General features: G+C 48.2%; 7 protein-coding genes and 2 long non-coding RNA genes across 12 annotated transcripts; 5 read left to right on the forward strand and 4 right to left on the reverse strand.

The window, feature by feature from the left end:
• Positions 1-22,562: 22,562 nt before the first annotated feature.
• LOC122392607 (peptidylglycine alpha-hydroxylating monooxygenase-like) lies at positions 22,563-22,953 on the forward strand. Its single transcript, XM_043387662.1, has one exon. The coding sequence runs from the start codon at positions 22,574-22,576 to the stop codon at positions 22,796-22,798; it is 225 nt and encodes a 74-aa protein (XP_043243597.1). The 5' UTR covers positions 22,563-22,573; the 3' UTR covers positions 22,799-22,953.
• Positions 22,954-23,757: 804 nt separating this feature from the next.
• On the forward strand, positions 23,758-27,152 carry LOC122392609 (beta-galactosidase-like). The gene is made up of 2 exons (XM_043387663.1): positions 23,758-24,391; positions 25,622-27,152. The coding sequence occupies exons 1-2, from the start codon at positions 23,864-23,866 to the stop codon at positions 26,969-26,971; spliced, it is 1,878 nt and encodes a 625-aa protein (XP_043243598.1). The 5' UTR covers positions 23,758-23,863; the 3' UTR covers positions 26,972-27,152.
• Positions 27,153-27,470: 318 nt separating this feature from the next.
• On the reverse strand, positions 27,471-35,662 carry LOC122392610 (luciferin sulfotransferase-like). The gene is made up of 8 exons (XM_043387664.1): positions 35,440-35,662; positions 34,551-34,780; positions 33,119-33,215; positions 31,045-31,225; positions 30,744-30,870; positions 30,182-30,276; positions 28,810-28,993; positions 27,471-27,845 (listed from the first exon to the last, which is right to left on the reverse strand). Exons 2-8 carry the CDS (start codon positions 34,771-34,773, stop codon positions 27,721-27,723), a joined length of 1,032 nt encoding a protein of 343 aa, XP_043243599.1. The 5' UTR covers positions 34,774-34,780; positions 35,440-35,662; the 3' UTR covers positions 27,471-27,720.
• Positions 35,663-39,321: 3,659 nt separating this feature from the next.
• LOC122392597 (keratin-associated protein 4-3-like) lies at positions 39,322-47,272 on the reverse strand. The gene is made up of 2 exons (XM_043387650.1): positions 47,207-47,272; positions 39,322-39,900 (listed from the first exon to the last, which is right to left on the reverse strand). The coding sequence occupies exons 1-2, from the start codon at positions 47,270-47,272 to the stop codon at positions 39,322-39,324; spliced, it is 645 nt and encodes a 214-aa protein (XP_043243585.1).
• Positions 47,273-50,279: 3,007 nt separating this feature from the next.
• Positions 50,280-51,733, reverse strand: LOC122392598. Its single transcript, XM_043387651.1, has one exon. The coding sequence runs from the start codon at positions 51,636-51,638 to the stop codon at positions 50,280-50,282; it is 1,359 nt and encodes a 452-aa protein (XP_043243586.1). The 5' UTR covers positions 51,639-51,733.
• Positions 51,734-70,632: 18,899 nt separating this feature from the next.
• LOC122392611 (protein TAPT1 homolog) lies at positions 70,633-77,594 on the forward strand. The gene is made up of 10 exons (XM_043387665.1): positions 70,633-71,449; positions 71,681-71,835; positions 72,266-72,363; positions 73,333-73,462; positions 73,733-73,919; positions 74,179-74,276; positions 74,844-74,994; positions 75,939-76,108; positions 76,518-76,709; positions 77,162-77,594. Exons 1-10 carry the CDS (start codon positions 71,422-71,424, stop codon positions 77,420-77,422), a joined length of 1,470 nt encoding a protein of 489 aa, XP_043243600.1. The 5' UTR covers positions 70,633-71,421; the 3' UTR covers positions 77,423-77,594.
• Positions 77,595-77,873: 279 nt separating this feature from the next.
• On the reverse strand, positions 77,874-105,884 carry LOC122392612 (nucleoporin NUP42-like). Of its 2 annotated transcripts, none has more exons than XM_043387666.1 (7): positions 105,621-105,884; positions 81,219-81,319; positions 80,794-80,872; positions 80,521-80,615; positions 80,102-80,178; positions 79,853-79,939; positions 77,874-79,318 (listed from the first exon to the last, which is right to left on the reverse strand). In XM_043387666.1, exons 2-7 carry the CDS (start codon positions 81,304-81,306, stop codon positions 78,251-78,253), a joined length of 1,494 nt encoding a protein of 497 aa, XP_043243601.1. In that variant the 5' UTR covers positions 81,307-81,319; positions 105,621-105,884; the 3' UTR covers positions 77,874-78,250. The 2 variants fall into 2 exon arrangements, with proteins under 2 accessions (XP_043243601.1, XP_043243602.1); XM_043387667.1 differs by lacking the exon at positions 105,621-105,884 and adding an exon at positions 83,078-83,124.
• On the forward strand, positions 86,567-90,521 carry LOC122392613. 3 transcript variants are annotated; one of them, XR_006258554.1, is made up of 3 exons: positions 86,567-86,595; positions 88,464-88,583; positions 89,438-90,521. It is a non-coding gene; the product is annotated as an uncharacterized LOC122392613 (long non-coding RNA). The 3 variants fall into 3 exon arrangements; XR_006258553.1 differs by lacking the exon at positions 86,567-86,595 and adding an exon at positions 87,591-87,947; XR_006258552.1 differs by lacking the exon at positions 86,567-86,595 and having other exon boundaries at positions 87,522-88,583.
• On the forward strand, positions 102,162-104,225 carry LOC122392614. The gene is made up of 2 exons (XR_006258555.1): positions 102,162-102,231; positions 103,202-104,225. It is a non-coding gene; the product is annotated as an uncharacterized LOC122392614 (long non-coding RNA).
• Positions 105,885-121,896: the final 16,012 nt, after the last annotated feature.

A 121,896-nucleotide genomic window follows, 5' to 3' on the forward strand; every position in this document is an offset into this window, starting at 1 on the left:
TTTTTACAAGCTAACGCTGCCTTTCGAAGAAGCGTCCATTTCACCAGATTCGCCACAGCTCTCCCGATGGGGCCGCTCAATGTACGAAAATTAGTCGTAAACGGTTATTTTGGTTCACGTAACTTCAGGAAAAAGATGATGAGGTTAGTGGTCGTTACTCCAAGAAGATAGTGAGATATAACGAAGCTTCTTAGGTAATTTCTTGAGATGTGTGTCCAGGTCAAACGTAAAAATGTGCATGCATGCATTGACAATTTTTAATTTTTAATTTTTAAATTTTAATTAATTTTTAGTTATTTTTTCAATTTAATTATTTTTTTAATTTTAATTAATTTTTAATTTTCAATGAGGCAATGAGCACTTTTGACTTTGCAAACCCGTATCGATAAAACAAGGTGGTGTTGAAGACGAAACAATCACAGGCGGTATTTCTTTTTAAATTATGTTTATCAGAAGTGTATGCGACTTATGTTTCTTTCCTTCATAGGCAGCACTCTCACTAGTAGCGATCAATTAGGTAATCATTCGATTGTGAAGAACCCTAAGCAGAGATTTCGTTCATTGTGACGTCTGGAGAAACGTGCTGGTATGCGCCCTTACCTGAACAAAGCACCTACGCTATAAAACATGCGACGTTGAATGACGTTATTAAGCTACGGTCAGAATCAAACAACATTTGAAATCAAAGGTAATTTTCAGCTATGACTTCCTACGCCCCACCATAATATTTTTCAACAGTGATTACGCCCCACCGTTTATTTTACCACTCTAAATCCCCCGCTCCGACATCTCCCGGCACGGACCGGCAGCTCCCATCCACCAGACCAAACGGTGTCCCGGTCCGCAGTGACCGTTTAGTCGCCATTAATCACACCGTTCCGCTGCCGCCCTTCAGACGCACGTCATTGAATGGACACGGCTCAGTGAGCTCCTCCAATGGCAGGCGCCAACGCGGGACGTGTGATGTGCCCGACTTGACGTTCATTGGCGACGTGGTAACAGACGCACATATAGGCATTGCTATCAGAAGTAATAAGTTATGTCAATCACAGCGAACAGGAACCTTTCCTAATGCGCTCGAGGCTATAACAGTTCCAATGTTAGGCTTCTTAACGAGCAATAGTTATGAATATATATCAACAAGTATTCACAGCTTTGTGTGTACCGTATCTATCATACAAATGATACCCGAAGGTTGTTTCTTCATTAGACAAACACTATTCTTTAGAATTGTGTTTTTCTATTGAAAAACAAACTGAGGGTGTTTCCATTTCGGGATAGAATCCGTGTTTGGTGCAGCGAATTGGGGCACCTTGCACCGTTTGCACACGAACCGATAGATTTTGATTAAATTTTCAGGGCAGCTGCCCCCGCAGATTATCTACCACGAAACACCCTCAGCTAAGAATATAATTATTTTTCTTGCACGTGGCACGTGCACGTGTTTTAGGCCCATATGCTTCAACATTAGGTGGATTTTCGGCATCGCATTTCTTGCAGACGGGCGCTTGTTATGCGATGGGCTTCTATGTGCTGGGTGGCCACCCCGGCATCTACCATGAGCCGGCGGCGCCGTTTCGGGCAGCCTCGGGAAGGGGGTGCAAATTGCACGTGCAGCCGCCATTGGTTTAACGTTACGAAATGGGCCAAAACGGTTTTTCTCGATTTGCTCAAAATCGGCTCAATACATTTTCTTTGTTTTTTGAGTACCGGTAGTCGGTCAGGGGGTGCGTTCGCCAATGTCGATCGCTTGAAATATAATTAACTTTTTTGCACGTGGCACGCGCACAAATTTTTACGTGTTAAGTCAATGGGATTTCTTGAAAAAGTTACTATAATCGATTTTGCTCAAAATTCCCAAGTTAGATTTTGAAAATGTTTCAGTATGATATGCACCCACATGTCGCCTACCACGTGGCATAGGCCATATATGGGGCGATTGAAATGCACGTGCACGCCCCGCACATGTTTTAGGGGACCACCTCCGTGAAAATTTGACCACTGCTGGTATGATGGTCTGTGCCGCGCAAACAATGCGTGCCAGCGGCACCAATCGAGATCAGTCGTCAAGGGGATGCTCTAGGCTAGTTGTACACCTCATCACGTAGTGCACGTGTTTTCGCACGTGCGCCATGTGGGTGTAGCATTTTGGGGTAGGTAGCCATTGGTGCATAATTATGCTCAGGTGATAACGTCACTGCATGAGTTTGAGCCAGAGCTCCAAGTCGGTTGCGACAATGACCAATGGTGTTGGGTCTACTACGTGTCAAACACGTGGCCGCCCGGGGTTCTCCATTCCGGAGACATTGTGACCGATAGTGAGGTAAGCTCTCATTTAAAGATTGACCAAATTTGCTCGGCCACTGGGAGGCAATGGTGGCGCACCCGAAAGTCTGCCCAAGGGCACTGACGACCGCTTTCATATGGCACAAAAGGGTGGTCGGTTTATGTCTTTAGGCCACACGTGGCACGTGACACCTCACCTTGAGTGACCACGTGCGCTCTCAACGTAAGGCGTTTTGGACATAACTTTGCCAATTATGGGCCGATTTCGACGAAACTTGAAACATTGATGCAATAAACTGACCTGCGCCACATACGGCACAACAAATACAACAAACTGATGTGCGTCGTTTTTGTCTCTAGTGCGCCATTTTAGCTACAGTGGCTAAAGTGGAGGAATATTACGCGTATTTATTTCGACGGCCCGATTTCGTCGAAACTTGCAACGGTAGTGCATAAAACTAGGCTGCGCCACATATGAAGCGAGGCATAAAATAGGCTGTTGTGCGCCATTTTTGTCTATAGTGCGACATTAAGTGCCTATAGAGGCTAAAATTAAAGAATCTTTCACCAGTTTCATGTATTAATAAATTAATAAATTACTGTGAGGTACGCATATATAATATATATATATATATATATAGTCTCGCGTCACTTTGGTCTTAATTGCGTCGGCGTTTCGGGCGTGCGATTTGTGCGTTTTGCGGTGTTTGCGTTTTGCGGCGGGCGGCCGTTTTTTTTGCGGTGCTTGTGTTTGACGGCGGGCGGGCGGGCGATGCGGGGCGTTTTTTTTGCGTCCTTTTCGGTGTTAATTTTTTTTCGGTTTCCGGCGGCCGGGCGTTTTTTTGCGGTGTTTGCGTTTGGCAGCGGGCGGGCGATTTTTAGGCGTTTTCGGTTGGTGGTTAGCGTGCGTGCGATGCGGGTGGTTTATTTTTTTGCGGCGTTTTTGCGGTTTTTACGGTTTGCGGTGGTCGGGCGATTTTTTCGACGTTTGCGTTGGCGTTTCGGGCGTGCGTTTTGCGCGTTTTGCTTGTTTGTGTTTTGCGGCGGGCGGGCGTTTTGTGCTTTTTGCGGTGTTTGTGTTTGGCGGCGGGCGGGAGGGCGATGCGGGCGGTTTTCTTTTTTTGTGTCGCTTGCGGTGCTTAATTTGTTTGCGGTTGGCGGCGGTTGGGCGCTGTTTCGGCGTTTTCGGTTGGCGGTTAGCGTGCGTGCGATGCGGGCGGTTTTATTTTTTGCGGCGTTTTTGCGTTTTTATGCGGTTTGCGGCAGGCGGGCGTTTGTTTGTTTTTTGCGTTTCGGGCGTGCGTTTTGCGCGTTTTGCGGTGTTTGCGTTTTGCGGCGGGCGGGCGTTTTTTCACAATTCAAAGTCCCAACCTTCGGGCCGCAGCGCTCCTCGAAAAGCGCTGCCCTCGAGTAAGACGCTACCACAAATTGTCTCTCGGATACAAATTGATGTTCTAAAACAGATCAAAGCTCTAGCATTCCAACGTTTTCTTTAATTATGAACCTATCACCATATCTGCTGAGCTCATGCTCCGTTGCACATGCTGTATATGCATTGCTTGTGACGACTTTCGTTCTCCGGGTAACAGAACATCTCACCATAGGTAATAAACTACATATAATTCGACCACCCATGGTACGCCCACTGAAAGTCCCCATGCGCTCCAATTTGCACCATTAGCCATTAGGAGCAATGTCTGAATTAAATGCGCCACGCCGAATCGGTGTGTCGTCGTCTTCCCATTCCGGATTGCTGCTAATCATTCGCGGTGATCTGATGACCGTATGAAATGCTGACTCGATGACTAGTAGCTTTACAAAGGAAAACTACATTGGTAGTGCTCTATGCTGAGTAAAACGATACAAAATATTGGGAAAAAAACGTTGAGCATTTGTACGAGTATAATAGATAAGCGGTAAACGCTAAAAGCACACTGAAATCTAAACCATACCTACAGCTAACGATGACACTATTATTTGCAGCCGGAAACGTACTTCTGTACTTCGTTGAAGCTGGACCAAAACAACGACCAATATGTAGGTAAGTCTAATGCTACAATCACACACTACTCTATATCAGTAGTCTATGCTAAACATAAATCGCTTTAGTGATTGCAACATTGCAAGTGCATTGCCAATCAAAACTAATCGTTTAGAAAAATATCAATATAAGGTTTGATTGAAATTGGAAAAAACATGGTAGGGTAGAAAATAAAAAAAACAAACAGGGTAGAAAACATGGATAGAGGTTCGTTGCTAGAGACTAATACCAAACAAGGTAGGCAAGGGGTACCCCTGATAGTTACGTATTCTAGTCACTTACCGAACATAGGGAAAATACTGTGGGACAAAAAACGTCTTCTGTGTAGGTCTGAAAGGCTAAAAAATGTGTTTGATGCTGACATGTTTGTATCCTACAAAAGAGGGACGAATCTCAAGGATATATTAGTACACAAAAAGACAAAAAGTTTGATACAAGATGATGTGAAAGGCCGGGGAGACTGTGGCAAAAACTGTGTAATATGTAAAGTAATGTACAAACAAGAGGATCGTATCAAAGGACCAGGGGGCACACACACATGCACTTATGACAAGTCGATAGGTTGCAGATCTAGGAACGTAGTATATGGAGTTTTCTGTGAGGTGTGTGATTGTGTGATATATGTAGGAGAAACGGGAGGTGTATTATACCAGAGACTTCAAAACCATTTGTCAACTATCAGATGTCAGAGGAACGATATGGACGTAGCAGCTCACTTCAACGGGGGAGGGCACGATCTTTCCAACGCTAAATTTGTAGGGCTAGAAAAGGTATGGAAAGGGTGGGTCACATACCGTAGAATAAGAGAACAAAGATGGGTTGGTCTCTTTGGCACACACAAAAGGGAGGGGGGAGTAAACACAAAAAGCAGGTGATAATTTACACTCGCTGATCACCACTACTAGCTAGCAATACATGGACTGATGATTATGTTTAGGCTTCGATCGATATCCGTGTGCGTCTGTATGTAACATGCTGATTTATGTTGTTCGATTGTTATCAAATTTGCCCACTACATACTACGACCGAATCGACAATTTACGACATTTGTACTAGTGCGAAGGTAGTTGTACGTCTGCTATACGTAGCTGCGAATAACAAGACACACTTTTGTATATATAATCCTGATTGTGTCTCTGGTATTGTCTTATATTGTGTCTTTGCTATTGTGTCTTTGGATCACCTACAAGAGGTAGCGATTTTTATGGCGCATGTGTACTTCCCATCGCCAATTTTGAAATTTTGTGAAAATGTGACAAATGTGACAATGCATTTCGCTGAAGCAGTGGCAATAAAGACCACGAAACTGTCCGATAAAGCCGAGTTATATTTAATATAAGGTTTAGTATAGACGTTTTATCAATGGAGCCTATCGATGTTAACATTCTATAGCCGTTTTAGTACGGCGCGCCACCGTGAAGGACTCTTTTCTGTGCCCCTAAACTAGTCCATGTTTGCACTTTTACACGCCGCCTTGCATTGGGACGCCAAAGTGAGACACCCCCGTCCCGGACGTTTGCCGTCTAACGGGACTGGAGACGAGCAGCTGACACAGCGCGACGAAAACGGCGCGTCACGATTGTCGCCCTGCGCCACATCCGCGCCAGCTGCGCCGCGCTCCGCCGCCCAGACGGTGCAGTGATCATTAGACCGGAACCGCGCGCCGGTTGAACCTGAGAGCTTTACGAGACTGACCTGACGCCGGTGCATCGCGGTTGTGTGAATTATGCGTAGATGGTATTTTATTGTGGAGCAGTTGGACAGATGTTCCATAATTTACCAAGTTGAATATTGAATAAACGAGGACAGTTCTGAACAATTCAACAAACTGCTCATCTGTTGCATTTTCAAAATTTTACCTGAACATTTGAATTCGATTGAATTTAATGTTCAATCGTTAAATCGTTGTAATGCCTTTGATAGTTGATGTAAAACCCTGAATTATTGATGATGAGTATCAGTAGACAAGTAAAATAAACGGACAAAGCAGCACATACGCAGTTCCACCCACAAAATGCTTAGTCAGCCTGGTGTAGCGTAAGTACCATGCAGACAGGTTGTAAAGCTCGCATTCGCTCACCAATACGAGTACGACGCTCGCTGCCCGTGTGCCGAATCAACTCTGTCCCGCTTTTGTAACCAGCGGCAGAACGCAGGTCACGCTCGCGCTTAGACACCGTGTAACCGGGGCACTGGGGTCTATGTAAGGTAGTTTGACAGACACCTGCAAACGCAGGCACAAAGGCAGGCACTGACGACAGCCAGCGGTGACGGTTTTGCCGCCATCCCACCAGCTTCGTGTTTTTAAAAAGAGGGAGGACCGGTGCGAGCGTAAACGCCACTGATTATGGTGCGTGCCTTTCGCCGACGACCTAATGTTGGTCATACTGATGTGCTTCCCCGTTACCTACGTTAGAGTAGGAAGTTAGTCCATGTCCTGTATAATGTAACAGAAAATAGATTAAAGTGGGCGCTCTACATATAATAGATGCATTTTCAATTAGAGCTCTACATATATCCGCATTTCATTATCGACTGTCATTTTCAGTTACATTTCCCCTGTAGTGCTACACGAACCCGTAATAACCCGACACAACCCCCTTCATCTATGCCCTTTCCCCTGCCCTGCGCCTCTTCAGTGAGTTTCGAGCCGAACGCCACGATGGAGACGGCCCACCACATGCTGTTGTATGGCTGCGAGCGACCCGGGACGGACGACAAAGTGTGGAACTGTGGAGATATGGCCATCAGTGACCCGGACAAACGCACCGGGCCCGTCTGCCGCGGCGCCAACAAGGTGGGTCAGGTCAACAGAGGTCAGCCGGTCGTAACAGCGTGAGCCAGGTGGGTCACGGCAGGTCAACAGAGGTCGGCTGGCTAGAGCAGCGCCAGCAAGGTGGGTTGGGTCAATAGAGGTCAGCTGGTCACCAGAATGGCTCGAGGCAGACGAAATATTAGTAGACGTGTTGTGCATTGACGGATTATATCTAGCTGTGTTTTTTTTTCACGTCTCGTTGTTTGACAGATTATCTACGCGTGGGCCAAAAACGCCCCGAAACTCGTTCTGCCAGACGGAGTTGCGTTCAAGATCGGAGGAGCAACTAAGGTTAAATGCCTGACCTTACAAGTGCATTATGCTGATGTTTCACTATTCAAAGGTAAGCGCTGCGAAATCTAGCAGAAAAGAATTAGGTACACGACGATATTTGCGGATCACATACCTATAATACTCTCAGAGAAAATGGGTACAATCGAACTTAATAGAATATTTGCGGTCCATCAAATGGAATTTCGGCTTTAATTAGGCATAGTTATTTTAGTTTCAATATAACAGTCATCTGCATAGATTCAGTACTTCGAATGTCTGTAGGATCATTTGAGCATTGTTCTAGTACGACTTAAATCAATTCAAACATCTAACTGGTTTCTTTATTTTACAGACGGGAAGACGAAAGACGACTCCGGGGTGTTTCTCACATACACGAAAACTCCGTTAGTATCCGTCATTACATCATGTTAGCTTGGAAGTCTTTCACCGCCGGCGAAATGGTTTCGGTCTGCGACTGACGACTGCAGTCGCCGACTTCCCTGCGTGTGAAATGGGCATGCATTGTTGACAGTCAAATCTGTTGAATCACTCCCTATTGTACTTTTGCTGTTACCGATGTGCTCACTCGTCCTCAATTGTGGTTTGATAGTCGCGTTTTGCGCTGTTTGTAGAGTGCTAATGAGCTCTGAGCTGCTAATTATTTAATTTAGTGCAACCCATCCCGAAGTACAGAGTAAATTTGCAGAGACAGTGTTTTATTGTTCCCTGACCACAAGCTGATGCTCGTCTGCAGCCAGCCCAAGTCAGCGGGCGTCCTGCTGATGGGCACCGGCGGCTACATCTTCCCCAACTCGGAGGAGCACATGGAGACCGCCTGCGACATCACGGAGGACACCGTCCTGCACCCGTTCGCCTTCCGTACCCACACACACCAGCTCGGTATGTGTGGGAACTGTGAGCCGTGACGTGACGTGACGGTGGCAGCATCTCTAACGTCTGACAAAACGTCTCACAAAACGTCTGACAAAACGTTTAACAAAAAACATCTGTAATAGCTCGCTTGGCTATTATGCTAAAAGATATTTCCCACATCCGACTTTATCGTGAAACAGATAATTGCAACGTTTGTATTTGTTCTTCAGTTTGTCCCATTGTTTTCTCCTACCTACATTTCGTGATATTGTTATTCGGGATTTGCGATGTCTGTATGTACAGGGTGTCCCATAAGTTCGTTCTCACCTGATATTTGTATGTAAAACAGAGTACATTTTTGATATGTTTATAACCCCTCAATGTGCTCCCCATTTCATAGGCAAACACATGAATACATGCTGCGACATGCCAACCGGCATGTTTGGCAGCATAGCAGGCTTGAAGTTAGCCCAGACTGACTTGGCATGCGCCGTGAGCTCCTCAATGCTGGAACACCGCTTCGCTTCGACGAGCCTCGATTTCAGTATTCCCAACATATTTTTATGAAATTTGGATCCGATGAGTTGGCTGGGCTGTGATCTTACCACACACGCCTATCACAGTCTCCTGGCACTGCTTCTAAGCTTTGCTTGACCTGTGCACTGATGCACTGTCTTGCTTGAAGATGGGCCTACGACCTCCCGGATGCCATTTTCTCCTAAAAAATGTGGTCATACTTGCGGTTCGAGTTAAGCTAGAAAGCTGAAACTCCTGCTAGATCTTCTTGGAGACGCATTCTGCGTCCCAAGACTGTTTCTGGAGTATCAATCGCAACGTGATCAGTGTCTGGACGCATATTACTCCACATTACCGTGACTCTGGCCTTTTGCATAGGAATAAAGCGGGATGACATAAAAGCCTTTTCCGTCGCCCACATGGGACCGTTTTGGGGTTTGAACCGGTGTTGTGTTTTATCTCGAGCACGGACTAGGTAGTCCAGATGACCACATTGATGTCATCGGCCCCCCAGTTTTTTTTTTTAGCCTCAGGCATAACGAAACACATGTTTGGCCATTTTAACCCGCGCCCTGCTGGGGGGGGGGGGTTGAACACCCCCCTTGTGGTTTTTCGCGAATATCTCAAAAACGGCTTATCATGCATCGATTCTACACATGTTGTGAAAATTTCAGACCAAGGTCATTCAAGGTCAGGTCACCAGGTCACTTGAAGTGACCTCACCTCATAAAAAGTTTCAATGTCTGCCATAGCTACACCGAGTGACCGATCGCTTTGAAACTTTCAGCGATTGCTAAGAGCAATAGCATGTACAAAATGTTTATCTCAGAATTTTGATATCGATGACCTAAGGTCAGGTCAATTTTGCGACCTCCCCATTATAAGTCAATGGGAGAAAATTGAAATGCGCCTCTTTTGGACGAAAGACATTATAAACATTCCCAAACACCGAATTACAAGTGGTTTAGACACACTGAACATGAAAATGGTGTCCGTGACCCTTGTTTGTGCCCTGAGGTCACGAATGGTATCTAACAGTTTTTCGCAAATAACTTTTGATAGAGGCATGCTAAAGCGATGAAAACGCCTTATATCTGTTCAGCTCGACGATACGGATCGACTGATATGCAACATGACCCTTTCCGGTCAGGTCATGGCCTTGACCTGAGGTCAAATTTTTAAGTTGACCTTTCAAGGTCAAGCTATAGTTCATTCGATGCGTCTTGACGAGAGGAACACGATGCCGGTGACAGTAAGCTCGTACAAGGCTTGGGTCAAAAGTTATTGCAGAAAAACTGTTTCCGAAAAAAAAATCGGCTATTTTTGCAGTTTTTGCCATAGAGATCTTATATACAGAGATGACACGCCTATGTTAAAGCACTTGATTTCGTGGCGATTCAGTGGGTCTTTTTAAGCAAGGTTTTCTGGGGTGCCATGGCCCGTGACTTGCATTTTGTAAGGATTCGGTCAAGGAGATTGTGTTCACATCCGCTTATTTTTAAGTAGAGTTTTTCTTTTTTGTCTAGCTGTGACGCTTTCGAGCGTTATTATTGAAATGAAATTAGGCATGTTTTAACCTTATGCTCGTATCAGGTACTGCATGTATCACCTCGCCGTCCGACGGGGGGGGGGGCGGGTGCCGCCTCCCTATAGGGTTTTTCACGATAGCTCCGAACACGCAGGCGGAGCTGAAACTTGACATACCTGATCCAAGCCGCATCTTGTGACACCAACCGCATTTTCAGGTCAGGTCAGGTCACTGACCTGTGACGTCATAAGTGAACCTCTGCACAGTCCTCAGATGTCGCAACTTCGCAACGCCGTCAGTGCCAGAGGAACTTTCACAGGGAGATAAAACTTACAGGATGTAGTATCATCCAGAGGTCTCACAACTTGTACATATATCTCGGATTTTCCCTAAAAATCACATGAGGTCAGGTCGGCCACGTGACCTCACCATTAGGTATAAGTCAATGGGGAAAAATGAAAACTGCTATGTTAGCGCCGAGAACTATCTCAAACTGTCTCCAGCACATGGAATCGTGATTTCTTGCACGCCTTGCAAGGTCCGATGCTTCACTTTTGCATTGTTGACATTGCGTGGCATCATTTATGGTCACTTGGGTCATTGATTAAAGAAAGCGCGGTTTTGAGGCTCATGATTACATATATAACTGCAATGAAAACCGTAAGACGGTTTGACAAAAGTCAGTTTGTCAGTTTGGCCAACATGTCTTATTTTCTTGGCCCTATTTTGAATATAATTATTAGCATGAGGCTTACGGTTTTCATTGCAGTTATATACTTGGGTCATTAGAGTTTTTCATCAATAACTCCCCATCAAATTGAGTTAGCGAGTCGGGAAAGTCACCAATAAACTCAGGAAGACCTGCCGATTCGAGTAATATGTAACATAACCTCTTTCAACCAGCTTCGTGATCTGGGGGAGCTGACCTGCCCTTGACGCGAGGTCAACACCTCAAGTTGACCTCACCCGAACAAAAAGTATACCATTCGACGCGCCTGAGCGAGGCGAACACGATGATGCCAAAATGGCGGCTCTCCGACCGTTTTTTTTGCGAAGTTATGAAAAACTGAACCCTGGCCCTTGGTCACTTGACCTGACCTCATGAGACCTTAAAATCGGGTACCAGTCCCTGCGTCTTGTAACGGCGCACACGCTTGTTTTTTCCGCGACGCTCTAGCTTCATCAGGGGCGAAACGGCGAGGGAAATCGTACCAACCAACCCCCCCCCCCCCCGCCGGCGCGTATGTAGAAAACCAATAGGTCCGGCGAGGGTTAATGTATCATTGAATGGGAACATGCAACATATGTATATTTGAGCTTGCACCGTGCTCAGAAAGGTTCAGAAGTCAGAACAGCCGTTTTCACGACGGTTGACCGAAAGCGCGAAACTTGACCAAATCTCAAGGCTCTGAAAATTCCATGAACCTGACCCAAATGACCTTAGACCTGTAACCTTTTTTTGAAGGGGGACCATGTCGGGGGGGGGGGCATAAAACATGCATCGCACAACCCTAGTAAATAGTAAAGCTGGTTCATGTGCTGACCCTTGGTGACCTGACCTGTGGCCTGAAATGGTATTATCAGTGACCTCTAATAGCAACATATATACTACGCAACGTACGCCCTATTTTTAAGGTATCGCGAAACATTTTATCTTTGACCTGACCTGTGACGTCATCGGTGACCCCGAGGTCAATGAAATTGGAGTTCCGTCGACAAATTTGACAAGGCTACCGAACATCGTTTGAATGTTACGGATCCGTCCAGTAGTTTCGGAGATACGGGAGGGGGGCTAAAAAATGCCCCCCCCCCCCCACCGCGTGGAAGGTGGCCGGGAGGTCCACCGCCTGCCGGGTTGATGAGAGCCTGAATGAGAGAGAATGTTTTTAGGCGAGCTTTTAAGGAATTCAATAAAATTCATGGAATTCAATAAAAATCATGCTGCAAATTTCATTGCTTACCTCAGGAATGAAATCAGCCAGGAAAGAACAGCAATATTTTTAACCAGTAAAACGCCTTTTGGGGCGACCAACGGAGCGAGCGAGAGAGTGGGCCTTGGACAAGCGAATTTGCAAGGGACACCTCCAACTAACTTGTGCACTGCATCCTACTAACCGGTCCCTAGCGATGTGCCAAATTTGAGCGCAATCGGCCTAGCCGTTTTCGAGATCTGGAAGCGGCACCCTGCACGTGCACACGTGCAAAATGGGTCACAACTGACTTTTGCACGGCACCCTATAACTAACTGGTCCCTAACAATGTACCAAATTTCAGCACAATCGGTTCAGCCGTTCTCGAGATCTGGAATCGACCCCTGCACGTGCGCACGTGCAGCAGCACCCCAACTGTGGCACATGGATATGCATTGCCTAATGGGTGCCTCAGGGGCGTAGGATCCTATACAGTTGGGGGGGCTTCAGCCCCCCCAACTGGCTGGTCAGCCCCCCCAACTTGCCAGTCAGCCCCCCCAACATTTTGAAATACGGACAAATCAAAGAAAGCTCAACTTGGCAAGGTTAAATGGTACTATTTTGGGGAGTAGTAAAGCAGGCGTCACACTTCTGTTTGCAACCAAGGAGATACGCTGTAGGTTAGGCTGTAGGTTGTAGGTTTTAGGCTTTAGGTGGTAGGTTTTAGGTTGTAGGTTGCAGGTTTTTGGTTGTAGGTTGTAGGTGAAGTTAGGTCAGGTTTGGTTAGGTTTGGTTTGGTTTGGTCCGATTAGAAAGCATCTCTGGAGTCTGGTTATAGCGCCTCTCTGCTTTACGACTACCCAATTTTGGCCTTAAAACTAACTGGGGGCCTTGGAAGTGTGCATTGCAAAGGAGGGAGTAAATTTAATTTTTAAAATGACTTTCGAGTAACAATATCAACTTCTGGGTTTTTAAGTCGGTCGATACGTCCCCCCCCAGTGAGAAATCCGTGGCGACGCACTTGTATAGGTGAATTTAACTAAAACTACTGAGCCGAGTGACTTAGAACGATAAAGCTTCATCTTAGAAACGACGAAGACAAAATGCCGTTTGATCTCGACATACTCGCTCCCCCTGCCCCGGTCGTCAGAATTCATCCATCAGACCCGGCATGTCGGCCGACCTGTAGCCCCCCCCCCCCCCCCACAAAAAAACGTTCGCCTAGATGCTCCCTTGCCCTCTGTAAAGAGGAGGCCTCCCGGGATCCTCCGCCCCCTGGCCAAATCCTAGGTAGGTACGTGCCTGCAATTGTTTCTTGCATTTTGGGAGCATTCGTGTGGCTACACGACCTACAACTTAAAAAATAAAATTATGCTTCCAATGATATGCAGAATGCGGGGGTTTTGCGAAATACTACAACAGAAATTGTTCTGTGACGTCCTGCAGCTTTACCGATCACGATCGCCTACTTTGTCGATACCGCTATCGTGGCCCTAGAAGTATAGTCGAGGTGGTCCCTGAAACAGCCAAAAGGGAGCCATTAAACAGTCTACAATCTTTAGGCACACAAAAACTTGACTCTTCCGAAATGAAGTGGGTGATTGGTGAAAAATGAGTACCTAGATTTTAGGAAAGTGAGGGTCCCTCTAAGGAGCCCCTTAAGCAGTTTGCCAAACTAGGGGATAGGAATATAAATACTGAATCAATCAATAAATTGAATCTCTCAACAGCCTTAACCCGCGCCTTAACTTAAGGTCTGCCGAGCAACGCGCCCTGCTGGGGGGGGGGCAATTTGGCCCCCTCCCCCTTAAGATCTCGAGAACCACGCAACCTAGCGACAAGCAGCAAACGGCTTTCGATAGCCCCAACAGGGAACTACCTTGTGACCAAATTTCATTGACCTAGGTCAAACCGATGACGTCACAGGTCAGGTCAAATGTCGAATTTTCACCGTTTACAGGCATTTCAAGAAATGCGTTATAAAATCGAGTAAAGTGCATTTCAATGAAAATCCTCGATGGGGTATTGTTTGTCAAACACATATTTTGCTATTTAATGTCACTAATACCAGGTCAGGTCACAGAGGTTAGGTCACTGAGGGTCACAATATGAAAATATCATGTGATGCATGTTTTATGGTCAGGTCAAATGAGGTCAAATTTCAAAGTTGATATTTTTGCATAAAATGGGTATCGATTCGATGCAACTCGTCACGGGAAGTTCAATGGTGGTCTTTGTTTTGCGCTACGTGCTCTAGAATTGCCAAAAATTGAGTTCAAAAATTTGACGTAATCAATTTTGAACAGTTTTTCGCTATAACTTGGCCAAAAAAAGAGGTATCGATCTAAAATTGGTATGTAGATAGAAGAGCGCAGGGAATATCACACATATTCCGGTTTGTTCGAAAGTCAAAAACTTTTGGGATTTTTTTTTTGCGTTTTTCTAAAAAAAATCAACTTTTTGAATTTTGGGGGTCAAAATTCCATAATTTTTAAAATCCGAGATAGCAGGTTTGTAGCGCAGTCTTTTTTCTACATGACCATATAAAGAACTTTGAAATTGCTTAGTAACTGTAGCTTTTGTGAGCGTTTCAAGATTTCATGTTTTTTGCTCATTTTTGCTCGAACATGACCTCAGTTTGACCTCAATAACTCCTGACCTAAGGTGACCTAAGACTTGAAATTTTGTGTGAAGGTGTCGAATTGATGCCCGGTAAGGTGCTAAAAATTTGGCGGCGCTGCGCGACGCCGTTTTCTTGTTATTCAGGAAAAACCACGGGGGGTGGGGGCAAATTGACCCCCCAGCGGGGCGAGGGTTAAGTGTAAGAAGAGCATACATATACTGTTTACGGAGCGAGCGAAGCGAGCGGAGTCTTACGTAGAATAACGGAAATTTCTGAGTATGAGCGGCCGGCCGGCCGGCCGGCCGTGCGGACGCTTTTGCGAGGCTTATATCTCAGCAACCACTTGACCGATTTACATGCGGTAATTTTTGTAGGGTAGCTTCATTCCTTCTACCAAGTATTGGACTATTCCCGATGCATGTGGGTGACCCCTTATGCACGTGCCACGTGCAAAACGAAGAGGTGTCACTTTTGTAATTGTTGCAATATCTCGGTAACTACTTGGCCGATTGCGCTGAAAGTTGGCATGTAGGTAGGCACCCACTAGGCACTGCATATCCATGTGCCAGAGTTGGGGTGCTGCTGCACGTGCGCACGTGCAGGGGTCGTTTCCAGATCTCGAGAACGGCTGGACCGATGGCGCTCAAATTTGGTACACAGTTAGGGACCAGTTAGTAGGGTGCCGTGCACAAGTCAGTTGGGACCCATTTTGCACGTGCGCACGTGCAGGGTGCCGCTCCCAGATCTCGAGAACGGCTGGGCCGATTGTGCTCAAATTTGGCACATTGCTAGAAACCGGTCAGTAGGGTGCCGTGCACAAGTCAGTTGGAGATACCCCCTCGAAATTTCGCACGTGCAAGACTCACCCCCTCGCTCGCTCCGTTAGTCGCCCCAAAAGGCGCTATACTGGTTTAGTGGCATCACTTTGCATTTGAAAAGAGCGGGAACATACACTGCATAAATGTGGACATGTGGACTGTGGTTGTAAAACGTTGAGCTGAAATATAAATACCTACGCCTTATTTTATAAGCCTGAACTTGGATCCAGGGGGAGAGATTAAGTCACATCACTCAAGTCATAGACCCGCTTTTCACCACCACGGTCCACGCTCCCCCCCCCCCGGTCAACACCTTTTCCACTGCTGGTCCCCCCCCCCCCCGGTCAGCACCTTTCGTTGTTGTTGTTGTTGTCGTTCCGGCCGTCGGGCCCGGTGGGCCCACATGGGGGACCCGGGAGGGCCCCAGCCCCCCTCGGGGGCGACACTTGCGACGTCCGCGCAGGGAGGGCAGCAGGCCCCCGGGCGGGTTCCGGCGGACTCGGACGCCGGGTAGGGCCGGAGAAACCAGCACCCCGCCAGAGTGTCTCGCGCCGTGGGCGCTCTATAGTCGGCCCAGGCGCCGCGGGAACTCGATAACCCGGCATGGGTCAGCGAAGACCTCCCGCAGCGTCGGGTCCCCTCTCCCGAAAACGTCGTGACGGACGCGGGCCGTCGCGGGGCACGACGTCAGGAAGTGTTCCGCGTCCTCCCTGACTCCGCCGTCGCAGGTCGGGCACGTCGCAGATCGTCCTCCGCCGTCGCAGATCGTCCTCCTCCGCCCCGATGAAGTGACGGTACGCTTGCAGGACAGGAGAGTGGCCGGTCCGGAGGCGCGCCAGAGCGGAGCACCTTTCGTCGCCGCCCCCACCGCACACTGGTCGGAAACGCCCTCACGAGAGGCCACGGGCGATTCCGGAGTTTCGGATTATTTTTTATATAGATCGATTTGAAATTGATCAAATTATTATACTTAGGCCAAAAAAACTAATCCGGGTGACCAAAAATAGCTGTAATCAGCCCCCGAAGATGGGGTATCCCAGAACTCGGAAACTAACGCGGAGCAAGAGGTTTCTTGAGGCGGATATTCAGAGTCTTATTGCTGATAAACACCAAATTGAAATCCCACATATTTTGCATCAAAATGTTCGTTATGAAGTTGCCGACTGGTCAGTGCAAAATTTTTGGTATACTTTTTCCCTAACTAAGATGTACTATAGCTTTTTTATGAAGGCTCTCCTACAGTGATTCTGGAATATAACTGCAAAGTTTAGGTAAGGAAACAACAGGTAGTCCCATCTAGTTCCACCCTGATTTTTTGTGAGATGAAGTAGGATTTAAATTTACACCAGGGGAACATAAAAGCTAACTGCGCATATTTGCGCAAAATTTGCAGGAGCCGCTCTTCCTACCCAACTACCGCCCGCCCCGCCCCAGTTTCGGCTCGGCCGCCGCGCCCGGCTTACGCTGACCTGTGTGGACTGCACGCATCCATGCGCAGCTGACTGGTCATTAAAAACAGATGCGCTTGAGTTTATGAATTTTGTGAAAAGCGCGTTTTATGTATGCATTTATGTATGTATTGACATCAAAAGCCTTCCACATATTGCGTGGCGATTACGGCTTGTATTTAGAGAGCCTTGCTATTGACAACCATCACTCGGCTGAAGAAAGTGGAAATTGAAACCTTCGTGAATATAAGACGCTGCAAATATAGGACACCTGTCACTGACGTCGGGTTACCTTGGGCCGTCTTTTTACATTAGATCACAATTCCGGTATTTAACCCTGGCCGGACCGATTGGTTTTCTACATTGACCGGGGAGGGTTGGTACATCTCCCTCGCCGTTTCGCCTCTAATTGAGCTAGAGCCTCGCGGAAAAAAACAAGCTTGTGTGCCGTTATAAGACGCAAAAATTAGGTACTACCCGATTTTAAGGTCTTAGGTCAGCCAGTGACCTCTTAGGTCAGGTAAGTGCCACAAGGCACGGGCTCGGTTTTAGGTTAATTACTTTGCCAAAAATGGTCGCACTGCCGCGATTTTGGCATAATCGTGTTTGTCTAGCTCAGGCGCGTTGAATGCTATACTTGGTTTTCGGGTGAAGTCAACTTAACCCTCACCGGCACAGGCAATTTTGCGTCCTTCGACGGCACTAGGGGGGGGGGGGTTGGTACGACCCCCCTCGCGTTTGGCCCCTGATCGAGCTAGAGCCTCGCGGAAAAAACGAGCGTGTTGCCCGTCACGAGAGGAAGCCGATGATACCCAATTTTAAGGTCCTATGTCATCGGGTGACCTTCCAGGTCAGGTCAATGACCCGAAAACCGGGAAAATCGGGACCTGTTAGAAAGTCGTAAATTGTGGCTGCTATGTGGTTTTCCGGGGTGCTGATCACGAATATCGTATTAGTTTTGATCAGTGATGATGTCTTTAAGCATTTAGACCAGGTCGGGTCAGGTCAGGTCAGGTCAACCGGTAGGGGTTGTGACGGGTATTCGTAATACGTGTCAACCGCCTCTGACAGCTTCGTAACATGTTACGAAGGCACCAAAACTACTTCGTAAATGTTCAATTGGTTGCTTAATTCGAATTCAGCTCCAAAAACTAGCCTAGAAACATGTAAAACTCGAAAAAGTGAACCGAGGTCACCCGCGAGGTCACCAAAGGTCAATGACCTGACCTGACCTTCAGGTGACCTTGACACCCATCCTAATGTATGGGAGCAGCATCAAATCACATGTTTGAACGTTTGAAACCACGAAAAGCTTGCAAACGCGCGGCTAATGCGAGCCGACATACGCCGAATCGCGATTTCGGCCAAACATGGTCACGGAAAAGAGGTTACAGGTCAAAGGTCATTGGGGTCAGGGTCATGCAATTTTCAGGGTAGGTGTAAAATTGATCAATGCGAGGGTACTAAAAATTTCGTCGCGATCATACCCCCCCCCCCTGTGCCGGCGAGGGTTAAGGTGTTAACCTCGGGTCAAGGTCAGGTCGGAGCCCCTTAGGTCACGAAAATGGTTGAAGGAGGTCATATCGCATATCATTCGATTGGGCAGGTCTTCCTGAGTCCAATGGTGGCTTTCCCGACTCTCTAGCTCCATCTGATCAGGAGTTATTGACGAAAAACTTACATGGCCTTAGTGACGTCATAAATGACGTCACGCAAAGTCAACAATGCTTAAGTCAAGCACTGGACCTTGCAAGGAGTGCATGAAACCATTCCCGGTGCCCGAATAGCAGCTCCCAATTTCCCTTCTTGACTTAAAGTGGTGCTAGATCCTGTATTATTCTCAATTATGACGTCATAACTTAACAGATTTACGTCATATATTTAGTGCTTGACATCCAAATGATAGCTTACATATGACAGAGAAGGTATGCAAAGTTTTATGAAGTTTCCTTCACTAGTTGTGGAATAACAACCAAAAAACTTTTGCGGAAAGGCCGCTGGCCTCTCGCTGGAGCGTTTCCGACCAGTGTGCACCGGCGTCCGTGGCTCAGCCCCCCCAACCTATTTTGCGATCCTACACCCCTGGGGTGCCTACCTACATACCAACTTTCAGCGCAATCGGCCAAGTAGTTACCAAGATATTGCAACAATTGCAAAACTGACACCTCTTCGTTTTGCACGTGGCACGTGCATAAGCGGTCACCCACATGCATTGGGAATAGTCCAATACTTGGTAGAAGGAATGAAGCTACCCTAGAAAAATCATCGAATGTAAATCGGTCAAGTGGTTGCTGAGATATACGCCTCGCAAAAGCGTAACCACGGCCGGCCGGCCGCTCATACTCAGAAATTTCCGTTAATCTACGAAAGACTACGCTTGCTTCGCTCGCTACGTAATAATTTCTTCAGACTAACAATGCCTCAGCCATATTGGCACGCTACTGGCTGAAAATAAGTTGCTTAAAAAGACCCACTGAATCGCCACGATTTTAAGTGCATGTCATCTCTATGTATATAAGATCTCTATGGTTTTTGCCCCCTGCAGGCAAAACCGTTGACGTTAGGTCAAATCTGAGAGAATTATTCAGAAAGGGCGTTAACCCGCGCCCCACTGGGGTCTGTGTATAACACGCCCTACTGGGGGGCTATTCATAGCCCCCCTCCTAACTCCGAAACTACTGGGCCGATCGTCAAAATTCAAACGGCGTCTGATAGCCCCGGAAAAACTGTCGAGCGAATCCTAATTTCATTGACCTCGAGGTCACCGATGACGTCACAGGTCAGGTCAAAGTAAAAATTATTAGCATTTTGGCTTGTTCACATTTTGGGCTCTGGCCGCCGTCTTACAAGTCAGATCATGCTCATTTTTGGTTTCCACACTCGTGAACAGATGCTCTAGATACCTTCAGGGTACCAAACTTGTACTTTGATTTTCAGGTCAGGGTCAGGTCATCACAGGTCACGGAAATATTATATCATGCGTCGGTCACGTGACATATGTTTTATGGTCAATTTAGGCCATAGATTTCGAATTTGATGTCGTCTGTGTCATTTGAGGTCATTTTGAGTCGAAGTTAGCTTAGGTCAGGTCACTTTCAGGTCAAAAAAGGTCAAATTTTGAAGTTAAAATTTTTCAACAAAAAAGGTGTCTATTGGATGCAGTTTGAGCTCAGGAACACGATGGTGCCATTTATATTGGTGTAAGATGTCAAATACGTACTGAAAAATTGATTTGAAAAATTAATAATTGTGAATTTTTTGTAATAATGCGTATAACTTGGCCATTTTTGAAGATATTTAGCTAAAACTTGCTAGAGTTAGTCATAGTCTTGCGTTCTGTCACATATATTCCGGTTTTTTCGAAAAGTTAAAAACTTTTTGGAAAAAAAATATAAAAATATAAATTTTGAATATTATTATATAAAATTTTCAAAATTTTCAAAATTTTCAAAATTTTGAAACTCCGAGATAGCAGTTTGATAGCGCGGTCAATTTTGAGTCCTTTGATGCAAAGAAATTGGATCTAGCTTAAAAACTGAGCTCTTGGGAGCGATTGCCGTGGTTCAATGTTTTGCGTCGATTTCGGACGAACATGACGTCACTCTGACGTCATTTCCGGCCGACCTATGGTAGCTACGAAGTTTAAATTTTGACACAAGGTGTCAAATTGATGCAGCCAAAGGTGCTGAAAGTTTGGCGTTGATCCGTCAAGCGGTTTGGAAGTTATTGCGGAAAAACGGGAGGGGGCTATAAATAGCCCCCCCAGTGGGGCGCGGGTTAATAGGGCTATCGAATGCACTTTTCCGCGGCGCTGTAGCTCTATTAGTTCCCGAGTTATGCGTTGGCTTCTTGGAAAATTTTGACATTCGACCTGGAAATCGGCGAAATTTTGCCTTCAATAACCTCTGGTGACCTGACCTTTAACCTGACCAAAAAATTGACCGAAGTGATTTCGTCATTATTTTTTACGCTCTTTCGAACGCCGCCTTCGGTTCCGCGTATCGCTACGTGGCCCAGGAGCCGAGTTAGAAGAGGGGGTGTTCAAACCCCCACCCCAGCAGGGCGTGGAAATCCAGGACCCCCAGCCGGGCGCGGGTTAAGACGTTTTTGACTGTTTTGAGCCCTCCGGTAAGTAGAGCTTAAGTCACCTTGAGTTAGGTACCCCGAAATGATACTCTTAGACAGCTGGTAATGCATCCTGAAAAGCCTGTTTACCAACTTTCTAACGCTAAGACCTTTTTGACGGCCATTTTGGCGCCACACAGTTTTGGCCACATGGCTCACTCGTGAAAGCTGACAAAAAAGAGCATAAACTTGCAGCGAGTGACTCCCGACAAATCATCGGCGTCACTTGTTGACTGTGCGTCCAGTTGGCAGTTAGCGACAGACATTGGCTACATATTGGATGGCCTCAATCACCCTCAACCGTCGTGAATGGCCCAGTGCGGACTAAATACCAAGACGTTCCCGTATCGGAGACCTCTATGTTGCGGCGTAAGCCGTCTCCACAGGAAGTGAACTCTCTGGCAAAAAAATATTTTTTTTTTTCTAGACCAGTCTAGACGAATTAGTTACCGTGGAGCACAGTCACAGTTGCCATGGCAACCCCAAAAGTTCAGTTACGAAATAAATTAAGCGTGGCTTTAAATAAGAGAGCCTCTAAAAGCAAAATTTAGGTGAGAAGGAACTTTTGGGACACCCTGTAAAGTGATCGTATTTTGTCTGATTTCCTTATCTATAATAAACACATTTGCCCAACATGTGTCCCATTCGATACCGCCATGTTTCTGCAGGCACGGTGGTGTCGGGCTGGCGGGCCCGGTACAGCCGCTCAGAGGGCTACCGCTGGACGCTGATCGGCAAGATGAACCCGCAGCTGCCGCAGATGTTCTACCCGGTGCTGGACAACGTCACCATCACCACCGGCGACATCGTGGTACGCATCACCATGGACAGGATGGTCTGATCCTGGTTGATAGCATTGTTTAGTTATGGTTTTGACCTACCTTCTAGCGAATTGCGAAATGCAATGCATCGTTTACCAACCAATAGCCGCTGGACAATGTTGACCTCCTGGCGTGTTTCAGGCTGCAAGATGCACGATGAATAATTTCCGGTCACGCTTCACAAAAATCGGGTAAGCACTGAGCGCGAATTCCGACAAAGTAAAATAAACATGTTATTTCTTTTCCGGTGACAGATCCCAATTACTTGCCTGATCAGTATAAGGGCCAACCAAATTGCTTTGTAAATGTAACACTGTGCAGAGCGCATGCATTTCCAATTAGAGTATAAAATTAGTAGCTGTTGCACCTTACTTAGGGAGGCGTTTTTAACTTGGGTACATCGCAAAATTGGTAATTTACTATAGCTAACGAGCATCTTATACCACAATTTTACCAGCATTCGTTCCTCTGTCGCAGTTTGACGGCCGAAGACGAGATGTGCAACTTCTACATGATGTACTGGACGGACGGCGCGCCGCTGTCCCGTAGCAGCTGCTTCAGCTGGGGCCCGCCGTTCTCCTACTGGCACCGGCTGCCGCTCGGTCTGTCCCGCCTCTTCAGCTACCCCTGGCTGACGCAGATACCGGATGAAGAGCGAGCCTCGGCCATCAGCAGAGAGGAGCTGAAAAAGTACTTCACCGGCCGCATGATCGGCGCCTAGACCAGTGGCTAGGCGGGCAGTGGTCGGTGGTCAAGTTCTTGTAACACTCACTTTCGTTGGTGTTGGCGAGTTGAGGGCGTTGGTAGGCGCCTTACGCTGAAATCTTCAGCATAATAGTTGCATATAAATGGCTATGTCATGGCAGCTAATGTCACGGCAGCTATGTCACGCAAGTGCACATTGCGCGTGAAAATAAGATCGCATGTTGAAACACAAAGGTGATGACGAAACGATTCGCATTGTGAAACGTCAACGCATTGTATTACTCACTGAACGAATGGGCACTATTATTGTCTGTGAAGAATGAAGATCGTCTTTAATTTTGGCATGCGTGTATGTGTTCGGTATATGAATGTGGGGATCATGCTTGTTGCGATTCGGTATTTACTTTTCATTTTCTTTATTGAATACGTGCATTTGCTGTTGTTCACAATCATTAAGTAATTTATTTATTAGGGTAGGTAGTTGCTGCTTATGGATATAAAAGCCAAGGGAGCAGAATACATATTACACAGTCATCACGATCACAACTGTTTAGCATTTTAGCTTAGTGCCTACAGGCTACACCCCCACTGGAGTTATGAATTCTCACGCATTGCTGGAGGAGAAGGGGGTGGATCGAACAACTAAAACCCATCTAGCTCAATCCATGGTCCACGCCAGTTCGAAGGTTTGTTAAAAATCGCTACGCTCATAACCCCGTCAGACCAATGTTTATTTTCAGACGAACTCTGAGGAAGGCTGATACCTACTGTCAAGGGACTGGCCTTCATAAACTGTCATCTCAGTCCACTGGCTGTCCCGCTCACCGGGCACTCAAAAACAGCTGACGGATAGCGGCCTGGAGCACACTCCTGTGTCGTTTTTGGTCGACGACCACCGGACGTCCCACTTCCGCTCCGAGTATCTAATCGGCGTCCGAGCCGCTGTCTGTGCACCGGACGGCCGGGGTCAGTCCACTGTTGGAGTTGGAGACGCGCTGTTGTGGCCCGTCTCTCACTCCCGCTCGACTGGTGCCTCAGCGCGCGGGGTAGAAGCAAAGGGTTTGTCTGCTCCGCTGCCGTCATGTGGCAGTGGTCGGTGCTTCCCCTCCTGCTGACCAGCGGCGTCCTGGCGGGGACCCGGTTCGAGCGGCGCTCCTTCACGGTCGGTCCCGACTCGTTCCTGCTGGACGGCCAGCCGTTTCACTACGTCTCCGGCTCGGTGCACTACTTCAAGGTGCCGTCGGCCTACTGGCGCGACCGTCTGACGCGACTGCGAGCCGCCGGGGTCAGCGCGCTGCAGACGTACGTCGAATGGAGCTCCCACCAGCCGGAGGAGGGCGTCACCGACTTCAGCGGCCAGCAGGACCTGGAGCAGTACCTGCGGCTGGCGCAGGAGCTGGGCCTGCTGGTCATCCTGCGGCCGGGGCCGTACATTGACGCCGAGCGGGACCTGGGCGGCCTGCCGTACTGGCTGCTGCGCCGTCAGAACGTCAGTCTGAGGTCGTCCGACCCGGCCTACATGGAGGCGGTGACGGCGTGGTACGACCAGCTGCTGCCCAGGATTCGGCCGCTGCTCTACAGCAACGGCGGACCGGTTATTATGGTGCAGGTGAGCGAGAGCGACGGAGAGGTGGTCACACAGACCAGCCGACGGAGATGAAATCACGCAGTAGCATGTGCACACTGCACACGCAGTGCCCACACCCGCTCATTCTTATATGTAATATTGTAACGGTCAGATCAGTCACGGAAGGAACGTAAGTAATAGGTGTCATTTTATTCAACGTTTTTTTTTTCGATGCATTGAGTCGATTCAGCGTTATATTCATTAAAAACTTAATAAAATGAAAAATAAAATAGTATGAAATACTAAACTGATGACGTTTTTGCAGTAGGCAGCTCCGTCTAAATGCCGTTGACTGGGGTTAATAGCGAACCTGACTTGACTCCCGTTGTGATCCCGGATGAATGAGTCGTTCTGGCGTTCGATAGCATGCGGCTCATTCTGTAGCTGACCACAACCAGTTGGTCAGTGAGTATTGTCGAGCAAGACATGCTTGTTAATATTTTTGTTTATATGTTTTTATCTTCGTCTTTTTATCGTCACCTGTTCAACCCTTGATCGACCAGATAGGTGTCATGAATAGCGCAATATAAATAACCTGTCCTGGCCCACCCTTCCAAGCGAGAATTTCGCCTTCTTCGATCCGTTTCCTCAAAACTATTCGAGCAGTTTGAAGGACGGTAAATGCCAGTGTCGTCTACCTGTAAGCTTAATCGTTAATCATGTCGCATAACCCAAAACATTTAACAACGGATGATCTCTCATTTACGTCTTGAGGCATCCCTGCACATGTTGCCAGAAGAATTACGTCTGCGCAGTTAATTCGAGTGACAATACCGTACCTGATATCTTGAGCACTGTGACCAGCAATCGTGACTTCAAAGCGGCAATTGTTCAGATCTGATGAGAGCTCAAGATAGAAAAAGTCTCTTGACCCTTGTGTCCATTACCTATCTATCACAACTGCAACATCTCAGGGCTGATATGATGGGTAAACATGAGATAAGCGTGTACGAGATGTCTCAGATGTCTTCAGTTCTTGTCTGCGCTCTCATTGTGATATGTTGTGCGTATTGACGAAGGCAATAAGTAGCTTAGCGGAGCAAAATTATTGGATTGAATTGTAGCAGTCTTGTCTCCTTGTCACGTATGATATAGGTTAAGCAATGGCAGAGAACATCGCCAATAATTATGGATGTAGTCACGCACATTATTCACAAAGTAAAATTAGAGAATAAGAATAGAACTATGCTATCATCCTGTCTTTCTCCACAGGTGGAGAACGAGTACGGCAGCTACTCGTCATGTGACGCCGTGTACATGACGCAGCTGCGTGACCTGCTGCGGCGTCACCTGGGCGACGACGTCCTCCTCTTCACCACCGACGGCGGTGCTGACTACTTCCTGCGCTGCGGACCCGTGGACGGCGCCTTCGCCACCGTCGACTTCGGCACCGGCTCGGACGCGGCCGAGGCGTTCGCGGCGCAGCGGCGACACAACAAGATCGGCGGGCCGGCGGTCAATTCGGAGTTCTACCCGGGCTGGATCAACCACTGGGGCTACCCGCGCAACATGGTCTCCACGGAGGAGGTGGTCAACGCCACCAAGACACTGATCTCTCTCGGCGCCAACTTCAACGTGTACATGATGCTGGGAGGAACGTCGTTCGGCCTCAGGGCCGGCGCCAACATGGGCGACACGTTCGAAGCCTGCACCACATCCTACGACTTCAACGCGCCGTACACGGAGAGCGGCAACATCACTGACAAGCTGTACGCCCTGCGGGAGCTCATCTATCCTTACACAAACATGACAGAGGTGGCGGTTCCTGACCCGCTGCCTGTCGCCTCCTACGGCGAGGTGAAGATGACGTGGCAGACCAGCCTCCTGGAGGCCGTGCAGGCGCTGAACGTCACCCGGGTGTCAGACTCGCCGGCGGTGCCCTTCTGCGACGTCCACCAGGCGTACGGCTTCGTGGCGTACTCCGCGGCGGTGACGTGGAAGCCGCCGCAGCCGGCCGTGCTTTCCGTACCCGGCGTGCGGGACCGAGGCTACGTCTGGCTGGACGGTCGTCCGGTGGGCGTCCTGTCGCGTGCCGAGAGCGCCTTCTCGATACCCCTCCTCGCCGCCAAGGAAAGCACAGTCACCATCATTGTCGAGAGCCTAGGCCGCATCTGCTACGGCGACATTCACGATCGTAAGGGGATACTGGAGGCGGTCACCCTCGGGGGCAAGGAGCTGACCAACTGGAGCATCACCGCCCTGCCGCAGGACCTGACGCAGCTGGTGCCGGAGACGCCGACGCCGCAGGGGGACGCGCTGCACCCGGCGCTCTACAGGGGCGCCTTCTCCGCGGCCGACCCACCCGCCGACTCGTTCCTCCACTTCCCCGGCTGGCACAAGGGAGTGGCGTTCGTGAACGGGGTGAACCTGGGCCGCTACTGGCCCGCCGTCGGACCTCAGATGACGATGTACGTGCCGGCGCCCTTCCTCCGCGCCGGGGAGAACACCGTCACCCTCCTGGAGATGGATGGTGCGCCCTGTGGTCCGCAGGAGTCCTGCGCCGTGGCGCTGCAGGATTATCCCGACCTGAATGGCCCGACTCCGGACAGGATCTCTCCCTAACGGTGCTTTTAAGCCAATTCTAAATAGATGACAATTTTAGGCATTTGTAGGAACATTTGGGGATTACAACTTGGCATTTATATTGTTCTTCCACGGGTATCATTTGCGAGTGATTATACGTATTGTAAATTCTAATGTTACATGGCTTAAGAATGTGAATAAAGAGGAGGCTTCGTCGAGGACTTTAGTCGTTCTCAATCGGGCGACATCTTTAAACCATGAACGAAAACCACTTGAGCGGATTCGCTTTGGAACTACTTTTTCATCAATAATATCGTGCACCCTTATCCAACCTGAAAATAGCCTTGCTTCGGGTTCTCATAGGCAAGCAGAATCATATTTACTCCCCGATATCCTCTGTAAAAATGGAGTTCCCTTGATTCTTGTATCGCTATCAAGTACGTTCTAAAATCAAATAGAAATGAAGATGGGCAATTAAATGTCAAGCTTTTCAATTCTTCCTTATCTGTAGATATATGACTCCAGAGTAAGGAGACAAGCGTGTCATGTATGTATTTCGGCACAATATTTGCACAGTCAACCCGTGTTTCGTTAGCACTGTCATCGTTGGGACGGGTCGGGTGCAGGTTCTTTCGAGTACAATATCGTATGATGGTAGATGGTGCATCAACACTCACTAACAATAACCATTTTAACAAATTCAGCAGTAACCGATTTGTTTCCGCCTCGCCATCCAAAGTCAGCAGGCACTAACCGCAAGACACCACAGTCAGTGGATGCCACAGTAGTTACTGTTCAGTAGTCAGCTGGTCGACAAAGCTGAGGTCGGTGCCGAGCAGGTTCTCTTCGATCCAGGCGTCCATCTTTTGAACCATTTCGGGCGTCAGGTGGGCCTTCCAGCTGCCCGTCTGGCCTGGCGGTGACGTAAAGCAGCAAAAGGAAACATTAACATTTATCCCAACGAGACAGCTACGTTGACAGCAACTAAGTAAACACGTTGAAAATTATTGTACTTCATATTATATTATGCACTCGTGGTATACGAGTATGATAATGTATTCAATCAAGCACGCATGGGGATAATTTAGCGAGCTAAGTTAAAGGGACTATCCCACCTTTAACATGGGGTTTAAGTTGAGATAGCCAAGTTTGCGGCGAGGTTCAGAAATCACTATCTATCTAGGTTGCAACCCCCGCGGCCTCTTGGTGTTGAAGAAATTCGTTCCCTTCATTTGAAAATGGGCCTTGTGCAAGGCCCTATCTTCAACATGGAGCGACCGTTAGTGTGACGTCACCTCGTTTAGTCATTCTGATTTAAATGGCTTTGTTCGTTGAAAAATCGCTTAAAACTTGGTCTGAACTTTGTTGTGGTGCCTACAGAGTAAAAAGAATCAGCTTTATGACAGTAATGTGGCCTGGGGAAGGGGGTAATTTTGGGCTGTGACGTCACATATTTGAAAGTTTGTGTTTGGAATATGGGAAGCCTAAGATGTTTAATGAAAAATAAATGCCAGAACCGTGTTCCTGGTCATCCAATCTATAAAGTCGGGCTCAATTTAACTGGTTTTAACAACATTTTAGAAGGTGGGATAGTCCCTTAAAGCGGTGATGATAACGGCAGTGCAAAAAGGTCTGTGAAATAAATCCGAGAGTGGCATTGCCTGCAAATGTTCTTATGTAGCCTAAAGAGTATTTCATCAGAATATTTCTTAACTATCTTTTTCTTCAGCTTATCCCTTCTTACATTATCAATTTCCTAACAAATTTAGGACAATCCCGTTCAAACCATATATATGTTATGTAAGGACCGTTATCCACATTACAGACATACACACTCACCCGCTCAAAACCTTCAGGAGATGGATTGACGGCCTTACCTTTGTTGATGAACGACCGTTCCGGGTCCATCAGGCCCGGAACATCCCTCAGAAACTCGTTATTGACGTTGGGGTTCTTCCTCATGTTGTCGATGTGCAGGTGATTCACCAGCTTCTCCATCTGTTCATCCGTCAGCGTCTTCCCGAGGAACTTGGCTACTTTTGTGATGACGCTCCTTAGATCCTGCATAGAGAGCAAAATCATTCTTCCGTTAACCCTCGCCCGCACATGCCATTTTCCCATCCTAGAACGCACATGGGGGGGTTGCCACCCCCCCCCCGCGCCCTTTCGTTCCTGTTGGAGATAGAGCTTAGCAGTAAGACCAAAAAGATTCTTTGGGAAGAGACGAATCCAATGATACCCAGTTTTACCTTCTCAGGTCAGTCATTGACGTTCCAGGTCAGGTCAAACTAAAAAAATATTGCTGTTTTGGGTCACCGTTGGATATCAAGTGCGCTGCTTATCAAATACCGATGACGATGCTGTTTTCTGGTGCCAAACCAGCTAGAAGCTCTTTGTCACACTACCCGACCAGAATTTTGCTGCTGAGGTCATTTCAGGTCAAGTTGGTCAAGGTCAATTATATGTGTTTGTATGTGTGTGTGTGTCTGTGTGTATACCTACTGATGTGTGCACCGATTGTTTTTGGGTCCATATTACATGAAATCATGATCTGAGAAGCTTTTACCAAAAATGCAGTCAAAAAGCTTCACAAAAAGTAAATTCTGCTTGCCTAAAACGCAATTATCTTAGATGACCTAGGTTGACCTTGACCCTGACCTTGACCCCTGTACATCGTCGAACAACATGTTCCATGATAGGTGGGAGGTAAGACTGGCAAAAAAGGCCGAAATCAGGGTGTCAAAAGCTCACAAGGCCCATGGCAAGCGCAAGATGTTGAGAATTGGCCATTTGGGTCATGACATGACCTGAAAAACAAGGTCATATCTCCGAAACAAAAAATCACAGAAACTTGAAATTTTCAGTGGACATCAAAAAAGGATAGAGGAGCAGCTATACAAAAAATCAGCCTTCTAGCTCTAAAAATGTTGAGTGCAGAGCAGAAAGACTACCTGGGGGGGGGGGTGGCAACCACCCCCCCCCCCCCCCATGTGCGGGCGAGGGTTAACCGGAGCACCTGGGAAATTTCGAACGAGAATAAGATATTTTGATTGACAGGTTTAATTCAACCATAGATCACTATATATCTATATTTAGTGGTCTCTGATTCAACATATTGCGCACGGAAAAATAAGAGTAAAGACTCAGTCAACCGAGGAAGGAACGCGTCGCTGTCGCCATTAGCTACAAATAATATGTACGATATTGAATATATTACACATACCCACGCGTACCTACATATAAGCCTACCTTTTTCATGTCTTCGTAGAAGATGAAGCACATGTTGGGGTGCCGCCGGAGGTTCCAGGCCTCCAGCACATGCGGGAAGAACGGTGTCTCCAACGCTGCAAAACAAAGTAGGTGCCTATTCACGAACCATTCATTTCGCGTTATATAGTGTCATATCGCCCGTTTAATGTAATGAGAAATCAAAATCTTTAATCGTTGCCAATAATCAATTAGCATAGTGAACTAAATTTGAGGCGTGAATTGCACAATACCTACACGTTAGGTAATTCAGTTTTGAAGGGGTACGTACAAACAGTCTAACTAACTGTTTAATTAAACCAGTATACCTAGTCCTAAGTCCAACGCCTGAAAAAAAAAACATTACACGGAAAAGGACATTCTTTCTAAAAACACTTTCGTATGCATATGACACATGTAGGTACTTTGTACATTTATATGCACGCATGGATGTCAGTATGACTGACCCACATGTGTATCCATAGAGATCTTATATACATACATGTATGAGATCTCTAGGTGTGCATCGGTTAATGTGTAATGTGTATGCAAGCCATCGTCTTACTTCGGCCGTTAATGAAGTGCTCAAACAGTGTTGCGAAGTCTGAGTCGAAACCCTGGAGTTTCAGAGCCTTCAGATGGTTGAAATAGGAAACAACCATATCCTTCGGGTTTCTTGCGACGTATATAACCTGCCAAAATTTGCAATACCGTCATACGTAATAAGCGTTTATTCCCGTACCTAAGTCCGACAGACAAAACCGCTCTTCACCAACGGCAAACGTAACCGGCGAAAACGTACACAAATTCAAACAACCAGCTGCAATATCACTTAAAAATTCGTAAAACTCGGCCAGCGTCATCACCTTGGCCTTCTTCAGAAGGTCCGGCGGGTTCAGCGACATCGGCAGGTGGGACTTGACGAAGCGCGAGTGCTGAGTGGAGACCGCCAGCCGCTGGGCCGGGTCGAGCGTCATCTTGGGAACCAGCTTCTTGGCCTCGGCGAACATGTTCCGTACGTGGTCCGGGTCATGGAGAAGAGAGAATCTGCCGGACCAAGATTACTTTACTAATCTGCCGGACGATACCGAGGAGGTAAGGGGATGTGCGTGGGAGACGAGAGACTGAGAACCGTCGCTTGACCTTTGGGATCTAATAAAGCATAAGGTATAAATTATCTATGGCTGATGGTATAATTATTCACAATAATCCACCTGTGTCTAAAGATAAAACAATTAAGAGAATGAGTCGTGAGGATGAGTGAGAACGTGGCCCTGGCCTCTATATTTCCTCGTAGACGATGTCCTTTGGTAAATGAATAGATAATATATATTAACACATGGTTTCCCGTGTGTAAATGGTTTTAACCCGGCCGGGCCCGGGGGGTAATCCCAACCACCGCAGCCCGGGGGGGGGGCGTTTTTCGCCCCCCTTGTCTAACTCCGTAAATAAGGGAGCTACGGAAACAAAAGCGATACCAAACGAAAGGTCCTTACGAGACGATTCTAATGCACCTAAAATTTTTGACCTCAGGTCAATTTTCAAGGTCAGAGGTCAAGGTCAAAGGCCAAAACCGGCACATGTGTAGTGATCTCAAAGTAAGCCTTCTAGAGGACGGCAGGCTGCATCAAACCGGCAAAATTGGGTGTCAAACGAAAGAAGAGAATCTGAGGATTCTGAAAATGTGCTCCAAATCAAAGGTCAAGGTCAAGGTCACGCTCAAAATTGACCTCAAACTTGGCACTTTTTCGCACATCTTGCGTGCTAACTTCCAAGATGTTTTGAAATGTTTTGAGGCTTATCAGTTCCCTATTTGTGGTTCATCTTACGATACAAGGCTGCTCAAAGGTCAAGGTCACAGAAGAGTATCCCTGCTAGAGGCTATTTCACTGATTCAAGCTAGTAATAATAAATAAGACAATTTTGCCATCCGAAAGCACTAAATGAAGGCTTAGAGGAAAATAGATGCCAGATTCGTGATCAGCGGGTACAAATACATCATAAACGACCTTTCATGTGTCAAGGTCAACCAGAGGTCATTCGAGGTCACATGAGGTCAACATGAAACTTGACCTTTTCTGAACAAAATATATATCATTCGACGCGGCTTGACAAGGCGAATGTGATGGTACCACTGCCGTAGCTCTAGGACCATTTTTGCCGAAGTTATTTGCGAAAAACTAAAACCACATTTCGGGGTCGTTGACCTGACCTCTGACCTCAGGTCACCAAAACTATTTTTCTATTTTTCTCTAGGTCAAACGCTACACAGCCGTGCTCGTAATTTGTCTTTATCTCTAAAACTCTATTTTTAGCAGCTATTTGAAGTTTGCGTCTGTGACGCCGAAGTTTGCCGTGCAGGGGTCTAGAAAAATGGACCTTGTGACGTCATCAAGGGGGCTAGGTCCAAATTTTTTACTTCAGAAGATGTCAAATTGATGGGAGAAAAGGTACTAAAAGTTTCGCCTTCCTATCCCTAAGCGTTCGGGAGTTATCGCAAATATTCGCCAGGGGGGGGGGGCGAAAAACGCCCCCCCCGGGCCCGCGAGGGTTAACGCACGACGTGGATGGATTGGATTGGATGCATTAACGCACTAGTGCTCCATTCCATCCACGAGTGCGTTAAAACCATTTATGCACGGAAACCATGTGTTAAACTAATTAATACATGCTTAACGGTGCGAATTTAAATGAAAATTAAACCTAGTCCATGCCACTAAAAAGGGCCCTTTATGGGAAATCTTAGAATAGTCAATGACCCTTCCGAAAAACTTCAGTCGAGAAATCACTTTTGGTGCACGGCTACCTTCGAATTAACGCACGGTTAATCTCCAGTGAACGCACCGTAAAGTATGTATTAATAACTATTTAAATAGTTCGACCTCCCTCTGCAGTTTCCGAACGTCCTGTACGAGACAGGTGAAAAGCCAAACCACTTACTCTAGAAAGTTGTACCGGTCGTCCAGTGGTCTGGTGGCCGTCTCGTACTTGAGGTCATTGGCCAGCAGCCAGACCATCTCCTGTGTCCAGGTGGTCCCTGTCGGCAGGGTAACCGGGTGACAGTGAGGACTGTGGGTGGGTGTATCTGCTGCGTAATGTCACTTATGGTGTCACATCTACATTAGAATTAACCTTCGCCCTGGTGGGGGGGGCCATTTTGGCCCCCCCCCCTGTGGTTTTTTCAGCGATAACTCAGAAACCACTTGAGTTAGCGCCCTGAAACTTTGTATAGCTGTTTATTCAACATTTTTACATCATGTCCTTTTTTTGGGGGTTCGGGTCAGGTCAGGTCAGGTCACAAGGTCACCAAAACTGACACCACCTCTAAAAAAGTTCAAAGCTCTCTCAAAGGCACAGCTTTTATCCGATCGATGTAAAATTTACAGTACTTGAAGATGTCACCCAGCTCTACAAAATGGCTATCTCGGATTTTTTATAAATGTGACCTAAGGTCAGGTCAGGTCATCGCTGCTCCCCATTATAAGTCAATGGGAGAATCGAAAAGTAGTTGTTTTTCAGCTAAATCGGGCGTGATTGTTCCTATATTTCGTTATTGAAGTGTCTTGGGTCAGCAAATCACAGCCCATGTGAAACCATTTGCTTGTGACCTCGCTGAGGTCACGCTAGGTCATCTCCCTGGTCACCAGAGGTCACCAGCGGTTTTTCTGCACTTACTTGTTATTGAATAGAGATAGAGACTCCGTTCGACGTTTATCGTGTTTGTCTCGTCAATGCGGATCGAATGATATGCAGCATGACCTATTTCGGTAAGGTCATGACCTTGACCTGAGGTCAAATTTTCAAAATGACCTTTCGAGGTCAAACTATATATCATTCGACGCGTCTCGACGAGCCAAGCACGATGGTGCATGAATCGTTTCTCTATTTTCTCGTGAATGCATGCTATAGTTAAAAACATTTTCAACGAAATTTGCCAAGTTGACCTTGCATGACCTCTGTAGGCCAAACCGTTGAGCTGAGGTCAAATCTGACGAACTTCGGCGAAAGAGCTTGAAAAGAGCTATCGATTGCTTTTTTCCGCGGCTCTCTAGCTCTTCTAGTTTCCGAGCTACAGCGGAATATGTCCGGCAACACCGAAAACACTGAAATTTGACCTATGATGACCTCTAGCGACCTCAATATTGACCTTAGCGAAAAAATGACCGAAATACTTTCGAACGTACTTGTTATGGGCTTTCGTTTGCTTTTTTCCGCGTCTTCCTAGCCCTCTTCGTTTTCGAGTTAGACGGGGGGGGTCATTTTGGCCCCCCCCCCCCCACCAGGGCGAAGGTGGCTCAGACCCACACCAGGGCGCGGGTTAAAGAGGATCAACTGATTCCTACAAAAGTACTTATGCCCCGGACTGACTTACCACATTTGGGGAGTGAGACAACCCAGATATCTCCGTCCTGAACCGGTTTGTTGTAGCACTGTTGGAGCATCTCTTCTGTGACGTGACCCATCAGCACAAAATCCCAGTGGTTGGCCTTGACAAACCCCTTGGGAAATCCCTTGCCGAAGTCACGGGTTATCCTCTCCTGAACGTCTTTTTCAAAGGGACGCACCTTGAAAGGAAGCTCTTTTGGCTGGTCCATGGCTGGCCTGTGAAAATAAAGGACGTTACTTGTTTCAGTGACATTGTTGCTGAGTACGTGAGCGTATCTCAAATCTGAACCACTCAAGTGAGGATTGGTCCGTTTGTCTCCGATAGTCGGCACTTCGGCAGTTATCTAAAGGTTAGGGAGACTGCAAAAAAAGGACGGCTATGTGTCATCATGCTACTCTCTCTCTCTCTCTCTCTCTCTCTCTCTCTCTCTCTCTCTCTCTCTCTCTCTCTCTCTCTCTCTCTCTCTCTCTCTCTCTCTCTCTCTCTCTCTCTCTCTCCCTCTCCCTCTCCCTCTCCCTCTCCCTCTCCCTCTCCCTCTCCCTCTCTCTCTCTCTCTCTCTCTCTCTCTCTCTCTCTCTCTCTCTCACCCTCTTTAGTCATGAGAAAATCATAAGTGGATGATGCATGAGCTGGTTTTTACTTCGTTATTTCTTATGGCCTACCTATATTTTGACATTGAAGATTTATTCATTAGCTCGTCAGAAGCATGAACACTTATTCCATCGGCAACTAAATTGTATACTCGTCACCCGAACCTACAGAAAGTGCATACAATTATTGACTTCAACTTTAACTGAAAGCCCAACTTGCTGTCAGCACCTATGCCTAAATAGCGAACATCCCTGCCATTTCGTTCAATAAGACGGATACTCACCTCTGCTGTCGGTAGCCCAGTGCCGATTGTCTGTAGCCCAGTGCACGTGGTCTGTTGTCTGTTCTCGGTCGTCGGCCGCGGCTCCGTCCCCCCTGACCTCGGAGTTACGACTGGTCTGTGGCCTCGTCCGACCAGTTGTACCATGATCCTTCCAATGGAGCACGTCGGTGGGCGGGGAGGAACGAATTCGACCAGTCACCGTTACCATGGGCGCTTTGGAATTGTCGTGGCCTTGACGGTACGACTGATAACAAATCGCCATGTGATGAACAAGGGTAAACTCAGCCAGAGGCGGGTGCAGCCGGGCATGGCCTCTCAGCATGCCCTGTTTGAACTGTGTGGGTAAAGTTGGCAGTTGTATACGTGACCTCGTCTATGTAACGAGAATAGTAGAGAACAGTATTGACCAACTTTTTATCAATGGTGTGTCTGGGTGAGTAAATGATGCCTGGCCCACAATGCGGCGACGATGTCGGATCCGATCGTTGTTCATTGAGGCGAGGGTTAGGGGCGTGAAGACACTTCCGTCTTCCCGCAAACTTGGCTCCTGGGACACGTTTGCGATAAACGGATAGTCAACGTCCGAAATGTAGTCAAATTCCATCAGATGCGCCCGGTTCTTTTGAACCATATTTACTGCAACTTTCTCTCGAGAAGACCTGATAGGTATGCGATCTCTCTCTCCTCTCTCTCTCTCTCTCTCTCTCTCTCTCTCTCTCTCTCTCTCTCTCTCTCTCTCTCTCTCTCTCTCTCTCTCTCTCTCTCTCTCCTCTCTCCTCTCTTTCTCTCTCTCTCTCTCTCTCTTTCTCTCTCTCTCTCTCTCTCTCTCTCTCTCTCTCTCTCTCTCTCTCTCTCTCTCTCTCTCTCTCTCTCTCTCTCTCTCTCTCTCTCTCTCTCTCTCTCTCTCTCTCTCTCTCTCTCTCTCCCTCTCCGACTGGCCAGTGGCAGGCACTACCCCGAGAAGGGGGACAACAAGTAATACGGCGATCCCAGACCTTGCCGATCATCGTTATCGCGCGGTAGCTCACCTTTGCTGGCGAGCTGGTCCGAACGGCATGCTAGGTCGCAACAGCTGCTCCGAGTACAGGACGAGTACGCCATTGTTTTGGAAATACCGGCATGCTACGAACCAGGGTGAGGTGCATCAGTTTCCCTCCCTGCGGATGATAGGTTTAACCCTCACCGGACCTCTTGGTTTTCCACGTACGTACGCGCCGGCCGAGGGGGGAGGTGGCTCGGTACGACCCCCCTCGCCGTTTCGCCCCTGATGGAGCTAGCAGAAAAAACGAACGTGTGCGCCGTCACGAGACACAGCGACTGGTACCCGATTTTAAGGTCTCAGGTCAACCCATGGCCACTGAGGTCAGGTCAAATGACCCAATGCACGGGTTCGCTTTTTATAATCAACTTCGCAAAGAACGGCCACGGCATCATCGTGTTCGCCTCACTCAGGCGCGTCGAATGGTTGTACCTACTTTTTGTTCGAAGGAGGTCAACTTGAGGTGTTAACCCTCGCCGGCACAGGCCATTTGGAGTCCTTCGACGGCACAAGGGGGGTTGGTAGACCCCCCCCCCTCGCGTTTGGCCCCTGATCGAGCTAGAGCTTCGCGGAAAAACCGAACGTGTTGCCCGTCACGAGAGGAAGCCGATGATACCCAATTTTAAGGTCCTAGGTCATCGGGTGACCTTCCAGGTCAGGTCAATGACCCGAAAACCGGGAAAATCGGGACCTGTTAGAAAGTTGTAAAGTGTGGCTGCTATGTGGTTTTCCGGGGTGCTGATCACGAATATCGTGTTAGTTTTGATCAGAGATGATGTCTTTAAGCATTTAGACCAGGTCGGGTCAGGTCAGGTCAGGTCAACCGGTAGGGGCTGTGACGGGTATTCGTAATACGTGTCAACCGCCTCGGACAGCTTCGTAACATGTTACGAAGGCACCAAAACCACTTCGTAAATGTTCAAATGGTTGCTAAATTCGAATTCAGCTAAAAAAACTAGCCTAGAAACATGTAAAACTCGAAAAAGTGAACCGAGGTCACCCGAGGTCACCAAAGGTCAATGACCTGACCTGACCTTCAGGTGACCTTGACACCCACCCAATGCATGGAGCAACATCAAATCACATGTTTGAACGTTTGAAACCACGAAAAGCTTGCAAACGCGCGGCTAATGCGAGCCGACACGCGCCGAACCGCGATTTCGGCCAAACGTGGTCACAGAAAAGAGGTCACAGGTCAAAGATCATTGGGGTCAGGGTCATGAAATTTTCAGGGTTGGTGTAAAATTGATCAATGCGAGGGTACAGAAAGTTTCGTCGCGATCGGCCGCTTTTTACGCGAGTTATTCGCGAAAAACCTTAGGGGGGGGTTGCATCAACCCCCCCCTGTGCCGGCGAGGGTTAAGTGTTGACCTCGGGTCGAGGTCAGGTCAGAGTCCCTCAGGTCATGAAGCTGGTTGAAGGAGGTCATATCGCATATCATTCGATTCGACAGGCCTTCCTGAGTCCATTGGTGGCTTTCCTGACTCGCTAGCTCAATTTGATTTGGAGTATGACCCTAGTTATGTCATACATGACGTCACGAAAGGTCAACAATGCAAAAGTGAAGCATCGGACTTTCCAAGGAGTGCATGAAATCAAGATTCCCTGTGCTTGAGATAGCTTGAGATTGTTCCCGGAGCCAAAATAGCAGTTTTCATTTTTCCTAATTGACTTATGACGGTGAGGTCATGTGACCGACCTGACCTCTTGTGACATTTAGAAAAAAAATCAGAGATATACAAGTTGTGAGAACAAGTTGTGATAGGATACTACGTCCTGTAAGTTGCATCTCCATGTGATAGTTCCTCTGGCACTGAGGGCGTTCGTTACGAAGTTGCGACATCTGATGACCGTGCATAGGTTCACTTATGACGTCATAGGTCAGTGACCTGACCTGACCTGAAAATGTGGTTGGTGTCACAAGATCTGACTTGAATCAAAGGTCACGTATGCAAAGGTTCAGCTCTCTAGCGCTGGCGAGTTTGGAGCTATCACGAAAAAAAATATCGGGGGCGCTACCCCTCGGCCGGCGAGGGTTAAAAGTTTTAAACCAGCATTCTAACTAAGAAATATTTTGAAGTATGCTTGTGAATGTGACCTTTGACCTTAAGTGGCATTTTGAACCGTGTATGCAATTTGTCTAGGACCAGACCTAACAACTATCCATAGTCTGTACATGTTGATTGCATATATCATTATCAATTGCCAAAATATTAAAGAAGGTCGCATCACACCCAACTCTGCCATGACTGAGCATATTTCTAACAGCAGTGGCCGCCAGGAAAACCCACTGACGGATCCATAGGGTCATTTGAGGCAAAGCCCCACCCCTCGTGGCGCCCGAACTCTAGGAAAATTTGCGCTGTTTTTCGAGAATAAAACTACTTTACTTTAAAACTACTACTTTAATTAGGAACAGTATGTTTTAAACTGCACAGCAGTGCGTAATGAATCGAAATCCGAAGAGTTTTTGGAATTTGGAGAAACTTTGTTGGGGGTATGCCCCTCGCAGTGTCCAAGACCGCCGTTCTGGATCCGCCAGTGGAAATGCATCGCCATTCACATAGAAGCTTTTACCCGGTACCGTGTCGTGCATGTGCATGTCATCTTATACACACAGTCTATGATTGTCACCATAAGTATATTTTGTATTGTCGTTTGCATATTTTTCGAGACACATGGGTGTAATTTATTTGCTGGAACATATAATTTCAGTCAGATCTGTTAGCATAAACTATTAAAGACCCATTCTACGGGAATGACATGTTTCAGACCAAATTGCAATAAGACCATTACGGGTAAGATTACATTACTTCCTATTAGAGCACAAGTGGCGATGACCTTTAGCAGGGAAGGTCAGTGCGGATGATTGCGGCGCTCTGAGAGCAGAACGTCTGCGTGTTGTTCTGGCAGAAGTAGGAGTCGGGTCCCGGGCTGCAGACCCGGTCCAGACACCCCGCCACTCCGTCGACCACGCGGCAGGTCGGGCCGGCTGGGCCGCAGGTCACGCTGTCGCAGGGGTTCGGGAACGCGGGCGCCGTGCAGCTGCTGCTGCCGGAGGCGCCGCGGCAGCAGAGCAGGCTCGACGGACAGTCGTTGTCGTAGGTGCACGGCTTCACGCTGTCGGCCGGCACCAGGCTGGCCGCCGGACAGAAGCCGGGCTTCGGCCGGGCCCTCGGCACGCAGGCCGAGGTGAACTGGCAGCCGGGGAAGGGCGTGCAGGCGGGCTGCGCGTCCGGCCGCCGCTGGGTCACACAGCGCGTGCCCGGCTGGCCGCAGAGGGCCAGCGCGCACGGGTCGTCGATGCAGACCGGCACCGGATAGCAGTGCTGGGTGGCGCACACCACCTCCTGCAGCACACACACCTGGGTGCCGGCGCAGCGGATCGCCTGACAGCTCGGCGGCCTGGACGGCGGCGGCGGCTGCACGTCAACACACGCCGCTAATGAAAAACACCACAGGCCCTTCCAGCATTTCCGCACCAGCTTACATTCCTGGCCGGTGGGGCACTTCTTCTTGCAGCTTGTCAAAGGCTCTGAAAAGAAATGATAGTAGTGATTGCTTAGAAACACGAGTGAAATGTTTCTGTTCACTGCCAACTTCGCGCCTTATGCTATGCATAAGTGTAAAGCACGACTCCAGATGATATTAGACGTTCAAGCAAACTGCTATAATAGCTGGCTTTTGAAAATTGGAGACTGCTGTGCGTACAAGAGAACGAATAACACTAAAGGCCTATGGGCTTTTGTGTGCGCTGAACAGCGAAGCGCTGAAGTGGTATATATAATTTGATCGCCGAATTGATCGCAACCTCCTGACCGGATATAGGTGTGCAAAATATCAAGTCTGGAGACCGTGGTAACTGATAAGGTATAGGTTTGGTTCGAGTTTTGGATAATTTAAGCATAACAGTATTCCACTTTATAAGCCGTATCCGACATCATTTAGCCGAATACGCACCAAATAGTTGTCAGCTAATCCATCGTAAAAAAAAACACCTTCTACCTATCGCTCACGGCGTAATAAAGTCACGTAAGTACAACTATGTATATGCAGCAGTGCAACGAGTGCGCTGCATCAGGCATCTCTGTAGTTCGCCGAACAAACTGCAAGCGTTCATTTAGTCAGCTTACCGTGAGCCCGCAGTTCGGCGCAACAGAGCAACAGTAGCAGAGCCGCTGCGGCAGATCCCGACACAAGACGCCCCATGTCAACTGATCGGAGACCGGTGGTAGACTAAGCCACGGACAGCGGCTGCTCGCTCCCCCACAGCGTTCCACCCGACACAGGCTGGATGCCGGAGTGAGAGGCGTAAAGTCCCACCACACCCGCGCCAGTCGGCCTCTGGCTGTGCTCTGCAGACCACAGGGCACAGCACTACTGCGCTGAATGTCAGAAAACGGCCGCCCCGCACGTAATTAGACGGCCCGTGACCGTCAGAACCGTCAATATGACAGCTCATTGACAGCTCAACAAAACGAATGTCATGACGTTAAACTCCGACAAATCCCGTGCTACCCTATAAGCCAGCCTGTGCACGCCCCTGCCTGAACAGGTGACCCGGGTTCGAATGGGAACTGGGGGTGGGGAGGCACGTTGATCTTGACGCACGAGTCACTCACAACTGCCTCGGGGTGCCGCTCCCCACTGGAATTCCCCAATAAGAAAGTATACGAACTTCTTCCCATACGAAGCTCACTATAGTTTCACAAAATGTAAAACAAAAAGAAAACAATCCGGCGAAGCCATTCACCGAAAGTCGGATATCCGGGCACTTGACCTGACCTCAGACGTCACCGGTTGACTTGGCGCTTTGAATTAATTATCCCAGTCGCTGCGACTGGTAACGGCGCACTGCACACGTCTTCTTCCGCGAGACTCTAGCTAAATTGGGGGTGACACGGCAAGGGAGCGGGTCCCACCAACTCCAGAAGACCGAACGATACGCGATATGACCTCAATTGAACGAATTCGTAACCTGAGTGGCTTTGACTTGATCTTGGCCTGAGGTTAACAAGCTAAGGCAACATCACAAAAAAACAGCATTTGACGCGTCTGAGCATGACAAACACGACGATACACAATTTGCCAACAATTTGCAGTTCTGCGGCTATTTTTTTGTTTTGCAAAGTTATTTACCAAAAGCCAATTGGCCCAGCTTCAGGGCTCTCCACCCGTATTATGTATTGAATATATTGTATATATCGGGTCGAGTTGAATATAGGTATATACCCGTACCTATAGGTACAGGCAGTGGTTTCCGCATGCGATAGGATGAGCGGTAAAGGATGAACAATAATTATCGTTGTTAAGTAAATCGGTTATCGTTATCATTTATCGCTAAATTTTCAAAATTATCGCTTATCCACTTATCGCAAGTTACAAAAATTATGAACGATAAACGATAAAATGTAAAACGGGATGATGGAAAAATGGAAGACGATCGACAGTGTATGCCGCGCGACAGTATGTGCGACAGATGCTGAGCTTCAGACTAAAATGTGTTTTTTTTTTTGTCCTTTTTCTTTACTTGTACCTATGATCCAGTATTGAGTAGATAGATACTGCAAATAAACTTTAAGTACACCTATTTAAGCTGTATTTGCTATCGCTTTTGTTATCGCTGTTAAAAAAAAACAATTATCGTTATCGTTTTATCGTTTATCGTTTCGTTATCGCTATAAGAAAACAATTATCTTTATCGTTTTATCGTTTATCGTTTCGTTATCGCTGTTAAAAAAACAATTATCGTTATCGTTTTATCGTTTTATCGCTATCGCTGTTAATTTTTTGAAAAAAAATATCGTTTATCGTTTATCGTTATCGCAAACCTTTCTTATCGTTTCATCATTATCGCAGGTCTGAAAATTAGTTATCGCGGAAAGCACTGGGTATAGGTACCTACTATAAATTGAATTCGGAGCAGCAACTCAGGGGTCGCCGGTTGACCACGTCCATTTTTTCCGCGAAGCTCTAGCTCAATAAGAGGCAAAACGGCATGGCGTCTGCCATTATTTACCCTCTCCCGTTGGCCGGGTGGGGGAGAGTGGGGTAATTTGGCCGGTGGTGTAAATTGGCCGCCCCCACCTGTACGATGTCTTATAAAAGTGAGTGAAATAACTCTAGTCTCTATTCATTTGTCATGGGTAGAAATAACTGGAGGACAAATGTCAAAACTTTGCCCCTCGTAGTTTTATTCAAAATTAATAAAACGTTAATTTCATTAGAAAATGGTAACTTTTACTTCTGTTTACAAAGTTGTATAACATGTAGGGGAAGCGGGGGGAGCACCGCCACCTTACGAGTAAGCATTCCTGCTCACCGAGCTGATATGCGTAGTAAAAACGAAGCTCTTTTGCATTCATGTGAAAGTAGGAATGTTTTCCTACATGTTGGCATAGTTTTCAAGCGCTCCATTATAAATTTCGCTACTTTACAGACGTCGAAAACAAGTCCTGCATTTTTCGTCCTCCAAAAAAATGTGCGGGTAGCACCGCCACTGATGGCGATGTTATCCACAGATCGGCCTTACGGTGACAGCCACCCTTGGAAGCGTTACTGCTGTCTGAAATAGTAACTCAAACTCATATAAGACACACAAGAAGAGACACACAAGTTAGTTTGTCACAGATCAGACTGTTTGTTGCGGACAATATGCATACAAAACATGACAAATTCAGTAAATTCACGTTTATTTCGAAACATCCAGTGAAGTCAAACGTGAGGTTAAAAAACAGACGACGTTTGCGGCCTAACTAAAGCTCTTCTCCGAGCTGAGTGAATCATCATTGCGGCTTTATCCATTTTGCCACCCCTTGGGGTAGCACCGCCGAGCATGGCGGTGTTACCCCACTCACAGTCATGGACCGACAACGCCCCGACAGCAAAACAAGCCGGGACGCGATTCTTCTGTAATTCCTTTCTCAACAAAGAGCACTTCATGCCCTCAAATTTAACGTAAAAATCAAGGCATTTTGACTTGAAATGACCACTTACTTGCTGCTCAAACATGCCAAATGATTACAACGATGGTTTGAAATTCACAAAATGGGCAATTGCGATCTTAAAATCAAATAAATCTTAGCGAAACCTACCTCACGCGGCGTCCCGTTTCCGTTCGGACACCGAAATGGCGAGTGTTTACATTTACAATTCAGAGTTTTGCCGATAGAGAGGATGGCGGTGTTTCCCACATGGCGGTGCTACCCCCGCTTCCCCTAGTATTTGGGCTAAAAACGAATTCAGACATTATAGCGCCATTCTTGGGGGGTGTTCAACGGTTCCAAGAGCAATTTCATCTAATTCCGTATAGCCATGCTGACTTTATACACAAAAATTTTCAGAATGGCAATATGGGGTAATTTGGCCGGGACTAGCGGGGCAACTTGGCCGGTGCGCTCATGGTCACTATGCTGGGACGGCCGAGTTTTCATGGTCAATTGTACCATAAATGACATGATTCATGACCAACTTTGACTACTTTGATGACTTACTTCCGATTGGTCACCTGTAAGAGCATGTGACGTCATCAAAGGTTACCAAACGTTTTTTGCTAATAAATTCTTACATAAAAATGGTACAGCCGCACAAATGGTCTCATTCTGTTCAGCTCACCAAGGCGCATCGAATGATATGCATGATGACCTTGAAATCACGTGACCTTGAGGTCAAGCGATCTGAGGTAACGTGACTTGAGGTCAACCTTTGACCTTGACTTCTCGAGGTCAACACATATATGTTTGGATGCGGAATGACGAGAGAATTACGATGGTACTCGAAGTTTTGGCCTAGCTTGATTACTTCAAAAGTTATTCGTCTAAAAAAACTGTCTACGCATCTAGAGCCGCTAATTTGGCTATTTTGACCCCTGTGACCCCATGAGTCAACCTCCAAAATGTGGTAAATGCGTCAAAGGACACACGTCATTGCTGAATCTGAAGCTGACTCGCAATATAACAGAAAATCCCGACCGTACCTAAACTAACACCGGCCAAATTGCCCCACACCCCCGGCCAAATAACCCTGCTAGTGGGGCAATTTGGCCGCCTTGCAGACCTTTGTAATGCGTCACAATTTCAATATAAGTAATTACTCTATCATTTCAAGTTCACTGTCCAGTAAAGTAAAATGAATGCGACACCTGCCAGCGTTGAGAAAATGCAGAAATGTGTCGTCAATTCTAAGTTACATCGGTTTCTAAAAAAAAACGGCCAAATTACCCCACTCTCCCCAGTCGCCTATGCAGAAAACTGATAGGTACGGCGAGGCTTAACAACATTTCCGATAAGTTCACATACCTACTGGAGAGCGCCCCAGGCCCAGAGACCGATCATTGAACTCCATCCTTGGCGGGACAGCCTGCAGTCAGGGCTGGAGAATAATAATGTTTCACGTCCTGTTCTTCACCGCACCACAGCCGTTGACCCAGGGCATATTTTAACATACTGACTGCGTCCCATTTTGGGACGCAGCCCCCTGCCTTTGGGACGTAGCCCTCGCGAAATTTGGACCACTGCGTCCCACACTGAAATGTCACGGTTTCAGCGGAAAAGTGCAAGCAAAAATATTTAGCATGCCTCGGTCTTTTACTATGCAACAGATGTTGCCTTTCTGATTGCTTTGTGCCCTGATTTACTATGCACCTAAAGGAAACAGTTCACTTTCCTGAAATTAGTACCTATTTTGCTATTGATTTATGATTTTTTATGCTCAAAATGATCATGAAAGAAAGTAAAACCTTTTTGTAAAAACAATTATTTTCTATATTTTAATATAGGACGAACTATATTCTATGTAAAATAATGTTTGAGGCGGAAGCTTATTACGCGTTGACCATGGTCAATCATATCGCGTAATTCAAACCTACGCATACTGCATTGGCTGTAAGCAGCATGCTGATTGGCTGACGATGACGTGGCTGCATTCCTGTGCAAGGCACGCATTCCTCTGCAAGGCACTCTTTTCGGAACGAGAAATGGAATATCTTCGTCTAGGGTGATCGTTGAGCCATAAAAGCTCCTGATTTGTGCTAGTCTCAGCTCAAGCTACGAAACTGCTATTCCAGTTCAAAACCCCATGTTAAAAGTGAACTATTTCCTAAGTACATACATGCGCTCTCCAGTCCTTGTGCCCTGCCCTATCCTAGGGTCGTACACCTTGTTATGTCCTGCCCTACTATACCCCTAGGATATGTGACCTGCCCAGTGCCCTGTCCTAAGGTCTTGTACCTTGCCCTGCCCTTCCTTCAGGCCCTGCGCCCTGCTCTGCATTCAGGCCCTGTGACCCTCTCTGCCCTGCCCAGTTCCCTCAAACCCGATACCTTGTTGTCTTCCCGCCGTTCGGTGCTGCTGCCGGTTCGGTGCTGGGCCCGGATTTCGGGAAAATTGTGCATGTCTAGTCCTGTTCCTTGCCCTGCCCTCAGATCCAATAATACTTATATTGATTTAAAAAATCAAATATAAGACTTTAGCTAAAGTTGGAGAAGATTATCCCTGGACCTGGGCGGAACCCAGGGAGGCGAGGCGAGTTATCACAAGCAGCATAAGTGTCACCTTTAATCCCCTACGCTCCCCCTCCCCTGTGGCACCATCCGCCGCCCACCACCCATTCATGATTCACATTCGCGTAGTCGCCGTGCTGGACCTGTCGGAGCCGAGGCAGACATGCGAGCCTGGATAGGCTGACCCGGGCGGAAAATCGGCGCCCGCCCTTCCGGGGATTCCCGGCCATTGAAACCAAGGCCGTATAAGAGAGGTGGAATCATCCCGCGATTTCCAATGGACCGGTCGCTAAGCATTAGCGTGACGTCACTGGTGGAGACCGGGCGGCGCCCGGCTCCAAGCTGTACGTCGGGTACATTTGGCACCGTATAGTTGTTATTACTGAACGACGAACGTAACGACAACTAATGACTCTTAATAACTTTTTTACTCACCTAAAGCCGATTTCCTTGCCGGTACATTGCCGACCCGAGCCCCAGGTTGACAATCATGGGATATGGGTCGGATGGGCGACCTGTTGTTGTTGTCAGTTGTAGTCCCTCCGCTCAGTCGAGCGTAGCCGAGCGGCTCTGGAGGGACCTGGCAGCGGCCGCCAGGGCCGCCACCAAGTCGTCGTCCCACAGGTCCCTCAGATGTGGGTGTATAGTCCCCAGTACGCGCATGCGGGTTCCCATCAGGGCCGGGCAGCGCGCCAGGACATGTCTCGGTGTGTCCGCCTCTTCTTTGCAGATGGGGCATCGCGCCGCCGGGCACCTGTGGCTACTGCATTGTTCGCAGCGCCCGCCAGGGTTTCTTCCAATCCTGTGTAGGTATTGTGCCGACGCCGACCAGTGACCGGCTCGTAACTGGTGGACATCGGCCGCCCTCGTTCGGTTCAGGCCGGCCACCGGCGGAGGGGAGCGCGAACCCATGAGGTCCCGGTACCATCCCTCGGGCCACCTCGCCGTCGCTCGCGCCCGCGCCGATCTTGCCGCTGCTCGGTGGACCGTTTGAACGTCCAGTGGGGATGACTCCTGCGGCAGCTGTGCCGCCTCCTTAGCCAGGATGTCCGCGCGTTCGTTTCCCTCCAGCCCGCAGTGGGAGGGAACCCACTGCAGATGGGCCCGGCGGCCCCGCTCCGCCACCGTAAGCAGGGCCTGCCATATTGTGGCACCAGCCGTGATTGCTGGGCCGCCGGTCCCGCGCGTAGGGCCGACAGAGCCGACTGGCTGTCAGTGCACAGCATCACCGGGTCGCCCGGGTCCTCCTCTGGGTGGTCCATCAGCCAGCTCAGCGCCGTGGCCAGAGCCACCATCTCGGCCCGGTAGCTGGAACACAGCCGGCCCGCCGGAGCTCGCAGTTCCTGCTCCTCTCCTCCCGGGCGAACCACCAGCGCGCCAGCACCTCCATTGTCCACTCCGCCCTCTGCCGAGCCATCCGTCCAAATCCAGGTCGCGCACTGTGTTAGGCCTCCCAGGCACCTCTCCGCCACCCGTCTTCTGTCCGCTGCCGACGCGCCCAGCGGCAGTTCGCCGACATCTATAGGGCCAGCGAGACACCAGCCGCGCCCATCCACGGCGGGGGGCGGCGGGAGATCATGTGCTCGATGGGGCCCGCAACACCGGCCGCCGTCCAGACTTCCCGGCCCAGAGAGCGCCATCCCCGCCATCCCATATCGCCTGAAGAGTACCGGGGGATCATGATGATGATGATGATGATCCCCCGGTACTCTTCAGGCGATGGGCGACCTCGCGACGGGAGGAGGAACGATTGCAATTGTTGTGTTCCGCACCGCCGATTGCATTCTCTATCTGCACCCGGGGGAGGGGAAGCAGGGGGCACGTGCCCCCATCGGATCAGGGGGCCTCTCGGGCCAGAGGGGCCTTGCGACGCCAATTGGCGGCTGAGGGTCCACGCTGGCATCTTTCGACTCAGAAGGGCCCCACAGGGCTCGGCAGAACACCTTATGTGCTCCGAAGAGCCACACTTCTCTCCATAAGAGCCCCACACCGGCTTTTTAACTTAGTTAGTGTCCCTTGTCGGCCTTTGAGGGCCCCTTGCCGGCTTCTCAGGGCCTATTGGTGACCTCTGAGAGCTACTTGCCGGCCTCTGAGGGCCCTTACCGGCCTATCAGGGACCAGCAGCTCTAAGGGTTCCACACACGCCTGCGATGACCCCCTAAACCAATGGTTGAAGGCCCCCACAACGGCGCCTGCGAGGGCCCTCACCGGCGGCTGTGAATGCCCCACACCGGTGCCTAGCTGAGGGCCCAACACTGCCACCTCTGAGTGCAACCGGCACCCCTGAATGAGGTCCCGAAACCAGTGCTTCTTAAGGCCATATATCGGCGGCTCTGGGGGCTCAACGCCGGAGCCGCATCGGACGGCCACTCACCAGTGACTTTTGAGGGCCCCACTAGAGATGTCAATCGGATACCAACTTTTTGGTATACCGATTTCAAACCGATAACAACTCGGTATTTGGTATTTCAACCCTAATGTGTTTGGTATTTTGTTGGTATCATGAACCCTCGCTAATGTTTAAGAGGCTAAGGAATCGGTAAAAAGTTGGTATTTTCCTCATGTTCCCAAGTTGGTTTGGTTTCGGTATTTCTCCACGGTTTTGGCTGGTATTTGGTTTGGTATCGGTATTCGGGGTATTCCGATTTTCCGTAATTGACATCACTAGGCCCCACACCGACGACTCTGAGGGCCCCACTGGCGTCTGAGTGTACCTTGCTGGTCTCTAAGGACTCCACAGGGCTCCCGAAGGCACCGCAGACCTCTTAAGAGCCCCTTGTCGGTCTCTGAGAGCCCCTGTCGGCCTGTAAAGGGTTCGAGCCAGCAGCTCTAAGGGTCCCACACCCAACTGTGACAACCCCACACTGCAGTGTCTCTGAGGTCCCACAACGGCAACTGTGAGGACCCTCACCGGCGACTCTGAGGGCCCACAGCGGCACCTCTGGGGCCCCGCACCAATGCCTCTGAGAGCATCACACCGGTACCTTTGAGGGCCCACACCAGTGCCTCCAATGGCTTCATAACCGGCGGCCCTGAGGGCCCTACACGGGTGATTTTGAGGGGCGTAGCGAAGGCACCACACAATCCCTTAGTCTCGCTGAGCTTCTATCCCAATCCCATACCGGCTTCTATCCCAATTCCGGCTCAACTAATTATCAGCCCCCCCCCCCGAGGTGAAAAAAAACTCAAAAGCTGTCACCTACGCAATGTCTAGCTGTCACAAATTTTATTACAAGTCATCTTGAAACAGTAGATACCATATTTTTTTACGCTTTCTCATCACCTTTGTAGGCCTAATGAAATGAGGCCAGAATGTTAGAAAGAAACTGACCTTTCAAATTTCGGCCTCTGTGCATTACAATACATCGCCACATTTCAGTGACACAAAAAAAAAATACTATCATCCAACTTACCTTACCTATAGGTCTGATCGTCTTCCTAGCTCGTCCTGGCTTCCTGATCCAGTTCAATCAGAACTCACGAAAGGATTGTCAGTCGTCACTTATTCACTTGCCTTCGCTTCAGTAGTCAGAACCAATTATCAACGCTCCTACCAAGTTTTCGGGACCGATGGTCATGGACCTCACCCCAGTTGTGGGGCCCAGATGTGACGTCCCCCGTCCCGTCGCTCGGTCCCTCCCTACCTCCGGCGGCGGCCAAGGCCGCGCCGGTCCCCGCCACCGCTCAACCGGCGACGAGCGGGACGAGCTGTCGCGCTGTCGCCGTTTTTCCTGCGTTGTCTATGGCGCTTCAGAACGCACCGGCTGTCGTACCCAAGTCGTACCGGCGGGATTTTTCAGCCGGAGCTGGCTACAAAGAGATGACGCTGTTAAATTTTTGTGCCGTGGTCCATAGTGGCCCTCTGTGGGAAGACAGCTCTGATTTTAGCGGAAACGGCCTAGTTATCTATTTTAAGTGCATCATCTGATATGCTCGAATTTGTCTCTTTATTCCTATGGCTGTCACCTACGCACGCAGGCGAGTAGCAGCTTTTTTCACCTCTGCCCCCCCCCCCCCTCCATGGGTCTCCATATCTATGTTTATTCTTTAAACGTAGGTACATTTAGGTGCATTAAGGGAGGTCAAACACGCCCAACGACGTTCAGGAAAACGAATGACTAAAAGCAATATCAATGTCATTAAATCGCCGGTCCGTCCTTTGAATGCGGAAAAAGAACGCGCTATGACTGGGCGAATTTCGAGACTGGCCAAAAGCAATCACAGCCCGCTCCCAATATCCCGCTTGCTGTCCCTCCACCGGCACATTACACAATGACACGTGTATCTCACCTGCATTATATACTATTTCGCTTGCAATGTGGTATGTGCCCTTTCAAGATGATTCCTGGGTGGAAGATTTAGGGCGTCTTTGGCCAGTTTATCGGCCGCTTCATTGCCTGGGATACCGAGATGTCCTGGTATCCACAGGAGTTTGATATCCTTGCCTTCTCCTAATTTATACAACTGTTTTTTAATGTTATGTACTAGCCGGTTTGGCTCAGGTCGTCTAGTTTTTATAGCCATAATGGCTGAGGCCGAATCGGTACATATCACCGCTTTTTCTATTGTGGATGTTGTTACGTGTTTGAGAGCTGCTAGGATTCCGGAAAGTTCTGCGGTAAATATGGAGTGATGATCATGTACCCTGTATGATTTCTGATATACCTCCGAATATACAGCGGCCGCTGTATTCGGCCCTTTTTTTGAGCCGTCTGTATAATAAAAGGTATATCCTGTGTGGTTGGCTTTATACTTGTGGAAGAGTTGCAAACATTCCTCTTTCAATGTATTACGTTTGTTCGACGAGAAAAGGAAAGACGCTCCTTCAAACGGAGGGATGTAGAAAGAAGAAGCGGGTGGAGTAGGGAGAATCTTTGGGGGAGGAATCTGAAACCGCGCGAAGACCAGTTCTATTCGATACGCAATCACCGGATATTTAGTTTGCGCGGACGAGAGATGACCTTCCTGATACCGATTAGTGACGATCTTGTGCGTGTTTTGATTAGGGGAAGAACAGGCGCGAGCGAAAAAGCGAAGCAGTTGTAGTTTACGTCGTTGTCGGAGAAAAGGGATGTTGCATTCCGCGTGAAGAGCTATAATACTTGTTGTTGCGTGAGCTCCCGTAATAATACGGAGAGCGTTGTTCTGGATAATCTGCAATGACTCAATTTTCTTAGAAGCTATATCATCAAATAGAAAAGCGTTATAGTCCAAGATAGGGCGAATAAGAGAGGTGTATAGCTGGAAAAGTGTGCGCCTATCTGCGCCCCAATCTTTTCCTGTTATACATTTAAGAATATTTATGCGCCTGGAACATCTGCTTTTAATGTTTTCAAAGTGTTTGTTAAAGTTAAGTGTTTTATCCAAGGTAATACCAAGGTAGGTAAATTCATTGACATAATTAATAGGTTTGTCTTTGATCTTAAGTGAGGGGGGTTTGTCATGAGCTAGCCGAGGTGGTACGAAGAGAAGAGCCGCCGTTTTGTTACGGGACAATTTAAGACCCCATTCTTCGCACCATTTAACTATATCATTTAGTATAATTTGGGCTCTACTATATGCTGCGAGAGGGGTGTCGCGCGTAACCCAAAACGCCACATCGTCAGCATATATAGAGTGTTTTTGGTTAAGCGGGGAGAAATGAAAGATATCGTTAATCATGATAAGGAAGAGGGTAGGGGAAATGACACTACCCTGGGGAAGGCCATGATCTTGATTGGTGGTTGAAGAGAGAGTATTACCACATCTTACGTTAAATGTTCGATTAGTCAAAAAGTTTTTAATAAAGGCAGCCATATGGCCCCTTATGCCCAATCTATGTATTTTTATAAGAAGGCCTTGTTTATTGACTCTATCAAATGCGTTTTGAAAATCCAAAAATACTGATAGAGTGAATTCGTTTTCCTGGAATCCCCTTTGTACATCATCTATCAAATGGGCTATAGAATCGGACGTGGAGCGTCCAGGTCTAAAGCCATTTTGAAAGGGGGAAAGAAGTTTATTTGTTTCCAGAAAAGCTCTTATTCGCCCATTAATCATACGTTCGAAGAGTTTGGACGCGCAACTTGTCAAGGATATAGGACGATAACTGGAGGGAGAGGATGGGGGTTTACTGGGTTTAAGGATCGGGATTAGGGTGCTTATTCTCCAGCTATCTGGAAAGGTGTTGCTAATCCAAAGTTGATTAAAGGAGGAGAGGAGGGTTTCTAGACTAGTGCTAGAGAGGTTACGGAAAAAGGAATAGGCAATTTGGTCGGGGCCTACAGAGGTATTGCCACATCGGGAGAGTGCGTGTGTAAGTTCACTAAGTGTGAACGGTTGGTTATATGGTTCAGTGTTAGTGGAGTGGAATGTAAGGGTGCTTAGTGTATGCGTGTAGAAGTGGTTCTGGTTTTGCGTGTATTGTTGTGCTGAGGATGTGTTGGAATAGTGTGTTGCAAATTGTTCCGCGACGTCGAGTGGGATGGTATAGTGGATATTGTTAATGTGGAGATGTGGAATTTTGTATGTTCTAGCGCGTTTATTTGAAAAGGCTTTAATTAGCGACCAGATTTTGGATAGAGGGGTAAATCTATTAAAGGTGTTTGAAAAGGTTTGCCAGCCTTTGGTTTTATTTTCTTTAATTATAATCATAGTTTGATATTTTTGACGTCTATATGCTTCCTCGTGTTCCTCGCAGACACATTTTTGAAAGGCTCTGAGAGCGCGCTTCCGAAGAGCAACAGCTCTCTGGCATTCCGTGTTCCACCACGGCGCATTTTTAGAATCTCTAGGCGGGCCAGTATGGGGAACATACTGGTGGGCCGCGGTAAGAATGTTGTTAAGGAAATCGTTAATATCATTAGGGGGAGTGTTGTTAATATGCTCATCTATATGTATTTGAAATGCTGACCAATCCGCTTTGTTAAAATTCCAGCGAGGCAAAAAGTTAAAGTTAGTTTGCCCTGAAGGGACGTTCAGTACATAATGAATAGGAAAGTGGTCGCTGAAGAGGGAGTCGTCTCCAACATTTTGAGTGAATAGTGTCGCGGTGTTTATGTCTGTGAAGGCCAGATCTATGACGGAGTGTGTGAGCTGGCCATTGTACGCTGCTGTTCTTGTTGGCGTGCGATTGTTGATACAAATTAGATCAAGTGCTTCAGTTACGTTATATATTTGTGTTCCGCGAGTGGTGTTTGAATTACAGCCCCAAGAAAGGTGATGGGCGTTAAAGTCTCCCATGATGAGGCACGGGGGTAGTATATCTGAGAGGAGTTTTGTTAGATGGGGGGGATGGAAAGGGAGGGAAGGGGAAAGGTAAATAGATATAATAGTTATGTCTTGGTGTGCAAGTTTAACCTTAGCACCAACAGCATTTAGCTGGGTGTTTAGTTTAATTTGGTGATGGAGTAGTTTATTTGAAATATAAAGTGCCGAGCCGCCTCGGCGCGGAGTTACGTTAACGTTATTTGTATACAGGGAATATTGGGGAATGTTAAAGTTGTAGTTGACAGCGTCCGAATCGATAAATTTTGTTTCTTGGACGGCGGCTACTAACGGTTTTTTTATTTAAGATGTAGTTCTTGAATTCACCCCAATGGGATACAAGTGAAGCCGTATTCCATTGGAGGATGAATTCGTTAGAAAATTGGGCCATTGCGCTTATGTACTACTGGTGTTTTTGTTGTTTTTACTGAGTGGCTTCGCGGTTGCTCTGCGCTGCCGTTACCAGGCGCGCTAGCGAGCGTGTGGTGACACCTTCGGGCGGAGTGGGCGGGGCAGAGTGAGAGCGCCGTGGCCTTTTCTTTGCGGTGAGATTTTGTCGCACTGTGCGATTCAGATCATTCTCCAACGAGGAGTCTGATGACGGAGTCTGATTTATGTTGGGCGTCGGCAATGTCACCAGCACTGACTCGGATTCAGCGGTCGGCGGCGGCGCGGTCTTAGTGACAGTGGCAGGCTCCACGATCGCTTCGGGGGCCTCGGGCTCGTTTGGCGCGAACTCCGTTTCGACCGACTCGGCTCGGCTCGGCCACCCGGTCTCGGCTGCCAGGGAGAAGATCCCCTCAAGGTCACTAGGGCTGGGTGGGACCGAAGTGCCGTTCTCAGATAGGCGACCATCGTAGCCTGGGGCGGGGCGAAGATCCGGTGAAGCCGGCGCGGTGTCACGGTTCAGAGGGCGTCGGGCCGGGAGGGGACGGCGGGCCTGGGGGGCCACGGCTGTCGACACATCCTGGACACGGGGCCACACCTGTGCAGGGGGCGGAGCTTCGCTCCCAGCCCTTTCCTCATGATAGGCCTCGAGCGGCAGCGGGGGCGGCGGGATGGGGAGGGTGCCGCGCGCGTTCAACTGGTCCTTTTTTTGCACCCAGACCGGGCACGACCTGCTCCACGCGGGGTGGGGGCCCTCGCAGTAGGCGCATAACGGCTCTGGTGCCTCGCAGTTGTCTGGGGTGTGTCCAGTTCCTGCACAGCGGAGGCAGTTGGGCGTCTTAGATTTGCATGTGCTCTGCAGATGGCCGTATCGGCCGCAGTTGCGGCACAGTCTGGGGTTCGTCTCCCACGCCCTTACATCAAAAACCTCATAACCGGCATAGATGTACACTGGGCACGTGAGCCCCACAAAGCGCAGCTTGAGGAGCGGATTGGGACGCGATGTTTTCGACCGGAGGCGGACAACCTCGGCGACCTTTTGCGATCGAAGTTCGGTACGCAGCTCCTCCACATCCATGTACGCGAGCTGCGGCGCGTATATCGTGCCAGAGGTGGTGTTCATTTTCGTGGCTGGGGTCACGGTCACGGGAGTTCCGAGGAACTGATGGAGTTGAAGAGCTAAGGCGGCTTGGGCCTTGCTCAGCACCCGGATAAGGACATTGCCGGAACGAACGACCTTGGCGAAGCGGACTTTCCCGATGAGAGTATCCATCTCCCGGCGGAGCGCGAAAGGGGACACGCGGCTGAAGGTGCCATCCTGAGGCGTCATCAACAGGTAACACTCCCCGACGGGGACCTCGTCCAAGAGGGGGTTGGGGGAGGGGGAGGGGGGGAAGAGGGGGTAGACCAGGGGGCGGGCGGGCCGGGATAGCGGGGGTGCCATAAGGGCGGGTGGTAGACCGGAAATACCTACGACGGAGAGTCGAGACGCCGAAGATGAAATACGGCAAGATGGCGGGTTATCAAGATGTCAACCGTCGACGGGGCCGAGTGCAGACGAGCGAGGAATGCTTCAAGATCGATGGAAGAAACCAGACAATGGCTCAAAGAATTTAGAAATTTTTAAGATCAGCAAAATGAGTATTGAAAGCAATTAAAGCACAACACCTATCACTACAATCACAAAAATCATGTCCGTGAAGTTAGCGTCAGCAACAGCAACGAATACAGCGTCGGATTCAGAATCGCTTAAAAAACTCATATTACGTCAATTGGGGGACGGGGAGCAAGAATATGACCTTTATTTGGCCCTAGCTCTTACCCCTTACCCCTTAATCGGCCCTTAAAGGAAGGGACGCGTCAAAAGTGCCTCAAGGGTTCGTCTGATCGCCAAAATAAGGGTCGCACTCGATTCCCCGGGTCAATATCTAGCCGCAGCCTCGGGTTCCAGATGTGTGCAACTTACCCCTTACCCCTTAATCGGCCCTTAAAGGAAGGGGCGCGTCAAAAGTGCCTCAAGGGTTTGTCTGATCGCCAAAATAAGGGTCGCAATCGATTCCCCGGGTCAATATCTAGCCGCAGCCTCGGGTTCCAGATGTGTGCAACTTACCCCTTACCCCTTAATCGGCCCTTAAAGGAAGGGGCGCGTCAAAAGTGCCTCAAGGGTTCGTCTGATCGCCAAAATAAGGGTCGCAATCGATTCCCCGGGTCAATATCTAGCCGCAGCCTCGGGTTCCAGATGTGTGCAACTTACCCCTTACCCCTTAATCGGCCCTTAAAGGAAGGGGCGCGTCAAAAGTGCCTCAAGGATTCGTCTTATCGCCCAAATAAGGGTCGCAATCGATTCCTCGGGTCAATATCTAGCCGCAGTCTCGGGTTCCAGATGTGTGCAACTTACCCCTTACCCCTTAATCGGCCCTTAAAGGAAGGGGCGCGTCAAAAGTGCCTCAAGGGTTCGTCTGATCGCCAAAATAAGGGTCGCAATCGATTCCTCGGGTCAATATCTAGCCGCAGCATCGGGTTCCAGATGTGTGCAACTTACCCCTTACCCCTCAATCGGCCCTTAAAGGAAGGGGCGCGTCAAAAGTGCCTCAAGGGTTCGTCTGATCGCCAAAATAAGGATCGCAATCGATTCCTCGGGTCAATATCTAGCCGCAGCCTCGGGTTCCAGATGTGTGCAACTTACCCCTTACCCCTTAATCGGCTTTTAAAGGAAGGGGCGCGTCAAAAGTGCCTCAAGGGTTCGTCTGATCGCCAAAATAAGGGTCGCAATCGATTCCTCGGGTCAATATCTAGCCGCAGCCTCGGGTTCCAGATGTGTGCAACTTACCCCTTACCCCTTAATCGGCCCTTAAAGGAAGGGGCGCGTCAAAAGTGCCTCAAGGGTTCGTCTGATCGCCAAAATAAGGATCACAATCGATTCCTCGGGTCAATATCTAGCCGCAGCCTCGGGTTCCAGATGTGTGCAACTTACCCCTTACCCCTTAATCGGCCCTTAAAGGAAGGGGCGCGTCAAAAGTGCCTCAAGGGTTCGTCTGATCGCCAAAATAAGGGTCGCAATCGATTCCTCGGGTCAATATCTAGCCGCAGCCTCGGATTCCAGATGTGTGCAACTTACCCCTTACCCCTTAATCGGCCCTTAAAGGAAGGGGCGCGTCAAAAGTGCCTCAAGAGTTCGTCTGATCGCCAAAATAAGGGTCGCAATCGATTCCTCGGGTCAATATCTAGCCGCAGCCTCGGGTTCGAGATGTGTGTAACTTACCCCTTACCCCTTAATCGGCCCTTAAAGGAAGGGGCGCGTCAAAAGTGCCTCAAGGGTTCGTCTGATCGCCAAAATAAGGGTCGCAATCGATTCCTCGGGTCAATATCTAGCCGCAGCCTCGGGTTCCAGATGTGTGCAACTTACCCCTTACCCCTTAATCGGCCCTTAAAGGAAGGGGCGCGTCAAAAGTGCCTCAAGGGTTCGTCTGATCGCCAAAATAAGGATCGCAATCGATTCCTCGGGTCAATATCTAGCCGCAGCCTCGGGTTCCAAATGTGTGCAACTTACCCCTTACCCCTTAATCGGCTTTTAAAGGAAGGGGCGCGTCAAAAGTGCCTCAAGGGTTCGTCTGATCGCCAAAATAAGGGTCGCAATCGATTCCTCGGGTCAATATCTAGCCGCAGCCTCGGGTTCCAGATGTGTGCAACTTACCCCTTAACCCTTACCCCACATCTGGAACCCGAGGCTGCGGCTAGATATTGACCCGAGGAATCGATTGCGACCCTTATTTTGGCGATCAGACGAACCCTTGAGGCACTTTTGACGCGCCCCTTCATTTAAGGGCCGATTAAGGGGTAAGGGAAAAGTTGCACACATCTGGAACCCAAGGGTGCGGCTAGATATTGACCCGAGGAATCAATTGCGACCCTTATTTTGGCGATCAGACGAACCCTTGAGGCACTTTTGACGCGCCCCTTCCTTTAATGGCCGATTAAGGGATAAGGGGTAAGTTGCACACATCTGGAACCCGAAGCTGCGGCTAGATATTGACCCGAGGAATCGATTGCGACCCTTATTTTGGCGATCAGACGAACCCTTGGGGCACTTTTGACGCGCCCCTTCCTTTAAGGGCCGATTAAGGGGTAAGGGGTAAGTTGAACACATCTGGAACCCGAGGCTGCGGCTAGATATTGACCCGAGGAATCGATTGCGACCCTTATTTTGGCGATCAGACGAACCCTTGAGGCACTTTTGACGCGCCCCTTCCTTTAAGGGCCGATTAAGGGGTAAGGGGTAAGTTGCACACATCTGGAACCCGAAGCTGCGGCTAGATATTGACCCGAGGAATCGATTGCGACCCTTATTTTGGCGATCAGACGAACCCTTGAGGCACTTTTGACGCGCCCCTTCCTTTAAGGGCCGATTAAGGGGTAAGGGGTAAGTTGCACACATCTGGAACCCGAGGCTGCGGCTAGATATTGACCCGAGGAATCGATTGCGACCCTTATTTTGGCGATCAGACGAACCCTTGAGGCACTTTTGACGCGCCCCTTCCTTTAAGGGCCGATTAAGGGGTAAGGGTTAAGTTGCACACATCTGGAACCCGAGGCTGCGGCTAGATATTGACCCGGGGAATCGATTGCGACCCTTATTTTGGCGATCAGACGAATCCTTGAGGCACTTTTGACGCGCCCCTTCCTTTAAGGGCCGATTAAGGGGTAAGGGGTAAGTTGCACACATCTGGAACCCGAGGCTGCGGCTAGATATTGACCCGAGGAATCGATTGCGACCCTTATTTTGGCGATCAGACGAACCCTTGAGGCACTTTTGACGCGCCCCTTCCTTTAAGGGCCGATTAAGGGGTAAAGGGTAAGTTGCACACATCTGGAACCCGAGGCTGAGGCTAGATATTGACCCGGGGAATCAATTGCGACCCTTATTTTGGCGATCAGACGAACCCTTGAGGCACTTTTGACGCGCCCCTTCCTTTAAGGGCCGATTAAGGGGTAAGGGGTAAGTTGCACACATCTGGAACCCGAGGCTGCGGCTAGATATTGACCCGAGGAATCGATTGCGACCCTTATTTTGGCGATCAGACGAACCCTTGAGGCACTTTTGACGCGCCCCTTCCTTTAAGGGCCGATTAAGGGGTAAGGGGTAAGTTGCACACATCTGGAACCCGAGGCTGCGGCGAGATATTGACCCGAGGAATCGATTGCGACCCTTATTTTGGCGATCAGACGAACCCTTGAGGCACTTTTGACGCGCCCCTTCCTTTAAGGGCCGATTAAGGGGTAAGGGGTAAGTTGCACACATCTGGAACCCGAGGCTGCGGCTAGATATTGACCCGAGGAATCGACTGCGACCCTTATTTTGGCGATCAGACGAACCCTTGAGGCACTTTTGACGCGCCCCTTCCTTTAAGGGCCGATTAAGGGGTAAGGGGTAAGTTGCACACATCTGGAACCCGAGGCTGCGGCTAGATATTGACCCGAGGAATCGATTGCGACCCTTATTTTGGCGATCAGACGAACCCTTGAGGCACTTTTGACGCGCCCCTTCCTTTAAGGGCCGATTAAGGGGTAAGGGGTAAGTTGCACACATCTGGAACCCGAGGCTGCGGCTAGATATTGACCCGAGGAATCGATTGCGACCCTTATTTTGGCGATCAGACGAACCCTTGAGGCACTTTTGACGCGCCCCTTCCTTTAAGGGCCGATTAAGGGGTAAGGGGTAAGTTGCACACATCTGGAACCCGGGGCTGCGGCTAGATATTGACCCGAGGAATCGATTGCGACCCTTATTTTGGCGATCAGACGAACCCTTGAGGCACTTTTGACGCGCCCCTTCCTTTAAGGGCCGATTAAGGGGTAAGGGGTAAGTTGCACACATCTGGAACCCGAGGCTGCGGCTAGATATTGACCCGGGGAATCAATTGCGACCCTTATTTTGGCGATCAGACGAACCCTTGAGGCACTTTTGACGCGCCCCTTCCTTTAAGGGCCGATTAAGGGGTAAGGGGTAAGTTGCACACATCTGGAACCCGAGGCTGCGGCTAGATATTGACCCGAGGAATCGATTGCGACCCTTATTTTGGCGATCAGACGAACCCTTGAGGCACTTTTGACGCGCCCCTTCCTTTAAGGGCCGATTAAGGGGTAAGGGGTAAGTTGCACACATCTGGAACCCGAGGCTGCGGCGAGATATTGACCCGAGAAATCGATTGCGACCCTTATTTTGGCGATCTGACGAACCCTTGAGGCACTTTTGACGCGCCCCTTCCTTTAAGGGCCGATTAAGGGGTAAGGGGTAAGTTGCACACATCTGGAACCCGAGGCTGCGGCTAGATATTGACCCGAGGAATCGATTGCGACCCTTATTTTGGCGATCAGACGAACCCTTGAGGCACTTTTGACGCGCCCCTTCCTTTAAGGGCCGATTAAGGGGTAAGGGGTAAGTTGCACACATCTGGAACCCGAGGCTGCGGCTAGATATTGACCCGAGGAATCGATTGCGACCCTTATTTTGGCGATCAGACGAACCCTTGAGGCACTTTTGACGCGCCCCTTCCTTTAAGGGCCGATTAAGGGGTAAGGGGTAAGTTGCACACATCTGGAACCCGGGGCTGCGGCTAGATATTGACCCGAGGAATCGATTGCGACCCTTATTTTGGCGATCAGACGAACCCTTGAGGCACTTTTGACGCGCCCCTTCCTTTAAGGGCCGATTAAGGGGTAAGGGGTAAGTTGCACACATCTGGAACCCGAGGCTGCGGCTAGATATTGACCCGGGGAATCAATTGCGACCCTTATTTTGGCGATCAGACGAACCCTTGAGGCACTTTTGACGCGCCCCTTCCTTTAACCCGCGCCCTGGTGGGGTCTGTTTATAACGCGACCTGGTGGGGGGGGGGGGCTATTTTTTGCCCCCCCTCGTATCTCCGAAACTACTGGACGGATCCGCAAAATTCAAACGGCGTTCGAAAGGCCTGTCAAATTTGTCGAGGAAAACCAAATTTCATTGACCTCGGGGTCACCGATGACGTCACAGGTCAGGTCAAAGATGAAATGTTTCACCGTTCACGGGTCTTCTAGGGAATGCGCTATAACACCGAGGAAAACGCATTTTGTCGAGAATCAGCGATAGGGCGTCAGTTGCCTAGTAGATATATTACTATTAGAGGTCACTGACAATACCAGGTCAGGTCACAGGTCAGGTCACCAAGGGTCACAGGTCAGGTCACATGAGCCCAACTTTACTAAGGTTGTGTGATGCATGTTTTATGGCCAATTTTTCATTTCCAACTCAATGGTATTGGTTATAAGACTATCAGGTACGGCTTAGGTCACTTTCTGGTGAAGTTCAGGTCAAGGTCAGGTCAAGGTCAGGCCAAAAAAGGTCAAATTTTAAAGTTGATATTTTTGCATAAAATGGGTATTGATTCGATGCAGCTCGTCACGGGGAGTCTAATGGTGGTCTTTGTTTTGCGCTACGGGGTCTAGAATTGCTAAAAATTGAGTTTGAAAATTTGACGTCATCAATTTTGAACAGTTTTTTCGCTATAACTTCGCCAAAAAAAGAGGTATCGATCTCAAATTTGGTATGTGGATGGAAGGCGGTAAGGACTATCACATATATTCCGGTTTTTGCGAAATTCAAAAAACTTCTTGGATTTTTCGATTATTATATGCAAAAAAATTATTTTTTGATTTTTGGGGGTCAAAATCCAAAAATTTCAAAAATCCGAGATAGCAGTTTTGTAGCCCTGTTGATTCTACAGCTTTTATGTCTTTATCATTTTTCTGTATTTGCAAAGCTATAGGCCTGACAGCTCTTCCCGCGAAACCCTTTTTTGGGTCGAAAACGGCAGAACATGACCTCACTCTGACGTCATTTCCGGCCAACCTATCATAGCCTTTGGAAAAATTTTTGGTCACAATGTGTAAAATTGATGTCCGGGAGGGTACTGAAAGTTTGGTGACGATCGGCGCAGCGGTTCTGGAGATATATCAAAAAGTCTGGAGGGGGGGCAAAAAATAGCCCCCCCCACCAGGGCGCGGGCTAAGGGCCGATTAAGGGGTAAGGGGTAAGTTGCACACATCTGGAACCCGAGGCTGCGGCTAGATATTGACCCGAGGAATCGATTGCGACCCTTATTTTGGCGATCAGACGAACCCTTGAGGCACTTTTGACGCGCCCCTTCCTTTAAGGGCCGATTAAGGGGTAAGGGGTAAGTTGCACACATCTGGAACCCGAGGCTGCGGCGAGATATTGACCCGAGGAATCGATTGCGACCCTTATTTTGGCGATCTGACGAACCCTTGAGGCACTTTTGACGCGCCCCTTCCTTTAAGGGCCGATTAAGGGGTAAGGGGTAAGTTGCACACATCTGGAACCCGAGGCTGCGGCTAGATATTGACCCGAGGAATCGATTGCGACCCTTATTTTGGCGATCAGACGAACCCTTGAGGCACTTTTGACGCACCCCTTCCTTTAAGGGCCGATTAAGGGGTAAGGGGTAAGTTGCACACATCTGGAACCCGAGGCTGCGGCTAGATATTGACCCGAGGAATCGATTGCGACCCTTATTTTGGCGATCAGACGAACCCTTGAGGCACTTTTGACGCGCCCCTTCCTTTAAGGGCCGATTAAGGGGTAAGGGGTAAGTTGCACACATCGGGAACCCGAGGCTGCGGCTAGATATTGACCCGGGGAATCGATTGCGACCCTTATTTTGGCGATCAGACGAATCCTTGAGGCACTTTTGACGACGCCCCTTCCTTTAAGGGCCGATTAAGGGGTAAGGGGTAAGTTGCACACATCTGGAACCCAAGGCTGCGGCTAGATATTGACCCGAGGAATCGATTGCGACCCTTATTTTGGCGATCAGACGAACCCTTGAGGCACTTTTGACGCGCCCCTTCCTTTAAGGGCCGATTAAGGGGTAAGCGTTAAGTTGCACACATCTGGAACCCGAGGCTGCGGCTAGATATTGACCCGGGGAATCGATTGCGACCCTTATTTTGGCGATCAGACGAATCCTTGAGGCACTTTTGACGCGCGCCTTCCTTTAAGGGCCGATTAAGGGGTAAGGGGTAAGTTGCACACATCTGGAACCCGAGGCTGCGGCTAGATATTGACCCGCGGAATCGATTGCGACCCTTATTTTGGCGATCAGACGAACCCTTGAGGCACTTTTGACGCGCCCCTTCCTTTAAGGGCCGATTAAGGGGTAAAGGGTAAGTTGCACACATCTGGAACCCGAGGCTGCGGCTAGATATTGACCCGAGGAATCGATTGCGACCCTTATTTTGGCGATCAGACGAACCCTTGAGACACTTTTGACGCGCCCCTTCCTTTAAGGGCCGATTAAGGGGTAAGGGGTAAGTTGCACACATCTGGAACCCGAGGCTGCGGCTAGATATTGACCCGAGGAATCGATTGCGACCCTTATTTTGGCGATCAGACGAACCCTTGAGGCACTTTTGACGCGCCCCTTCCTTTAAGGGCCGATTAAGGGGTAAGGGGTAAGTTGCACACATCTGGAACCAGAGGCTGCGGCTAGATATTGACCCGAGGAATCGATTGCGACCCTTATTTTGGCGATCAGACGAACCCTTGAGGCACTTTTGACGCGCCCCTTCCTTTAAGGGCCGATTAAGGGGTAAGGGGTAAGTTGCACACATTTGGAACCCGAGGCTGCGGCTAGATATTGACCCGGGGAATCGATTGCGACCCTTATTTTGGCGATCAGACGAACCCTTGAGGCACTTTTGACGCGCCCCTTCCTTTAAGGGCCGATTAAGGGGTAAGGGGTAAGTTGCACACGTCTGGAACCCGAGGCTGCGGCTAGATATTGACCCGAGGAATCGATTGCGACCCTTATTTTGGCGATCTGACGAACCCTTGAGGCACTTTTGACGCGCCCCTTCCTTTAAGGGCCGATTAAGGGGTAAGGGGTAAGTTGCACACATCTGGAACCCGAGGCTGCGGCTAGATATTGACCCGAGGAATCGATTGCGACCCTTATTTTGGCGATCAGACGAACCCTTCAGGCACTTTTGACGCGCCCCTTCCTTTAAGGGCCGATTAAGGGGTAAGGGGTAAGTCGCACACATTTGGAACCCGAGGCTGCGGCTAGATATTGACCCGGGGAATCGATTGCGACCCTTATTTTGGCGATCAGACGAACCCTTGAGGCACTTTTGACGCGCCCCTTCCTTTAAGGGCCGATTAAAGGGTAAGGGGTAAGTTGCACACATCTGGAACCCGAGGCTGCGGCTAGATATTGACCCGAGGAATCGATTGCGACCCTTATTTTGGCGATCAGACGAACCCTTGAGGCACTTTTGACGCGCCCCTTCCTTTAAGGGCCGATTAAGGGGTAAGGGGTAAGTTGCACACATCTGGAACCCGAGGCTGCGGCTAGATATTGACCCGAGGAATCGATTGCGACCCTTATTTTGGCGATCTGACGAACCCTTGAGGCACTTTTGACGCGCCCCTTCCTTTAAGGGCCGATTAAGGGGTAAGGGGTAAGTTGCACACATCTGGAACCCGAGGCTGCGGCTAGATATTGACCCGAGGAATCGATTGCGACCCTTATTTTGGCGATCAGACGAACCCTTGAGGCACTTTTGACGCGCCCCCTCCTTTAAGGGCCGATTAAGGGGTAAGGGGTAAGTTGCACACATCTGGAACCCGAGGCTGCGGCTAGATATTGACCCGAGGAATCGATTGCGACCCTTATTTTGGCGATCTGACGAACCCTTGAGGCACTTTTGACGCGCCCCTTCCTTTAAGGGCCGATTAAGGGGTAAGGGGTAAGTTGCACACATCTGGAACCCGAGGCTGCGGCTAGATATTGACCCGAGGAATCGATTGCGACCCTTATTTTGGCGATCAGACGAACCCTTGAGGCACTTTTGACGCGCCCCTTCCTTTAAGGGCCGATTAAGGGGTAAGGGGTAAGTTGCACACATCTGGAACCCGAGGCTGCGGCTAGATATTGACCCGAGGAATCGATTGCGACCCTTATTTTGGCGATCAGACGAACCCTTGAGGCACTTTTGACGCGCCCCTTCCTTTAAGGGCCGATTAAGGGGTAAGGGGTAAGTTGCACACATCTGGAACCCGAGGCTGCGGCTAGATATTGACCCGAGGAATCGATTGCGACCCTTATTTTGGCGATCAGACGAACCCTTGAGGCACTTTTGACGCGCCCCTTCCTTTAAGGGCCGATTAAGGGGTAAGGGGTAAGTTGCACACATCTGGAACCCGGGACTGCGGCTAGATATTGACCCGAGGAATCGATTGCGACCCTTATTTTGGCGATCAGACGAACCCTTGAGGCACTTTTGACGCGCCCCTTCCTTTAAGGGCCGATTAAGGGGTAAGGGGTAAGTTGCACACATCTGGAACCCGAGGCTGCGGCTAGATATTGACCCGGGGAATCAATTGCGACCCTTATTTTGGCGATCAGACGAACCCTTGAGGCACTTTTGACGCGCCCCTTCCTTTAAGGGCCGATTAAGGGGTAAGGGGTAAGTTGCACACATCTGGAACCCGAGGCTGCGGCTAGATATTGACCCGAGGAATCGATTGCGACCCTTATTTTGGCGATCAGACGAACCCTTGAGGCACTTTTGACGCGCCCCTTCCTTTAAGGGCCGATTAAGGGGTAAGGGGTAAGTTGCACACATCTGGAACCCGAGGCTGCGGCGAGATATTGACCCGAGGAATCGATTGCGACCCTTATTTTGGCGATCTGACGAACCCTTGAGGCACTTTTGACGCGCCCCTTCCTTTAAGGGCCGATTAAGGGGTAAGGGGTAAGTTGCACACATCTGGAACCCGAGGCTGCGGCTAGATATTGACCCGAGGAATCGATTGCGACCCTTATTTTGGCGATCAGACGAACCCTTGAGGCACTTTTGACGCGCCCCTTCCTTTAAGGGCCGATTAAGGGGTAAGGGGTAAGTTGCACACATCTGGAACCCGAGGCTGCGGCTAGATATTGACCCGAGGAATCGATTGCGACCCTTATTTTGGCGATCAGACGAACCCTTGAGGCACTTTTGACGCGCCCCTTCCTTTAAGGGCCGATTAAGGGGTAAGGGGTAAGTTGCACACATCTGGAACCCGAGGCTGCGGCTAGATATTGACCCGGGGAATCGATTGCGACCCTTATTTTGGCGATCAGACGAATCCTTGAGGCACTTTTGACGCGCCCCTTCCTTTAAGGGCCGAGTAAGGGGTAAGGGGTAAGTTGCACACATCTGGAACCCGAGGCTGCGGCTAGATATTGATCCGAGGAATCGATTGCGACCCTTATTTTGGCGATCAGACGAACCCTTGAGGCACTTTTGACGCGCCCCTTCCTTTAAGGGCCGATTAAGGGGTAAGGGGTAAGTTGCACACATCTGGAACCCGAGGCTGCGGCTAGATATTGACCCGAGGAATCGATTGCGACCCTTATTTTGGCGATCAGACGAACCCTTGAGGCACTTTTGACGCGCCCCTTCCTTTAAGGGCCGATTAAGGGGTAAGGGGTAAAATGCACACATCTGGAACCCGGGGCTGCGGCTAGATATTGACCCGAGGAATCGATTGCGACCCTTATTTTGGCGATCAGACGAACCCTTGAGGCACTTTTGACGCGCCCCTTCCTTTAAGGGCCGATTAAGGGGTAAGGGGTAAGTTGCACACATCTGGAACCCGAGGCTGCGGCTAGATATTGACCCGGGGAATCAATTGCGACCCTTATTTTGGCGATCAGACGAACCCTTGAGGCACTTTTGACGCGCCCCTTCCTTTAAGGGCCGATTAAGGGGTAAGGGGTAAGTTGCACACATCTGGAACCCGAGGCTGCGGCTAGATATTGACCCGAGGAATCGATTGCGACCCTTATTTTGGCGATCAGACGAACCCTTGAGGCACTTTTGACGCGCCCCTTCCTTTAAGGGCCGATTAAGGGGTAAGGGGTAAGTTGCACACATCTGGAACCCGAGGCTGCGGCGAGATATTGACCCGAGGAATCGATTGCGACCCTTATTTTGGCGATCTGACGAACCCTTGAGGCACTTTTGACGCGCCCCTTCCTTTAAGGGCCGATTAAGGGGTAAGGGGTAAGTTGCACACATCTGGAACCCGAGGCTGCGGCTAGATATTGACCCGAGGAATCGATTGCGACCCTTATTTTGGCGATCAGACGAACCCTTGAGGCACTTTTGACGCACCCCTTCCTTTAAGGGCCGATTAAGGGGTAAGGGGTAAGTTGCACACATCTGGAACCCGAGGCTCCGGCTAGATATTGACCCGAGGAATCGATTGCGACCCTTATTTTGGCGATCAGACGAACCCTTGAGGCACTTTTGACGCGCCCCTTCCTTTAAGGGCCGATTAAGGGGTAAGGGGTAAGTTGCACACATCTGGAACCCGAGGCTGCGGCTAGATATTGACCCGGGGAATCGATTGCGACCCTTATTTTGGCGATCAGACGAATCCTTGAGGCACTTTTGACGACGCCCCTTCCTTTAAGGGCCGATTAAGGGGTAAGGGGTAAGTTGCACACATCTGGAACCCAAGGCTGCGGCTAGATATTGACCCGAGGAATCGATTGCGACCCTTATTTTGGCGATCAGACGAACCCTTGAGGCACTTTTGACGCGCCCCTTCCTTTAAGGGCCGATTAAGGGGTAAGCGTTAAGTTGCACACATCTGGAACCCGAGGCTGCGGCTAGATATTGACCCGGGGAATCGATTGCGACCCTTATTTTGGCGATCAGACGAATCCTTGAGGCACTTTTGACGCGCCCCTTCCTTTAAGGGCCGATTAAGGGGTAAGGGGTAAGTTGCACACATCTGGAACCCGAGGCTGCGGCTAGATATTGACCCGCGGAATCGATTGCGACCCTTATTTTGGCGATCAGACGAACCCTTGAGGCACTTTTGACGCGCCCCTTCCTTTAAGGGCCGATTAAGGGGTAAAGGGTAAGTTGCACACATCTGGAACCCAAGCTGCGGCTAGATATTGACCCGAGGAATCGATTGCGACCCTTATTTTGGCGATCAGACGAACCCTTGAGGCACTTTTGACGCGCCCCTTCCTTTAAGGGCCGATTAAGGGGTAAGGGGTAAGTTGCACACATCTGGAACCCGAGGCTGCGGCTAGATATTGACCCGAGGAATCGATTGCGACCCTTATTTTGGCGATCAGACGAACCCTTGAGGCACTTTTGACGCGCCCCTTCCTTTAAGGGCCGATTAAGGGGTAAGGGGTAAGTTGCACACATTTGGAACCCGAGGCTGCGGCTAGATATTGACCCGGGGAATCGATTGCGACCCTTATTTTGGCGATCAGACGAACCCTTGAGGCACTTTTGACGCGCCCCTTCCTTTAAGGGCCGATTAAGGGGTAAGGGGTAAGTTGCACACATCTGGAACCCGAGGCTGCGGCTAGATATTGACCCGAGGAATCGATTGCGACCCTTATTTTGGCGATCAGACGAACCCTTGAGGCACTTTTGACGCGCCCCTTCCTTTAAGGGCCGGGGTAAGGGGTAAGTTGCACACATCTGGAACCCGAGGCTGCGGCTAGATATTGACCCGAGGAATCGATTGCGACCCTTATTTTGGCGATCTGACGAACCCTTGAGGCACTTTTGACGCGCCCCTTCCTTTAAGGGCCGATTAAGGGGTAAGGGGTAAGTTGCACACATCTGGAACCCGAGGCTGCGGCTAGATATTGACCCGAGGAATCGATTGCGACCCTTATTTTGGCGATCAGACGAACCCTTGAGGCACTTTTGACGCGCCCCTTCCTTTAAGGGCCGATTAAGGGGTAAGGGGTAAGTTGCACACATCTGGAACCCGAGGCTGCGGCTAGATATTGACCCGAGGAATCGATTGCGACCCTTATTTTGGCGATCTGACGAACCCTTGAGGCACTTTTGACGCGCCCCTTCCTTTAAGGGCCGATTAAGGGGTAAGGGGTAAGTTGCACACATCTGGAACCCGAGGCTGCGGCTAGATATTGACCCGAGGAATCGATTGCGACCCTTATTTTGGCGATCAGACGAACCCTTGAGGCACTTTTGACGGGCCCCTTCCTTTAAGGGCCGATTAAGGGGTAAGGGGTAAGAGCTAGGGCCAAATAAAGGTCATACTCTTGCTCCCCGTCCCCGCATTGACCTAATATGAGTTTTTTAAGCGATTCTGAATCCGACGCTGTATTCGTTGCTGTTGCTGACGCTAACTTCACGGACATACAAAAATCCCCTAGCCGACACGACGCGCCCCTAGTGGCGTGCGCGTCGTCGCGTGGGAATGATACATTTATTACATACACCACCTTCGGTGAAATGTGTTCTGGAAACGATGGAAGTGGATGCGATATCCAAAAGCTGCTGATTAGCAGCTGGTATATCGTTAGTATCTATGACCGTGCCATATCGGATAAGGGTATTGAATTAGGAATACATGTTGATGTTGGCTGTAAAAATCGTCGGTGTAAAATTATTTGGTACCTTCATAGCCTTTGTACCTGTACCTACTCTCTTACAATTCGAAGTGTTGTTGGCGGTAGTTGGATGCAGTTGGATGGAAGCAAGGCTATATAAACCGCTGGAAGGCTGCTAACTGTTTATACTAACTGTGATTTATACCTTCGTTGGGGTCGGTAGTCCGGTTGATATTGATATTGGTACCATTTTATGCAGCTAGTGTTTTATATTCCTTCCTCAGGGTTAATTGCTCGTCACCTTGAATTACTTCAGGGCTCATAAGGAAGTAGCAAATTTAGATGTAAATTGTAAATACATGATAAAGTGAAGATAAGTGGAAAATGAGGGAACAATAAGGGGCATTAGTAGAGCAGACATCACACGAAGGTTTTCCAACCGAGGAGAGGCGCTGTAGGTTTGCCAGACTGGAAAAAATACACGTTATGCCGAATATGTCCGGCGTAGTGGCGGGATTGCGCCAAAAATTTCAGCGCACGTCCGGCGTAACTTCGCATGTGCCGCATTCAGCGCATGGCGGCGGACTAATTTTTCGGCGCAGGGCGTACACATAATTTTTTGGCAAAATACGATCACCGAATTTATGCAGTACGCTGGACCCTCGGCGTGGAGATAGGTAAAGAAGACCTTGTTGAACATTGCCAAGCGTCGTTAAGCAATACCGCAGTGGGCATGAGAGCGCGGACGACCTGGCAAAACAGGCGGCCGCCCTGCCCTCAAACGCCCACTCGCTGACCAGGGCGGTTCACTGTGCGGCCTCGCATCGCACTGTCCGGCGCAGAGCGCGACAACTGCTCAGAATCACTATTCATTTCAAGCCACTCCTCGGGAGCACGCCGCCGCTCCCTATCCCCGGAGAGGACCGAGGATGCCGTTTCGGTGCACCAGATGAGGGCGGGCCACTTGGGGCCGCTCGCTCCAATACGAATACGGCACCGAATCGGCTGTCTCCACTCCGCGGCGTGCCAGCAGTGCCCAGACAAGCGGTGACCCGTGTGCCGAGTGCCGTGTGCCGAGAAGAGGGTGATGTGCCGGAGCACATGCTGTCCCCTCGCTGACTCCCGCCAGCCTCGAACACATTGCTCCGCCGATATTAACATCGGCACTGTGGCACGGCCCTCATCATTGTGGCCCCGGAACTCACGGCTCCAGCTTTGTTTCACGGCATGAAGCTAGAGTGCCCTAAGACTATTGAGGTATTGGGCTTCCGTGAAATCAAAAACTCATTCGGACGCTCAAACATGGGAGAGCGTACAAGGCCCCGGAACACTGTCTGGTTCATATAGCCTTGATCGGTAGATGTTCACATGACATGTCACATGTGCTTTATATAAAAAGGGCTTAATTTTCGCAGAAATGGGCATTGAGCACCTAACTTTTGGCGCAAATCACAGAAATTTCAGCGCAAAATCGCTTGCGACGAATTTCGGCGCAAGAGGGTCTCACAGGCGTCCGGCGTAGTGTATGGATGTTTTCCAGTCTGGTAGGTTTGTAGGTTGTAGGGTAGGTTTGTAGGTTTGTAGGTTATAGGTTGTAGGTTTTTAGGTTGCAGGTTTGTAGGTTATAGGTTGTAGGTTAGGTTAGGTTAGGTCAGGTAAGGTTAGTTTGTTTAGGTTTCCCTAGAAAGAAGCACCACCGGGTATGGCGCCTCTCCCTGGTTGGAAAACCTTCGTGTGACGTCTGCTCTACTAATACCCAAAAAGGAGTGGAAAGCTGAATGTAAAGTGGAAGTGTCTTGTTCTTGTAAATGGCAGCTGCCAACCACAGCTTTTTTCTTAACACCTTTTAATCTGCAGCTGCCAAGTTTTGGCTCTGTTTACTTGGAATTTATTTTTGGGAACCCTGCAAAATAAATAAGCCAAATCTGGGGATAAAATAGGAATTGGGGGTAGGTTATGTTTCCTTAGACCCATGCTAACATTCCTGGGCAATGCTACCAGTGCCTGGCCACTCGGAACAGTGTGAGAGCTCCGCTCTTGGCCCGCTGGATATATGGTGCTTAACCCAAACCATCCAACCAGCCCCACGCTAATAAAAAACCTAATGGGCATTTAGCCCCACTTTTCAGATGCCCCTGGATCCACCCTTGCGTATGCTTCAACTAGCCTGCTCTCTTGAGTCAGATAAACACACAATTCTGCTACATGCTGTCTGATTTCTGCTGTAGGTATGCCAGCCCTGCCCCATAACAGCATGACTGATCTTGTATCCTCTTCTACCTTTACCAGGAGAAGCTTCCAGGATTTGCTCCCTCTGTGCAAATCAAGATCAGCTCCTGGAGAAGAACTTTTATCTTTGTTGGCTTGTCATGGCTCAGGATAGAAAAAGAAAGAATCGTGAGTACCTACCTATTCCATCTGCATGAGAACTGCTAGCTCAGTTAAATTAAATGTTTTTGTTTTGATACAAAGTGAATGCAAATTGTTTTTACTTGCTTTCAAGGGTATTTAGGTACATAATCTATGGCATTACCATTGCCTTTTCTCTACCTAATGGGGTCTGTCTTTGAAGGTCTACAAAGGAGGCTCAAGAAGTTGCTCTACCTTGATATATTTGTTTTCTTGCAGGCATTTCACTTTGCAAGTTTCTGAAATCTGAAGTAACTCGTAGCTACTTCCTTCAACAACATGAAGAGCGATATGAGTTCAAAAGGGAGCAAATATACACATTTATGAAGATCCCTAGAGAGATTGAAAAATTGATTGGCTATGGATTTTTCCAGGTGAGTCTAGCTTTCCCTCTTATTATCTTTAGACGTGTTAGCCATGTACACAAATGTCTTAATGATAGTCACTGAATTAATAGACATGTCGGAAGCCGGCGATTTTTCTGTCGGTAAAACTAGCCACTTCAAACCTTTAAAACCATTAGAGGCGCCACATCATTGCATGTTCTCTCTCTCTCTCTCTCTCTCTCTCTCTCTCTCTCTCTCTCTCTCTCTCTCTCTCTCTCTCTCTCTCTCTCTCTCTCTTTCTCTCTTTCTTTCTTTCTCTCTCTCTCTCTCTCTCTCTCTCTCTCTCTCTCTCTCTCTCTCTCTCTCTCTCTCTCTCTCTCTCTCTCTCTCTCTCTCTCTCTCTCTCTCTCACTCACCCATCCTTCATCTAACCAGGACAGCGCCTGAGTGACATGTGCTCTCTCTGTACCACCTCCAGGTGGTGGACGCGTTCCTGTTCATCTTCACGTTCCTGCCGCTGCGTTTTGTGCTGGCCGTGTGGGCGCTGGCTACCAGACCTCTGCTGGGAGCCATCGGGTGAGCTCTCTACTCCGCGTGTACCACGTGCACACCGGTCAGAAAGTCACCTCCGGTACTGGCGCGACGCCCCAGGGTAACGATGGGTGCTATCACGTGAACTCGGTGTATTGATGAGCTGGATTTTAGGGTCTGCCGGCGCCCTTTTGGGAAAAATGAAAAGATGACCCGTGAGTGCGGATGAGAAAACTCGGATGATTTGGTTTCATTTTCCAACGTCCGTGGGTTGGGCCGTGGTTTGTTAGAAGGTACGGTATCTAATCAATTTTTTTTTTTAATATTTTTGGTGCCCGACCCGGGCTTTTTGTCGTTAGTAGCACACACTCATACTGGTTTAGTTAGTACACTATTTACACGGCAGTGGTACGAAGCGTTTTCGGCACCCGCTACGCGGGACAGCCTTGACCGCACGCTTCCTGTCACGCACCCCAGGTGGCACCGCATTGGTGCGCACGCTGGGGCTATCCCGATTTCTCGGGCCCGGCAGGTCAGAGGGCTGCTCCGGGACATGAAGCGAGGCCGTGCCCTCGGGACATGTCACCGGACCGAAGGATCTGTTTAAAGGCGGATCAGGCCCGTGTACCTGCGGCCGGGGGCGCTGGCTGGCACAGCGTTAATCCCCACGACCGAGCGAACGCTCCCCAGTTACTGCCATCTCCTGGGTAGGAGCCGGCCGAGGAAAACGCTGCCAGAGGTCAGCTTTGATCCAAGGACCTCCCACACCAAGCGTGAACGCACTTGCCAACTGCGCCACAAGGGTGGTGGTCTAATCAAATTTTAACACATGTAGCAGCCATACTAGGCTATTTGAGGATCTGTCGAATCTTAATTTGTTGTGTTTCTGTTGATTAGTGGCCCTGTGTCTGCAGACTGATGTAGGGCAGCCACGGCCAGTTCTAGTGTAAAGTGCGACTGTTTGCTAGTGTACTCTGCGGTGTGTCTGTTGATTTAGTGGACATTCTTTCTCAGATTGAGGCGGCAGGGCAGCCACGGCCAGTGGCTGAAGCCCTCGGAGATCATCGACCTGATGAAGGGCCTGATCGTCATCATCACGTGCCGGATGATGGCCTTCATCGACACCTCCATGCTGTACCACGTGGTGCGTGCCCAACTGCCGGTGACCACCGCCCGTCTCCTGCATGATGCAGTGATGCGTACTTGGATATATTTTTTATATATAGAAGCGATTTTCTTAAATGTCAATCAGCCTTTTTATTCTTATTGGGAACTTAAGCTATTGAGAAGTGAACATTCCATGATTGTCAGTTCACAGGAAAGCTGTGACGTCGGTCTGTGCGTGATTGAGTGTCTGAACTGGAACTGTCTGTCGAGTCCCGGGAACTGTGGGACTCACCCAACCCCTTTTCAGGTGAAGAGCCAGTCCATCATCAAGCTGTACATCTTCTACAACATGCTGGAGGTGGGCGACAAGTTGATGTCGTCCTTCGGCCAGGACTCTCTGGACGCTCTGCACTGGACGGCCACTGAGCCGCGCCGCCGCAAACGGCAGCACCTGGGCACCCTGCCACACTTCTTCCTGGCCAACGTCTATGTCTGTATCCTTACCGGGCAGAGACCGCAGGGTCAGGCGCGGGGTGGTGTGTTGGCTAAGGCTGATGAATGGGAGAGGATAGAAGCATGCGTAGTGTTTATGCATATTTATGTGTTGTGTATTACTTGGGTGTTCGACATAGTTTCGTTTTATGCAAATGTATGTGCTTACGTGTCAGTTTTGCGCATATGAGCTTTGCAATGAGATGCTAATGACAGTCAGTCATCATATGCGTTATTTATCCTTGACTCGGTATCACGCAGTCATGCACAGTATATTGATTCTGTTTCAAGTCACTGTGCTGAACGTTGCCATCAACTCCAACAACAAGGCCCTGCTCACTGTCATGATGTCCAACAACGTAAGTAGCTGTCCCACCAGTCTGGAAGCCTGGTCCCACCAGTTAGGTGTCAATGGTGCCATCGGGCGGCGGCCATCACGTTCGCTGAATAATGACGATGACTTTTACTACGGTTACCGGGCGGCCCCTGTCAACTCCTCCCCCGCCTGTGTCACTGGTCGGCTAACAAATGTCAGAGGTATGTGTCAGAAATGACGCGTTTGACAGACATTTAGCCCGGCACTATTTCGATAAATGCGTCGTTTATAATGACATGGCCGTTAGGATTATTTGACGCAGGCGTTATGAATGTAAAATAAAGTCTATGCTGATATTATATTTCTTCAAACTTGTTGGTGACTTACTGCTAAAGACCGAAACACAGTTCAAAGCTAACCGTTGCAGGTGAATTTTCTGTTAGCAAAATTGGCCTCCGATCACATCTGAATCGCATAGCATCTGGCGGAGTTTCCTTTTTTTTAGTCCTTTGTTAGACTCAGCTAGTGTTTGCTTTTCCAGTTTGTGTACAGCTGACCATGCCACTCTGGCCCTCACCACGACTGACGGCCGCTCTCCCCCTCCGCCCAGTTTGTCGAGCTGAAAGGCTCCGTGTTCAAGAAGTTCGACCGCAACAACCTGCTGCAGGTGGCGTGCAGCGACATCCGTGAGCGGTTCCAGTACTGCATCCTGCTCATGCTGGTGGTCGTGCAGACCATGAAGGAGTTCGGATGGAGCGAGGGTAGGTGGGACACCGCCGGAGTGATTGGTGTTCTATGACGGAAGGGAGGGGGGGGGGGGGGCGATGATTTCCGAGTGACCGAGACTTCGAGTCAATATCGGATTTGTCCAAAGGAAAAATTCCTTCAACGTTGTGAAACCAGCTGTGTTTACTGGATGTGCTGTCCATCAACCCTTGGGTGATGCTCCCCGACTGATGTATGTTATCTGTGCTATGAGGTGACTGCCTGTTCCATACGACAGCCCAGCTGTTGACTCTGTAGTGGATGACTGTCTGTTCTGTCCGGCAGCCCAGCTGTGGGTGCTGCTCCCCGACTGGTGTATGTTATCTGTGCTATAATGAGGTGACTGTCTGTTCTGTCCGGCAGCCCAGCTGTGGGTGCTGCTCCCCGACTGATGTATATTGTCTGTTCTGTCCGGCAGCCCAGCTGTGGGTGCTGCTCCCCGACTGGTGTATATTATCTGTGCTATAATGAGGTGACTATCTGTTCTGTCCGGCAGCCCAGCTGTGGGTGCTGCTCCCCGACTGATGTATATTGTCTGTTCTGTCCGACAGCTCAGCTGTGGGTGCTGCAGCTCCCCGACTGGTGTATATTATCTGTGCTATAATGAGGTGACTGTCTGTTCTGTCCGGCAGCCCAGCTGTGGGTGCTGCTCCCCGACTGATGTATATTGTCTGTTCTGTCCGACAGCTCAGCTGTGGGTGCTGCTCCCCGACTGGTGTATATTATCTGTGCTATAATGAGGTGACTGTCTGTTCTGTCCGGCAGCCCAGCTGTGGGTGCTGCTCCCCGACTGATGTATATTGTCTGTTCTGTCCGACAGCCCAGCTGTGGGTGCTGCTCCCCGACTGGCGTTTATTATCTGGTTTGTCCGACAGCCCAGCTGTTGAGTGTTGACTGAATATGTATGCTGACTGCAGTGGCTGTCTGTTCTTCCCAACAGCCCAGCTGTGGGTGCTGCTCCCCGACTGCGCCATGGTGCTGATCGCCGAGCTGTTTGTCGACTGGGTGAAACACGCCTTCATCACGCGGTTTAACGAGATCCCGGCCGACATCTACCGAGAGTACACCCTAACGCTCGCCTACGATCTCATAGCCAGCAAACAGAAATATGTGAGTGGCGTGACGCTGACCTTTAGTAACGATGTCATATGAATACTCTAAATAATACATGGCCCACGCATTATGTGATTTGCTGCAGAGTGAGTGTAAAATGCTTATTTTCGCGTATGATTCGATAGAGTAAAATCTCGTTGGCAACGAGTGACATTTCTTGCCTGTGATCAACCTATCTGTCATTTGTTAGGTGATCAGTGAGGTCCCGCTGCCAGTCCAGTGACGCTCCCCTCTCCCTCGGGGACCACTGACACCCTCCCCTTCCCCCTCAGGCGTCCAGTGACCATTGATAGTGACACCCTCCCCTCCTCGGCAGGCGTTCATGAGTTATCGCCGACCACTGGCTGTTTGGAGACGTTCAGTGGATGTCCGTTCAGTGACCAGTGACACTCCCTCCCTCCCGCAGGCCTTCAGTGACCACTCGGACGTGGTCAGCCACCGGATGGGTTTCATCTCGCTGCCGCTGGCCGCTCTCACGGCACGCATTCTGATGCAGTCGGTTCGGCTCAGCGGCGCCGCCTCGTGGCTTGTGCTGGCCGCCGCCTACCTGGCGCTCACCGCCTTCCGCGTGCTCAACACCATCATCATACTGGGCAAGGTGAGAGCGATGCCACCTCAGTCGAGCGGGGTGCAGCCTGCGTAGTTGTGTATCAATTTATTATTTAGCAATGCTGTGTGGTTGGGAGAGTGCCCTTGTGCGGGGTCAGTTTCTATGTAGATGCATCAAGCTTGCATGGGATGAAATTATTTGTTTTTGCTTTCCAAGATTGTGGTCTGCAAAGCGCAATATTAAGCCTAAAATGTATTTTCTTTAACGAAATTTATATTTAAAACGATAACGTCGAATCAGGATCTAGTTGTGAAACAGACGCGTTCTAGCCAAACTTTCGAAAAAACGGTAGTAGCTTCAAGCTTGAGATCTTGACATGATCTTTAGTCCTGCATATGTGCATTTCATATAGCTATACCGTTCATCACAATTTACGTCTCTTATCGTCGTCCACTATGATCGTATACCCCCGTGTGACGGCCGCGTCGCCCGCTCGGCAGGCGTGTGACCTGATTGACACGGAGGCGGCCGAGCCGTCGGGCGCGGCGGCGGCGGCCGCGGCCGAGGCCCGCTCGCGGCACGTCTCCGAATGTGAGCCTGCCGCCGACAGCTCCATGGCCGAGCCCTACAACGTGTTCCGGGAGTTCTCACCACCGGAGCCCGTAGACGAGGACGAGGGAGAGACGGAGACGGTCGGAGCGGAGTGCAGGTGCGCGGCGCACGGCGACGGAAGGTGCCAGCCGGCCGCCGGCGCGTCGTGACATGACTCGGGGGGGGGGGGGGGGGGAGTGCCGACTGTGTCGGCGGGTCAGTGCCTGAACCTGTGGTAACCGCGGGGACAGAGTCGTGAAATATGGAGGATTGTTGATTTTTATTGGGATAAGACATGCGTGCTGTGAACTGGAAATACAGATGTTTTTATTTGTGTACTTATATTACGCTCGCCTTTTTGGCTGCTACTCACACGGCAGATGTGCCTAGATTTAGAGGCGATTATGGGCTTCGGTTTCCCCGGGTGCATACATGACGCATGGTAAAAGCTGTCCAAGACTGGTCGAGCTGACGACGAACTGTTGTTCATGGAGCTTAGCACAGCTTTTTCTGGTTTTCCACCTGTTTCCAACCTCTCTCGTTGAGCTTTCAACCAGTGCTACATACACCTGTTTCATTTCAATCTTATATTTTTTACAATGTATCTTTTACGTGCTTAGGTACACATTCAACAAAATACAAAAATACATTTCAGCTCATTGCGTACAACTTCTATCGTAAAAACTATTCATCACAAGCAAGATCGTCGCTCTTACAATCAGGTGCGAAGTCTTGCGATATTCATGCACCCATACGACCGTCAGCGCTAGTAGCCACACGGACACATCGAGCCTGACCAGGCGGTGTAGAGTGCAGGGTCACCTTTGATAGGACGCCCGCACAGCGGCGCACGACGGGAGATCAGTTGTGGTTCACTGGGACCAGATCAGACCACGAGGGTGGATCAGAACCCCCCCCCCCCTGTTTTCTCCGACAGCTGCGGATTCTGGGCGATCCCGTCCATCCTCGATCTCAGCAAGTGCATATATTTATCAGTTTTAACGAGCGCACATTTCCCTCGGCGGCGGGGCGAGCGGCACCTTACCGAGTGTGAACTCGGCCGCCGCGAACTGCTCGCGATCCTGTTCGTTCAGTTCCGAGGGTTCGCTGTAAGCGTCGACGGGGGCGGCGGTCGGCTGGGTGCCGGCCCCGCCAGCCGCCGGCGCGCCGCCCTTCCCGAACAGGCCCCCGCCTCCCCCGGCCGGCTGCGCTCCGGGCAGTGCTGCCTGGCCACCGAACACAGAGCCGGCGGGGCCGGCGGCGGCCGGCGCCGGCTGGCTGCCAAACACCGAGCTGGCCGCCGGAGTCTGCCCGCCGAACGTCGACCCAGTCGTCTGAGGCTGCGCACCAAATGTTGAACCGGTCGTCTGAGCTTGACTGCCGAACGTTGAGCCGGTGGACGCAGTTTGACCGCCGAAGACTGAGCCGGTGGTCTGAGTCTGTCCGCCAAAGGTCGACCCACTCTGTCCTCCAAACACAGATCCACTCGGCTGAGTTTGCCCTCCAAATACCGATCCACCCGACTTGGACTGGCCCCCGAAAACTGATCCAGTCGGTTGAGTTTGACCTCCAAAGACTGACCCAGTCTGTTGAGTTTGACCTCCAAAAACTGATCCAGCTGCTGGCTGGCTTTGACCTCCGAACACTGACCCTGTTGACTGTGTTTGACCTCCAAACACCGAACCTGTTGGCTGGCTTTGTCCTCCAAATACCGAGCTTGTTGATTGCGCTTGTCCTCCGAATACCGACCCGGTCGTCTGGCTCTGCCCGCCAAACACTGACCCGGCTGCCGGCTGACTCTGTCCTCCAAATACAGACCCCGCTGGCTGGGTCTGTCCACCGAACACTGAGCCGGTCGGCTGCGGCCTCGCCCCGAACACAGACGCGGAGCCGGTCTGAGCGCCGAGCACCGACTGCCCGGTAGACTTTCCGAACAGGCCCGCACCGGTGGGCGCGGCCGCTCCGCCACCGCCGCCGAACAGAGACTTTGAGGTCTGCGGAGCGCCGCCGAACGTCGAGCTGCCGCCGCTGCTGCTGCCGCTCAGAGACGAGCTGAACATCTGCTGCTGCGGGTCAGAGACAGGCACGGGTCACACACTGGCATACCCTCACTGGCGGTCACGGTCACACACTACACTGAAGACTGGTAAACACCGTCACAATTAACCGTATCCATTGGGGGACACCGCCATACGCAATCTACACACCAAGCTGAACCGTCATGTCATCGACACACACAACAGTTAGCACAAAACTTCATTAAAAAAGTTCAATTTTGATTGATAAAAATCTACTCCAGCGGATTCGTCCCATCCCAACTGCTTCCGGATTCTGCATACAGAGTTCCCCTCATAGCCCTAAGAAAGAGCATCATATCGCTTGGGCCTGCCCTCTGTCTTTAACCTCCCTGAGATACAGATACAGATACCGTCTACAGATACTTTGTTCATACCAAATTCATGGAACATGGCTTTTCATTGCAATACGTCAAATAAGACCATGACCGACCCTCCCACCATCGGGAATGGCATTGACACGCCCCCCCCCCAACCGTCCGTCCCCCGGCCGCCTCCCCCGTATGTCAGAGCGGTGACACTTACCATGTATGTCCTCATCTCGGGCGAGGCGTTATGCAGCGACGCCCGCTTCTGGCGATACTCGGCCACCTTGGCGTTGAAGAACTGCAACTGAACGCAGTGTGTCAGAAGGCTAGCGATAGCAAAAGTTAAAACGAACCAGCAGCAGAAAAAGGCAGCACGCCCAACGCAGGGAAAACCCATCAGTTAAGTCGAGTTCTCGCCGCTTGCCATCAGAAGTATAAGTAGGATGTAAGGTAACAGCACACTTACATAAGCGTCCGGCGTGTTGGCCACTTTGCTCTTGTACGCCTCTGCCCGCACCTCCTCTGGTGACAGGTCAGTCAGCCCTGCGCGTGGAGCAGTAGAAGGTCACACGGGATAGAGAGGGCAAGCCATACACAATTACAGACCTCTGACAGCTAATACTCCATGTCAGGTCAGACAGCCCTGGAGCGTGCAGTCACAGTGACAGATTACGTACATATTCTGTCCTCTGTGATGAAAGTGTGGCATGCCACTCTATATAGTTGTGTTCTCATATAATGAACCATGAGAAACGAAACAATTTCTCAGACAGAATCGTGATCGGGAATATCAGTGTGGCGCTGGAAATAGGGGAATAGGCCGTTTAGTGATAATAACAATCGTCAGAGCCGCCACACGATGCAGTAGTCGGGTAGGTTTCTCACCTGGGATGCAGGGCTGGCCCTTCAGTGGTGAGAAACAGGAGAAGGGCCACTGCTTTGAATTCTCCCACACCTTCATTTCATTGGCGATCCCGGTGCTGGAGAAAATAGTTTCGAGTCATTGGAAGGTCAAACTACATTTTGGTGGGAAAATAAGTGGCAAAGCGACTGTATAAATGAGGAAATAACATAAAACTGTCTTGATATCAGATATGTCATATCTATGAAGAGACAGAACCCCCAGGTTAAGTTTGTCAGTAAACATAAGGTACTTACAGCAACTCATTGAATGAGCTGGGAGTGCCTGCTGCAGCAGCTGGTTGCTGTGCCTGAGCTCGATAATTGGCCCCAGCGCCTGTGGCAATCAGGAGGAGTGGTCACAAGACAAACACTGACAGAAGGGAGCATTCAGTCATACCATCAGCGTGAAAACATGCTCTGCAATTATCATTTGCAAACTCAAGACCTAATCTAATCTAATCTAATATAACATGAGATATCTAAAACTTTGTCGCAACTTCTGAACACCTCAGCTCGAAAAAACAACAACAATAAAGTTGACCTTAAATTGTTAGGTTCAACATCCATCGCAAAAGGTTGACAGCTCCAAGGAGCTCCAAGCATATGGATTATAAAAAATGGTGGTGCATGACAAGCAGGCAGCACATGTCTACCTTGAGGTCTTGAGGAGCATTTCTTACCTGCTGTTGGGCCCTTGAAGGGATGGTCGAACCTGCACCGGTCACCATAGCGGCAGTATCCCTGGTTGTAGTAGGTGCACACCACCATTGTTACACTTTACCTGTAAACATGTCATAGATTGATGAAAGAGGAAGACCAAAGCTGTTCCAGGCCATGTAAATATTAAATAATATCAAAATAAGTGTCAATTTATTTCCCATAAAATCTCGTTAAAATCAGAGATATTCTGAATAAGAAAACAACAGCTGATTGTGGCCCTGGTAGTGGCGACATGGCTCGTTGCAGTTAAAGGGACACTCCCACCTTAACATTAGTTTTGAGTTGAGATCAGGGGCGGCGCCACGGGTTTTCGATAGGGGGGGACGGGGACCGAAAATCGAAAATCCCAAAAGTAGATACTGATCGTGTATGCAAAAAAAAAAAAACGAGGCACGTAACGCCGCGAAACTTGGCAAGGCCCAAAACACATCGAATGGTGCATCCCGTTTCCAAACTTATCCTAGGACACCTAAGATCGATCACCTTTTCAAGCATCCTTGCCTCTAAATCAAAATTTGCAGTCTTGCCAACTCAAAGCTGGTTTCCTACAAGCTGCGAATTGCTTAGGTATGAGTAGCAGTGCCAGCTATTCTTACGTTTCGTACTTTCAAATTTTCGATCTTACGTCTGGTCAGCTTCAGGGCTTCACCATCATATAGTCATGGAGGAAAAGTGGGAATGTCTTCTGCTCTGACAAGTGCGCCAAAACTGCAATATAATTTCAGAATCATGACATCACCACCTGATCCATATGCAACGGGCAGGGTGCAGCTAATGGCTAGCCGTCAGTGGTCATGTCATCGGTGGTCACTCAAAAGGCCATGCTAGGTCATGGAAGGTCACCAGCCGTTATTTGATCACACTTTCTGATGGATTTTACTTGCCAAGAGCTTCGCGGGAAAAACGAGCGCATGCACCGTTGAAAAATTGAGTGAAAGGGTCTCAGGTCCGGCGACCTCTGCAGGTGAAATGCCCCAGGGTAGGATTCCGGTGCTTGTTGATTAACTTCGTCAAAAATGGCAGTAGAGCTGTGATGTCGGCACCATTGTGTTCGTCATGATCGAGCTGGCACGACCTGCATCGTTCTCATATTCACCCTCCAATCGTAACAACTACAGCAGGGATTGGCAAATGGCGGGGCACCCCCTTTGGGAGGTAATGAAGGTCTCTGGAAACGTCATCCCACATCTCTTTAGCATTAGTGGCTCTCCTTATGGAACAGGTTTCTTGACTGGTCTGTTTCACCCCAGAATTCAAAGACTAGTCAAGGTACATAAAACCGAGCGCACCACAGTGAGCACAATTTGATAAGCTGGTGTATCTCAATTTTCATGTAGAACCTTTCACGTATCACGGACCTAAAACCCTTTCGTGCACTCATGCAAAAGCAACTGCCATGTTTCAACAGCTGGTAATGGCATTTTCACAGCCGCTGACGTAAGAAGGGGAGGGATGGGGGGCTCGATTAGACCCCCAGCCGTTCGACCGCCGACCGAACTTAGTTATGCAAAAAAAAAAAACGAGTGCTATCGAACCCCTTGACGAGAGGGAGCCGATGCTATATCCAATTATAAGGTCTTGGGCTACTGCGTGCTTTTTTGGTCCTGCCTGTGATCTATCCGAACACTTCTCCCCACAAGTGCTGGGGTTAAATGGCATAGATTTCAAATGGTTCCTGTGGTAGAACTGCCATGCTTGAATTTGACTAATTAGGAATGGAAAATTTTCATATAGTAACGGAAATCTATGGAATTTCAGTGAACTTGGTTTTATCGGCAATGGGGTCTGGCAGTGGGGTGGGGAGGTAATAGGTAATAACCCTGCCTGGCGCCCCAAAAAGGGGGCACGATCCCCGAGGCCCTGCCGATCACCTTATAACTCAGTCGGTGACACACCAGGGAAATAAGCTAAAATTAGAGCGCTCTATTTATTGCTCCCGCTACTTCACCGTCTCCCATAGGGTCCTGTGTTGAGCTGGTGTCGAGGCTCTAAAAATGACGCCGATTTTTGCACCCTTCTCACGAAAACCGCTCGGACCGCCTGGAAACTAATTGTTCCGCTCTAAAAATTTCAGGATCGACGGGAAAATGAATGAGGAAAAGATTGGTCCTGAAATAATTCTGAACTCCCTGTAGAACATATCGAAATATGGCTGCAAACTAGGAGCATGTCAAAATCGACAAAACAATACAAATAAACTTACCACGTACATAAAGTTGCATTATATTCACATTCAGATTCGCGTGCACATTCGCGGACCCCTCAGATTTGGCTCAAAATTGCACAGCCTATAGATTTTGAGCTCCTGATTGCGAAAATCATGTTTTTATTTCACGCCGTCAAGTGGTTCTCAAAATATTCACACTTGTATTACTGCTAACATATTCTGGAACGTAACCCTTATTGGAAAAATCGGACCCCACCAAACTTCTCAAAAACTCCTGAGATGAGGTAAACATAAGCGCTGATCCCAAAAAATAATTTTTACTTAACGCCGTCCCACAGTTTTCTCAGAATGAGCATCTAAAGTTCAAGGTCGTTCAAGGTCAAGTGCCTTTTCTCACCCTTTGGCGCTATTTGACACGTGACAGCTTTATATTTATGATGGACATTCGCACTACCTCCTACAAAAACAATATACCCAAATCCAAGGGGCGTTGCTGTACCAAAATGCAAAAAAAGCGTCAAAACCTCTTTCATTCAGCTAACAGTTAAATACAAGGGATATTCGAATTTGCCACACATAAAGCAAATTTGTCGGACCTGGTCGGACCCCTCCGATATCGTTCAAAATCTCAGGGATAATGCTCCTTGACCTCCTGAACATGAAAATGGTACTCCCTTTGAACGCCGTCAAGAACTTTTCCAGATATACGCATCCATGCACATTCAAATTGCATAGGTGTTGCATATGCACGTTCGGCGGACCCCTCCGATTTCGTTCAAAATCTCAGGGATGATGCTCCTTGACCTCCTGAACATGAAAATAGTACTCCCTTTGAACGCCGTCAAGAACTTTTCCAGATATACGCATCCATGCACATTCAAATTGCATAGGTGTTGCATATGCACGTTCGGCGGACCCCTCCGATTTCGTTCAAAATCTCAGGAATGATGCTCCTTGACCTCCTGAACATAAGAATGACACTCCCTTTGAACGCCGTCAAGAACTTTTCCAGATATACGCATCCATGCACATTCAAATTGCATAGGTGTTGCATATGCACGTTCGGCGGACCCCTCCGATTTCGTTGAAAATCTCAGGAATGATGCTCCTTGACCTCCTGAACATGAAAATGGTACTCCCTTTGAACGCCGTCAAGAACTTTTCCAGATATACGCATCCATGCACATTCAAATTGCATAGGTGTAGTATATGCACGTTCGGCGGACCCCTCCGATTTCGTTCAAAATCTCAGGAATGATGCTCCTTGACCTCCTGAACATGAAAATGGTACTCCCTTTGAACGCCGTCAAGAACTTTTCCAGATATACGCATCCATGCACATTCAAATTGCCTAGGTGTTGCATATGCACGTTCGGCGGACCCCTCCGATTTCGTTCAAAATCTCAGGAATGATGCTCCTTGACCTCCTGAACATGAAAATGGTACTCCCTTTGAACGCCGTCAAGAACTTTTCCAGATATACGCATCCATGCACATTCAAATTGCCTAGGTGTTGCATATGCACGTTCGGCGGACCCCTCCGATTTTGTTCAAAATCTCAGGAATGATGCTCCTTGACCTCCTGAACATGAAAATGGTACTCCCTTTGAACGCCGTCAAGAACTTTTCTAGGTATACGCATCCAAGCACATTTAAATTGCAATTTGAATGTGCATGAATGCGTATATCTGGAAAAGTTCTTGACGGCGTTCAAAGGGAGTACCATTTTCATGTTCAGGAGGTCAAGGAGCATCATTCCTGAGATTTTGAACGAAATCGGAGGGGTCCGCCGAAAGTGCATATGCAACACCTAGGCAATTTGAATGTGCATGGATGCGTATATCTGGAAAAGTTCTTGACGGCGTTCAAAGGGAGTACCATTTTCATGTTCAGGAGGTCAAGGAGCATCATTCCTGAGATTTTGAACGAAATCGGAGGGGTCCGCCGAACGTGCATATACTACACCTATGCAATTTGAATGTGCATGGATGCGTATATCTGGAAAAATTCTTGACGGCGTTCAAAGGGAGTACCATTTTCATGTTCAGGAGGTCAAGGAGCATCATTCCTGAGATTTTCAACGAAATCGGAGGGGTCCGCCGAACGTGCATATGCAACACCTAGGCAATTTGAATGTGCATGGATGCGTATATCTGGAAAAGTTCTTGACGGCGTTCAAAGGGAGTACCATTTTCATGTTCAGGAGGTCAAGGAACATCATTCCTGAGATTTTGAACGAAATCGGAGGGATCCGCAGAACGTGCATATGCAATACCTAGGCAATTTGAATGTGCATGGATGCGTACATCTGGAAAAGTTCTTGACGGCGTTCAAAGGGAGTACCATTTTCATGTTCAGGAGGTCAAGGAGCATCATCCCTGAGATTTTGAACGATATCGGAGGGGTCCGGCCAGGTCCGACAAATTTGCTTTATGTGTGGCAAATTCGAATATCCCTTGTATTTAACTGTTAGCTGAATGAAAGAGGTTTTGACGCTTTTTTTGCATTTTGGTACAGCAACGCCCCTTGGATTTGGGTATATTGTTTTTGTAGGAGGTAGTGCGAATGTCCATCATAAATATAAAGCTGTCACGTGTCAAATAGCGCCAAAGGGTGAGAAAAGGCACTTGACCTTGAACGACCTTGAACTTTAGATGCTCATTCTGAGAAAACTGTGGGACGGCGTTAAGTAAAAATTATTTTTTGGGATCAGCGCTTATGTTTACCTCATCTCAGGAGTTTTTGAGAAGTTTGGTGGGGTCCGATTTTTCCAATAAGGGTACGTTCCAGAATATGTTAGCAGTAATACAAGTGTGAATATTTTGAGAACCACTTGACGGCGTGAAATAAAAACATGATTTTCGCAATCAGGAGCTCAAAATCTATAGGCTGTGCAATTTTGAGCCAAATCTGAGGGGTCCGCGAATGTGCACGCGAATCTGAATGTGAATATAATGCAACTTTATGCACGTAAACTTACCGGGTTTTTTTTATTTTCCATGCATCTGTGTATGAAATCAGTCGGTTTTTCGGAAAGATAATCTTCTGTTTAATAAATAATTCCACAATTGCAATCGAGAAAAAAAAAAACATTTCTGCTGTGACGGCAGTTTTGGCATTGTGCCAGTAGTGTGGCGTGCGCGGTGCTGCGTGGTCGTCAGGACGGAGTTGTGAGTATTTTCGGTGTTTTAAATGGTTGATGGCCATTTGAACCAGCTTTATATTATTTCCTACAAATTTTTGCATCAAATTATTGCTTTGAAAGACCATTGAAACCCCTTATCTCTTCATGAAACACGATCATATTTATCGTCGACGAAAATGGCGCGGGACCCCATGTGCGTTCCGATCGAAATAAATCGTAAATTAAATAATATTCGATGATAAGTATCATATTCTAGTGACACATTTTCATAAAATAAGGCATAAACTTTGCAAGGAAGTCAACATTGGATAATTGGATTCTTATTTTGCTCACATATCCTTGTGTAGTCAAATGGCTCAATTGTTAGATAAATGTAAGCATATGTTTTGGCTTGATGTTTGCTGTGAAACCACCCAGCCACTTGCTGGTTGAGTGGTTTTTGATAATAACCTGATAATCATTTCTCCTTTTCCTTAAAGGAAATAGTTCACTTTCACGAAATTATTTTTTTGCAATGGATTTATGATTTTTTATGTTCAAAATGATCAGCAAAGAAAATAAAACCTATTTATAACAAAATATTATTTTCTATATTTTGATATAAGAAGAACTTTTCAGTTTCTGTAAGGCACAGGCGATCCAGTATGAAAAGAGCATGGGTTCCGAAAATTCTTCAGAAACTAGAGAAATTATCGCGGCCACCGGCATTTGGGCGATCTGCTGCTGCTGAATGTCCTTATTGATCAGTACGAGAATTTCTCTAGAGTTCTCGTAGATAATTTCTCTAGTTTCTGAAGAATTTTCGGTACCCATGCTCTTTTCATACTGGATTGGAATATATGCAAGGCACACATCCTCAACGCAAGACACCTTTTTCGGGACGAGAAATAGAATATCTTTGCCTAGGGTGATCGTTGGGCTGTAAAAGCTCCTGATTTATGCTCGTCTCAGCCCAGGCTACGGAACTGCTATTCCAGTTCAAAACCCATGTTAAAAAGTGAACTATTTCCTTTAAAGGAAGACTGCCACCTTCAAAAAGTTTTCTCAGATCGGCCCATGATTTTTTCCCTGGATAAAACGAAATTTTAGAATTCACCTGGCAAGCTATCATCACGTGAATCGCGTAAAAAAATTATCGATTATCATAAATTATCAATCGGATAATGTCTAGCGACAATGTTGACACATCACTAGACTTCAAGGTCATAAGATATGGAAGCGGGTTTTGTCGCCATAAACGGCGCGCATGTTACAATTGAAATATACAATGATCCTTGCTTTGGTTATGTATGTCGTGTTTACGCTTTTGGAATTGCCTGTTTTAATGAGTTATGTTATCTATATCTTAAAATATTCCAATTCTGATTCATCTGATAGGTATATATATACATGTATTTTGGCATGTGATATTAAAAGCTAGACTATTTCCAGGTTTATATGAATAGTGATAGACTAAGTTGAGACAAGTGCTATTTGAATAACAAATACCTATGGTATTGGAAAAATTGTCATGAATCTGATAGTGTTTCCATTCCAGCACCAATTTCCCAGTCTTCAAAGTGTGGCAGGGAGCTCAATCCGTGACAAGATGTTTGGGACAGTCAAAACATTGCCCCAAGCGGAATGCCGAGACCTGGGCAACCCAATTCCTTTCATGAGGGCCCCTCATGAATATGATGAAAATGATATAATGATGAAGTGCATCATTTAATAAGTATGAGAAGCGAAATGAATCAATGCTGTGACAAGCTTTCAACTTCTGCCCCAGATTTCCTTGCTTCTGCCCCAAAATTCCTCAAACCTGCCACAACCTGTGGTGTGTGCCCTGACAACATATTGTCAAGACCTGCCACGTTTTGCAGACTGGCCCATTTCTGTATGCCTACCTTCCAGGTGAAGATGCCTGGTGAGCGAGGGAGAGGACGAGGACGGCCGACGGGTGAGGAGAGGAGGTGGTCGAGGGGCAAGAAGAATTCTCAACTTTTCACCCACCGCCCAGCCCGAGCCCCAAAGGTAAATAACTGAATGTTTCTTACGATGCGATGTGAAAGTATGAAACAATTGTTAATATTTATTTAATTGCCATGTGTGGCCTAGCCTTTATCTAGGTTGCTAGCCAATATATATTTTAAGGTGATTATTGCAATTAAAATTATCATGTACCTACCTTGAAAAGTCAGGTACACTACAAGCAGAAATAATACAACCTAATCTAACCTTACCTAACCTTACCTAATGTAAGATAATCTCACCTGACTCATTGTGTGGTTTGGTGGAAGTTATAAATGTTTTGTGAAAAAAATATGGTTAGTACACAAAACATTTCTAAGGATGTGTTCTTTCTAATCATGTTTTAATTTTGTGAGTCTCTTCATTTTCTAAAGAGTGCAAAAGGAGGTATTCAACTCTGCTCATGATAATTCAAAAGGAATTCTTAAATACAATGCACCCATAAATCACTGATTTTCACTTTGTGGTTCATCAGAAAACACATTCAACATCATTGTCTTTCTATAATGAAAGATGGCACTAAAACATGAACCACTTTTCTTTCAGAAAAGTGGTGCTAGGTGAACTTGATACAGGTGAACTTATTACTTAATACTTAGGACACATGTCTTGACACAAGTCTTGATCTTATCGTGGGAGGCGGCTCGGGTTGGAGATACACGTACACTGGTTATTAGGGAGACCATTAGGTACCATTAATGATTTTACATTGCTGTGCGATACGAGGTTGTACCTAGTGATGTTGCGTCATTTGTGGACTTCCCCCCTGCGAGTTGTCTGGTCCTAGGATTTCATGCACATCTTCCTTCACTTCAAACTGGGATTTACCGGTGACGTGTTTTCTCTGTGTGCGCCAGGTGTACCAGTGGAAGCTCCTGCACCACGTCTTTAAGGACCACCTTGTGATGCTGAACCCGGTGCACCTTTCCCTACAAGTGCACCGTCTGTACGGCCACATTCGCATATGTATACAAACAGTTCGAGAATGACGTCTACAGCCCTCACTCTGTCGTCGCCAAGAAGATTATGGAGTCGTTTGGCCGTAGGAAGGCAGCTGCGGCGGCGGCCGCCACCGGACAGCCCATCAAAATCAACAACGAGATCACAATTCACAATCATCCCTCACACGGGCTCGGGCGGTGCGGCAAAGGGCTCGTCTCAGGCCAGCTCGACGCCGGTGAAGCGGCGGCGACCGGAGTCGGCGCCGGCTCCCGTGGAGCGTGAGTGCGAGCTGTGCGAGCATCGCGCGCTGCCGTGGTGCAGCCGCGGCCGCTGACGGAGCACTACCTGCGCCAGGCGCCTGCACCAGGGCCGGCCAGAGCTCGAGTTCACGCCGCTGATGCGCGACTCCAAGTGCGCCACCTTCGTCACAGAGGAGATCTGTGAGCAGCTGCGCCGGCGCGCCGCCGCCGAGGACTCCGACAGTGGGGTCGAGGTGGAGGTGAGCGACGCGAAGGACGGCGCGGCCGGCGGCGCCCCGTCCGCCTCCGGTGGCAGCGCGCTCAGCAAGCTCAACGAGGAGACTCACGCCTATTGCCGCGGCGCGGCCCCGCCGGCTGGTGACCGTCCGGAAACCCAAGCCGTTCATGGGTGACTGAGTGAAACGAATGGACGTGCATGTGCGTTTTTGTTCTGTGTATGCGTGCGTTTGGAAATGGCGTCTCTATGTGCGTGCTTGTTTTGTAGAAGCGCTAGCGGTGCCGACGGACCCAGCGATGGCGCGGAGGGCTTTGATGTACCGTGTGTCTTTGATGTTGATGCATTCTCGTGTTTTGTTGGTCGCGCGCCCAGCAGCACCGTGTACATAGCCGGGGGCGTTCCTGCTCGACGCCACGTTCTGTTCGTTGTATCTCAATGCCAGCTTTTTGCTCCAAGTCCCGCTCGTGGAACACGCGACTCGCTCGATTCAAATAATAAATATACACTTTATTTCTCTGACAACCTGATGTCCTCTCTCTCCTCTCTCCTCTCTCCATATAAAAAAATACGGCCACGGTGAGTAGGTGCCGGCCGGCGTTAACTGCCTCCGGCCGGACGGTTCTCAGTTGATATGTGACAACAGTTAGGAATGTAACACCGCCATAGTACCCTCCATCACTGCCGGGCGCGGCGGTCCCCGCACACAGGACCGGCGGGGGGGGGGGGTAGCGACCGCCGCCAGCTGCTGGCCGCCCATCAGCTGCAACACCAGCTGCTGCAGATGGACAAGCTGCTGGCGGTCCTCGTTTAGCGCGATCAGCTCCTGTTCGCGCGCCGCCGACACAGCGTTCACAGCGCCGCCGCCGATGAATTGCTGCAGCCGCGCGCGCAGCTCCTTTCGCTCTCTGATGAGACTGAGACTGAGCCAGCCAGAGCCAGAGTCGAGACTGAGCCAGCTGAGTCTTGACAGACCGGACAACACACAAGGCGCCAAAAACGAAGCAACATGATTGGTCGACACATCGAACCGTCTGTCACAGCGACTGTGCTTGGACCACGGCCATCCCGCAATAGTGACAAGACAAGGCATTATCCTGAACACGCGCAGAATCACGCCCAAAGTCAATCGACACACCAAGAAACGTAAAAACATGCAACGGAACGAGAACTAATTTATTGAAATTAATACACAACCCAACACTAGTCAGAAACGCAACGATACCATCCAGCGTCCTTGGACATGAAAAGAAAATCATCTAAATACGCCAAACACCTGACGTTAAATCTCGACTCTACAAGTTCACTGAAAGCATCTGTTAGGTACTGCATCTCCGAAGGAGATGCAGTACCTAACTGCATCTCCTTCAGTACTTAATAATGCAGTACCTAATAATGGTACTGCATCTCTACCTAATAATGCAGGAGATGCAGTACCTAATAGGGCCCATTGGTAACAGAGAAAAGGTATAAGCACGTTTTACCATCATACAAAACACCAAAAGGACGTGTGGAACGTGCGCGAGAAATGTGATGAAATCCATCTTTTAAATCAATCTTGATACCGGTATAAACCCCAAAACGATAACTCTAACGCATCCCCAATAGACGGCAAAGAGCACGGCCGGCACGGCAAGAGGGGCGTAAGCACTGACAAATCGTATACCAGTCTGGCCACAGTCGCACTTTTTGGCACAGTAGCAGGCCAACTAAACAGCGACTCGCTCGCGACCGGTGCCGACGGCGATGAAGATTCGTCGTCACCAGCGTCCTCCCCAGGCGCGCTGCCGACGGGGCACGCCGCCACCGGCCCGCCAGCATCACCGTCGACCGATGATGTCTTCAAAGAAGAGCCGTTCCCCTCAGTGGCGGCAGCAGAAGAGACCGCAGGCGGCGGGGACCCGGAGCAGGGCACAGAGACGTTGCCCCCCGCCGCGCCTCAAACGCCGACCTAAGCCGGACGTCTCGGCGAGCCGGGCCCGCGGCGCGCGGCGGAGCGCGCAGGCTGGACGGCCAGGCGGGGCGCGGGCGTCGCCAGCTCCGCCGTCGGGTGAGCTCCGGAAATGATGATGGAGAATGATGGAAGGATGATGTCATGGAGCCGCGGATGCTGCTCCATGGCAGAAATCACCTCTGCAGCTGCGCCGTGCGGATGTTGGTGGCGAACGCCCCCTGGGCTCTGAGTCAGCTGGCTGGTGGCTTGCGCGCTCTGTGGGAGAGCAGGACAAGGTGTAAAATGCTGCTACGGGACACGTAAGCAGATGTAATACCTCTGCTCGAGCTACCACATGCAGATAAGACTAAAGTCTGTTCCATTTCAAGCCTGCAGCCGAAGTACCATGCTGTAAACAACACATGCTTTATGTGTGCATAGCTCCTACATTAACCCTCGCCCTGGCAGGACATTTTTCATAACACGGCCTGGCAGGGGGGGGGGGGGTGATGCGACCCCCCTCGCGATTGGCTCCTATGGCACCTAGAAACACCAAATTTGGTAGGTAGGTGGGCCCCCTGGAGTTCTCGCCCCTGCGCAAATTTGGTTGCTCTAGGTCAATATTTAGGGGGGTTTTGGGGGGTATAAATGTAAAAATTTTGCTGCAGTATGCTCGAGGCACGTCCATGGTCAAAATAATAGATAAAGCCCAATTTGAATAATTCTAGCAGAAAGACACCAGAATCACCCCTCAAGCAAAAAAGAAAAGTTTGTCATAAATAGGTTGCCAGTTCTCACCTGCTTCCACTCCACCGCCGTTTACCAGCTCGCAGCTGATGTCCATGCGGTGTTGACACCAGCGGCGCAGGTGACGTCGCCGACCTCTCCGGCACTGGCAGAGTCGACGCCACGGCCGTCGCTGGATGGTCCAGTGCCGCGGATGGTCCAGCTGGTGACGGCGTCACGGCCTTCGCTGGATGGTCCAGTGCCACGGATGGTCCAGCTGGTGACGGCGTCACGGCCGTCGCTGGATGGTCCAGTGCCGCGGATGGTCCAGCTGGTGACGGCGTCAGGGGTTCCGCGGAACTCGCAGGTGACGTCGCCGTCGCAGGTGACGTACCAAGGTTCTGAAATCACAGTGCAGAGAGAGGTTGGTGAACTACCAGAGTGTTTACCCGTGCCCTGCTGGGGGGGGGGGGGGGGCGTGCCAATAATGTCTTTTTGTTCCAATGGGGCGGATTTGCAAGCCTTCGCCCCATCAAAAGACGGCACAATTACAAAACAACGCACAACGTCATAACGTCACAGCCCACAGGCACTCATCTCCATACTATTGACTGACGCACCACCCCAAGGTCACATGCACTTGGCCCATGCCGAAAAAAGATATTATAACATTAGAACACATTGTGTCACATTATAAGCGTCCTTCTCTTTGTCAGTGGCGCCCAGCTCTGCACCATATACCGCCCCATGGGTAAGCCGCCTCTCACTCAGACAAATAATAGAACCACCCCACCGGCACGCGATTACGCGTTCGAGCAAAATACGGCCGTCCGCACCAGCTGCTTTCGCGTCTAACACTACCGCTGGAATTCTCTCGGCCACGGAGCGCGCTTACCTTCGAGGGTACAGCCTCCGGCTGGAGGAAGCGATTTGGGGTGTAATCGCTTGATTTCTCAAATTCTTGGTAATAAAGCAGGTGGTTTCTCTGTGCATTTACATTTGTGCCACAATAAATGGCGACAGCCTACATAGGTTGTTACGAGCGAGCAAGCGAAGCGAAGTCTTTTCAATACTAGATGCAGGCAGCGCTCGTGCGTTGCCTTGGGCCAGAATTGGAGGGATGGTGCCGAGAGCATGCCGGGCCAGGGAAAAAACAATAAGTTAGGTCTTGGGGGTAGACTGAAAGATAACCGAGACCTTTTGAGACTGTAACGAACTGAAACGTCTAAAGAATTATTGAAAGCACGTGAAATTGATATGGAAATCTACCTACAGTATAGGATATGAATTCATTGCACGTGCAAAGTGAATGTCCCAAGCACCCCGGTTCATTCATTTTCATAACATACTGTAGAGTGTGTCTAGTTCTAGCAGTGTGCCAATTTTGTGTCGATAGCTGAAAAATTCCCGAAGTCAGAGGACCCCTTGTCAAGAAAAGCTACAGTTCTCTCGCTCGTTCGGTCTTCGCCCAAAAGGCGTTTATCTGGTAAAATATAACCCTCATGATACTGCATTTCAAATACTGCAATGACGGTGGCGAGATCACATACCTGTGTAGTTTCCATTTTGCACCCTGCTTATGTTGGGGCTTGTAATCAAAGTGTTGCTTGCATGTCTTGACACAACAACGGTTTACCATGTTGCTGCTGTAAAAGAAAAGCTGTATTTGTCATTTAAAGTTGTTATACAATTAATATTAAGAGGTGCAGCATGACAGCTTTCAGCATGTCTGAAAAACGTGGCTGCCACGTTTTTCAGACTGAGTCAGGTCAACGGTCGCTGAATGGTGATTGACAAATACTAATTTTTTATAACTATTTATAATTATAAGCATTCATATTTAAATTATTTATTCCTAGTTTGGTCATAGCCCTGCTCACTTCAACTGTTTATTGGTCGATCAATATTTGGATTTGCGCCTAGTAGTTTCCCAGTCTGCAAAGCATTGCAATTTTGACAAAAGCTTGTCGGTGCAGGCTTGTTCAGCTGGTGCTGATCTGATGCGGCGTGGTGCGGATTTGGCTGGTAGGGTGCAGATCTAGTGTAGCCCAGTGTCCCAAGATTTGGGTGGAAAGTGAAATCCTTGTGAAATTGAATAGTCCACTCGGTCCACTCTCACCTTTAATTTTCCAGGACAAGTTGCCCTCCCAACTTTAACAACTAAGATCATCCGCATGTACATTTGCTGGCTGGCTTGTACCTACATTCAAATTCCATTAAATCATCGCAGCTCCCACGTCCTGTAACATTCACATAGAAAATGGTGATCATGTTTTCATTCTTCTTTGTATCTTTCTGACTGGCAATTTTCCACTTTCAGTCCTCTTTGTAGTGAGGAATTTTACCCTCGAACACCCAAGCCAAAATATCCCTAATTTTGGGACACTGGTGTAGCACATTGCAGATTTGCTTGTTGATGGACATGACAGACCAGACAAGATATATGAGGAAAATTGAAAAACATTGCTGAAGCTGAAGCCATACTTTGCAGCTGTGCGCAGCCATGCTGCAAAGTATCGCTCGCATGTCGACGAAGGGCACTAGCCCAAGTTCACAATCCGCACCAACCCTTCAAAACCGGAAAATCCACCCCAATGTGGGCTGAGGGTAAAAGATCCGCACAGAACCCAAAAATGACCAGCAGTTGCACACTCATTTAAACCCAGGGGACACTGAATTACACATAAAAGCTCCAGCAATGTTTTTCGATTTGCCTCATCAATATCGTCTTGTCCGTCAAGTCCATCGCCAAGCCAAATCTGCACTGTGATCCACTAAATCCGCACACCAAGCGAAATCCGCACCACGCCGCAACAGCTGAACAAGCCCGCACCGACCAGATCTTGTCGAAATTGCCATACCTTGCAGACTGGCAGTTTCCAGCATGGGTAGTTTCCCCAAGTCAATTGTATAAATTTGAATTTTGGCATGCTCATCCTCAATTGCATGATTAGGTATTCACTATGCCAGCATTTGTATTTATAACTTCAAGTTCAAAAAAGAGATAATCGATCTTTTTCCAAAACTAAGTGCACACCCGTTACTTGTTACTTGAGAGATTCCGGCACCGTTGCAAGCTGTTTCCAGAAATACATAATTAATTCCCACAGATTTTGATCACCAAAACTCCTCTCGGGCGCGTGGGGCGGCGGCTCCCGGCGGCTGTTCCGGGGCGCTGTGGGCGGGTGTCCCTCCTCGTGCGGCGGTCGCTGATGTGCAATGAACGCGAGACATTAATGACTGATTGTGTGTGAATGTATGATGCGTATGATGGAGTGTAGTGTAACTGTTTGAAAATGCGATGTGTGAGTGTGTGTGAGCGCGCGTGTGTGAGTGCATGTATGCACGTGACGCTAATAATAGTACACAACAATTACCTGATACGCCAAGAATTGTTACGTGTGCGCGTGCCAGTACAAGTGATTAAGAGTGTGTGTTTGTATGTATGTGTATAGTGTAAAGCATAGGTACGAGTCTGCACGTAAGCTTGTATGTTTGTGAATGAGTGTGCACGGAGAGAGGTGCCCCGAATTAAGCCTTGAGCTTCTGCACCAATCTCCGATTTACTCTTTTGTTCCAGTACTTTCTGTTCAATAAATATCATCATCATCATCATCATCACCGTTGTATATCAACTTACCACGATGAAAACCATTAAATATTAGCGCACAGAGACCGTAGAAATTTTTTTTTTTTTTTTTTTTTTGCTCGGTCGGCCTAGTGCCATACCCGAGCAGGGGGCAGTTACTCCGGCAATTTTCGCCGGGCAGCAAGTCTTACGTTAAACCGGTTTATGTGAACCCGGTAGCAAAAACAACGTGGGATCCTATCTTAATGTGGAATCAAAGCTAAGGGAGGTACTTACGTGTATAGCCAAAGAGCCGAGATGTCTGGAGTCGCAAACACAACAGTGGGAATGACTTTTATTAACAATACATAATAGACATGAACACTTGTGAGCTGGTGTCAGTGTAATGGAGCCGGGAAGCTTTCATCGCACTGACAGAAGGTATAAGACCTTCTAGGCTCCAGCCCCCCGGTGGGGCCTTGTTGTGGGGTGTAATAGTCGGGCGAAAAAGTCCTAAATAATAAAAAACCCGACGCCTAACGCAAAGGGCAAAAACCTCGCACCTAAGCCAAAACGGCGCGAGGGAAAAAGCCCTGTAACCGCGATTAATTAATGTGTGAGTTTGGGGGTGAGCCGGGAGACGAGGGCTCTGATTAGCGTTTTAGGGGCGGCAGCCGCGGCCCTAACACGCTAAAGGCTCTTGATGATCCGAGCGTCGGCGAGAAAGACGAACAATGAGGATGAAACCACTTTCAGCATCGCCTATGAATTAGCAATACATTTGACACGTGCCCCGAAAAAGTCTTCAATTTTATCGCGTCGTGTTTGAAACAGAGGTGGAAACATGCAGAACATGGTAGCAAACCAAAAATCCTTTACCACTTACCTTTGTCATAGGGTCTGCTCCCTTCACTAGTGTTGAAGAGATCGGACCTCAGGTCTTCCCTTTACCACTTCCCTTCAAGTAAAAAAAGCATTGTCTTCTACCACAAATTTGCTAATTAACAATTTATCGCCTTTGAATTGAATATGTGTGAATAAGAAAAGATAAATAAAACCCTTTTGACGAGTTTTTCCTTAAAATTTGTATAAAATGCTCTTAATTAAAATCGACAAAGTTTTTCCTTTCCCTGAAATCCTTCACAATGCTAAGAGATCGGCCTTTCTTCATGCTAGTATACTAGGAAACCTTCAACATTAATTTGCTAAATGTACGTCTTTGCTGTTGAAATTAATATTGGTATTACGAAATTTGTCACAACATTCAAGAAAAATAACAATGAATCTCTATGATGCCAAAATGTAATGAAAAGTGTCATACATGCTATCGTAGTGATGAGCATTTTCACCGGCGAAAAAGATGGCATCAAATGGAACTTTGGGAGGCGATTGCGCGTTACAGGGTGAGGATAACGGAAAATGGACTGGACATCTGTGGTGAGGGCGGGCACCTCTTACGAAAACCGGTAAGTGAAAAAAAGGTGACAGTCTACCTTTAAAAGAAACTAAAATTATTTTCAAAGTAATCCATTTTTAGGAAAGGCGGCTTGCTCATTGACATTTCATGTTCTTGTTTTGTTATTGCTGGCAGTATTTTGATACAATAATGCAATATGAATTTTTTGCAATAATAAAACCTAAGACAAACCTAGTTAATGGGTCAATCAAACACCCAACAGAAAGATTGTGAGTCCTTGTGACGTGAAGTAGAACATTCTATGAATGTGTTATATATATAATATGCCAAATTTTAAATTAATGATACTGATAGCTGAGCATGTGAATTATGCCACAATATAATTTCATTTTCTGGTTTTGAAATAGCCGGCAGTATTTTACTTCAACAAATGTAATATACATGGAATGCATGTTGTTATGTTATGTTAAAAGTTTAATAACAGCAAACAGAAGGGACTGTTTCAGCAGATAATGTTTGTACCTTATGCATTACCTTTCTTTTCTGCAGGACTATGCTTCCGCTGGGTGGTCAACATTTGCCTCCTGAAGAAGTTGAGCAACATGAAGACCACCAGATGAGGTGTCTGCGGTTCATGTGGAACTCTGCAGACTACAAGTGTTATGCCAACCACAACCAAAGTGCTGTGATCATGGAGGCATGAACCTCATGACAACACTTCAGATTTGCATTTGTACCAAAGTGTGATTCAAACCACCTGTGGCATCTCACTCAATGTGTGAACAGTGTGATCATTGTGCAGTGTTCAGCTGCAACTAAGACATTTATTAGTGACTTGTTTTGCAATTAGCCACCAAAAGCATTTTTGGGCTGGCTGCTGTAATTTGTTGTGCACTGCGCAATAGTGGTAGTGTTTTGTCACTTGTCAAGTTGTCAGTTGTGCATGTTGCATGTTTCTCTTCCCTCGGCCCTCATTATCAGTTAAGTGGTGAATTGGCATCACTCAGTCTCCCCAGATCTCCATTGACTGTCTGTCAACCACCTAACTTGAGATGGTATTTGCTAATAGTGTCAGAAAAGAAGTGATTGTAGACATTTTTAGGAATATGAGCTCCGTTTCATGCGTGTTGCAGTGGTCATTTTGTCACTTGTCCCATAGTGTAATAAATGGAAACTGTTGTTTCCTTTTCAAGGTACTTGCGGATGCAGAAAGCGTTGGGCCTAATTATTAAACGCACCCTTCTATCAGCGACGCACGAAATCGACAAATATCATCCTTTTTAGAGCAGGAGGAAACGAAAACTTGTGAACATAGCTGTACCTACAACAGTGCATAAGGAATTGGAATTCTGGGAGTTTTTGAAATTCGGAGAAACTCAAGTTGTCGACAGGTATGCCCCCTTGTACGTCAAAGACCGCCTAAAAAACAAACGTCTACAAATGAAGGCAGCTGTATTCGTATGTTCGTTGTAATTGCAGCAGCCTAGCAACATGCATTGTGGTCCGATGGCGAATTACACTCGTGCTAAAAAACTATGCCGGTAACTGCCAACATACTTAGGTCGTAGGTGAGGAGAGGAAGGGTTATGTCAAATGTCAACATCAAAGAAATGGCTTCATCTGAGCCGTGCCTATTGTACATAATTCAACCAATCTATGCATTTCGTTTCTTGCAATCTACTCATGCTTTCACTCCAGCTTCAGAGTAATCATCCCATATTGTACGTCTTAAAGGGACTATCCCACCTTCTAAAATGTTGTTAAAACCAGTTAAATTGTGCCCGACTTTATAGATTCGATGACCAGGAACACGGTTCTGGCATTTATTTTTCATTTAACATCTTAGGCTTCCCATATTCCAAACACAAACTTTCAAATATGTGACGTCACAGCCCAAAATTACCTCCTTCCCCAGGCCACATTACTGTCATAAAGCTGATTCTTTTTACTCTGTAGGCACCACAACAAAGTTCAGACCAAGTTTTAAGCGATTTTTCAACGATCAAACCCATTTAAATCAGAATGACTAAACGAGGTGACGTCACACTAACGGTCGCTCCATGTTGGAGATAGGGCCTTGTACAAGGCCCATTTTCAAATGAAGGGAACGAATTTCTTCAACACCAAGAGGCCGCGGGGGTTGCAACCTAGATAGATAGTGGTTTCTGAACCTCGCCGCAAACATGCCTATCTCAACTCAAACCCCATGTTAAAGGTGGGATAGTCCCTTTAAGATATTGATTTTTATGGCAGTTCGCAATTGCTAGCCACGTCTCACCTCAGTTTGGTGGCCCAGCATCGGCCCACTCGGCCGCGCTCGGCCGCTCTAAAATTGACTTACGGAGGAGGATGGTGGCTTTTATTTTAGCTTCTCCGCTGACTGCGGGGAGCGCCGTCGCCGAGGTCGGAGCAATAATTAGCCTAAGTTTGGGACTAATTTCCACGCTTAATTAACATTTTAATGTTATTTTAATTAATTCATGTTAATCTTTGACGCATTCTCTTTCTATTGATACCATCCACCGGTCTGAGAAGTACTGCCTTGCTGCGTAAGGGCCGATAAAAGATCACGCTTTTAGGGGTATCTCTTCAACATGGGGCAGGAGCAATAAATAGAGCGCTCTAATTTTAGCTTATTTCCCTGGAGTGTCACCAACTGAACTACAGGCATCACAGCTCCACACCTTTTGCAGATGGCCAGGACCCCCTGCGATGCATCCCAACAGCAATATTTATTCAGAACCTGCCTTGATTAACCAACGATGCATTAAATGCGACGGAGAGCTCTATAATGCATTAATATCAACTATTGAACGGGCCTCGCCGATAGGGGGGGTACTGTACCCCCCTAACTTTCGATAGCGGGGGACCTGTCCCCCCCGTCCCCCCCGGTGGCGCCGCCCATGGTTGAGATAGCCAAATTGGTGGCCATGGCCTGCAAATACCGGTTTGGGCACTCACAACATCGAAAAATGCTTTAATTCGAAGATATGGAATTTCAAACTTGCAGTTTTCGGATTCTAAGGGGCTAATGCATTGGAATGCCCCCTTAGAATTTGTGACGTCAGCGGAGATCTAACGATTTTTAAATCTTAGACTAAAACCATCGTTAAAGGGACCCTCCCACCTTCAAAAAAGGTTATGAATTGGCATGAAAGTGATGTCGCTCGGTTCAGAAAGAGCGAAAACGAATATCTACCAAATTTCACCGAAAAATATTCACCGGTTTTCAAGATATTATACTTTTACTTTTGTTTACTTTTTTGGGATCTCCGCTGTTTCTAGCGACTTTATTTTAGAAGTGCGGCGTTTGCGGCAGATGTTGCGCGCAAATAGCATATACCACCGCGTGCTACAAAACGTTTTAGTCAAACATTTAAAAATCGTTAGATATCTGCGCTGACGTCACACATTCAGAGGGGTATTCCTAAGCATTAGCCCCTCTGAATCAAAATGCTGCAATTTTGAAATTCAATATTTCCGATTTAAGGCATTTATCGATGTTGTGAGTGCCGAAACCGGTAATTGTGAGCCAGGGACCCCATTTTGGCTATCTCAACTCAAATCTAATGTTAAGGTGGGAGGGTCCCTTTAACACGTGGTGGTATACGCTGCTTTGCGCGCAACATCTGCCGCACTTTAAGGGTGCCAAATTATTGCTTCCAAATAAAGTCGCTAGTAACAGGGGAGATCCCAAAAAGTAAACAAAAGTAAAAGCCTAATATCTTGAAAACCAGTGAATATTTTTCGGTGAAATTTGGTAGATATTCGTTTTCGCTCTTTCTGAACCAAGGGACATCACTTTCATGCCAATTCATTAACTTTTTTGAAGGTGGGAGGGTCCCTTTAACTGTCAAGGCACCCTCCCCATGGCCAGAGTTAGGATTTTGGAAGTTTCCAGTTTTGAATCTTGGTGCCAATTACTCATGAGTTGCAAGCCCAAGCTGCACCAGTCCACGGATGGAAAAGGCTCCTAAGTCCTAAGTCCTAGTCTCATTGCAGCCATGCTGATGCCCAAGGGAGGGGAATGGAGGAGAGGAGCATGATCCCTTCTCAGTTGGGCAAACTAGGCGGCGGGAATCAAAATATGGAGGCATCAAAATATTGATTCTAGTGGGCGGAGCTTTGACCATATATGGGCATAGAATCAATATTTTGATTCAATTTGGGACGTTTCCACCTTCAGACGACCCGTTACGGCGGAAATAACCCCCATGACGGCGAGATTTTTCGACAAGTCAATACAAAAAACTTCCCCGCTTCAATCTTTCGCTGCATGGCTATCAGCCGTTTGTCGCGCGTACCTTTACGGATGGCATAAAGATTTCGCCGCCATAATTCAACAAAAACGTGCTGTTAAAACTTGCTCTGTTTATCATTAACGACGAGCCTTTGTATTTTTTTCATAATTTTGTCTAAAAGAAAATAAAAAATGCGTTACTTAGTTGTATAATTCATTTATAATAAATATTATTTTTCTTTGTATCTAGCCACGATTTCCGGTTCCCGCCATTTCGCGCCCGCGTCGTGGGTGTTTGGGTGCAACGTAGTGCTCCCGGTTTTATTTTGTTTAAGCGACCTTTTCTGAAGTGTAAGTAACAATGGATCATATTTTAAGATACTTTGAAGTGTGTTTTTCAATTTCAGGCATGTGATCTTAACGTTTCTTACCGAAAACTCGTTTTAAGAGATGGTTTTAGGAACATGGCGCGGTAGCGACGTCAGCGGCGCGGGACGCCTTCTCACTTTTCTGTTGTCTTTTTAAGCTATATTTTTTTTGAAAATGATGTCTTAGGTGTAGCATTTCAGTGAAATATGATGTCCTTTAAAAGTTACGGTATAAATTAGTTACAAGAAGCCTAATGTTTTGTCTCACATGATAGAATTGTTGGGTGGACTCATGAAATGGGGGCAGTGCATGTCCAGTATTTTACATAATTTGGATGTTTTAGCCTCTGCTTGTGTCTCATTCACCCAATTGTTGCTACAACTTTAATTTGTAAGTGCAACAAAAGCAAGTTGCTGAATGGTGTAAGCCATATTTACATTATGCGTGATCTAAGAAAATTATGTGTCTAATGTACGTCAGTCCAGGGAATGCTGGATAGTTAATTTTCAGGATTGTCCATGCCAAAGTTAATTTTAGAGGCCAGTTTTATCAACACAAATAGTTGCATGCTGGAATTTTTTGCCTAAAGACTGCTTCACATATGGAGCGTTACATGATGGGCACGTAGACGGATAGGGCTGTACCGTTAATGCTCTGTATGTGAAGTAACTTTTAGACAAAAAAAAATCCAGCAGCCACCTATTTTTCTGTTGGTACGACTGGCCTCAGATCTACTTTTTTAGCAGAATTTATATAACTGCATGAGATGACAGTTGTTGGCGCACCTGGTGGCGTTTAGTGGAAATTTAAGTGACATTAAGTATTTAATTTTTTATTGAATATATTCTAAAATTAATGTTGCTGAACAAATAGAATAATAACACAAATAGTTTCCTAATTTATTGTCCACAAATGTCCTAATTATTGTGTTCTGTTCTGTTGTTTGCTGCAGGTCAACCAAGGCTCAAACACTTGTCGTTGCGGGGATCGGCTTCAGAGGGTCAAGGATGGCGTCTTGAATCGCTGTTCAGTCGACAGGCAACTGTATGACAACGCCATCCCTGTCAACCAGAGCGTCGACCGAAGTAGGGCGGTGTTGCGCGGACCTGGCCGCACCCGACCAACCGGTGGAGTACCTGACTCGGGCTGGGCGGAGACTGCCTACATCACGACCTTTTGAACTTTGATCTCGTAGCGAGAAACAATATGACGTAAGGAAGTGTGTATCAGTATGTGGCTGGCGGGGCCGAGGGTGAAATGCGCCACGTGTTTATCCTGCCGGATGACGACAGCGTCACCAACCTGTCAAAGAACGAGCTGGTGCAGCGCGTGATGACTGCTATCTCGTCCCTAGAACCGGAGTAGAAAAACGTGCGCATAGCCCAAATGAAGCGAACCAAAACACAGACAGGACTGATAGCTTTTCGGTCGAGAATGTTCTGAAGATGCTGATCAGTAGACCAATTGGTGACCGTTTTCGGTGGTAATATGGGATCTTGTGGTGTTCCAAAGCGACCTGCTTTGGGTGTGGACATAAGTGGCTCAACCTGACAGGATTGATGTTTTAGGTAGCCGTGCTAATCATAAACCCTATATTGAGTGTATCTGTACAAATTTTGTTTATATTTATTTCATGTATTTGATTCGAAACCGAAAATTGCTCTTTGTAATTAGGCAACATCGAGACGTTGAGGTCATTCTCCAGACGTTTATTTGTTTTTCTTACCTGTCCACGGTATGTCTTATTGGTTAGGTCTCAGTTTCAAATATTATTAACTGCATGTTTTGCAAATACGTAGCCATATTGAATAAGAGACGTGTCCCAAAAGTGAGTATTGCTTTGCATGGGATGTGAGCATCAACGACAGGGCTTTGTGATGGCAAATGTGTGGCAATTGCAGGGATCTTTGTGAAATGTGTTATGAATATCATCGTATTATTTGCGAATGCAAATACATCCGTGTATCATATTTTCATTCAAATTGTGCAATTTGTGCAACGGGCTTGAGTATATTGTTCGGCGAAATATCTCTCTGTACTCCACAGAAATGGGACGGGATACAGATGCGTAGAAACACATTCATGAACACGTGAAAGACGATAAGTTAACCTTTTTTTTTTTTACTCAAAATCAATGCTACAAAGCAGGGATGTGGAGCCGTGAAAATGTCAGACGGCTTCGGCTCCGGAGGAAAAAATCGGCTCCAGCTCCGGCTCCGGCTCCGAGTAAAATGGTCGGGCTTCGGTTCCGGCTCCGACTCAGTACAACCCCTATACAAAGGTCAGCACGGCTCCCTTCACGCATTCCCTCGAAGGCTTGCAGCTTTGAGCAGGTGAGTGCTGAAAATCCCTGGTCTACCGTGGGAATAAGGTCTAGAAAAAAAATTACACGATCCTGTGCTGATAATATCTTCATGAATTTATTGAATTTGCATTATTTGCACACAAGAAACGTTCCATAAATCAATTTGAAGAGTGAAGTACGTCTGCAGAAAGTCAGTTCGCAGAATCAATATATTGATAAACCAGCTGATTTCAGAATCAAAATAATGATTAGCCAGCTGTTTGCGGAATCAAAATATTGATTCTCGCCGGGATTAGCCGCCGTGATGAATCAATATCTTGATTATTTTCAAGACGCTTTCCTAAACTAACCTAAGAGGTTAGAGCTATTGTTTCGTGCCTGGCGGGTAGCTTCAACGTTGCTCTTCATTTTGTGAAGAAACTATCTTGAAATTGTAGCCGGTTGCTGAAGAATTGACGTTTCTGTGATGGTCTGCACGTATGCCCATATATGGTCAAAGCTCCGCCCACTAGAATCAATATTTTGATGCCTCCATATTTTGATTCCCGCCGCCTAGTTTGCCCAACTGTTCTGTAAATGGGCAAAAAAGACTGATTAACAAAGATTGATGAAAAAATGAAATAAAGATGAAAAGAATGATGAAATATGAATAACAAATAAAAAGCAATTGCTCCCTCTGGCATTCCATACCAATGAAACTGAGGAAACAATACTAATACAAATAAGAAAACATCTCACCCATTTTGAGCATGAACCTTTGAATTGCGACAGTAGGTACCAGTTCAGGTTCAGTCTACAGATTTGATTCTTTTAGCATTACACTATTCAGGATCTTTCATGGACAAAACAGGCCCAAGTTGAAGTCAAAGCAGTCAACCACATAGCCAATAAATTGTGGTAGTTGTAAAGCAGGCGTCACACTTCTGTGTATATGGCTGGAGGTAGTGTGTTTTCGCTCTTTCTGATCCGAGCGACGTCACCTTTATGATTATACGAATTCATTAACTTTTTTGAAGGTGGGTGGGTCCCTTTTTTAACGTGTACACATAGCCGCGCACACACTTACCCCACTCTCCAGCTTTGAGCTTGAGCTGAAATTTTTCAGTTCAAGTTTAGCTCAAGGTAGAAACAGATTGAGATATTAGCGGCAATATCCCTGGAAGCAGAATGATATCTTCTTGATGATTTAGCGCGTAATAATTGACCCCTTATAGCTGGGTACACATATGACAAAATGCTTTTCTAATTTCTGTGTAGTAGATAATAAATTACCAAAACCTCTCAAAAATCTCTCAATCCCAACCAATCTCAACCCAAGCGTTCAAAACAAAAAGCGTCTGTTTCGATTTTGAAACAGGTCATCCACTTATGTCGCATTTTGCCTCCGCAGTGAAGGAAATTCTCTCGCTGAAATGCTGCCAAATAATTATACGCATTGCACCGCGCGGTTCCCACGGTTCCCACGGGGTTCGGACGGATAGGGCCTTGGCTTGGCCTTGGCCCTTGCTGCGATCATGATTGTGCCGGTGTTATGACTTGTGAATAGTGAATTGTTGTGATCTTCCTTCGATCTATTCACTCCTTAGGTGCTTCAGGAATCTCATTCTCAATTCGATCTTTCCATCCGCCATGAGCCCCATGATCAAGTATGGCTCGAATCTGCCGCCTTGGAACAGTCGGCTCAGGCTGGACACCACTGAAACATCGGGCGCAGAGGAGGCACACGATCCCGGGCCCGGGGGTCAAGGCTGAGAACGAGAAGCGGTAAGTCCAAATGGCCAAGTTGCCTGGCGAGCTTATCCTAGAGACATATTACATTTGCAGGCTTACCCCTCGCACTACTGCTACAGTGGCAACTGGCAGTTCTGGCAAAGCCGTATAACCAGGGCTGCTGAGTCGGAGTCGGAGTCGGAGTCGGAGTCGGTCGGAGTCGACAGTTGTGACCGGAGTCGGAGTCGGAGTCGGAGTCGATTTTAGAAACCCGAGCCGGAGTCGGAGTCGGAGTCACCGAAAATCTGTCGACTCCGTAGCCCTGCTAGGTCTGCGGAGTAGAGTTCTGCACGGCTGCAATTTTCCACAGCCTAGCCGCCCCGCAGCCGTGGCTCCACAGCCACAGCCGCCACAGCCGTGGCAAACTGTGGGCAGCCAGCCGTCAGCCGGCCGTGGATACTTTCAATGAAATGCAACCAAATAGTATATAATAAGTTTTTAGTTGAAACATATAGCCAAAAGCACATTGCAATGGGCTATTGATTCTCAAGCTCATGAAGCATCATAGGTTAAGTGGTTGTGTATCTGGCTTTAGGCCGAAGGCCTGGCCTGAAGCCTGATGCGCAACGCATGCCTACACAAGCCCTTGCAAATGCAAGGGGTTAAGAAAGATGGTTAGGTAGGTACCTACATAGACAGAAAACATAAACAACGAACCAGAATAGAAGCACTAGCAGTGTAGACATCTAATGCCAAATCCTGAAGCATGGTTGTGGAACAGAACAACAGACCCTGATGCTTTTCATTATCAATGTTAGGTATGGAAAATGAAACTGAAGTTGATGGACTGTCAAACAGTGATTGTCTAGTCAAAACTCTTGCTTCTTTCTTACCTTGCATATTTTCTGGGGTGTGATATGCCAGGCTTGAAGCAGCCTTCTGAGCAAGTCTCAAACTAATTTGATATGCAAGGCATCAAAACACTAGTGAGCATCCAAGAAAGAAAAACATTCATCTATTTTGATTTTTCCAAATAATGATCTTCGCTCAAATCCCTAAGGACGTGCGAGCCACAATTGCCTCTTTCAATCAAAAATTTTACTTGAGTTTTAAATGACGTCAATAGCAAAGAAGTCGCAAAAAATTGTTTTGTTTCACTATAAACAGCCAAAAAATTTATAATTTATGAATAATAATGCAATAAAGTTAAAAACTTGCTCTCAAACAAAGATAAAGTATCAAATTTTTACATTTTTAGAAAAAGACGTCATTTTATTAGTAAAGTCAACAGCTCGCGTCAGAAATATTGTGTTCAGGGTTTTCACCGTCATGTGAATTACGTGTTCAGGGTTTTCACCATCATGTGAATTAACCGTAAGTAAGGTTCATGCTCACTTATAATCTAATTCCATTGGCTTCGTTGATCTGCATTTTCTGTTAGTGGTCACTCACACACCAGTTAGAACATAAAGCGCCAGTTTTATATTATGTAATTCAGTAGGCGGAACTATGGTCATGAGTACCCAAATATAGGAACGTTCCCATTTTTGGGAACGGAGTTCCCAAATATGGGAACGGGCGTTCCCATTTATGAGAACGGAAGGCAATTTTTTGGCCGTTCGCCCACTAAAACTCAAAAGTGCATCACGTCTCAAAAAAGTGCACGCTGATTGAAGTAGGGGCATTCCACGTCAAATCGAACAAAAATCGACTGTTTTGCACCTTACCATCAGCGATTTCATTATAAATTTGTGAGCGAGTTCCTGTGTCGCCCCGGACATTACATTGATGTTTTTTGTACATTCTGACCACAGGTCTTCTAAATATAGGGCATCAAATTTTTACAAAATGTTGCATCTTTATATTTTTGAACGACCATAACTTTGGTTGTACTTGTTTGATTTGAATGAAATAAACCTTACTGTTAAGGTAATTTCTTAAGCATTTGTTTAGAATTGCATCAACTTAAATATATGACCTTGAAATTTGCTTAACTCTGTTCTTAAGCACAAAAATTGAAATAGCAAAAAACACGCCACCTTCGATTTGGCTCATTTTCATATATCTTATTGCCTACCATATTCTTAACAACCTGTGAAAAAATTAGAGTGGGCTATTCATAAGTTTTGAAGAAAATGGCACATATGCAAACGTATGTTAGCACGCGCAGTGGAGGGGGAAGAGTGAATTTCGCCCCACCCCTCCTGTTTTTCGCCAATATCTCATAATATTGATGCGAAATTACTTATGGCTACCTGTCCAGAATTGAATTGCACATCTCATCGTGCAAGCAATAAGAAAATCGGTTCACAACTGTTCTAGTAATAGCGGTGTAAAGTGAACATCCTGTCGCCGCGGCGACGCGGCGACTCGGCAGCCGGCGCCGACCGCTACGCGCCGCCTGAATTGTAGACTGTGCCGGGACGGAACGGAACGGTTCCGTCTTTACATCGCGCTCCTTACCGCTGATTACGTTCGATTCGCGTCAAATTTTGTGAGAAGACTAAGAAATGTACAGGCAATCTTATGGTGAAAGAATTCTGAAAATAGGTTGGTAAACAATTGAAATATGAACGTGTAAACACAAAATTGTGACTGCTGCGTTTCCCGCGTCGGCCGATCCCGCCTCAGCCGGCGACATGTTACTCTTAGCAGGACTCTAACTGCCATATTTATTATCGGATTAACTAGAAATTCCCCATACATACTCAAAAATGTATGTTCTTCCGTATAGTGAAGATCAAAAGACGTGAAGATATCGTTGCGTGATAATGTTTTATGTTTTCGTTGAATTTATTTCATGATGCATTTCCACACGGCTCAAAATTCACCGCAAAATACCTACCGTTTGCCTGAGACACTTTTACAATGGAACGTGAATGCTTGACTACGATGACTATGCATTTCCATTCTCGCAGAGTTTGGGATATCACTAATCAGCAATCATTCATTTCAGAAAGTGTACACAAGCAAGCATGTCTTGACTCTGTCTTTCAAGGTCACGCGCGGTTGCGTGATGTTGATGCATGAAAACGGCGTTTGCCGCGAAAGTTATGAATGGCCCACTCCAATTTTTTCACAGATGGTTAGGAACATTGTGACGGACATAATATGTAAAAATTACTCAAATGGAAGGTGGCGTGTTTTTTGCTATTTAAATTTTTCTGTTTTAATTGAAGGTCAAATGCATTTCAAGGTCACTTCAATTTAATTTTATAATTAAAAATCAAAGCCTTATCGATTGCCTACAAGACCCTGTTAATATCATTTTGATACCAGAAAAGGAACCAGAGTTATAAGCATTTAAAAAAATGATGTGTGGCATTTTTGGCTGTATTCGATAACCTATATCTCGGCGATACGTTATCAAATTTCGAAAATATTACACGTAACTCAGTATTGAACCATGCCCAGTCTGCCTACAAATTTTCAGAAAAATCGTAGGGGATGACGGATTTCGGTGTTTGATTTGACGTGGAATGCCCCAGTATCTACTAAATCTCCATAAAGTTATCTTTAATCTGACCGTGGAACAAGGAAATTGACCGTGGAATGATATTTTTAATGATTTTTTAAAAATGACAAAATGTTGAAAATATGGGTTATACGACATTTAACATGCAATTTTAAGGAAAATGAAGCATTTTTTAGTTTGAGGTTAAGTATAGTAATTTTCGCCTGGTTATGAACTTTCATACTATCGACACCAGATGCTGACAAATGCAAGCGAAGACGCGGACGGTCCCGAGGTAATATTGTTGACTTTTGGTGTCGGGGCGGACGACCGCGTGGAACGTGAGTGAATTTACCGAACTACTGTTGTAAACTCAGTTTAAGCGGTTGAAAATTATCCAGCTGTATTTTATCAACCCTGAAAGACATATTTTATTTGGATGCTAGCTGTTAAGCATTGCTTTTAAGGAGCGTCATGAGCGTGGTTTTTGCCTTCGGTATTTTTAAGCACGATCGTTTTGGGGGAATTTCTTTTATGCAGGTCGCCCTGTGTGGCTTATTTATAATTTTTATGCTGATTTTGATCATTTCTCGTGCCCATCCTACCAGGCTTTTTGCCACTTACACTCATTAAGAAAGGAAAAAAGTAGATTTATATTGGGACTAGGTGTTTTGAGAGTGAAACATTTCAGCGTTCCCATTTTTGGATACTTACTTGTGCTCATCAACTATCAGTGTTAAACAGACAGGTGTTTTACATGCCTCCACCCTCGGCGCGGACGGTGTATATAGGTATGGAAGACCTTGTTGAACATCGCTGAGCGTTGTGAATTACGTAATCCTGCAGAGGGGGGCGTGCCCGTTGCGAGATCGACGGGAATAAAAGCGCAGAAGACCGGGCGAAACATGCGACGGTCTTGCCGGAAAGGTCATCTGATGATTGTTGCGTTAACAATAATTTGCGGCGTTGGACGTGATGCTTGTTAATGAAAAGAGCCCCTGAAAGCCGTCGGTGAAATCGTTCCCAATTTTGGGTACGCCGTTCCCATAATAAGGAACGCTTGCAGCGCCAGTGTACGAGAGCGTTCCCAAATTTGGGCTCGCGGCCCGGATGATGGACTGCTTTAGAAATAGGGGAACGATTTGAAACTACGATGGGCCTTACAATATCAAACTCTTTCCCAACAATATTGAGACAAATATCAGGCGGTTCACGATCGTTTTATATTTTTTGGACGTCATTTAACGGTTCTTTTTCTTGTTTTAAATAATGCCTACATGGCGTTCCCATATTTGGGTTTATCGTTCCCAAAGATGGGAACGAAAATGCGTTCCCGAAAATGGGTACGCTTGACCATAGTTCCGCCTACTGAATTGGACTTGCCGAAATTCCAGAAATACATCTAAGAGTTATTTTAGAAAATATTTTATGAAGCCTTTACCTGCCTTTACCTAGGCGTGATTTCTTTTTCTATTACCTGAAAGAATTATTGAACGCTCGTCTTCAATAGCTGTAAGGTGCTCTCCTAATGACCAGGTGAGATTGGTTTGAGAGGGATGTGACAATGCAACATGTTGCATTTTCTGAAACTGTCAAGCTCTTGATGATGAAGGAACAATTGGTACCTATAATTAGTATTCTGTACCAGAGTGCAACCCCCCCTACAGCAAATGGTAAAACCATTACAGGTTTTCAAAGGATTCACCACTTTCAATGTTGCTGGTCATCCTTTGCATGATTTTTACAGGCTAGACTGTTTATCAGAGTGTAAGATTAAGGATTTAAAATTTTATATTTGAGTACTTAAGATTGAGCTTGAAATCTCACAGCCGTGGCCACAGCCGTAGCCGTGTTCTTGGAGATATTTGCAGCCGCCCCGGCCCACAGCCGTGGGGCTGCAGCCAGCCGCGGCTGCAGCCGGCCGGTGCAGACCTCTACTGCGGAGTCGGAGTCGGGAGTTGGAGTCGGTCGGAGTCGACAATTCTGCCCGGAGTCGGAGTCGGAGTCGGAGCTGGTTTTTGAAAGCCGGAGTCGGAGTCGGAGTCGGAGTCGCCGAAAATCCATCGACTCCGCAGCCCTGCGTATAACTACAGTGGGGGGGGGGGGGGGGGAGTGACCCGCCCTCGGTTTACGCCAATAACCGTGCCCCGTTGCAGTTAGGGCTCCTGGATTTCCACGCCATGCTGGGAGAGGGGAGGGGTGGTTGAACCCCGCTCGGTCCAGCGACATGATTTTTTTGGGACAAACCTCATTCTAAATCAACCCTCGCATGTGTAGGGGGGGGGGGTCGGATGGACCCCCCCATGGTTTTTCGCGAATAACTCGCGTAAAAAGCGGCCGATCGCGACGAAACTTTCAGTACCCTCGCATTGATCAATTTCACACCTACCCTGAAAATTTCATGACCCTGACCCAAATGACCTTTGACCTGTGACCTCTTTTCCGAGACCATGTTTGGCCGGAATCGCGATTCCGCGTATGTCGGCTCGCATTAGCCGCGCGTTTGCAAGCTTTTCGTGGTTTCAAACGTTCAAACATGTGATTTGATGTTGCTCCCATGGCCCCATGCATTAGGGTGGGTGTCAAGGTCACCTGAAGGTCAGGTCAGGTCATTGACCTCTGGTGACCTCGGGTGACCTCGGTTCACTTTTTTTAGTTTTACATGTTTCTAGGCTAGTTTTTGGAGCTGAATTCGAATTTAGCAACCATTTGAACATTTACGAAGTAGTTTTGGTGACTTCGTAACATGTTACGAAGCTGTCAGAGGCGGTTGACACATACTACGAATACCCGTCACGACGCCTACTGGTTGACCTGACCTGACCTGACCCCACCTGGTCAAAATGCTTAAAGACATCATCTGTGATCAAAACTAACACGATATTCGTGATCAGCACCCCGAAAAACCCCTTAGCAGCCACACTTTACGACTTTCTAACAGGTCCCGATTTTCCCGACTTTGGGTCATTGACCTGACCTGGAAGGTCAACCAATGACCTAGGACCTTAACCCGGCGGCCGCTGGGCCTCCGCGCCACCCGCCGGCCGCTGGGGGGGCATAAAGTTGCCCCCCCCCTTTACTTCTGCGACGATATCGTCGCAACGCGAAGAGATAGAGAAGCGAAACTTTGCATACATCTTCCTGAATACCTAGCCGAGGTTGTGTCCAAATTTGGTGTCGATCCCATTTGAAATGACGTCACAGTGACGTCATAAGTGAAATTATAGATTTGCGACTCTCATATTCCTCACGATACATCACATATATGGGACCGAATATAAAGGGCCGATTATTGGTCAGAAACTAGATGGAAGTGTAGTAAGATGTTTTAGGATGACAGCAGGTGCTGTCTAGTTCATTTACAGTCGAGTTTCATGCTCAGCGTCATCAGAAACGGTCCATATCGGAAAACGACAAAACTTTATGACGTCACTGTGACGTCATCTTAGGTGCTACAACCACCAAACTTTCCTCAAACATTGCCTAGGTATTCATTTGAAGCTATGCCAAGTTTCACGTTCGTAGCTCATCAGGTTTCGGAGATATTTCACAAAACGTAAAGGGGGGGCAACTTTATGCCCCCCCCCCAGCGGCTCGTGGGTTAAAATTGGGTATCATCGGCTTCCTCTCGTCACGGGCAACACGTTCGTTTTTCCGCGAAGCTCTAGCTCGATCAGAGGCCAAACGGCAAGGGGGGGTCCAACCGACCCCCCCCCCCCCTACACATTAGAAGAGCTGGCAAACGCCGCACACATGCGAGGGTCAAAACACCGAGTTACAAGCATGACACACTGAACCGGAAAATGGCACCCGTGCGTGACCAGGGCTGCGGAGACGGCACTGTGGGAGACGCAATCGGAGTCGGAGTCGGCAGTTTTACCTGGAGTCGGAGTTGGAGTCGTTAACCCTCTAATGCCCACACATAGTTCCACGGTTCCTAAAATTAACACCTTGTGACATATGATTCATTTTGGGTCCCTTGTTCGAAATCTGATGTCAAATATTTTTTCGCAGTTCAAATTTCGGAAATAAATTTTGTATCAAATATGATACATTGGGCATTCCACTTGCTAATTTTAACCCTAGAACGCCTAGGGGGGGGGGTTGTATCAACCCCCCCCCCTGAGGTTTTTTCGAAGTGCACGCTAAACGGCTTGTCGTAGCGGGCTGAAATTTTCAATACCCTCTGGGGCAACCTTTGCGCATCTTTTGCCGAAAAAAATTGATCGGGTCATGTCAGGTCACGGAGTTATGACGTCATAAGAGGTACAGCCTCCGGCCGACAGTTACCAAACGTGTGCGCCGAATCCCTAGGTTTTCTGCCGGTGATACCCACATTGTTTGATGGATCATGATGAAACTTCCCATGCATGTTGGGGCAAGCATTGGCTATCGTGTGGTGCAAGAAAATTGACCGGGTCAGGTCAGGTCACGGAGCTATGACGTCACAAGAGGAACAGCGTCCGGTACTATTTTTGAAAAGCGCCCGAACCACTATTTTGCTAATTCTTGTCACCTCAATGGGAATATGCAGCAATATTAGCTTCTATAGGGAGCAAATGGACCTCCCAAATCCGAAAATACAATCAGATTTCAAAAATTTAAATTTTGATTTTTCGAATTTCTGCCGCCGACTGTGACCTTGCCGACTTCCGGTGCTCCCAACGCGCCATTTTTAGAGCTAGGGAAACGAAATACATACCAAACGATAGAGAATTGATCAAGGAACACGATAGTGAAGGTTTCAAGTCGATATCTCCCAACCGTTTTGCCGCAATCGCCGCGGAAAGTTGAAAAAGTTTGATTTTTTCGGAAAATTTGACCTTTGACCGGTCATAAGTAGGTCAAATGTTGACCTAGGACCAAAAAATATACCACCAATCGCGAGATCTCGTTGAGAGCAATCCGTTGGTTTTTTCCGCTAAGCTCTACGACCTTCCGTTTCGAAACGCCAGGGGGGGTCGTAACAACCCCCCCCCCCTGGTCGTTCGTGTTATGAGAAATGGCCTGGTCGTGCGAGGGTTAAGTGGTATCAGACCACACAGAAGGAAGTGAAGACATAGATGAGAAAATATATATTATTAAAAATTTCAGTGATAAAAGTGGCAGTTAAAATGTGTAAAATGCCAACAAGACATTCTTTACTGTGCACCTTTTATCAAAACATTTTCTTAATATTTCATTGGCATTCTTCTTGTATCAAAATGTCCTTTCAGTCGGTGCTTAGGGAACAACGCTAATCATAGGCATCTATTTACGAGTGCCTTCTATTCCTTCAATTTTTACGATACAGCGCGTTGCACTTGTGCAATTTTTCATAATTCAGACATGTGGGCCATGCTTCTCAAACGTAGATGCGTTATGCATACTTGATATATAAATGAAGACATTACAGTTGGCTCGCGGTAAGTGGTTGAAGTGAAGCAGTTCTGATGCAAAATGCTGGACAGCCTACCGACAGACCGGGATCAATGCCAAAGACGATGTTGGTTTATCTTCATGAAAGCCGGACAATCTCGGGTGACTGAAACCCTCAGCCTGTGAATCGTCAGTTAGTACTTTGACTGGTCGTGCGGTCCTGATGTCATCAGCGTCAGTATAACAGCCGCGCACTGACCAGTGCAGTAACCGTTGTACGTGTCAGACAACAAAGGTACAGGTAACTGTGCACTGATCGGCAGGAACTTGCACAATGTTCATTGACCTCATATGGAGGTGAGCATACGCATTACGCAATGCCGCACTTTAACTTTTATTCTTATGGTCAGTACAAAAGTAGTATCCATGTTTTAGTATAATCCTTCTTGTTCAGTGACACTCAGCTACCATAGTTGGCGGCATATGTCAATATATGACAACAAATGACATACCTGGCAGTGAAAATGTTTGCCAGGTGTCAGGCACCTGCTGGAACCTGGCAGCAGTGCATGGTTGCCTACTTCTTAGATAGGAAATCAAAGGAACCACGCCCTTCGGTCCTGAGTCTGTCTTCATGGCGAGCCCGTTTAGCCAGCTTCCTCTGAAGATGACGATATAGTTTTCCACTCCACATTCAATCTCTTACTACTGGGATGAACGGAGGAGATTTGAATCGCAAACAAATTGTGAATCGCTCTTCAATATGAATGAAAAATGCTGGCTGGCTGCTAATGCAATTCTTCATCCATGCCCAGCTAACACATAGACCCACAAGACATAAATAAGCCCGTCCACAACCCCTGTTGGAATATCGAAATTGTGCAAGAGACCGCTGAATCCTCCTGTCCCTAACATCAAGTCTCAAGTTTTTGTTTCACGAGTATAAATGCTCGCACGGATGATCGTTCCTTGAAATCAACAAGCTTAGTATGTCATTCCTAACGTGGTTTTAGAAGATATGGTCTGCTAGTGTCCTGCAGATCAAAAGGTTCACTATTGTCATCGTCAAACAGTTGCAAAACCATATTCCTATGAGCGTTAGAAAAGTCGAGATGAATGAGGCATGTAAGGCCACTCATAGAGAGCTAGATGTTAGAAGATTGACAAGGATGAGAGGCGGCATAAGCGTACCAATATCGTTATGATATTTTAAGTCTGGAGCGAAATAGTCTGGAGCAGGGCTGCGGAGTCGATGGATTTTCGGCGACTCCGACTCCGACTCCGGCTTTCAAAAACCAGCTCTGACTCCGACTCCGACTCCGGGCAGAATTGTCGACTCCGACCGACTCCAACTCCGACTCCGCAGACCTAGCAGGGATGCGGAGTCGACAGATTTTCGGTGAGTCCGACTCCGACTCCGGCTCGGGTTTCTAAAATCGACTCCGACTCCGACTCCGACTCCGGTCACAACTGTCGACTCCGACCGACTCCCACTCCGACTCCGACTCCGACTCCGCAGCCCTGGTCTGGAGCATCTGGCGCAAGAGGTGCGAACTTCACAAATTTATGCATCTTGTACCATCGGCATTTGCAATGACTCACAGGCCATTGCAATGCTTATCACCTGAGAAAACTATGGTATTGGCACACCGTATGTTGCAGCGGCGAAAATTTCATAGAAAATATTGGAGTGCTATGCCCACTGTATCATATCTAGTATCCCCCAAAATAGGGGTACATATCTTTGACCCTGAAATAGCTGCGATGTTTTGCAACATACTACACGGGCGTAGGAACGTCCTGAAAAGTGGGTGGGCCACCCTGTTGAGGGGCCTCCTTTTCCAGGGGGCCTCCTATTTTCAGGGGCCTCCAACTTTTTCATCGTACTGCTTTCAAGTATGACCTCCAAATCTAGCTTCTGAGATCGGGCAGATGTACCCAGGGGCCAGGGGCGTAACCGCTTAAGCGAACAGCGCGGAAAGTCCGCACTATTTTTAAAAGTTATTCCCCTCTCCGATTTTTTTCTTAGAATCTATTTGTCGTAAACGGCGCATGACCCCTGAAAACCCTTATACAAATTTCTTCCTGGTTTCCCAGGCGCCCCTAGCTCCATAGGCGCCCCTCTTTGGCATATATGTAAGCACCCTATAGTCATCATCAGAGACATCCCTATATGACCAACAGGCGCCCCTTGTTGCATAAAATGTGCCCTTGTCTTAGGCGCCACTCTTTTATTGACATTGAAGGCGCCTCTCTTTGCCATGCCGGCGCCCTTGTTTCGTATGAATGCACCCCTATGGCATTGATAGGCGCCCCTCTATTGCATGTGGACGCCTAGATACTTAGGCCTCGGAGGCGCCCCTCTATTGCATGTAGGTGCCCTTACTGCCTCAGAGCCGCTCCCCTTTGGCATGCAGACGCCCGTCTTTCGTACGGAGGAGCCGCTATGGCATTGATAGTCGCCCCTCAATTGCATGTCGACACCCCAGTAGGCATCATATGTACCGTCTTTTGCAATCAGACACCCCTATGAGCATCACAGGCGGCCGTATGGGCATCGCAGGCGCCATGGGCGTCGAAAACGGAGGGACAGGGATACGCGCCCCCCGGTTGAGGAATCCGAGGGGCAAATCCCCCAAAATAAACACCCGAGGATGCTTAAAAATGACTATTTGCAGAATAGTCAACTCCGACCGTCTCCGGATTCAACCCCGCAGTTGTGCAGACTTACACTACATTTCCAACTTCAAGGAAACAAGCTGCACGGTTGATGCAGGACCACAAAACTTAGAGGCTGCTTGACTCGGTGACCCGACCTTAGGTGTTCTGACCTCTTACATGCTACAAGGCTGTATTTTGGGACTGTATTTTGACAAATGTTTTTGCCATTTTTCGCGACGCTTCGCGCCGCCGATTCCTACAGCAGTCAAAAAGAGAGATTGTGGCTGTAATATCTCCCCTCCTCTTATACGGGCATGAATGCATTATGTATCAGATTCAGATTGGTGGCATGCGTCAACAATTGGTACACCCTAAAAGAAGAGCAGCGGCTTTGCCCCTAATTGTGTCAAATTGAATCGGACTTCAGATGTGTACTGCAAAAAACCGGCTTGTACGACTTTAAACACAGATAGTGCATTGGGCTAAGAGTGCGGCGACAATACCTACTTTTGGGTTTTAAGTCTGCCGATATGTCCCCCCCCCCAGTCAAAAATCCGTGGCGACGACCCTGGCAGGCGTCCTTCTCTTGCACACAGGCGGGCGCCCCTTTTCCTATGAATTCATATCAATTATCAACTCTCTTTCGCATGTAGGCGCCCTTATCACCTAAGCGCCGGCGTTGGACTCTTATATGCAGAGGGTGGCATGAGACTTATCAGAGCTAAAGCGATAGAGCTTGCCAGGCGCCTTCAGAAGCCCTGTGTGGTTCTTAGAGACCGCATGATGCTCTGAGACGCAGGTGGGGCCCTCGGAGTCGACAGTGTCAGTGTGGGATCTTCAGAGTCGCCGATGGGTGCCCGACAGATGTGGACCCTCAGGGACGCCGGTATGGGACATAAGAGCTCAGTGAGAGCTTGTGTGGTGCCTTCAGTGGTCTTTGGAGCCGTTAAACATCAACATGGTGCTCTCAGGCGCCGGTGAGTCCTCAGAGTCACCGGTGTAGGGCCTTCAGAGCTCAGAGATACTGGTGTGGGGCCCTCAGAGGTGTCGGTGTGGGTCCTTCTGATGCACCTATAGAGCCTTGAGATGCATAGGTGTGTGGCCCATTGAGGCGCCGGTGTGGGGCCCCCAGAGCCACCGATGTAGGACCTTAAGAGACACTGGTATGACCCTCAAAGGCGCCGGTGTGTGGCGCTCATAAACACTGGTGTGGAGCCATCACGGGCGGGTTGAGCCGTTAGAGGCCGGAAAGGGCCCTTAGATGCCTACAAAGAGCCTTCAGAAGCCGGCGTGGCACCCTTATTTTTTTTTTTATAAATTTAGTCCGAACCTTTTGATAGGAAGGATTCACAAGGACAGAGCCACCGCTAAGCGAAGCTTGTTGCGGTGACCCTGCCCTCTACCCTCCGATCGCGCAATTTCAGTTCTATGGCAGAATTTAATGTCCAAAGTTTAACGTGCGCACATAGCCGCGCACGGCCGGTCCCCTCACTGACTTCGCCTGGCTACGGCCTGCCACCAACCGCAACCATACCTGTCAGGAGGCCCATAAATGTCGAGCGCCCGTCGCGCTTCGAACCCGGACTGTTATAACCGGGAACGCGTGCTCTCACCACGCGGAGTCCAACGCTCTACCAACTGAGCTACGGGACCGGCATGGAGATAAGCGTGTCTACTTAGGAGCCCTTGAGGTGCTCCCATGAGCTCTGTGGGGCCCTAACAAGCCGAAATATGGCCCGAGTTTTTTTTTCAACGGCCAGTTGCCGCCACATGGCTCTTCGGGCTATTATTCTCAGGCGCCTCCTCTGCCTAGTTTGAATAGAAGGGCCTCTCAGATCATCAGTCTCGGAGGCCTGTTCTGGCCACCATCAGTCTCAGGGGCCTCCTTTGGCAAGTATTGATAGAAGGGCCTCTCAGACCATTAATCTCAGGGGGCTTTTGAGGCCAGTATAAATAAAAGGGCCTCTCAGACCATCAGTCTCAGGGGCCTCCTTAGAATAGTGTGGATAGAGGGGCCTCCTCAGATTCACTATATGACCTCTATGACCACCAGCATCAGGGGCCTCCTGTGGCCAGTATGAATATAAGAGCCTCTCTGACCATCAGTCTCAGGGGCCTCTTCTGACTAGTGTGGATAGAGGGCCCTCCCAGACCACTGGTTTCAGGGGCCTCCTGTGGCCAGTATGAACAGAAGGGCCTCACAGCCCATCAGTCTCAGGGGCCTCTTCTGCCTAGTGTGAATATGAGGGCCTCTCAGACCATCAGTCTCAGGGGCCTCCTCTGCCTAGTGTGAATATAAGGGCTTCACAGGCCATCAGTCTCAGGTGACTCTTCTGACTAGTGTGGATAGAGGGACCTCCCAGACCACAAGCCTCAGGGGCCTCCTGTGGTCAGTATGAATAGAAGGGCCTCTCAGTTTATCAGTCTCATGGGCTTCCTCTGCCTGGTGTGATTATAAGGGCCTCTCAGACCATCAGTCTCAGGGGCCTCCTCTGACTACTGTGTAGATGGAGGGGCCTCCCAGACCATCAGTCTCAGGGGCCTCTTCTGACTATTGAGGATGGAGGGGCCTCCTCTGACTAGTGAAGGTAGGGACTAGGGGGCCTCCCAGACCGCCAGTGTCAGGGGCCTCCCCAGACCACTGACCAGTGTGGATATTGGGGCCTCCTCAGATCCACTAGGGCCCCTCAGGCCATAAATCTCAGAGGCCTCCGCTGACAAGTATGGATAGAGGGCCTCCTTGGACCCACTAGGGTCCCTTGGAGTCCGTGCGTGGGGATTCGTGGAACTTATTTTTACCGAGTTTGTTTATTCTGGAAGGTGACGACGTCCTCTCAACTCGAGACGGGAGGGCCTCGAGTAAAAAGTGGGGGGGCCAAAACACATGGTTGGCCCCCCCCCCACCTCAAAAAGTGGGTGGGCACTTGCCCACCTGGCCCCCCCCGGTTCCTACGCCTATGACATACTATGATATATGTTGAACATTTGTCTCACAGTATACCAAGTTTCTTTCCAAATAACTAATTTTTTGTTTTCTAAATGCTTAAATTTACACTTCCATCTGAAATTGACTTTCAGCAAAGGACAAACTGACCCTCTTCAAAATCACTTGGTGGGAAATTGAGATATCATTACTTAAAATTTTTGCCACCAGGTGGTTGCCAAGACGTACCACTTCTGATACAGCAGGGTTTTCAACAATTTTTACCTCTATGATTAGCAGGCGAATTTTCTGCAAATTGACTTAGGGGAGAGTGGGGCAAAGCGGCCACCCGGGGCAAAGCGGCCACCCATTGTTTTAGCTCTACACAGCTGGGGTCAGTTCCAATTTATGGGTTTCAATAATACTTCTCTTCACGGTCGTTCGAATGCGCCAGACCGGGGTTTCAGGCCTATCACCATTGTTCTGTGAAACACGGAAATGCATTTCTTGCCAGGTTACCAACTATGTTTACAATTTTTAAATGTTATGTTATTCCATAACCGTTTGGAATTTTTATAAACGTTCTTGTCCATGCATTGCATGGTTATTGTACATGTATTCTACCAATTTTAATGTTTTTTACCCCACTAATAGGTAAGCTGGAATATTTTTGTCTCGGACGGTATGCGCGGGGCAAAGTGGCCGGGGCAAAGTGGCCACCCCCCAATTGGCCATAAGTTGCTTCCATCTGGATAAAAAACATTATTTATATTCAAATGTGTCGTCATGCATTCATCTTGGCCACTTTTCAGTTGCTTGAGTTACCAAATAATGCAATTAAATGTTTATTTTCATGAAAATCCTTTCTTTGTTTACCTACAAGTGGAAGATGATAAAGTAAACATCCATCCTCGCTTAACCTTGTCACCATCAAATGCCCTAGTCGTACACGAGGCAACTATTTTGTTTCTCATATCGGGACTTGAGAAGACGCCGGTGGCCACTTTGCCCCAGGGTATGGGGCAAAGTGGCCAATATGCATAGGTTTAAAGTTTTGTCAATATCTTTCATATGTGAACTCCTTTGGAAATAAAACGCAGTTGAAATAAAAGGCAACTTAAAGGGACCCTCCCACCTTCAAAAAAGTTAATGAATTGGCATAAAAGTGATGTAGCGTGAATCACAAAGAGCGAAAATGAGCATCTACCAAATTTTACGGGAAAATATTCACCCGTT

The sequence above is a fragment of the Amphibalanus amphitrite genome, unplaced genomic scaffold, assembly GCF_019059575.1.
Source record: "Amphibalanus amphitrite isolate SeventyFive unplaced genomic scaffold, NRLGWU_Aamphi_draft 000493F_arrow, whole genome shotgun sequence".
NCBI lineage: Eukaryota > Metazoa > Arthropoda > Thecostraca > Balanomorpha > Balanidae > Amphibalanus > Amphibalanus amphitrite.

Excerpts from the sequence above, each read along its gene's own strand:
- LOC122392609 (XM_043387663.1), top strand. The coding sequence starts at position 23,864 with ATGTGGCAGTGGTCGGTGCTTCCCCTCCTGCTGACCAGCGGCGTCCTG. Across the intron at positions 24,392-25,621 it reads GACCGGTTATTATGGTGCAG|GTGGAGAACGAGTACGGCAG; the intron begins GTGAGCGAGAGC and ends CTTTCTCCACAG.
- LOC122392607 (XM_043387662.1), top strand. The coding sequence starts at position 22,574 with ATGTGCAACTTCTACATGATGTACTGGACGGACGGCGCGCCGCTGTCC.
- LOC122392597 (XM_043387650.1), bottom strand. The coding sequence starts at position 47,272 with ATGGTGGCTCTGGCCACGGCGCTGAGCTGGCTGATGGACCACCCAGAG. Across the intron at positions 39,901-47,206 it reads AGGAGGACCCGGGCGACCCG|CCGCCGCCGCCGTCCAGGCC; the intron begins GTGATGCTGTGC and ends GTTGACGTGCAG.
- LOC122392610 (XM_043387664.1), bottom strand. The coding sequence starts at position 34,773 with ATGGACCAGCCAAAAGAGCTTCCTTTCAAGGTGCGTCCCTTTGAAAAA. Across the intron at positions 31,226-33,118 it reads GACCGGTACAACTTTCTAGA|ATTCTCTCTTCTCCATGACC; the intron begins GTAAGTGGTTTG and ends TTGGTCCGGCAG. Across the intron at positions 30,277-30,743 it reads GCACTTCATTAACGGCCGAA|CGTTGGAGACACCGTTCTTC; the intron begins GTAAGACGATGG and ends TTTGTTTTGCAG.
- LOC122392611 (XM_043387665.1), top strand. The coding sequence starts at position 71,422 with ATGGCTCAGGATAGAAAAAGAAAGAATC. Across the intron at positions 73,463-73,732 it reads CCTCCATGCTGTACCACGTG|GTGAAGAGCCAGTCCATCAT; the intron begins GTGCGTGCCCAA and ends ACCCCTTTTCAG. Across the intron at positions 73,920-74,178 it reads CCTGGCCAACGTCTATGTCT|TCATGCACAGTATATTGATT; the intron begins GTATCCTTACCG and ends GGTATCACGCAG.
- LOC122392612 (XM_043387666.1), bottom strand. The coding sequence starts at position 81,306 with ATGGTGGTGTGCACCTACTACAACCAGGGATACTGCCGCTATGGTGAC. Across the intron at positions 80,179-80,520 it reads GGGCCAGCCCTGCATCCCAG|GGCTGACTGACCTGTCACCA; the intron begins GTGAGAAACCTA and ends CTCCACGCGCAG. Across the intron at positions 79,940-80,101 it reads CCAACACGCCGGACGCTTAT|TTGCAGTTCTTCAACGCCAA; the intron begins GTAAGTGTGCTG and ends CACTGCGTTCAG.
- LOC122392598 (XM_043387651.1), bottom strand. The coding sequence starts at position 51,638 with ATGATTAACGATATCTTTCATTTCTCCCCGCTTAACCAAAAACACTCT.